Source organism: Monodelphis domestica, chromosome 5 (assembly GCF_027887165.1).
Source record: "Monodelphis domestica isolate mMonDom1 chromosome 5, mMonDom1.pri, whole genome shotgun sequence".
NCBI classification, from domain to species: domain Eukaryota; kingdom Metazoa; phylum Chordata; class Mammalia; order Didelphimorphia; family Didelphidae; genus Monodelphis; species Monodelphis domestica.
Window position 1 is genome coordinate 48,573,164 of NC_077231.1, and position 144,179 is coordinate 48,717,342.

The 144,179-nt window shown below is 36.6% G+C and overlaps 3 protein-coding genes across 4 annotated transcripts; 2 read left to right on the forward strand and 1 right to left on the reverse strand.

Moving 5' to 3' along the window:
• Positions 1 to 585: 585 nt before the first annotated feature.
• On the reverse strand, positions 586 to 62,068 carry ZFC3H1 (zinc finger C3H1-type containing). Of its 2 annotated transcripts, none has more exons than XM_007503053.3 (35): positions 61,054 to 62,068; positions 52,500 to 52,916; positions 48,371 to 48,435; positions 44,501 to 44,699; positions 43,985 to 44,208; positions 42,663 to 42,786; positions 40,664 to 40,761; positions 36,739 to 36,948; positions 36,384 to 36,548; positions 34,342 to 34,479; positions 33,863 to 33,981; positions 33,222 to 33,371; positions 29,667 to 29,841; positions 29,213 to 29,344; positions 28,192 to 28,731; positions 28,000 to 28,109; positions 24,484 to 24,615; positions 24,252 to 24,373; positions 21,836 to 21,937; positions 21,475 to 21,600; positions 19,908 to 20,091; positions 17,754 to 17,940; positions 16,885 to 17,073; positions 16,057 to 16,294; positions 10,687 to 10,792; positions 10,409 to 10,607; positions 9,732 to 9,826; positions 6,335 to 6,445; positions 5,895 to 5,999; positions 5,622 to 5,787; positions 4,540 to 4,640; positions 2,535 to 2,636; positions 1,913 to 1,952; positions 1,584 to 1,646; positions 586 to 1,456 (listed from the first exon to the last, which is right to left on the reverse strand). In XM_007503053.3, exons 1-35 carry the CDS (start codon positions 61,700 to 61,702, stop codon positions 1,319 to 1,321), a joined length of 6,021 nt encoding a protein of 2,006 aa, XP_007503115.1. In that variant the 5' UTR covers positions 61,703 to 62,068; the 3' UTR covers positions 586 to 1,318. The 2 variants fall into 2 exon arrangements, with proteins under 2 accessions (XP_007503115.1, XP_007503114.1); XM_007503052.3 differs by having other exon boundaries at positions 40,649 to 40,761; positions 61,054 to 62,067.
• Positions 62,069 to 62,339: 271 nt separating this feature from the next.
• THAP2 (THAP domain containing 2) lies at positions 62,340 to 75,154 on the forward strand. The gene is given in 8 exon segments (XM_016425667.2): positions 62,340 to 62,624; positions 62,627 to 62,658; positions 64,824 to 64,827; positions 68,395 to 68,586; positions 72,272 to 72,304; positions 72,525 to 72,583; positions 72,585 to 72,621; positions 72,623 to 75,154. Coding segments are annotated over 8 exon segments (663 nt in total). The 5' UTR covers positions 62,340 to 62,567; the 3' UTR covers positions 72,872 to 75,154.
• Positions 75,155 to 104,521: 29,367 nt separating this feature from the next.
• On the forward strand, positions 104,522 to 129,375 carry TMEM19 (transmembrane protein 19). The gene is made up of 7 exons (XM_001370130.5): positions 104,522 to 104,651; positions 105,241 to 105,391; positions 109,541 to 109,654; positions 125,331 to 125,468; positions 125,931 to 126,185; positions 127,663 to 127,872; positions 128,187 to 129,375. Exons 2-7 carry the CDS (start codon positions 105,262 to 105,264, stop codon positions 128,348 to 128,350), a joined length of 1,011 nt encoding a protein of 336 aa, XP_001370167.2. The 5' UTR covers positions 104,522 to 104,651; positions 105,241 to 105,261; the 3' UTR covers positions 128,351 to 129,375.
• Positions 129,376 to 144,179: the final 14,804 nt, after the last annotated feature.

Below are 144,179 nucleotides of genomic sequence, written 5' to 3' on the forward strand. Positions count from 1 at the left end.
GTCCATAATCATGACATTAGGTCACCACTATGCATATTAACTGGAAGGTGCTTCTTCTATAACTGAGAAGCAATGTAATGTAGTGGAAAGAGCCCTGGCAGTGACAAGACTTAGATTCTACTCACCCAATCATTTACTAACTAAAAACTATGCTGGACCTCAATGATAAAATGGGGCTATAATGATGACACTTATAAAGTGAAGGTCAGATTCTATAATGCATTTTGTAAAGTGTTATGGGATAAATGTCAATATATTTCAACTACATTACCAGTGTATGAAAATGACATTCCCAGCTTAACAATGATCAACCCCAAATGGTTTGTTTACAATGCAAGTCTATCTTCTCATATATATATAAAAATCTGAATTTACACTCAATGGGAGTTATGTTCAAAAGTAAAATATGCATGTGATGTATGGTAAATGTTCTGGACGACATCATACCTTTCCTAAATGTGTGAAGTAAATAGATAATAAAGACAGAAAATTTGTTTTAAAGTTAACTTATATTCAAAATATTTTGTATAAACAAGTATAATACTACAGAGTAGTATTTTAATACAAAGCAGTTCAAATATTAACTGTTCTTTAAACTGTTAAACTTTATTATAAATTAAAATTTCTTTACAAAAAAAATTGCACATAATAATTGACCACTCTTGGGTTCTGATGCACTGGCATTTGTGATAGTTTCTTTATCTTCAAGTTAAACAGTCTCGGCAACGAGTCCAGAACGCAGAAGGGCAGTGAACAGCCCTCTTAGAGCCTTCAAGTGCACTAACAGACTTGTGGCCATGGCAGTTACACTTTCCTTAAGATGGACTGCTTTTGTTTTATATCCTGTAATGAAGAATCTCAAAAGGTTTAAAAAGGAAAAAAACAAAACGGACTGTTTGGTTTTTACTGTAAACACAGCCCCAGGAACTAATCCCAAACACGGATCTCTCAGGCATCAGAGAGTGTCAAGTGAAATCAGGAAACAGCACAACGTAAGGGGAGAAAAATAAAATAAAAATAACAAAATAAAATAAAAATAAATGTCAGTCACTTTGATGAACTATACTTACGTACATGATGTTATGAGAATCTGGAAGGGCCTAGAAGCAGGCCAAACAGGAAGTCCATTTATCCAAGTGAAGAGGGTCATGTTCATTGCTTCTGGTTTCAAGGACAGGAGATTGTAGGGGACTTGATATGATCAACAATGCTTGTCTGCATTATACAGACCTTAGCCAGGGATCAGCCTAATCTTGAAGAATCATTCAAATGATTTTGGCAATTATTAATAGGACTTAGGACTGACTGCACGAAGTGTTCAGTGATTCTTGCTTTCTGTTTTGTAAACGTTTAAATTTAAGAGCTCATTTAGGCTGACTCCAATCTCTTGGCACTTGGAAACTAGTTTTCTCAGGTTATCAGTTTTACCTCCTCCTGACGCTTCAAACAACAGTTGCTGCAAGAGACAGGGAAGCAGACAACTAAGATTTAGCTAAAACTTGAGCATCACCACATCAATGGATATGGCACATGCAGAAAATTTTTAGGAAACTTCAAGTTGAAATGAAAGGTGAAAACATTACATCTTTCCACAGAGTTGCACACAGAGGTAACTTCTGAAAGGCTCTCTGATATAAATGGTGGACCTGCAAAAAAAAGACACACAATTCCATCAAATAGTACAAAAAGCCCTATTTTAACATAAAACTATTTAGTGAAAAACATGCTTCCTTCACTTAATAAACCATTAACCCTATGATCAAAGGCCAACTTTAACATGCTATCTTCCAATATAAAAATCATAGGTATGCGTTAAATTTGGACACTAAACATAGAAAATGAGCTCCACGTCCTTGAATTTGAATACTCAACTTAAGCCAATTACACAAATGAGCAATCAATGGCAGCTTACCTCTCTCTGTCCTTTTAAAAAGCTCTCGGCAGCAATGGCTCTGAGAAAAAAGGAATATAGAAAAGGAAGAAAAATTATATATCTCTGAACATAATTAAGATGCCATTACTGGCAGAATAGTGACTGTGGGATCAGAGTACAAAACTTCCTGAAAGTAACAGGCTATACTTCCAATGAGGATAACCTATAGTGAAGAAAAAAAAATCCAACAATTTTTATCAACTTAACGAGAAGACAACATTCCAGTGTTTGATTATGAACAATGTTGATGAAAAAGATCAATTCACTATTTAATAATGAAAATTACTATAACCTGTAGAGGAGCAGGGAAGAAAAGGAGATTGTAAAAACAAAGATACTACAATGAGCACATTTCTAAGGAAGATATTAATCATAAAAGGCACTTGAAAGATGTCATTTTAATAGTGCCTACATCACTTATTGAATGTTTTCTTCAAGGAAAACAATCTCTCACTTTTTAAACCAAGTATAAGTATTAGCACTTCCTCTTGGTATCCAGGAAAAGGAAAAAAGGATGTCGGATTTCAGATTTACCTGTATGATGCAAATCTTATAAACAAAAGTAATAACTATGAAAACATGTATATGACTGTTGCATTACATTTTCCAGATGGCCAGGCATGTTGGGATATTATATGTAAACATCTTGGCTTGTAGTTTCAGAATCTGAACATTGCTTTCTTCCCATTCTTGCTGGAGTAGCCTGTAAAGTACATTCAGGAAAATGAACAGATCATTGCAACCATTGAAAATCCAAACACAGTATATGAAGAGAATCACGTTGAACAAAAGAGCCATATCTAGTCAATTCAGCTCCACCAGGGAAAACAGTAAGAAAGATTTTTATCAAATGCCAACTGAGAAAGTCAACCTCTATAAAGATCTTTGCTACCTGGACAGGCAAGAAGCCAAGTCAAGAACTCTGCCATGTGAGAAATAAGATGCTTGCTTTTCACAAACATAGAGAAAGGTGAGAGCAAATTGAGATGTGCACACTGCTTTATAACACTCTAAAAATACTCTGTGTCATACTAAAATGAAGGCTAATCTTGTCCTATTAAAAACAACACGTAAGTTCTTCCTATAAACTTTTTCGGAAAAGACATTTCTTCTGCCTAGTTACTATTTTCTGGTCATTTTCTTCATGCATCCTACATTGAACTAGAAATGGCACATGCCCGACTTAAGGCTCCTTAAATGAAAATGTAAAGATCTACTAAGCTGGTTTCACATTCCTCCTCAAAATACAAGATCAATGATAAACTCAAGAAAGAAAATGTTTGCCAGCAAAAATCAATAATTCAATCACTTAACACATTCAAAATTCTCAGCTGTAATATGACATACAGAAAGAAAAAAATGGTCCAATTCCCTGCTCATTCACACTCTGTATATAAAAAGTTGTATTTCATAATAAGGGCTATTAACTTCAATAGATGGGTCCCTTTACTTTTGAATCTTTTAGACTAATGACTACTGACTTTCTCATTCTTAAGTCTCACTTTTTGGTTCTATTTTTGCCACTTTCCATATTCATGTTAACTAAAATATGGATGCTTTCAAAGAAAGGTAAGCAAATATACCTGATATACACGCCTAGGCATCTTGAACTCCATCAGCAACACCTGTGACTATGACATCAGAGGATCACAGATTTAAAGCTTTAAGGGACCATGAAGGTCATCTCATCTAAGCTCCTTATTTTACATAAAACTGAAGGCCAAGAGTTAAGTGATTTGCCTGAGGCCCAAGAAAGAGCCAAGACTCAAATCTGGATGATCTGAGACTCTAAAAGAGGGCTTTTTCCAAGGCACTGCTGTACACACTTAGGATGACTACATACAATAGGGAAATTTCATAAGCTTCTTGTGAATTCATAGGAGTAGCACTGCCCTCATTAGAAAGCCAAATGTCAAGGGTAGCTTTTTTGAGGAGTTAGTCTTAGGAGGTAGGAGCAGGAAGAGGGGTTGGAACCACTCCTTTGGTCACAAGAATTTACCAAAAGAGAAGATATCCTATCTTACTATGTTCTTAAGCAAGAGAAAAATCCTAGACAAAAGTACTATTGAACTATATTAAAAAACATCTCTCACAATAACTCTGGCCAAGAACAGATTTTTTAATAGACTGGTTTTAAGTTGATTCATTATTACCATATATCCATAACAAATTTTTATAAACTTATGCTGTCTTTTCCTATGTCACCTAGGATATCTCCCCATCAGGTGGTCAATAATCAAGAAATGCAAACTAATTTCAATATTAACCTAAATGCATATTTTGGAGGTTTGAGAAGACAAAAGTTTTCTAGAGAAAAAACTACAATGAGTTCCAAGTTAAAGAAAAACCACTTCTGTATCATCTAACACTTTTATTTGTACTAGTAAAATTTATTTACACATTTTACCTTTAACCCTTTATCCCTGAAGGACCTACAATTTTGTGATACTCATGTGAATAACCCTAATGTTAATGATTTTCTTACTGAGTCTCAAGTTGCATATACCAATGAAAATAATGTCTGAAGAACAGCTTGTTCTTAAACTTCCAAAATGTTTTTCACTGAATAATGGTCACTAAGAAAATATTTATATACTATCCCTTACCTCAACGCAAGTCCAGGATTGGTTGGCATATTTGAGCAAAATCTTTCCAAGATTTTGGAATGCTGGGACTGCGGAACACAACTCAAATAAAAGAAAATAACCTGCAAAATATAAAGAGGAGAAAATGAATGCAACTAAAAACATACTATGTAGCTCCCTATAAAACAAACAAAATAGTATGCTTCATGTATGCATGAGTTATTGTGAGATTTAGTGCTATGAACTAGTTATTACTACTAATTAGTGATTTCCAAATATGAATTAGAAAACATGGTCTAATACTGAGAAGAGCCATATACTACAAAGTACAATCTTTACTAATGTTATAGGAACCTAGGCAAATCATAGACTTTAATGTCACTTGACATCTTGTTCAAAGAATGCCTGCATTTAAATAGTTTAATGTTTGTAGGTGATTTGACATACTGAGATAAAGACTATCATAGAAGTACAAAGCATAGACCTTGGGTCATTCTGATTCGCATATCTCCTAGCAATACTTACTGAGAGTCTTACTATTTTAAACTGAGAAGTTGCAACAACTTTGCAGCACTCTTTGAAGTGGGCCATTATTTATATGGCTTAAAATCATATGAAGAAAAAAGATAAACTTGAGCTAAACAGGTATCACAAGTAATTTCAATTTCATCTGAAAAAGTAGCAATGCTTTCAGGTTATGTTTTCCATAACTATATTTTATTCGTAACCTCATTCTTTGAGCCATTTAATTTCTTATTTAGTCACTAAGTTCACTAAGTTTCCAATCTCAATGAGTAGAAGTCAACTAAGTGGGAAATAATTCTAGCATAAAATAATTTTGACCTAAATCCTAATCCAGTTTTGAGTGTTTTTTCCTTTTCATGAAAAAAAAAGAGCATTATATGTGGCAAAAACCTAATATTTTTCTGTAGTAGTCTTAAATCACAGTTGTTTTTTTTTAATAAGAGAGAAATCAGCTACCTAAGACAAACAATGTTAGGGGGAAAAAATTTTTGAGGATAAAAAAAAGAACTGACTGAAATTAGGGAGATTCATTTTAGAGAAACAACACATTAAAGCAAGAAAAAGCTAAATATTCTTACCCTATTATGAAACTCATAATTGGTCCAGTAATCAGCAGTACTAAAAGGAATTGGGTATCGAGTAGGGACTGTCACCAAACATCTGTTTACTAAATCAGTAAAAATTTTGAATTCTTGGACTTTATTTTTAGATCCAACAGCTCTAGTGTTCGCAAATACAAGATAACTGCACAGGGGAAAAAAATTCCATTAGCTTTTGAACCATGCATTTAAATAATAATATTCATTTCTTCATTTTGAAAATCCAGTTTCCACACTAAGAACAGAACTTACTCCATCCAGATGTTCTGTACCATCTTAGAATGCATGACTGCCCCTAGAGCTCCTTCATATGCATCCACTGTTTCTTCAATGCTTGTTTGAAGAGACTGACATAGGCTATCATAACAGTAAAGAAAAATATTACATCTCTAAAAATCAATTCTTAATTTGCAGAACTGTGTTAAAGTGAAGAAAAAGCAGATTTTACATTAGACAGACATTATTACAGGAAAGCCTTCCATACGATCTTTATGCTAAACGATCCATTTCATACTGTATATTATAAAAAGTGTAAATAAAACTGCAATATTTTACTTTCAAATTCCTTCGAGCTTGCTTTTTAGATTATATTCTTAACTTCTCTTTAATCTTTCATAATTGTAATTTAATAAATGTTGAATGCATGCCTGGTATGTAATACATCTTTCTCCTCACACTAGATAATCTCTCACCAGTAGATCAGCCACAAATACGGGACTTGATGGGTTAACATCTCATCATCAAAATTTCCTTTACACAAAGGTGATGCAAAATCAAATGGCCCAGGAATATTCAACAGATATCTGAAAACAAGAACGCATACTATTGTTTGAAATAGTTTCTTACTATTAGAAGTAACTTTATTGTGTTTGTTTTAAAATCTTAGTTCCAACTAAGACGAAGTTGAAGAAATCATGTGATCAGTGCTATTTTTTTAATCAGAACAATTAAAGAGACTTCAGAACTAGAACTAATTATATGCAAGAGATTTGACTGATTAAACTCAAAATTATGTAATATTGGGTAAAGTTAAACAAATTATAAATAAGAACTTATAAATACAGAAGCATTGTTGGAAAATATTAATAGCTAGCCATAGGGTAAAAAAATGAGCTAAAATCACTATTTCACACTATATACAATGAATTTCCAATTGGTTCAATGATCTAAGTTTTTTTTTTTAACTTTAAAAATTGAAAAAAAGACTTAGCAACTCAACTGTGGTGAAAAGAACCAGGTTTGTTATTTTGGAAATAACAAATGAAAAATTTCAAAAATAGAACAGATGAGTTTAATTTTATGAAAATTTCTGTTTGCGACAAAAAAAAGAAATGTTAACTTTTATGGGGAAAAGATTTGTAACAATTTTGAGAAGTCTAACATTCAGAATCTATAAAAAAATAATACAAACTTACTGAAAGATATGTTCAAATGATTTGAACTGACAATTCACAAAGTAACCAAAATAGTTAATAGCCCCTTAAAACTGTTCCAACTCTCAACCAAACAATCAGGACCACAAAGTAACAAAAGTTCAAAATAATATATCTTTTAAAACTATCAAATAGACCGAAATAATTAGAAACAACAAAACTTAACTATAAGAGCTACAGGAAAATAGGTACTTTATTACACTGTTAAGATTTTTTTCCTCTTTAAGAGCAATTAGCATACAATACAACAAAACTGACTCCTCCCAGAGCACTTTTGCATTAAAAACACTATTTCTTACAACAAAATACCAACTTCACAAGGTTGCGAATAAAGGAAACACTATATATTAAAAAAATGTACTTATTTATACATTAGGAAAAGTGAAAAAAAAATTCAAGTAGGCACACTATGACTAGTCATATACATGTATATAAAAACAAGAGCAATGACTAAATATCCAACAAATTGTAATTATCATTGCTATGGTTTGTAGTTTTTAAAATCTAAAACATGAATCAATATAAGACTTTATTCCGATTATATTTAATAAGATTATTTATTAATAACAAGAATTATTTTTTACAAAATGAATCACTGTCCTATATCCTGAGGCTGTTGGGAAAGGACTCAGTCTCACACTAATTACTAATTGGGAGTTCCATACAAAAATCACATTACTATGAATTTCATTCACTCACCTTAATTACTTATTACATTTGTTTTTTGTATACACATGTTATTCAATTAACTGCCTTCTAACTTTCCTCCAGTCACTGCCCTCTAATCCACCCTCCACTTTTACTGATTCGTATTCCCAGTGGGGCAAATTCCTTCTTGGTCAGGGACCCAAAGTGGCCTACCTTTGTAACTCCTCCATTGCCTAGTCCTAGCACAAAGTATTTGCTGAATTCAATTTCTACTCCATTACTCTCAGCAGGCCACTCTTCTGCTCCAAGTGTCAGTGGCTCCTACCCCAACTACATGAAACCATCAACCCTTTATTCTGGCATTAAAGGAGATATACAATCTGCCTCCCAATCCACTTTTTCCTCACTACTACTCACCTTTCAAACATTTTTATATTTCAAACAAACTAGAATACTGTCAATTCTTTACTCATATATTCATGCATATAGCATAACATCGTTTCTTTACCTAAAGATCAGATTGAATTCATAAAACCACTCCTTTATGGAGAGTACAATACTCCTGCAATGGCCCATCTTCTGGGTTTTATAGACACCCAGAGGGTCAAGCATTTCTTGTCTGAAAGTCTCTGATATTTGAAGACAGTTATGAGGAAGGTAGGCTTCTTACCTCCTTCCACAAGCTAAACTCCCTCAATTTTTACAGCTGTGATGACATTGAGTCCCCTTTTAAAGTTACCTGCTGCCCAGGCACACATCAGATGGGACCTAACATAGTGGTGAAAAGTGCAAATATCTACTTCCCTTATTGAGGCAGCCAAGTAGACATGGAGTTATGAAGTCTCGAGTTCAAATTCTTCCACACATCTATTTTATTCTAGCTGTGTGATCCTATATAAGTCATTTAATCTCTATCTGCCTCAGTTTCTTCAACTATAAAACAGGGAATATAATAGCATAATATAGTTCCCTCACAGAGCTATTGTAAGGATCAAATGAGTTAACATTCTTAGCACCATGGCAGGCACACAGTAGATGCTAAATAAATGTTGGTTCCCTCTCCCTGCTCCATTTCTCCTCTCCACACCCCCAACCAGTTGATGCAGATCCCATATTTCCAGAATGTAGTCCCCAAATCACAACAGGACTTTTGGCTACTATGCAACTCTTAAAAAGATAAGCTTTCAGATGAATTTCTTTCAGTGGTATATTTGCTATTAATTTTAGCCTAAGTCTAAGGTTTTAATTAAGGTATTGCTAAGATTTAGTTTCAGTATAGCACAAATGCTGCACTGGAAGTCACAAAAGATTCAACCTCTTGGCCCTAGAATATTCTCTTGCTTTGGCTTTCAACTCTGTTATTCTCTCATTCTGTCTGTTTCCATCCTTCACCTCCCAGCCCCAGATCCTGGCATCCTGGAACCTGACTATCAGCATGCCCTGACTACTACCAGCTGCTCCTACTACACAGGCAGCTACCAGCCTGCCAATTCTATTCTATCTCAAAGGACTGTTCTGAGGATCAAACAAGATTAAGAGCTCAGCACAGTGCTGAGTACTCTGTGGGTACTTTAAAAAGATTATCCTCCTTACCCTCCCTTCAAGATTGTCCAATGCATGCTGGTCTATTTCCGGATCCACTTCTACACCCCCAACATTCTCTTTCTCACCACTTTTTATACTTTACGTTACCACTGGTAACTTCGCTTTTGGATAGCATTCCATTATTTGCAAACAAAATCACCGCTAGAATCACAGTGGTAATAAAAACGACCTTTTTCTAATGGCCAAGGCAGAGTGTTCTTCCCTCATCTGGCTCAAGGACATTAGCACAGCCTCTTAACTCCAACATTGCTTAGTAAAGACTGCCACACTCACAGGCAGGAGAAAAAGGAGAGGGGCCAAGTAATTTGGCCAACAAGTCTTATATAAAGAATAAATCAAACCAATAAATCAAATGGTTTCTACTGTTTTAAGTATCTCTCCAATTACCTCTGCAAAAACCTACCGAAAGAGATCTATGGGATTATGTTCCTCACACCCAAGTTCAAAAAATGGTGCAATAAATTCTCGCAGCAAGGGAAGAATACTGTCAGATCGATCCTATTAAAAAAGAGAGAAAGAGATGCATGTTAGATCACTAAAGTTAAACTGAGATTTAGCATTCCAGGACAAATAAATGCAAAAGAAGCCCACTGAAAGGGCTGGAGGCACAGCATAGTAAACTTCTGCCATTCTGTGGCCTCCAAATACACTCCAAGCTCTTCCCAATCTGCCCAGGCTGCCTCTCTCTTCTTATTCTATGCACTCTACAGTCCAGTCACAACGACTTTATTACTAGTTCTCCCCCACAATCCTCCAATTTATAATCTCTGCCACTGATGTCTCCTATATATGGAATGCAACCTCTCTTCCTTTCTGCCTCAAACACAGTCCCCTCAACTACTAGTCTACAGCTCCCAAAGGTCATCTGGTATCTGTTGTCTCCCTCTATGAACTTTAAGCAACTAGAAGGCAAAAGCTGTTTTTCTTTTGCATCCCAATGTGCCAGGAACATGCCAGGCTTTTAATAAAACACATGCCAATTAAATGATAAATCATAACTTTAAAATTATCTGCTATCAGTACTGGGTTAAAATCTGAGCTATAGTCTCTAAAGTTTGCAAAATGGAGGTACTACTTTACCTTTGAGATAAGGAATTTGCACAAATGATAAAAAACTTCTGCATTCTGAGGATGTTTTTCAAATGTACCAAGCCATACTGCACTGGCTTTGTCAGGCTGGTCCAATCTCAAATATAGAGCCACAAGGGTTTCCAACAACTGGCAGTTCACAGGACAGGATGCCAATAAAGACCTACAGAGTTCCACAGCAGACTCGCACCTTTAAAACAAAGGATATCAGAATAAGGTGAAAAGAACAACCTTCAAATGAAAGGTGAGTGGTTTGCCAAGTAAGTTACCTGTCAAGGAGCTGCAGCAGAGCAATCAGGTTTGTATATAGGGGAAGACAGACCTCAATTTTTTCAGCAACAACAAGGCTTTCATCCGTACATGCTTGAATTGCATCTATCAAAAAATGGGCAACAAAATTCATCTTAAATTCAACTAAATTACAAGATTGAAATACCCAACATTTGCGTCCACAGAAAAATTAAAAAAGCCTGACTATCATCTCCATTTTGTCCTGGCTTTTTTTTTTAACCCTTCTTAGTCTCAATCCTAAAACAGAAGAGTAGCAAGGGCTCCGCAATTAATTGAGATTAAGTGACTTGCCCAGGGTCTTGTAGCTCAAGACTTTTGTTTCTCCACACTCCAAAGCTCATGTCTTAAAGCTCCTACTTTAGATCCTGTTTTCTACTGAAGGTCTCATTGTCAACTCTCCAACATTTGTCTCCCTTTGCTTCCTACTTAACTGAAAAGACTGAAATCAAGCTGTGTGAACTCTCACTTTTACACTGATCTTTTCTTCAATGTGTTTTTGTCTCTTCCACTATTCTCTCTTTTTCACTAAGAGTCTCAAAACAAGGTGAATTTCCTTTGTCCTCTGGTGTCCTTAGGGCCTCTGCCCCTGCTTCTCTTCCCTATCCACTTCTCTCTTCAAACATTCTTAATTTCCTTATCTTAATATTCCCCATCTCCTCACTACCTATATTTCATTCCTGAACCCCTTCACAACCTGGTTTTTAAATCTACTTTTCTGCAGTTGGCAGTCTCAAATATTACCAATGACTGATTTCAAATCCACTCCAAAAGGTTTTTTTTTTTGGTCCACATCCCACCCCACCTCTAAAGCACAATCTGACATTGATGAAAATCTTTCCCTTACCCTCAGACTTTCTCTGCTTTTTCCCCCTCTTTTAATTCACTGACTCCTTTTCCTACTCTCCATGCATGGATATATCCCAAAGTTCAAATTTGGGCCTCTATTTTCATTCTGAACACTAACATTTCCTCATAAAATATTATATGGCTTCAACTGTGAGTTTTCAGGTGATGATTCCTAAAACAGCATGCTGCAAGGACCAACTTTTCACTTAAGTTTAAATCTCTTATTTCCAAATGCCTAAAGGTTATTTAAACTTGGGTGTCCCATTACCACCTTAAATAATATATCCAAAGCCAAACTCAACATTTTCCTTCCCATCAAATGAACTGCTCTATTTCTGCTAAAGGCCCCATTAATCATCAGTCTCAAAATCTTGACTTCATCTTGGACTCCTCCCTCTCCATTCATCCACATCTTTTATCATCTGTCAACTCTTTTAATTCTATCATCCAACCATCCTTCCTCTTCTTTTCCATAGATTTCTGCCCTAGCTTACTGTAATTAATTCATAGCTGGGTTTTCTACTTTAACAAACATTAAAGACCTTTTTATTACATGCAGAGTTCTGTGATAGAAGACATAATCTTTGACTTCTTATAGCTTATGATATAGTACAGGAGTAAAACATATACACAAATAATTCAAACAAGCTGAAAAAGGAATAAGATAGGAAATGAAGTACTATTTGATGTCCTAACCCAGAAAGGCTGACTATGGATTTTAGGGATACCTTCAAGGAAAAAATGGCATCTGGGATGTATCTACAAGAATGGGAAGTACTATATGAATCTAACTACAATGTATTCTTTAAATCAATACAAATAGACCTAACTAATTGCTCATGTTGAAAGGCTATGCCAATATATTAAACATAATAATATTAACTAAATTAATTTATCAAGTGCCACAATCAACTATAAAATTCTTCTGGGAGAGCAAAACAAAATCCTCAAGAGAAATAAAGTAACAAAGTAGGAAAAAACCTCAAACTATTCTATTAAGCAATAATAATAACCATCAAAATTATTTGGCACTGGTTAAAAAACATATCTATGAGGGGAATAAATTTAGTTATACAACATAAAGAAGAAAACATAGTAGGTATGGTGTGTTTGATAAACCCAAATAATATAAATGTTGGGGTTAAAAGATATGCTCTTTGACAAAACTACAAAGAAAATGGCTGAGCAGAAATTAGGTTTTGACCAACATCCCACACCAATAGAGCACAATAAGTTCCAAATGGACTCATGATTTAGATGTAAAACGTCCTTCATAAACATATCAGGAAGAATTACCTCTCACAACTACTGATAGGGAAACAGTTAATGACCAGACAAAAAATAGAAAGAAAGAAATTTAAAAAGCATTTTGATTAGATAAAATGATTAAGTTTGTGCACAAATAAAATATAGTAAAAATCAGAAGGGATCTGGGGGAGAAGGGTGGGAATACAAAAGAAATATGGAGCAAATTTAGACATAAAACATGTCAATAAAATTGTTTTTTTAAATTAATAAGTGGGCGGGGGATCTTCAGATCTAAGATATATAATTGATTTAATTCTCTAAGAATAACAGCTATTTCCTTATAAATGGTCCAAGGAAATAAAAAGCCAATTCAATAAAAAAATCTAAGCAATCACTAGTGTACTAATGCATCCTTGCATTCATTTTAGCATTTCTCTCTTCCACACCAGTGAATGAAAAAATGTTCCAAAATCAGATAAGAGAAATTAAAATCAAAACAACACTGTGGTGGTTCTAACCTAGCAGGTTGGCAAAGATGACAAAGTTTAATGTAATTTGGGAAGAGGCTACAGTAGAGCAGACACAGGTTGTGGATAGAGATGTTAACTGGCTCATCCCATTCTGGAAAACAATTTGGAACTATGTCCCAAAAGTCAGTGACATGCATATGTGAGAATCAAAAGACATCACCAAAAGTAATTTTGGTCTTCTTTGAGAACAAAAGATAACAACCAATACACCTAGAAATGGGCTACTAATCATACATTTCAAAGAAAAAATTATAGAAATGCTTATATGCAGAAAAAAAAATTATAGTAGCTCTTTTTTTGGTTAGAAAAGGGGAGTGGGGCTCATCAACTAGGAAATTTTTAAACAAATTTTAGTAATAGCTAGAATTTATGTAGCACTTTAAAATTTACAAAATGTTTCACAAATATCCCATTTTATTTATACAAAACCCTGAAAAGGAGGTGCTATCATTATTTCCATTTTGAGGTACAGATAAAATGACTTGTCCAGGGTCATGAGGCTATTAAAATGTTTGAAGTAAGATTTGAACTCAAGTATTCCTGTTACTATGTCCAGAGCTTAATTCACTGTACCACAAAGCTGCCTCAATTACAGTATGCCTACAATTGGAGAAACTGAGACAGTTGGACCACTTGAGCTCAAGAATTTTGAGCTGCAGTGTGCTAAACATGTTGGGTATCCAGACTAAGTCTAGGATCAATACAGTAAGCCATTGGCAGGAGGGAGTCACCAACCTGCTAGCCTAGGCTGGAAATGAAGCAGATCAAAGCTCTCATACTGATCAGCAGTGAGATCAGCCTGTGACTAGCAACTGCGTTTCTATCAAGGTTAAGGCAGGGGAAATGACATCCATCTGTCCTACTCTCAACCAAAAGAATAAAAATGGAACTGTGTTGTAAGAAATGACAAAAAGGACAATTTCATGAAATTTCATAAAACATGTATGGACTTATGCAGAGTATATAGAGCAGAAACACCAATGCAATAAGCAACCAAGATTTCAGAGAACAAATGATTAAGAATATTACTCACCTCCTGACAGAGGCATTAAGGTACAAAATGAGACATATTTTTAAATAAATATGTGGATTTGATTTGCACCTATGATTATTTATTACAAGAGCTTTCTCTTGGGGGAAATAGGGGGGTGTAGTATGTTGGTAGAGAGGAGCTAGTAAATGTTACTAAAAATAAGTTGGTCATTAAAATATTTAATGCACAAAAGAGAAAAGGAATTCAGAGAGAAATGAGGACAAACAGGATAGTTTAGAAAGTAACACTGAATTTAATATTTTTAAAAAGCAAGCAGCACAATTTCCAAAATAATCTTTTCTGTTCTATGTTGTATACATATAAATATTTAAATAAAGAACATATAAATGTTCTTAAATAGAAATTGGGTATGATTCTGAACAAGTAGTGGTGGAAGGGAAGCTATAGTTTGACATAAGGAATATCTAGAAAATCAGACAATCAATAAACATTTGTGGGGTGCTTACTATATACCAGGCACTGTGTTAGGCACTGAGAGAAGGCAAAGAAATGTTAACAATCCAGTTTGAGAGATAGTGAAATCTCGCATAGCTAAAGCCAAAGGAAGTACTTTGACCTAGAAGATAGTACTGTTAGTACAAAAATGTACAGCTGATACCATTATGAACAGTCTTGAATACAGACTAAAGCATTTGAACTTTATAACGAGCCACCAAAAGGTTTGGAATAAGAGATACATTAGATTCCTATCTGCTTCTTCATAACATCTTCTTCTGTGTTGATTCACTGAAGCCTTACTGGATTTTGGCATGTGTTTTTTTAAGATCCCTTCGACCTCTCTGATGAGCTGGAAAGCACAGAGGTATTTTTCAAGGTCTTTTACCTTCTTTTTCTGGAGAGACATCACTGTGCTTGGAATACAGAAAACAATCACTTGGCCTTAAAAGATACGTAGATACCAAACCCATGAGGGTCACTGCGCCATCATAAGAGTCTCCCTGGTTTCCACACTTGGAAATGAAATTCTTATTGTTCTTACACAATTGTTTCTCATAATTGTGCTATTGTTCTTTGGTGGGCCACTGTGGAAGTTAACTCTTTGCATCTTGTTAGCACTCACGCCTACATCTCTTTACTGTCTTAACTTACACTCTTAACTTACACTCCTTCCCTGACCGTACCAACTCAGCTTCCTTTTCTCCTCTGGTCTGTCTTGCTCCAACATTGCCCTACTAATTTTGATCCACATCTTCCTCAACTATATCTTTAGATCATACAGTGCCTCGTTTAGTGATAGCCTAAAATTCAGTGCCTTTAATATATCCTTACTAGTTGACTGTAAAAAGAGTAACCTGGTTATTAGCACCTCTTATCTACATTATTTATATTACCTGACTAGATTTTAATATGTGGCAACTTCTTCAATCACACCCCAAAAAAAGATTATTCTGGTTTCTTAAAATGGTGATTTCCTTTTCCAAGAATAAGCCACCCTTTATATTTACTCTCTTATTCATCTCTATATTCATCCATCCTTGGTAAGGTTTATTTTCTCATGTAATGCATGATTAACTATAAAAAATATTTACACCTATTTTTACTAGTGTATTCAGATGAAGTGCTGAATCGTTGCAACATTTGAAAGTAAAGGCTCAATTTAAATAATGACAAGACTCGGCATTGGTGGTCATGTTTTGCTCTAAAGAATTTCAAAACTTGTACACACATACCTTCAAAAACAGCTACTAACATGTCATGGTCAGTCTTCACATCTTGAACTGTTTGCCATGGAATTAAAAATGGCTCTTTATTAACAATCCTTGAAGGATTGGCATTAGATGGATCATAAAATTTCAGAGGAAGAACGTTGAATTCAATGAGATGTATGTATGCCAGCCAAGCCAAACATCGATCACTTGCTGAAAGGTGTTCTGCTATAATTCTCTCATTGGCCGATTTCAATGCATTCTATGTAAAATGAAAAATTAATCCAAAATATTTTTTTAAAGTAATGACGCTTACACTGGAACAAGATTCAAAAATTGGAGGGCAAAGAGGAACAAAACTGCCTCACTTCTCTGAGGAGTTATGTTTCTGACAAAAGAAATCAAAGATCAGATATGGAATACAATATCAATAGTCCAAGAAAAACAATTAACTGAAAAAAGGAAGTACCATCATGAAAACTCTCTCAAGAATATGTATTCAATTAAATGGAGTGTTTTTTAAAAGCCAAATCTTCTTAAAAGAGACTTACATTTGCAAAAGGCCACTAATGTTTAATCAATGAAAATTACATGCCATAATGAAAGTATTCTTATATATAATTTAAATTAAGATAATTTTCAGATTAAGCTGAAGCTTAATAAATTGATTTAAGAAAAATGAGTAAATAGCGCCTCAATATTCAAAACTTGCTTCAATACGCAAGATATTTTTCTTAAGGCTCAAATCTGGAACACCTGACATGAAAAAATGTAATGTTATAACACTTTCCAACCTACATAATAAAAGTCTTCACCAAGCTTTTGGTGCCAGTGTTAGAAATTAATGCTCACCTGTAAGATGGCAAGGGCATTTTGGTATCTGCCTGTGAATAGGCTTAGCTGAACTCTAAAGAGAAGAGACTCCAAGAGCTGAAAAGACAGAAGATCTGACTCCTCATGCTTTGCTGCTTCCATAAGGAACTGAAGCATCCTCCCACATACGTAATCCTTGCCATCAAAAGTGGTTTCCAAGTTCAAAAACTGTCAAGAAATGGTTTATACAATTAAATTACATTTTAAGTACACAAATAAACCATCTATTATAGTTGTTTTATTAAAGGAGTGACCTTATAGTAAACTAACCAAACCCATCTAAGCCATCTTCCAAGAAGCCAGTATATAATTTTAATTATGCTGTACAATTTATCTTTCCTTTTATAAAGGATAAAAGAATTACTACTAGTAATTCCTAACAACACTGACTAAATACAATTATTAACAAAATGGATTTCTTTCCTGAAATTTTTTTCTATCAAAGTTATCTTCCTCAAAGAGGAATTTTCTCCTTGCCTAATCTAAACTGCAACACATCTGAAGAGAGTGACTTATCTCTGTGATTACTATAAACAGAAGATATCAGAGGTCACTTAACCTCTCATGAAAACAGTTTCACAGATTAGAAGTGGAACTTTGAGATCCAGTTCAACTCCTTCAAATTTTCCAGTAAGGAAATTGAAGCCAAAAAAGGCAAAGTGAGATCATCTGATGATTGCTAAGGTCCCACCCAGCTCTAACATTTATGGTCCTAGGAATACATGGGAATTTATCTGTAGATTAAATCTGTAGATCAATTTATTTGAAGAACCTAATATTTACTTCCTATATATATATCATTGTAATTAAGGTAAAACTCTGTGCCAATACTTAAAATATTTACTTACAGTCCACCAAATTTGATAATTTGGAGCATATTCGACAGCCGTTTCACACATCTCCTGCACTTCTTCTTTAGTTCCTCTTTTGGAGAAGAGCCTGAGATAATGGCACCAGATTTCAGAATTTTCTTTGTTGTTCTCCAGTGCTCGAGCCAGAACATTTAAAGCTGCATCCAAACACTCTGCAGAAGACCTGCGTATTGTTTGTTGTTAGTTTATATGTATACATACATCATGTGCGCGCGTGCACACATATACATGAGACTTTTAAAATTTTCTTGAAAAATAGCAAGATAGGATAGACAAACTCAGAAATGCCAATCTAATGAGGTTTTTTAATCTATTAATTTCTTATTTCTGAAAAATGGACTTCCTGTACGACATGTGCTAATAAGTTGTAGCTTATACTATATCTACAAGGGATTTCATATGAATTAGATATCAATGTTTCAAATGACAAGCTAGATTTGAACCAAGAAAAATGTATTTTGAATTTAAAACACTTCCTGCTATGGACTGAACCACAAAGAGATTGCTTTTTAAATGAATGTTCAGTGGATATTTATCACAGGTGAAAACAACACAGTATTATAAAGCCACAGGTTTATCACTTTCAAACATGCTTCAAGTCAATGTTCAGTAATGCCTTTTATGGGTTTACACTGGTCCAAGAAAAGTTAAACAACTCTCTCTCAAGGCCAACTACTGCCAACTCCAAATATCAAAGCTTTCAATATAAAAGACCTTTTCAACGGTCAAGAACTTGCTATCTCCTGGAGAAGATAATTCTCTCTCCCATGATCCTATTCATAAAATAAAGTACAGTTTGGCCTTCACTCAGTGAGTCACATAAGAAAACATTGTAACTGATCCCTTCATCACTGGAACCACCCATAAAGGCATTAAATTGGCACATAATTCAAAATGTATGCACTATAAATTCTGTTACATTACACCATAAGGAAAATTCTTACAAAATTTCTCTATCATTTTAGTTAATACATATAACATTCAAAGCACAACAGAGCCAAGTAAGAAAAACCTAGCTAATATGACTACAATCTCTTTGGACATTTGCATCAGAAAAACTATATCATAAGAGAACATACTAAAAAATAAACACTTCTTTCAATTTTATTTCTAGATTCAGAAATTTCCTTCAAATGTTTCATATAATTTATCACATTATGTGACTTGACTACAAAATATCTAGCTTTTAAGATACTGTGGTCACAATAAATCTGCCTTAAAAATCTTTTTATTCTTACCTGTTCCTTCCCCACCCCAACCCTCATGCTACTTATGAAGGAGAGTAAACTCAAATGCAATGAGAAGGAATAGAAGATGCAGAACTTTCATATGGAGGCCATTTCTTCTCTTTTTAATCAGTGTTAACTTGTCATCACCCATTTATATAGTGGAAGCATTCTTTCTGGTCTTGCCAAACACAAAAAAGCTATTGAGAGCTTTCAGAAACCCAGTATATAACTATCCTATACAAAGACCAAATGCCCTAGGTATGTGACAGGACATTTTCAAGTGAATACCATCTTTTGTTCAGTTCACCCATCATCACAAATTACTCAACTGAAGTCTCCAAAAAATGTCACTATACAAATTATATTAAAGGTCTAGCTTTGGCACAAATACCAAATAAAATAATACTGCTCAAAATGCCCTCAAGTCAATTCACCAAAATTTGCATTCATTTATTTAAACCCACAAACTTTGCTGAAATATCATAAAACCTTAATCTGGTTTCTCCTAAAAAGCTTAATAAGAGGGAACCCTAAATTGAAAGCTCTTGTTTTACCAGCATCTTTTCAATTTGATAGACTGTCATTTGACGTTTTAATCAGCAATTCTTCCATATAACATCAATAATTTTCCATTTCAACAACTTCCATGCTGAACAAAGCCATCTGGAGTTAATGCTCCAATATAATTTATTACTCATACTAAGTTCATGTTCAGCTAGATCTAATCTTAAACCTTTTCTAACTGCTTTTAAACAATAAAGTGCTTGTGGCTTTGATGAGAAACAAAGACTCCTTTTAACACTAAAAAGAAACCGGATTACTACAGGTGAAATAAAGCTCAAACACATAAAAAATATAAATGTACAACAGATTTGCTTACACAAAGATAAGCTTGACCTACCCCTCATTCTGATTTAAGTACTTGTATGCAAGTTTGATCCAGAGCTGTACATCAGAAGGGTTTTCAAGCACACTCGCTTCCAGGTTAGAAATGTCATCAGTCTCATTTGTAAAATATCTGACATCATCAGGCGTGACAACAGCATCCAAAACTGGAACACTGGCCTGGTGTTCAGGTGGAGAAGCTACAAGGCATAATATTCTTCAGTGAAAAACTCTTTAATTCTTAGACATATAACCATACTAATGAACAGAAATTGGTTGCCTGAAGAAAGACAGTTTAATCATGATGAAGATGGTAGCAGCTAACATTTACATAATGCTTACCATGTGTGATGGACTGTGCTAACTAAGCACTTTACAATTATTATCATTGCATCCTCAGAACCCAGGGAGGTAAGTATTGTGATTATCCCCATTTTATAGACGGGGAAGCTGAGGCAAACAAAGGTTAAGTGACTTGGCCAGGGTCACACACTAGTTAAACATTGGGCCAAAATTAAACTCAAGTCTTTCTGTCTCCAGGCCTGGTATTCTATTCACTGGACCTCCAGCTGCCCCATCTCATCTGCTGCATTCAATAACCAGTTTATAGAGAGTATCTTGTACTCTCAACATTCAGAATTTATTGAAATACAGCCTACCTGTTACAGTTGAGTGATGTGTTCACTGGATTCATTATAGCTTTGCTTTAAAATAACATTTTAAAATACCATTGACTCCCCATTTGGAGGGAGTTTCAAAGGGTCATGATGCCCAACCCCTGCCTGAGGAATGAATCTATTTTTTTTACCACCAAATGATCAATCAATCCTCATTTAAGTCTGCTGGGTAAGTAAATTCACTGCAAATGAAGCATACTATCTCATTTTCAAATAGCGCTGATTAATAAAAAAAACTCTAGTTATAAGCAATAAAAATCAACCTCTCAAATTAGTTCATTTCTTGAGGTCAAGCATTTAATGTCTGGGTCAATCCTAATGGATTCAAATATGTGAAAGATGTTCATCCAATCTCCCCTCCTCCCAAATCTTTTCTCTAAAGATCTCCAGGCCTATCAATTGATCATCTATGGCATAATTTGAAGTTCCTCACCACCCTGACTTCCTCTAAAAGTGCTCCAGCCTACCAATGTCCTTTCTAAAACTCTAAGCATTGAGCTACCTTGCATCTAGTCTTACCAAGGAAAAACACAATGGAAGGAACTAGCATTTCCCTTATTCTCAATAAAGTACTTCTATTAATGCAATTAAAGTTAACCTTTTTGTTGTTGTTGTTGTTGCACAACATTAAACTTCAAATAAAGCACATTTTAAATTTTTAAATATATCAAAGTTTTGAGAAATGTTAACAGAAATATACATAACATGGTACAACTAATAAAAGTATGTTTTTCTCATTTGGATAATTTCTTAAATTCACACAAAAGAAATGTAAATGAGCCAAAAATTTCTTTAGAATCAAGATTACTTGTAAGTTCACAATAATTATTCCAACAAAGTAAATTATTATGTAGAGTTCTTATAACAACTTTAAACTAATTTTTACATCTTAAACTATTGTCTTACCATATTTAATAGGTCCTGTGGATTGTTCTTCATCACTGCTACTGTTACTACTATTATCTGAAATAGGTTTTCTCCAAAACTTTGGCCTCCATTTTCTTTTTTCCTTATAAGTTGTAAATGGTGGAGCTAAGACAAAAGAACATGGACTAGCTGAGACTCAGTACTGTTAGAGAAACAACCAAAGTAGTAAGCTATATAATGAAAATGTCAGTGGTTATAAATATAAACATATATGTCCAAAAATATTCTATACATCATAATACCTTCTAAAGATTCACTATATAACATTACAAACTGCATTTTCCTTTAAGTTACCATAAAATAGTATATTTTAAGTACTACTTAAGGAAAAAGTACTTACTATGACCTTTACTTTCATTGATATTACTAACAAGAAGAACAGCCATCTGGTCCATTGACATTCGATCTTTGTTTACACCAAAAAGTTTTTCAATGTATTTTTCTGAAATTAGAACAATGCTATCTTCATAAATAGCGTATAGGATACAGGTGCATATTTGTATTATACTGTTTCATGAAGGAAAAGCCCAGGGGCACATTTCTCCACCCCTTCAAGTCTCCACAGACAAGAGAGTTGGGCAAATGTCATAAAAACTGAGATGAACAAAGTATACAGATCAAGGACTATAAGAGAGTTAAAATGAGAAATATGTGAGATGGTAAAAAGTTAGGAAGAAACAATTAAAAAAAAACAAAGATAGTATAAGGACAGGTTAAAAAAAAAACCCAGCAAACAAATAAAGATAATTACTCAAGAACAAAAAGAATTGTAAAATATCAATTAGTAAAACTATCATTCTATCTATAGACAAAAGCTCATGCTATTTAAAAATTTCTTTCACACTATTCCACTCAATGAGAGCTAGAAAAATGTGAACTGAAAGATGCTGCAGATGCAACAGATTAGCTATTCTAAAATCAAAATCAAAGCATCATTAAGTGAAAATTTTAATAGAATTCAAAATAATCTAAAATCACATTATCTTCGTCTGACAATGTGCAATAACATAAAAAGGTCATTCACCAAAATGAGTGTTCAAAATATTCAAAATGTTCTATTTTGAAATATTAATGCAGTTCTTAGATTATGTGAGATTTAAAAGAAAATTTCCAAAATAAAATATTTTCATCACCTGTTCATACAACTTTAGAAATGGATTTTCTTAAAGAATTCCAAATTCTAAAAAGACTCATTGATTTTTTTAAAATCTCATCATCAATTTGGACATATTGGAAGCAACAGAAATTTTATGTTAAGCTACAAATTTAAAATATATTTTAATAAAAAAACAGTAGTTTAAAGTTTATATGTACTTATATCACACTTTTATCTTCAGAGTAACCTTGTGATGCAGTTATTACAGGCATTACCATCATTTCACAGATCAGGAAACTGAGGCTTAGTACTCACTCAGCTAGCAAGTCTATTCAAAAACCTAAGTTTTAAAAAATCTTAGTATTTATGAAATACCAATAATGAACAACATAAAATTTAGGATCATATATATAAAGCTGGAAAGAACCCTGGCAATCATCTAATCCAATTCTCTCATTTTTTAACAGGATGAGGAAACTAAGGTCAAGAGAAATTATATCACACAGGCATAAGTGTTAGAGGCACTACTGAATTCAGAACTTCCTAATGCCAAATTTAGTACTTAGCAAGGTTCTGCAGTCTCTGCTCTCTAACAATGATAAAAGGCATTAGGATATTCTTTTCTTAGAAAAGCTAACTCCTCAGTCTCTTTGTCTAAAAAGAATTGAAACCACATAGATAGTTTTATTTTCACAAACTATCACAATTGTTTTTCCATTTTAATCAAGCATCATCATTCTATGTGTTGAATATCTAAGGATAGTTCTCCATTCTCTTATAGAAGATACTAAATAAAATGAAAATTCATTTAAATTTTTTTTATTAAAGTTAATATTGTTTAAATTCTTTCCAAGATTAAGGGGCAATTCTCCCCTCCCCTCCCCCAAAATGAGACAATTCACAGTCAAGTAGAAAGGAGAAATTTGGAAAAGGGTGGCCTGACTTCAAATCCTGATTCTAGCACTTATTAGTTTAATGATCTCAGACAAGTTAAATCTCCATCTCCATGGGCCTCAAGCTCTTCCACAGTAAAAAATGAGAGATCTGAATTAGAAAATGGCCACTTCCATCTCCTCCCCAACTAGCTCTTTAGTTAAGACCCTAGGCTCAGAGGCTGCACACACCTTTTGTGGGTACTTTTTTGTTTTTTAAAGGCAAAGGGTTTTTAAATCACAGTTTCTGAATAGTTTCTCTGGTTCACATTATGGCAGTCAATTAAACAGCTGATTTGGAAGATTAAAACATGTCTAAGCTTTCACAGTAGCACTAAGTGAGATCAAGTCCCCTGAGTCAGGTAATTTAGCCATTTTAGCTGTGAAATGAATTCTAAATATAGAAAGGTTTAGGGTTTTCACAACACATCACGTATTAGGGGTTTCAGGGGTATCACTAAAAACATCCAACTTAGTCACCACCACCCACTCTCCAGGCAGAATAGCATACTAAAATTTGCATAAGTAATATTAAATTTCTTCCTATAGAGATTCAAATCCTTCCTAAACCAACTATTACTATTTTTAAATAAGCTGACATTTTGAAATCAAGAAAATCTATTGGATTCATTTAAAGAAAATCAGGACAAGATGGAAAGTTAATTTTTAAAATTTGTCAGTTTCAAATTTTCACTTAAGAAAATTGGGGACAGGGATCTGGTAAAAACCTGTTGCAACTGTAATTTCTTCTTCTGTGCTTTTCTCTGAACAACCAATCAAAGATAAATTGTAAGACAAAATGTCCTGGAACAGCTGTTTCCGGGTAAAAGTGCAATCCTGCATGTGTTGCCTATAAAGTAAAATGACAACAGCACAAAAGAAATAATTATGTACAAAGTTAATTGACATCAAGGCTATACCTTCAATTAAGCAAGATGCCAATGATCAATCAGAACTTACCATTGACAATCATCATCATTACAAGTGCCCGTTAAATCAAAACGGCAGAAACACTGTTTCGGTTCAATCATATTACTGTACGATACTGAACTGAGGTAAAGTTTTTCCTTGGTTCGGAAAAAAGGACTAAATCTAACAAAGAGGAAAAAAATTAAGTTAAAAAGGCATCCCCAGTCAAACAATTTTATCTTTACTATTTTTAAAAAACATTTTACACCTTGTTTCCAATAAAGGTGTGTTCAATGGATGTTTAAGTGACTTTGGAAAACATGCAGAATAAGTAGCTATGGTTTGCTACATTTATATTCAAAAGAATTAAAGAAATCAGAAAGAAAAATATGAACATCAAGCAGTCACTTGAAATTTTAATGGCTTTTCTAGAAGTTGTTTTGGCAGAGATTTCAAGACCTAAGAAATAACATTAAGTATAACCCAGCAATCTCCTGCCAACTGAACAAGGAGGCAGATCACCACAACCATTATTTTTGTTACATTACTGCCTATAGTAGACATTGAGTACAATTAATTTAGCATTTGATTTTTTACATTTAATATTTTTGTGTGTGTGACCTAGTAGTTTGTTTTCTAACAACATCATGTGGTCCTAAGAATGATATATATAGCTTTAATGTTCCCATTTACAAGACAACTTAATTCTTTCGATTCTAAAGTCTCTAATAGTTTCTTTAGTGAATGTAAGCTCCTAGAACACAACTTTAGTTCTCTTGAGTCTTTGTATTCCCTAAGAGCTTGGTGAATAGATAGTGCTTAATAAAGGCAAGCTAATTTATTTTCCCCTTTAATCTTTATATTAGATTTGTCTAGCTCTCAGCAGAAAATATTCAATTCTACTATTGTTTTATTATCTTTTTACAACATCTCATGTCATCTGTGGGGTAAGTTTAGTATTTACACTGGCTCTTTGTTTTAGGGCTCCTCTAAGCATAACACAATTTTCCTTTTTTATCACTACTAATCTTATAACTTAACTGAAAGAATACTAACTGCTCATGGATAAGCTATTGCGATGTAAGAATGATGATACTACCTAAATAAATTTACAGATTTCATGCTATACCAAAGCAGCATGAGTATACTTGAGGAACAGCTCAGTGGATAGAACCAGGACTGGAGATGGAAGGTCCTAGATTCAAATTATTTCAGACACTTCCTAGCCGGATGACCCTGAGCAAGTTACTTACTCCCCTCTTGCCTAGCCTTTACTATTCTAATTCCTTGGAACCATACTTATGTATTATATATAAGAAATAAGAAATGTAAACCTTAAAGGAAATAAAAAGTACTAATGAAGAATAGCAATTCAGGCCTAAAATCATACTACCGACTAAAAATTTTTGAAAACTAAAAAGTAATTTGGCAGAAATCAAGTTTAGATCAATTTTTTGTATCAATTACCATTATAAATTTAAAATGGAATAATAAATGTCAGATTTAAACGATATGTTGTTTAGATTTGCTCAACATTTCCCCCCTCTTTTTTTTCATTCTTTGTCACAAGAGATGGCTTTCTTGAACCCAAAGAGAAAGATATACTGGAAAATGTAGGTGATATATAACCTAAGATAAGAGAAAAACTACTTTAAAAGAAAAAAATATACGTTTGAAAGAGATAGAGTACATGGAGAAAAGTATGAGGCAAAACAAAGGAAGTAAAGTGTTGGGGACCTGATTGAATGCCAAATGAAGAGTGTATACATTAGGTAAAGAGACATTGAAGAATTTTAAGCACAGGAGTTATAAAAGAGATCGAAAAATAAGAAAGTTTAATATGGAAAGCAATGTGAAGTATTTTTAAAAAAGGAAAAGGATAGAGGACAATTAGACCTGACAAGCTATTGAAATCCAGCTAAGTGCTAGTGACAGTCAGGAAAAATATTTCTTAAAAACATGTCAATGGCTAAACAAACAATACTGCTAGAAATCTTTCCCAAGACATATGTGTAATTGATCTCTTCTATTTCTTTTATATAAAAGAAATGAAAGGTTTGGGTTCAAATACTGCAAACATCTACTCTATATTATCTGAGTGGTCTTGGGCAAGTTACCGAACCCTCCTCAGGTCTCAAGTTTCATCATCTCTAAAATAAGGGAAAGGACAAAGTAATCTCTAAGAGCTCATCAGGCTCTAATTAATATCTGTAAACCTCAAAATTCCTTAGACTTATAAATGTTGGAAATTTCACCATTGGGATATTTCATACTTGGAAAATTTCTTACTGATAGTCTATTGGAATGGGAACCCCATTGGCATGGGAGGTTCCTTCTCTTCCCTTCTTAAGATTACTTTAGGACAGAAACCTTTTGCTGAACAATGGAAAGGACTTTGACCTATGCTTAAGCATAGAACAGGAATTTCTTTGAGTCATGATTGATTTTAGAATTGATACAATGGAGATACTTGGAATCAATCTCCAACCTATTCAGTCCTAACAGGATTGAGGAAGGGCTGCAGCCTAGATCAAAATTTAATTATTCCAATCTCTACCCTACTCAGGTTAACAGGATTTAGAAAGGGCTGTAGCAAAGGAGCAAAGATTTAATCATTTGAAAATATGACCTTCAACAGACATGTGCAAAGCCTCTGGGCGGTCCTGGGTTAAGCTAGAGCCTCCATTGGCACAGGGAAATTGATGGACAGGGATTGGTAGATGTGAGAACTGAGGGGAGGCAACTTGGATGGTTTCCTTAAAGATCAGGGGGGTCTGAGGACTCGGGGGTGGTTGAGGAGTTGATCGGAGTGGTGGCAGTGTACTCTGGGAAGCTTGCTCTGAAAGAAGCTGAAGGTGGGGGCCTCTGAGACTGTTTCTCCATTTTGGTCACGTGAGTAATAGGGACTGATCTCCTTTCTTTGCCCCAGCTATCTAAGGGCTTGGGCCTTTTGGCCCAGCCTAAACAGAAGGGGTATTTAAGCCCTATTCCTTTCTCTCCCTTTTTCTCTCTCTCTATCTCTAATTCCTTTCTTCCTCCTATTGTAATTAAACTCCATAAAAGATTGACTGCAAACTTGAGTTTTCATTTAGGAATTACATAGCTGAATTCCTTGGCGACCTTAAATTAATATATATCAGTCTTTTAAAGTGATTCCCTTATAACAATCTGAAACCTTACCCTAGGTACAGAAACTACATAGAGTCAAGAACTTTTAAGGATTAATAGCACAACCTCTTTTGGCACTTAGTCCCATAGTTTAAAAAGAGAAAAATAAAATCCACAAAATCTCACAAGCTTTTTAAAAATAACCACCACCAATTCTGATTACACTTCACCAACCCCCCCCACCCCCATCTCTCGCATCCTCTCTTCCTCTTTCCTCACTCCACAGTGTTAAAAGAATTGAAAGCAATTTCACATCCAGGAATTTCAATTTTGTTTCCTACAATCCAGGAGTTAAACTTAATTCTCTGAATGAAAGTCTATTTTTATAAATGTACTTGCTTTCAGCAAATACCAACATTGTCAATGACAACAGAAAAACACCACTGAATTCTCTTGTACCTGTAGGACTTAAAAACAAGAAGAGGGCTATGGTATGGTCCAAATGGAAATGGTTTTCCTTCTGTTTGTTTGTTCTGTGATGCAACAATATCCACATCCACAGAAATTTCCTAAAAAACAAAACAATTATATTACTAAAGCCAAAAACGTTTTAGAAAACAAAATAACTTTCAAAAATAAACTGTAACCTACTTGACCACGTAAAAACTTTTCTGAAATGGCAGTACTTTTTGAAATCAGCTCCTTCAGGCTATCTTCATTAGCATGCAATCTTTTTAATTCATCAATATTTAAACCAAGAAAGAGTTCAGGTTTCTCCACAGTGCTTTTACTGGGTTTGTTTATGCATTCCTTATTAGGTGTATCTGTGTGTTTAAGGTTAGGTTTGGTGAAAGCATTGGATTCCCGGAATGATCTCCTTCGTTCTCTGCTTGAAGTAGACAGAATTTCATCATCAACATCATTTTCTTCACTGTCTAGAGTCAATTTGTCTTGTGTTAGATCATGAAGAGAAGGCTGAGGTAAAGAAAATTCAGGTTCTTCTTCCAAAATAGGGGTCGCATTTGATTGTTCTTTTGTTTTAAGGGCACGGGCTTCTTTTAGTTTTTGAATCTTTAGGGCATACTCATACTCTAGCTGCTGTAATCTTTTTTTTTCCAAAGCAATCATTTCAGCTGAATGCTTTTTCGGACTTGATGCAGGGGAGCTGTCTAGTTTTATCATTTTGTTTGGCTGGAAAAAGAAAGCATTCATGTTCATGTTTTTCTGTATCACAAAGACATTAGAAAATGGTCATTACCTACCTTTAGTCAGTCATTTCACTCAAGTCTAAAAAACAGTTGTTAAATTCTGAATCCTCCAAGAGGTATATACAATCACAAATCCATTCAAATAACTTGTTCTCTCTTGCTAATAATAGTAGCTACATTTATAAAGCACATTTAAGTTTGCAAATCATTTTACATATATTAATTCATTATCCTCATAATCAATGTGATAGGAATTATGATCATCCCTGTTTTCCAAATAAAGAAATTGAGGAAGATACAAGTTAAGTGACTAGTCCTAGGTCACAAAGTCAGTATTTAGAGACTATGACTCCTAACTGCCTCTAGAATTTTTATTCAAAGAATAAGGAAATTATAACCACCCCACCATGAAAAGACAGGATTTTTTTCCCCAAAAGAAAGTAGTACTTCTGTAAGCAACTTACTCCGAAGTAATCTTGCTCCAGTTTACGTTTTCCTATTTCTTTACTAGCCACTGCTTTTGCTCGAGCAAGTTCTTCTCCATATTTGAGTGCCAGTGCTTTCTTAACTGTAACTCGCTGCTGAACTCTGTGAATCTGCAAGTATAAGAAAAGTTCTAACCTATTACAGAGATATGTACCTTTGAAGAAATATCCTCATCAATTCAAGAAACTTAAGTTCATTATAAATGAAATTTTTTTATCTAAAAAAATGTGATATATGGATTGAATCTACTTAGTGGGAATTTTTCTTTTCTTTAAAGTGCAAACAAGTAAATTCTATATGAATTTACAGAGGTCAGGTTGTATACAGGCATGAAAGGTCTCTGGGCCTGGTAAGAAGCAATATGTTTTGCAGAATGAGGGCAAAAGGGAAATGTGAAATTATAGGTGTTTTAAGCCCAAAATGTAGTATTACTTGTTCCTGAAGCTTTTTCAAAAACATCCTGTTAACATTAAGGATTTTTTCTGTTGCTTGAAGCTGTTCTGTAAGTTTCACAATTTTTGTTTCAGCATTCCTAACAGATTCCCTCTTCTTAGCCTCTTGCTGCAAGAGATTCTTTAACACAGACTCATCTTTCATCAGGAGAAGTCTAATTGGAAAAGACAAAACACAAAATAATGAGAAGAAAAAAGCCTGGAGATTGTACAACCCAAAGTAACTTTACATAAACTGGTTAGCCACAGGCGTTTAAAAAAAGAGATTTCACAGATTCATACTTAACATAAAAAAAGGTTAAGCCTACAAAGAATAGCCTTTCTGAGTTAACTTTCAAGGAAAAATTATGCAAACAACCTAGAAGAAAAATGCAAATTAAAACAATTTTATATCACAACCATTCCACTGACAATGACAATGACTGGACCACCATTGGTGGGCTGTGGAGTGGTGCTACCAAATCCAGAAAGTCACTAAACCATTCATACTCTTTGACTCAGCAATACCCATTACAAGTAAGATCTGCTTTCCTCCACCCCTATAATAGGGATCAAAAACAGAGGCAAGACCTCCATATGTACAGAAATACTTAGAGCAGCACTTTTTGTCATAGCAAATAACTAGAAACCAGTTAGATGTTAACTAATTGGGGTTAATATATGTAATAGAATTAGGTCTAATTCTAGGTCTAATGCAGGTCTAAATAAATGTTTCTTGTATTTGGTAATAATTTTCTAATTCATAATTTTAAGTTTAAAACCTACTTCAAAAATAGAGATAGGGAACAGCTGGGTAACTCAGTGGATTGAGAACCAGGCCTGGAGACTGGAGGTCCTAAGTTCTAATCTGGCCTCAGACACTTCCCAGCTGTGTGACCCTGGGCGAGTCACTTAAGCCCAATTGCCTAACCCTTACCACTCTTCTGCCTTGGAACCAATACACAGTGTATTGATTTCAAGACAGAAGGTAAGGGTTAAAAAAAAAAATAAAAGAGATAAAGTATGTTTTGTAACACACCCAAAACAACATATGCTTATGAAAATTTAAAAGGATAGGAATATTTTATCAAATATATTTAGCTAGTTATTATAAATATCTAATTTAATTCATGCAAAAAAGGTAGATATTTGTTACCTACAAATTACTTTGGCGCCTTTAAATCTATATGCATATAATCACTTCTACCTTAGGCTAACTGCTGGTCATAAACATCACAAATTATCCTTGGAAACCAAATACTGGAAGTACTCGATTTTTGAGAAAACATACTGAACATAGACTTAAAATACAGTCACCACTCGCTATGTTGCAGTTCACTTATCACAGCTTCATTGTATCATGGTTTTTTTTTTTTATCTAATTTTGTATCACAGAGTTTTCACTATATTGTGGGATTTTGCAAATGAATACCATACTGTAAAAATGGAAATGCAGTACACATTTGCACATATTTGTCAACGTGAGATTATACACTATTGGCTGATGGAATAAAAGATGACCAACCACAGCGCTGTGTTCTGTATACTGGGTGCTGATTGGCTCAGTGACTGTAGCATCAGTCTGTTTACTCTCCTGCTATTTCGCCAATTTTCACCTATCACAGGGGTCTCTGGAATATAACTCCCTTGATAGGTGAGAGATCACTATATATGCAATGCTAAAATTTTAGTGTTTCAGTTAAAGGGAAAACTTCCATTCTAATTTTAATACTAAATACTACTTGCAATATTAAATACTACAACTGGAAAAAGTTTCATTATAATTATAGAAATCATTCTGAAATTGCCTACACAATTAGAAATGCTGTATCTCCTTAATAATTAACTTTTAAGTGTTTGTATTTTAAAGAATCAAGCAATTTAACTATTGTTATGATCTTTTTACCTTTGATGAATGAAGTTATTAATCTCATCATTTTAAAGTATTACACGCAAGTATATTTTTGACATCCAATTACTGAAACAGGCTAGAAAGTGGCTTGGATTTTCTCACTGGAGTCCCTTGAACCAACATCAGAAATGGTACAAACCCAACCAAGAGCAAGCAAGGAAGGAAAATTATAGCTCGTAACTCTTAATGACAAGTACATAAAGTTCTCACTTTATATATATGAAGTTGACCATTGCATAGATCTCTACGAAGAGAGATTTTTACATAATGGACCTAAGAAAGGGGGCAGTACACCATGTGTAAGGAAAAGGCTATAAGAAAGTTCAAGGACAAGTGGGGACAAGAAACAGAAGCAAAAGCAGAAAAAAACTCAGGAGCTGCAGATAGATACACCGTACCCAAGCAAACAGATGACAGACACGCAAGGGCCAGACTTGTACAAGTGGGTAAAGCAGGAGAAAGAGCTAGCCTCTCAGTCCCCAAGGCCCATCCCCACGCCCAGCAGAGATGTCACCTCCATTATGTTTTCAGATGGAGGGGTTTTCTTAAGGTTATTTGTTTTGTTTTGTTTTGTTTGGAGGGGGAAGGGAGGCAGCACATGCCTCTTTCAAAAGTGCCAAAAATAGGCACAGAAAAAGCATAGTACTTGACAATAAAGTTAATATTTTTTAATATGAATTTCTTTCAGAATTCTTTAAGTAGAATCAAATTTGCACAAAATTACCCCCCAAAAATTACAAATAATTCATTCGTTTATTTCAGTTTGATGTTAAATGAAACAAAATTTAATGAAATGCCCAACATTTCTAAAGAAAAATATACCACATTTCTGAACCTGAATAAGTGTTACCCTTCAAAGTAGTTACCTTCTGTTCAAGTGATATTTTTTAATCTTTTAATTTTTTAATTCTTTGGAAACTGCCATAACTTCCATAGCTACATAAAAAAGTCTTTGCCACAATTACTAAAAATTATTACCCAAAATGGTCCACTTGCTTAAGGGACTTGCTCCTTAAAAAGTTCTAGACATTTCCAAAAACCAAGCAAAGATATGCAAAGTGTAGGGCCAGTGGCAGTTACTACTTACTTACTCTTTGGAGTTGAGTTCCAAAGGGAATCCAAAGTGGGAACATGACATAGTCATGAACAGTAACTACTTTTAAAGAGATCTCTCATTTCCATGTATCATTTCTGATATATTTGTTATTTTTAATTATATTACTTGCCTTATACCTTGTAGTTCTTTCAATTAAATCCAAAATTATGATAAAAGATGTCAATCATTTTAGGTTTCACCATATTATCAATAAGAAAGGTACAGTGTTATAAAGTGGATGAAGAGCTGGTCAGGAAATAGGAAGGCCTGGTTTGAGCCCTACTTCTAACATAAGCTAGCTATTTAACAGTCAGCAAATCATTTAATTTCTCAGTGCCATAGGCAACTCTGAAACTAAATTGTAGAGCAAAGTACTAATCTGTATTAGTAGAATTTTTCTTATGCTAATGAAATCACAGGTTCATGTTAAAAAAATCTGCCCAATAAAAAGTTTCCTCTTCTTGTGAAACAGAATACCAATTCAATCAACCACAAGAGAACTATGCACCAATTATTCCTATTATTGGTTGAGATAATAAAAGACTTACTTGTGTTTCTTAAGTTTCGCTTCTGCATCTGTCACCTGCTTAGTAACCATTGCTATTCTACCAACCCCATCAATTTCACCATCAGAGTTAGCAGGAGATGATGAGCTTGTCTTCAGCTGATCTGATTTTATTAAACGCTGTTTCTCTCGACTAAAAGCAAAGTAAAAAATAGAAAGGTGCATTATTATTCTAATAATCAAAAATAGGTGGGAGGAATATATAATAAATAAAAATTTTAAAACAATGTAAATTTGTAAAAACTGAGTACATGTGCTAAACAATAAACCAAGAACATTATTAATAAAAAAAAATGCTGATTTGAATAACCTGAGGGAACCTTATTTCCTGAGGAACAATCAATCAACCAGCATTTATGTAGCATGCACTGTCAGTTGCTGGAGAATTCAAACTATTACTCTCTCCTACTTTCTTTTTGGTTCTATTTTTTGATGTGGTAAAAACATATTCATTCCTATACATGATCATCTGGCTCCCCCTCCTGGGTAATGGGTATAAATAACATTTAACCTCCTCAGGTGGAAAAGAAAAATCGTCCTCAATAATGTCTATACTTAGTGTTTAAAGTTATTTTCTAAATAGCCAAAACTTTAGAAAATTAACTGCATAACAATGCTACTCACCTGGCAATCTCCTCTTTTAATAATCTATATTCAATCTTCTTGTCTTCTGGTAAAGCTTCAGGTGTTCTCATAGGGTCATTTTCCTTTTCTGATTTGGGTGGGGCTTTTGGTTTTGAAGCCTAAGAGAAACAATTTAAAATCAAGTAGAACATATTCTCAACAATAAATGCAATAGAAACAGATGCAATGAATTTTTAAGTTGGCAAATTTTTGTAACTAAAACTATCTCTTAGCATAGTAACATATTTTCTAAGTGGCACTATATTAGGGAAACAATAAGGCAACTTGCTATTTTTGATAACCTCTGTATTTCCTTTGATAATTTCTGACAGTGCAGATACGTAATATCTCCAAGTCTTAATCCCTTAAAAAATATCTTAAGAATTAAGTCATTTAATTCACAGGGGGAAAATTTCTTGTTCTTTATTTAAAGTGCCAAAAAAGTTATCTTCTCTTCTTCCTCCTATGGTCCTGCTTACCTCTGCAGTCCTTCTTGCTTCTTTAATCATGGATTCTAATCCTCCAAATACACTATTTGTTGAATTGGAGGGTTCCCCATCAGATTCACTATCATCAGAATCATTTAATGTTACCACCACTGATTTGTGTTTAGGAAGCTGTAAATATAAAACATGTTATTGGTAAAAAAAAAGATATCTCTTTTCTAAAGGACAGAATCACTCTCAATAAAAAGCTAAAGGTCACACAGTCCAAATAATAAAAAGCTAGAGGTCACACAGTCCAAATTCATACTTAAAGCATCTCTTTTATAATATTCCTAATAGTCACCCAGCCTCAATGCTATAACTTTCAAGTGATAGGGAACTCAGTATTTCATAAGCCTATACATTCCATTTTGGTGTAGTTCTCTTTGTTAGGAAGCTATTTCCTTATTTCAAGATGAACTCTACCACCCTCTTATTTCTACCTACTCGCTCTTTAGGCTCAAAGTGAGGAATATAATTTTTTTTTTCAAAACCCTTACCTTCTGTCTTAATATCAACTCTAAAACAAAATTTTGAGCAACAAGAACTAGAAGTGTATAAGGCCAGATTTGAACTCAGGTCCTCCAGACTCCAAGCCTAACACTCTATCCACTGTTTCGTAGCTGCCACAGGTATGTTATTTTAATTTAATCCTATTCCAAACTGTCCTGGTTATATTTCCTGAGAAATTTCACATTCAATTATGGAGTTATCCATCTCTTATAATAAATGTATTCTCTATTACCAGAAAATTACTAACACATTTTAAGCATAATAAGAAGCCTTACAAAAATGTTATCAGCTAAAATTTCAAGGACTTAAATGTAACTAATCAAAACCATTATCTTTTGCTATAAAGAATTCCAAGTTCCTTTGCATTTCAAAACACAACCAGTTTCTGACTGAATACATGAATTATTATGGTTGAGATATATGTATACACAAAATCATATATATATATATATATATATATATATATATATATATATATATATATATATATAGTGTGTATGTGTGTGTAACCTCAAAAGATTTTATTACAGAATCAAAAACTGAAACCAAAATTCTATATTATTCCTATTCAAAGCCTCCAAAAAGCTATGTATGTGATACAATTTCTATTAAGTGCCAAATACAATTTAATAATCAAAGAGAATTGACATAAACCACATTTTAAAAAAGTACTACAGGTATCTTGACTTTACAGGTGAGGAAACTTAACACAAGTTCTCTCTTATGACTAAGCCAGGTCTTCTGTGCTTTTATTCAATTTAAACTATTAACTAAACTATTCACAATTTTCTCCCTATCAACCTAGAGGCCAAGATTATTATCTTTAAATCTCCTTTATTTAGTATGCTACATTATATGGATACAATGTTGGGCTTAGGAGTCAAGAAAACCTAACACTGCCTCCTGATACTATTACCTGTGATGTAACCAGTAGTCAAACTACTTTGCCTTCTCTGACTCTCTTCTTCCAAAGTTATCCAATGAGGATAACAGTACCTCAACCTAACTCATTGTTGTGGTGAGTATAAAACAAGGTAACAAACAAGATTAAAGGTTTAAAACACATTATATAAATATTATCAATCATTATTCTACAAAATCTTTCTAACATAACTAGGTCCATGCACAGATGATTTATTATGGGGAAAAAAGTCTGTTTTATGTGGAAGAACCACAATTCATATAAAGTAAAATAACTTCACAAAGAGTCAAACAGTTACCTAGGGAAGGGAAAACAGCAAAGAGGAATAGTTATAAAGCATCACTATTCATTCTATTTCTCCTAATCTGAAAACCCAAGCTGGCCTAATCTAGTGGTCTTTGTAGAGTCAGATAACTGATAAAATTTCTAAGTTTCTAAACTAATCAGAACAATACACAATAATGCCGATCTTAACCTTAGAAAGCTGGCTAATTTCATGAAACAATAGCAAAATTTTGCCATTTTGGTAATCTAGAAGTGATCTCTCTCCATATATATTATTTTGGTAGATTTTTTTTTAAAAGATTAAGCTACTTCTTACCGATATCACTGTACGTGGAAGACGAGGTCCTCTGTGAAACTTTGGGTTCTGTATTCTAGGCTGAGATACAGTGTTAATACTGACTATTGAAAGATTGCTTCTTGGCACAGGCTGAGAATTGTTGGGAACTGGAGGAGAAGGTGGGCCACTATTACTGGATGTTTCCTAAGTGGGGAAAAAAACACAAAGATTGTTAATTTTAAGTGGAAAAAAATCTTTCTAATATTTATGCTATTATAGGTACTAGGCTCATTCCAAATTGTATGAAAAAGATCAACTCCAAATAAAGAGCTAAATGAGAACAATGCTAACTTAGCTCAATATTGCCATCTAGAGGTTCACGACCCCAAATTACCTCAGATTTAAAGGCTCTTTTGTTAGCTAGAGATTTAAGTAACTCTTCCCGAAGCAGCATTTCTTCTTCCTCTTCTTCATCTGCAAAAGGTGGTTTAGGAGGCTGTTCGGGGTCTTCTGGAGGAAGGGGTGGGAGAGGAGGAAGAGGAGGAGGAAGCTCAAGAGAAACACAAATACTCTCAACATAAGGTTGGCTCAAAGGCGGCATGGCCTAAAGATGTTTCAAAAAAAAGAAAAAGAAAAAAAGATGAGTAAATAACAAATGTAATAATAAACAGAAAAAAGTTTTAATGTGGAGAGAACTTTATTGTTATTTTAGGCATGATTACATTAAATGCACAATTAATTTTTTTTAACTCCTCTCATATACCATATAATTTGGATTAAAAGCTCCTCCTTACACATTATCTTTGAACTTCTATGTACCTAGTTTATTCAAAGAGCCAAAGGCCCTACAACTTTTCTCATAGCCAAGGACCTGCCCCCAAACTACTTTCTGAAACCACTAGGAAGATGCAAGGAAGAAAATAAAGCAATGTCTTCATTCCCATCTCTAGCCCCAATTCAAATTTAAAATGTTAACTACCCACCAAAGCAATGTCTAACAAAAGAGGGGTTGAATTAGGGTGAAAAGATCTCTTCCAGCTACAAACATGAGCTTCAAAAAAACCATGGACTCCCTCCACAGGGGTTAGGAGAGAGGCCCATTGGGGAATATGTATAGAAAAGGAAGGAAAATGGATGTTCATTCTAAAGAATTCTCCAAAGGGATCTTATTTCCTTAATTATAGATTGCATTTATTTAAAGGCATTCACTAGTATCCACATAAGCTCTAAAATTATTTAATCCTAACAGTTATGAAAAGAGAATTTTTCTGTAGTTTGTTTTAAAAGAACTTGGCAGCTCCAAGGGATATTCTATGAAGCCTTCCCTGTTCCCTCCCCTTATTTGTGCTTTCTCCCAACTAATTATTACACTGCCTATCTTTCTCTATGTATGTGTCACACACACACATATATATTGTTAGTCCAAAAGAACATAGGCTATTTAAAAGTAAAAGCTGTTCCTTTTTTTTTTTGCTTTTGTTTCCCCCCAGTACTTAGCATATGAGTTTTTAATCAATGTTCACTAAATTAAACCAATTGTTGTCTAACTCAATCTCCTGTAACATATAAAAGGGGAGGAAGAAAGTTCAAAGATCTGGTCCTAACCTAATAGGATTTAGATTTTTAGATCAGATTTTGAAAAGACAATGCTTATGCTTACACACAAGGTTGGGTGGGTGACATTGAGGTATTTGTTCCTCCTCCTTTCTGGATGGCTATACATTATACTGTCCTATACAGCTGCTCTTTTCTCATTGTATTATATAAAGGTGATAGTCTCGAATAATAATTTTACGTACAGTAAGACCTCGTTTTACTTGACCAAAATGTTCCACGACTCTCTGCATAAGCTGAAAATCAAGTATAATAGCAAACCCCATTATTTAATTAGTATTTCTTATACGAACATACCATGACACTTCACAACTTTCTCGAGCTTATCAGAGCTACTAGTTATCACTGCTCTTGAACATTGGAGCCAAGATTAATAACTAAATAGTATTAAAGAAACAAAGAGAAGTGCACTACTCTGATATGGACACAACTTTTTACAAGGGAGAACTCTGGACAAAGACTAATACAGGAAGCAAACATTTAGTGTTCAACAATGTAATGATCCACACTAATGTTCCCCAGAATGAGTGAGATTGGGCACAATCCTTCGAGACAATCCTGCTTGGGAAAATGGTGGGATTTAGTGCATAATTTAAAAGGTTTTTTATTCATTAAAACGAGGTCCTACTGTAGATACCAAGGTAAAATTAACCCAATGGGGCTTTACTTTCCTTGTGTTACACAGTCTAAAACATGATCAATTTGGGAAGACAAGATTTGACTCTTAAAAACAAAATTTTGGAAGACAGAATTTAACATAAATTAAAAGGATGCTCACAATAGTCTGTATCAAGATGCCTGGATAGAAATCAGATAAAAATCAGGAGAAAAATTGAGGCAATATCTGTACTGCCTAGATTAGCAAAATTCAATAAAAATTTGGCACAATTACTCATGCCTTAGTAAAAGAAAAACCACACATATTTTCTAACTTTAAAAATCCTGAAAACATAAGTTTACACTTCATTGTTTCTTTGTGGGAATTACTATTAGAACTGCTTCTAGTGACAAATTTCTGAGGAAAATATACATAATTAATAAATCAAATCTAATCAAATCAATGAAGCTATGTTAAAAAGGTAAACTGGCAACCGGGTAAAAAAACAGGTTCATCATTCATTTTTTAAAACAGTTCTCTGAACATAGGGTACATACATAGGGTAAAAATATAAACATACAAGACCTATATCATTTCCCAATAAACAAGTGATCAAAGGCTAAAAGCCATTCACAAAAATTGCAAACAACTGAGGAAAAGATTCATCCAAATCACTAATAAGTGAATTGCAGATTAAAACCCTGAGAACCTAATGCCCATCTAGCAAACTGGCAAAAATAAAAGATGGAGATAATTGATATTGGAGTAGCTATAGGGCAACATACACACTAACATACAGTGCTAGGACTGGGAAGTAGTCCAACTATTCAGGAAAGCAACTTTTAAGTATGCTAAAAAAGAGACCTTTGACCTTCTTCCCTAATGAATATATACCTCAGGGGTTCAAAGGTAAAAAGAAAAACCACCCACATGCCAAAATACTCATATTTGCTACATTGTGGAAGTAAAGAACTGGAAACAAAGTAGATGCCTAATAAGTGGGGAAGAAAGGATAAAAACTAACTATGGTAACATGAATACAATAGAATAGTATTATGCCAGCAGAAAACGATGATTATAAATTTGGAAACGTGGGGAGACTTCCATGAACTGATACAGAATGAAGCAAGCAGAACTACAATAATTACACAATGTAATAATGTTGTATAATTAGAAAGACAAAACTTAGCCTCAGACATGAAAAAGCAATGGAAGACTAGAAGAGTGAAATATATCATCAACGTATATGCTACTGAATACAAATTATTAATTGATTTCAATGAACTATTTGGTTTAGAAAAAAATCTTTATTACATTAATTTACTGGGTAAGGGAGGGATATATTTCAACATGAATTGGGGATGTAAAAGCAAAAAAATACAAGTAAAAAAGTTTCCTCCAACAAAGAAGATATAATTAAATGTAGTCTATTGTTCAAATCTTGATACTTTTGAAAGCATCTTTTAACACTCTTATCATCAGTTTTCTGTGAAATATGTACAAGTAGAAGATAAGATAATCCAAAATTGTGACTCAGTTTTGGAATGAGGATTTTATTACAACTATTTGCTCAGGCTAATCTCAAAATCAATTTGTATTTTCATAACCCAAACCAGTTTAAACTACAGAGATGTCCCAAAGTATGCCAAGACAATAAGGAAACCAGAATAGGCTTAAAAAGTGACTGAGAGGGGGCAGCTGGGTAGCTCAGTGGATTGAGAACTAGGCCTAGAGACTGGAGGTCCTGGGTTCAAATCTGGCCTCGGACACTTCCCAGCTGTGTGACCCTGGGCAAGTCACTTGACCCCCATTGCCTAGCCCTTACCACTCTTCTGCCTTGGAGCCAATACACAGTATTGACTCCAAGATGGAAGGTAAGGGTTTAAAAAAAAAAAAAGTGACTGAGTATAAGATAAATTTGTCTGCAGTCACACTCCAAAATATCTAGTCTATACACTAAATAAGCATTACCTGCTTTCAGTAATTCTATTTTAAATACTCATTCGTTATTAAAAATGGCATTTTTGATAGTTTATTTATACTATTCCACACAAATGAAAAACTTCTGAAAGAGGAATGAATTAAAACGTACCAAAAGCTGACTTACTGAAACCTGAGGTGGTGGAGGCAAAGAAATAGGTGGTAACGGAGGAAAATATCCCAATGAACACTCAGGGAAGAAGAGAGGCTGTACTGGAGAAGCAGCTATAAATGAAACATATTCATTTATTGTTAACATTTTTTAATACAGAAACATTCTAACAGAATAATTTTGAGATGTTTGAATAAAAGCAAATCTCACAGAGGCCATTATGCTAAAGCATAAATTTTATTTAAAAAAAAAATGCCCTTATAAACCCAAGAACTCCATCTCTCACATTCTTATAACCTTCCACAACTGGGATAGTTGCAGTCTATCTTAGACCCTAGAATAGTCTCCCTTTTCTCCTCTCTTCTCTGCCAAACACTTAAGCTCCTCCCTCCTCCAGTAGGACCAACTAAGAACCTGCCTCTCACAGAAACCTTAAAATTTCTCACAGCAGTTTACCACAGCATTTCCCTCAACTATCCTTGTACACATATGCAAACACTGTTTGAGCTAGAAGGAATCTTAAAGAGAGCATATCATCCAATTTGCTTATTTCCTCCTGCTTCCTGTTTTGGCAATTTACTTATAATCTAATTTTTTTCACATCAAATATTCCCCCTTTCATTGACAATGAGTACAGTCAATGAAAAATGAAAGATAAAACTGTGAACTACAAGGTGGGTTTGTTGGTTTGTTTTTTTTTTAATGTTTCATGTTAAATGTTTTCTACTTTTATTTATCTTATTCCCCATATTTTTCTCCTCTATTTATTTTGCTAATAAAAAACCTGAAATCTCTGATATCCTCCCTCCCCCACTTCTCAAGAGTGCTAGGCACAAATCCTGTGATACAGTAAATATTTGAAGAATATATTTTAAAGAAGAGGAAAATAAGGCTAAAGGCCCAAAGAGGGAAAGTAGTTTGGGTAAGATCATGATATATGTGCGTACCCATGGCTAGTATCTGAGCCCAGGTTGACTGCAAATCATTCTTTCTGCTAATTATTTCTACCCCTCAATCCCCTATTTGCTAAGATTCTTGAGAGCAAGGTTTGTGTTCTTTACAGCCAGCTTCCTAGCATTGCAGGTTCTTAAAAAATGTATGCTGAATGTACACCAGATTTCTACATAACTCCATGTTATAGGGGTAGTAAACAATGTACTAGTTAGTACTAAAGTAGTCTTATTTATTGCCTTTTTTTTTTAATAAAAGACAAAAAAAAACCACCTTAAACATACCAGAAAGACATTACAGAAGAGCAATGGCATGATAGCTAACACACTCCTTTGCTATAGTGAAAGATGTGAAGGAATTAAAAAGGTGACAAAGTTAGTTTATAGATGTCTAATGAGAAGGACCAAAGAACAGGATTTTAAAGACTTAAACTTTTTGATCCCAACCCTCATCTCCCAGGCACCTTTCTAGTTCTGTAACTTTGGGTAATCACATAGTTGAATAAGTTTCTGAGTGGCAGTTTCCACACCTATCCCCAGGATCCAAAAATATGAGTTGGAAATACTTTGAAACTACCACATATCTACTCTACTGACTTTGTACTTAGAAAGAAAAGAACACTGCCTTCTCCTAATGAGCTAACATAGAAAGTACCCTAAATATACAGTAATTTGCAACATAAGATTTTGCAAAACAGACCTAAATTAAAATAAGAATTAAAAGCTAAAATGAATTTTTCATATAGATCTCTCCTAGGATACCTCTCTAAAAAGCCATTTTTGGACAACTGTCTGGCACAATGTTTTGGTTTCTTTGTGAGAGATCTCTAACTTTGGCACAAACACAACAGACCCAAGTAAAAGAAGCTACATATAAAAACATTTGTTGCTTTCAAATAAAAGATGTTTTTAGAGAAAGTCCAACTAGCTATATTACCCACTGACCACTGATACGACACAATACTGCATTCTGTTTTTAAAATTCTCGGCTAAATAAACTTTCTGGTTTATACACATTTACTTCAAAAGTGCAAAAAAAAAGTTAATTTTTAAAATGTCTTTACCTGGAGAGTTAGTTTCACTATCGGTATCCATAGCAACTTCCTCATAATTGTCATACTGATAGATGCCTCCAGCACTATCAATAGATTGCTTATCTAAAGATCGTCTCAGGTCTGTATCTGAAGACTAAACACACAAGAAAAAGCTTTGCTCAATTTACAACACATTTAAAATGTTTTTGTCTTCTTAGGTAAAATATATCTTAGAAAGTACGTCCACTAACAATAATTAAATAGCTGACAAATAGGCAATATAAGTATAAATAGAAATTGATATTGGATATGTATTTCTTTCCCATTTTAAAGAGAATTCATTTTAATAACAAGGATATTGTAGGTTACATTTTCAAGAGCATGAATAGTAGAAATACATTAAATCAGCTCACAGTTTAAAGTTTAAAAGGACCTACACCAAGACAATTGAGTCTCATTTTACAAGTGAGAAAACTGAAACTTGCCCAGGGTCATAAACATAGTGTTAGAGATAGGATCAGAAGCAGGGGCTCTAAGCAAAATTCTCCAAATTTTTCAAAAACCAATGACAAATTTGCACATTTCTATAAAATGAGATAACCAATATATAACTCTCAATCAGATAATAAAATTGTTTAAACTACAATAGTTAATTTCTTCCCTAAATACTAGATTTTTAAAATTAAGTTAAAGCTAATAAAATTTCAACAATTCTAATTTGCCAGGAATAAAATAAACTAATGAAATCTGAATTGTATATGTGTATATACACAAATATAAACACACACATAGTTCTACTTTTTAAAACATGCTTTTATTAGTTTTAAATCTGAATGATTAGTAATGAATGGTACTTTGTCATTATTTTATAGGAAATTTATTTTCCTCAGGATCCCAGCTAAAATTTAGTGAGTTTTTCATCAGTTTTCATCAAATTAAGGTAGGTGCTCAGTATATATCCATGTGTATATACAAACATTAAGACAGAAATCTAAAAGATTACAACAACTCAAGGTCAAAACTCTCTGCAATAGAGATAGCCCATATGTCTTGCAAGTCTGATCTCTGAACTAAAAAATGTATAGTCTCTTATGTAAATTCTAATCCAGCATTAATAACACTTCTTCCTTGTTTTCTCTTAACCCATCCTAATCTTTAACCCTTATCGAAAAGGTTTCCTTTCCATTTCTTCATTTCCCTGCAGTCAAGCAAATACAATGTATTGTTAATCTTGTTAGCCTATACCTGCGAATGCAGGACACTAGGAGTAGGCACGTTAAAGGGTTAGTAGAGGTCTTCTGTTCTTGAGAAGGCCTGAAACCCCTCTTTTGCCAAGATTGATCATGCCTTACTTTGCTTCTTGACCTCCTCTTTCCCCCTACTAGCTTCATGAACCGATTGTACTGCTCTTCTTGATTTGAAAGATCTCGAATTTTCCGGATTTCCTCTTCTCTTTTTCTTCTCTCCTCTTCTTCAGCCTGTTTCCTCTGATCCTCCTCTTTCTGTCTTTCTTGTTCCTTTTGCTGTTGTAACTTCTTCCATGCCTTTGTTTGCTGTTTTCTCAAGGCTTGCTTAGCTTTAATGGAGAAATTTAATTGAAAAACATTTTTAATTGAAAACTATTGAAGTATCCCTAGAAGTAAATTTTTTGGAGGAGCTTTGAAGAAGTTTCAAAAAATAAATAATCAATAGTGGACTACCACCCTTACTTTACACTTCAGTATCTTTTTAAATCACCAACTTTTTAGAATACAGAACAATTCTGTAATCTTGTGACCCAGTCAGTGTCACATTCTGTAAATTATCATCTGGCAAACTTAATTCCATAAGAATTCAGTGAAAGGAAGTTCAAAGAAAAAAATAATCACCTGTAGTGCTAACTTTTTTGGCTGAATGGGTTTTTGTGCTGGTTTTAATTTTTTGCTGAATAGTTTTCGTCTTTGTCAATTTCTCTTTGCTTTCCTTCATCACCTGCTGTTCTTTCTGTTGCCACTTTTTACTGGCTGATTGAAGAGCCAGCAGGCGAAGCTGCAACTCAGAAAGTTCCTCTTCATCTTCACCAAGTTTCTTTAAAAACAAGAAAGATGCTATTATAAAATTTCTTTTAACATTTCAAAATGCCTCTGTGACTATCCTCCTTTCACCTCCCCAAAGCTTAATTCTTTCAAAGTCTAATGAAATTTTTCTAAATTTTCCAATTTATTGATGTTTCAGAAAACTTTGCATTGTTGTTGTAAGCAACTAACATACATAATAGCAAAATGGGAAAATTAAGTCACATACAATTGAATATTTCATCTTGATTCAGGCTTTTCAAGTGAACCCACGCAAAAAGTAGGAAAGTAAAAAAGAAAACAGTTTAAAACCACCAATCCAAGTGTGAATAAGTAAAAGCAAAGACTGGAAAAAAAAAGTTACAACAAAATTTTTTTACTGTGCCTTCCCAGAGAAGCCAAAACATAGGTGTTATGGCACCAGATGGATGAAAATGGTTAAGAAAACAAAAACTTATTACATACCTACTCATATTCCATGCATAAATGCTGGGAGTACACAGTCTAATCTGGGAGACATCAACTACATATCCACAAGATATATCGGAGATTAATTCCTTTGAGGGAGGTAATTAGCATTAACAGAGTTCAACAAAGAACTCTTGCAAAAAGTACAATTTCAGCTGGCATAAGAAGGAAATCAAGGGAGATAAAGATAAGGTAAAGAGAGAGAATTCCAGACAGAGACTGACAGTGAAAATGTTCTGTTCATGATCAGAGTACATGTTCAAGGAACAAGGAGGCTAGTGTTAAAATGAGAATGTAAGACATAAGACCAGAAAAGTATCTAGAGGATACCAATAAAGAAGGAAGGAAAGATAAAGATAGAAGAGCCTCTTAAAAGACCCCTTGGGGAAAAAAAAAAGACCCCTTGGTTCCAAGTCTATGACTATTACCCTACACCACAATTATGTCACTGTCCAAGTGAGGGCAGCTCTCAAAGTTCTGCTACAGAAAGTCAAATTTCTCCATTCCTGTCATGGCTGTCACTGCCCTCTAAAAGAATGAGATGAATGTGTGCCTCAGCTGCCAACTTTGAAGAGCAAAGAAAGGTAAAAAATGGAAGAATTCACTGCTAACTCCACCAAAATATTGATCTTAGCAAAATATTGAGGTTCCACAAGCCTTAATTGAAATAGAGGAGCAGTATGGCATAATAAGGGCTGATCTCTGACAAAACTAGGTTCAGTTCAATCTTAACACAAAGGGCCTATGTGAACTTGGGCAAGTCACTTTAGCATTTCTTGGTGCCCCAGGTAGCCAAGACAAAAATTAGAGAGGAAATTCAATCTACATTGATAGCTATTTCCTCAAAGGAAATTTTCTACAAAATCATATATAGAGTTTTTTAAATCATACTAACTTTAAGAATATTTTTCCTATGATATTTTAAATATAAAGATAAGTTTCAGAAAAAGAAAAAATGTATATACCCACATATCCCCAAAAAATGCACATAAGAAAAATTGATCAAAGTATTTTTAATTTCATTTCTTAATCATTAATTTCATAATTTTATAAACAATCTGAAAGTCAACACATTTTTCAATAGAACAGTAGACAAAAATACCTAATGTCAGTAATTTATCTATTTTGAAATTTGCATAAATTATAATTTTCACCCTACTTACAAATATTTAACTTGATATTGTATAGCAAGGGAAGGTACAGAGTGGATAGCAAGGAATGATATCATTAAAAAATTCACTGACTCTTTTGGGGTCCTAAAACTTTATTTTTAAAAAACCTAGATATAGTAAGGAAAGCAATACACTTGGCATCACAGAAGTTATTTCAAATTCTGCCCTGATAGTAACTACCTGTGAAAAGAAGTCCCTTAATTTCTGTAGGAGTTGGTATCTTTATCTGTAAAAAGAAAAACTCTGCTAGATGTCTAAGGTCCCTTTCGAGATCTATGGCCTATGAACTAAAGGAAATGTGTTTTGTTACTAAAGCCAGATGCCACTAATTAGCAAATGGCACTCATGGCAAACCCATTGTAAATAATTCCTTTCCCAAGTATCATACAACATATTCTTGTCTGATAGGACCAAGAGCAATTGGAAAATAAACAATTTCTTTTTTGGGGGAGCCCAATGTTCTTATAGAAAATTTTGAAACTGTGGGAAATGGATTTGCTTTATAAAATATAATTTTAAAAAACATTTCAGGATCTACCTTCAATTTATATATGCTGGCCCAGAACTCTGATCCAATACTATATTTATGTTTCCAAATACAAATACAATTCTGGTTTATACCCCTGGTTTTAGTGAATCCAGCCTATATTCAAGCCATTATAGTATACTGTCTCCCCAAATCTTGCAAGTTAATTAGCAACAATTTCAAAGAATAAAAAAGAGTTAATACTTCTTTCTATCAAATATAAAGAAAATGACAAATCTTGGGGTTTTTTTCCAACTTTTATAAACTACCATATATTCTGATTTAGTTAAGCACATGACAACTGAATCTCCACTAGATAGGTTGTTTTTTTTTTTTAATTTCTGCATACTGTGGAAGCCTTAGACTCCCCTCTAAAAGGGAAGGGTATGTAATTTTATTTTGTCTGAAGATCCAATAACTTTCTGTAAATACCCTTCACTGAATTCGTAAAATAAATATTTTCTTTCATGTTGAGATCCCAAGTATCACATGTAAATGCAAATGTTTTGACTTGTTCTGTCAAGATCCTAGAAAATTAAGCAGGACCCTAAAATAAGCATTCCACTTAGCTTTATCTCTGCACCAAGTTGAGACATTATTAAAATTCTAAATTAAGAGAGCTTAATGAAGAAGTATATTTCTTAAAGGCTTCTACATCTTCAAGTATTTCTTATTGGACCTAGCATACAACTAATGTTAGAATAAGTATCAGTAGGAAAATTTCTGTGATAGTTACTATTATACTCAAAACTCTTTCCTCCCACTAAAGCCATCCTGGAACTAGAGAATTTTTAAACTAGAAAGACTTTCAGTATCATCTACTCCAAACTTTTTAGTTTACAGATAAAAGAAATACCTGTCCAATAGTTCCAAGGTTCCATAAAACACATTTACACAAGTTACTAATGCAATGACCTCAATGAAAGCCACAGAAGCTCTAGTTTTTAGAGCGTTCTAAGAGATTTTCAGATATAATCTGTATCACATTCATTACATTAGTAAGAAATTACAGTTAAGCACCAACAAAAAGTTTAAGCAATAAGTAAGGTCCTTTCTAGAGCTCATCTGTTTCCCCTAGAACTACTTATCCTCTGTAACCAGAAAAATCTCAGGTAGATATGTCTTCAATTTAAAAGATAAATAAAAACAAAAACAAGGCATCTCCAAAAAAAGTGCATTTCCAAGTAAGCAAGATAAATATTAAGAAAAATGGAGCACAAATAAGCAGAATAGAAAGGAAAATAATTATGCCTCTCCCAAAGCATTCATGTCACACATTTGTGTGGTATATTTTGTGAAGTACTGATCTGTAAGTGACCTCTACTTTTGACCAATTAACATCAAATCATTGAAGCCCACAAGTTGTTATCAGGGATTCCTGTTTAGTTACTTGGGCTCTCTGGACTCATCCTTCTAATTCCCAAATAATCCAATTCCTCTTTAAGAAAACTCAAAAGAAAAGTAGTCTAATACAAAATGTTTATACCTTATTCCAACCATACAAAGCAAATTCCTTACCTTTTCAGAAAGGAGATCTGAAGTGCTAATCTTTCTTGTTAAACTTTGCTCTTTGTCTTCTAATCCTTTAAAATAAGATAGCAACTTCTGAATGGTGATTACACATGATAAAATTATAGAAAAAACAAAATGCTAATATTAAATCTATGGGGCTATTAAAGTTAACACCAAAAATCAAAACAAAGGGCCACATAGGTTTTCTTCACTCATCAGTGCTAGTATGAAAGATTTTTTTAAAAAAACTTCCTACAATTCAGGTCAATTTTTTAATGTTAATACTTTGATCCATTTTGTTTCAAGTTAAAAAAAAAAGGGGGGGTTCTAAAACTATTTCAAGACTTAAAATAAGTACTCTCAAACACCTTAGATTGTCTTGGGGGGAGATAGGGAATGGCTTCATTTCTAAGGATTTTACAAACTTAGAAAATAAAATAAGATAAACTGTCACCTGGAAAATGTGAGCATTTAATTCACTCACAGACTATACTAAGTTGACATCTTGAAAAGTCCTCCTTTAATCCACAGAGCAGATACAGCATAAGTAGAGATACTGCAAAGTTTTACAATTTAAATTCATTCACACTCATGTCCAGATTTTCCAGGATTAGGCCCAGATTTCTGGAAAACTGGTAGAACAGAGAAGCAGATGGTAAAACATTTGCGTTCCAAACATGATTCCACTGCTAATGTGGGCACTGCTCATTAGCAACAAATCCATCAAATTTATTTCAAGTAGAACATGGATTAGTAACCAAGCAGCATTAGATTCAAGGAAAAAGCTAAGGCATTCCATAGAAAAACTTCAGAATATCATTAACTACTTTTTTAAGTTTTAAAAACCAAGGTGAATTTGAATGTACAATTTAATAAGACTTCAAGAACTAACTATAAAAAGTTTTGGCCATTACTTCCACATATTTAAGTCTCTTTTCTACACAATCCCAACTAGCAGACTGATCTAAATAAAATGGAAGCATAGGAAAACCAACAAAACCTGGATTCCAGTTTTAGCTCTAGCTCTAGTTAAAATATTGCAGTAAAGTAATTTTAAACTGGAAAGAAAGCAGGTACACAATGATTAAAGAGTCTGGTTAAACAAAATTATAGAATAGGCATATATCATGGCAGTATAAGAAACAACAGAAATAAGAGAAATCAAAGACTTTAACAGTAAAATTAAAAAAATTAGGAGATTAATACAATGATTGCAATGACATAAAGAAAAATGTTCCTGAAAGATGACAGAACTCAGTGCAACCATCAATCTTGATTCTCAAGGAATGCTGAAATATGTCTCCCATCTCTCAGCATTGAGCTGGTAAACTATATGTGCAAAAAATGAGGAAAACCTACAGTCATGGCCAATGTAATGCTTTTTCTATAAAGCTGGAGAGGAGACAAGGTTGGGAATGGCAGAAATGATTTTTAAAGAGTTTCTTCATCTGTAAAGTGGGAATAACAACATACTACCTTCCTTACAGCGTTGCATTATGGATATTTCAATGAATTTTTTATTTCATGCATTGTATATATTTGTACATATTGTCCAAGAGTGAAGATTATACTCCATCTATGCCTCTCCTCCACATAACCCTATTCATTCTCGACAGGGGCCCTGGCAACGTACCTTTCCCTATATGTCCTCTTACTGTAGACATTAATAGACTATGTGGGCTATCTATCGATTCTCCCTCACTCTTTCTAGTCAGATATCACTTTGGTTAGATTCTTTAAACTACTTCTGTTCAATTCTTAGTTAACATATTGACTATTCATGCCTACCATGACCCAAAGTCCACAGAGTATCCTTCAACTTTAATTCTTCAGAGGGTTCCATGACTCAAGTCATAGGAGCTTCAAGAAAAAATTGTTAATTCTTAAAAAACAGAATGTTTCAAAAAAGAAGTTAGTTCCTAAAAGCACTCCAGCCCATTCAGCTCCTCATGATCAATTCTGAGCTTATTTCATTGTCCATTAGCAACATCTGTCCAATATATTTGTAATAATACAGGTCACTAAAGGTTGTCCATCCTACTATCATAATTTGGGCAATAAACTATTAGATTATTTCCATGTATAATTAGACCAAACAAGGAATTATGAATCCCATTCAGGATATTCTGCAGTATTAAAATATTTGATGCAATCAACATAATTTAATCCATAAACAGGAACACCTGAAGAAATTCATCATCTATAAGAATTCTTCAGTTTGTCCTCTAAGCTAGACATCCTCCATGACAGTATCAAACACCTTTGGTAAGCATTCCTTTATCTATTTTATGCTTCACCTGATAATGAGTATCAAAAAAGAGCTCTATGTTATTATATTTTCAAGGAATCTTATGTAATAGTGATTTTTGCATGAGAGAAAGTTTGATAGAAGAGCCTTTAAGGCAATTTTTTGCTCTACACCAAATCAAAATGTTCATTCTTATAATCAAGAAATAATAAGCAGAAATAGATCTTGTATCCATATTCTCTACACCCTTCACTAAAATGCAGAAGTTAAGATGTGGCTTGCTGCAGTATAGTTTGCAAAAGCCTGTATATTCCCTCTTCAAACCTCCATTAAGGATGACATCTATGCATATAAATTTTATTTTCATAAAATTTGTAAAAATGAGACCATATGGTGGCTATTGGTATTTTCTTGGTTGCCTTTTTTTTCTGCTAATATCTTTTGTTTCCTTTTTTGACAAGAATTTCAACTGTCTTTAAAACTAATCATTCAATGCTTCCAAAATTGTGTTGTATAGAATTCCTATCTGTATACTGAACCTGAGTTCAGCTACTCTTCTCATATTTTCTTTATTGCCATTTCAATTTCTTCATACAGCACATTGAGGATTGTAATATTAATGGAGTCCAAATGCTTGTATATCTTTACATTTTTCATCTTTTCATTTTGTTATATAGATTGTGGCATCATGTGAAAGGTGAGAATTTTGTAAAAAATGCTATGTTTAAAAAGTGCTTAAATTTAAAGTAGTACTGCTAATTTTAAAATTCACAAATATTAAATCAACTGATAATGGTCATAGAAAACCCTTCCAAATTGGTCTTACTACGAGTACAATTCAAATATCAAACCTACAAAAAAAGAAGGGGGAAGTGTGGGGAGGGAAAAAAAAGAGAAGGCAAAGGAGGAGAAAGAGTTGTAGGTTAAGGGAAAAGGAAGGGACAAACAGAGGGAGAAAGGGAGAAGAACAGAAATAGTCCTTAGAACATTTTTACACACACTGTGACTGAGTGTACCTCATTAGAAAAGATTTAAGAATAGAAAATGAGAAGTGAGATAACAATAGAACAAGGGTGATTAAACGCTATTCTCCCCTTCCTCATTCTTTTGAGGGTTTTAATACAAATACCTCTGAGGAGGTTCAGACCTTGTCTCTTAGTAACAAAATAATCAGTTAACTACATGACCAGCAAAGGGAACAAGAGGGAAATGTCTTTCCTTTATAACCTGTCTAGAGTAGCCTTCAAGACTACTAAAAATCATCTTAAAAGTGATATATATTTATTTCCATTGCCTGGTATAAAGCCTAATTATCACCAGTTGAAAACAAAAAAAGGAAACTGTCAAATAATGCCAACTCAATTATATGCAAAAGACTCAGTCATGGACTATGTTAATTGAACTGGGGATCACCAGTAACACTGTTAAATCTTTAAGTTCTTATATAAAAACTATTTATATAAACTCTTTATATTTATATAAAAACAATTTTTTTAAGTTTGGGAGAATAAAAATGAAACAAGTTTCCATTTCCCAATTTCCCACAAATCACACTTTTAAAGACATGCAAAAATATGTAAATAAAACTAATTAGGACCCTAAATGACCTTAATGGTAGTTTAAGCGTGATTTATTCCTACCAACATAGACTACAACACTACTATTTAATGGACTATCTTTAAGCTGAAAAACTGTCACCCTGAAACCAACATGTTGATGAACCCCTAGGAATTTAACTAGATTGGTCCTCTAACAACAAACATGTAATCCATCACTTACATCACATTATGTGAGGTGAATCAAACCTCCTTTGGTTCTTCTAAAGTAAAATAACAAAAGAATTACATCAGAGCAGGACCATACAAATGAAATATTCAATTCAGTTACCTTGACTGGATTCTGTAGGTTCTGATTTTAGGCAAAGCTGTTTTGTTCCATCTTTAACTTTTTTCAATCTGTTTTTGTCTCCAGGTAAAGTCAATTTCTGCCTGAGAGGTTTTAGTTCAAATGCCTGAAAAGTTTTAACCAGTTTTTTTTCCTCAGGAGGTACTTCTTTTACTGGGTCCTTTACAATACTGACATTCTCTGCAATTATTTGGTCCTCAGAATTTAATATTTTTGCATCATCTTGCATATTTTCCTCTTTGTTACTCAAAGCCAGTTTTTCATCCTTATTAATACATTCAAGTTCCAACTGAATTTGCTTGTATTTTAAAAGCAAGTCTTCAAAACTTTCTTCCCCACAGTTTTCATTTTTGGACGAGTAACTCTGTTTTCTTGATGGAGACCTTCCAAAACTTTTAGCTGAACAGTCCGTTAAGAAAAATTGGTTCAACAGATTTTTTTTCCACAATTCTACTTAAGATACTAAACTTTCAAGTGAATTCTTCCTTTTTGCCGAAGGTCTTCAACAATATTTTACATGAAAAAAGAATTCTAAAATTCTTAGTTTTGTGATTCCTAAAAATATTAATTCAACATACACGAATTAAGCTGCTGCAAATTCCAGGCAATTGCTAGGTACTGGGGATACAAAGACAAAAAAGACAGTCCCCACCTTAAAACTATTAGTTGTAAGGCCACCACAGAACACAAACAATAATGATGAGGCAGAATGGGAAAGAAGCAAGGCAGAGATCCAGGAACAACGCTATAGGGAAACTGAGGAAAAGAGATCACTTTCAGCTGGGAACAACAGGGAAGACTTCATGGTAGAATTGACAGCTGAGTAGGCCCTTAAAAAAAAGGAGGGAGTGCTTTCAAGGCATCGGAAAGTACAGGATAATATCAATGAACAGGTAAAGAAAGTAATCATCAACTGCTATTCCATCATTTAATAAATGCTTGATGATAAATCTCTGTAAAACTATTTGAGTGAAAGCTTAACTATCACATTGATAACTGCTATCTGAAAATCATCCATCTTGTTATTTTAGGGTGCTAGCCCTAGCTTCAATGGCAAGCCAGTCAAGCCAAGCCCGTCAAGACCCAGCCCCAGGTGGTCTATATCAGAAACATACGTTACCATGAAAACAAAAAAAATGGACCCCTCTACAAACTATCCTCAACACAACTAATTATGTTGCAAATAATCAAGCTTGCACATAATCAAGAAATAATCTACTGTTCCTATCTTTAATTGGCTTCAGAAATTGAGAATTTTAGAAATTAATTTAAAATCATAAACTGAATACTATTTAAAAGGGGGAAGGTAGTAGAACTAGAATTATCAGATCTCCAATTACACTGCAAAAACAATAATTATAAAAATCAATCAGTACTCCATTAAAAACCAGAAAGGTTGGTCAATAAAATACGTTCCATACACAAGACCCCAAAAGAAACTAAATATGGTAATACAGTGTTTAATAAAACCAAAAATTCCAACTACAAAGACAAGGATTCACTACTCAGAAAAATCTGCTGAGAAAACTGAAAAAAGTCAGGTAGAAACTAGGTTTAGGACAACTCAAGCCAGGAAACCACAATAAACTCCAAGTGGAAAAATGACCTAGCTATAAAAGATCATCATAAACAACTCAAAAGAACAAAGAAAAGGATTTCTTTAGTAACTGTGGATAGGGAAAGAGTTCTTGATTAAACAAAGAGATAATTTTTACTGCACAGAATTAAGTTTTTGACAAAATCAAGTTAACTAGGGGAAAAAAAGCTTCAAAGCAAACTTATCTGACAAAATCTGATATTAATATAATAGGTATTTATAAAAAATTATATAACAAGCTATTCCTCAGTTGATAAATGATCAAAAGACATAATTAAACAATTCTAAAAGACAAAGTATCAAGGATGATATTAAAAATGATCCAGATCACTAGTAAGATAAATGCAAACGATAAATCATTGGAGGGGCTGTGGAAGGTCAGGCACACTGAAGAACTGTTAGAGTAGAACCAATATGGAAAAAATGGAATATGGAAAGCATTTTGGAACTAACTCCAAAAAATCACCAAACTGTGCATGCCCTTGGACACAGCAATACCACTACTAGTCATATATCCTACAGAGATTAAAAGATTGAGAAAAAGGGCCAAGATACATATCTATAGCAACATTTTGTTTTGATAGTGGTAACAAAAAACTGAAAACAAGTAAATCTATGAAATGGAACATTATCCACTTAGCTACATATTATATATGTGTATGTATATATATGTATATATATATAATATATATGAAATAACCAAATGACTTCAGAGAAATTTGAGATGACTTGTATGAAATGATGCAAAGTGAAATGAGAAGAACAAGAATAAGCTATTCAATGTCTTCACTGTAGGGAAAAGAACTACTATAACAAGACTTAATTATGATGAAAGCAATGACCAACCTTAACTCCAGAGGACTGGTGATGCATCATGCTTCCCATCTCTTGGCAGATAGGTAGACTAAAAGCACAAACTGAGACATATCTTTACAAACATGGCCAATGTGTTGATTTGTTTTGCTTGAACCTACTTGTTACAATATAGGGTTTTTATTTTAATAGGAGAAAGGGGATGGAAGTTATGTGTAGGATTGGGAAATAAGTGTGATACAAACTAAAAAAAGAGCACCAATGAAACATTTAACATGTACACAAAAAAGTATAAGAAAGTTCAGAAGGGGACATGAAGAAAAAGCAGTAATAGAACTACCATATACACACTTGGGGTATAGAGAATCTCTATGTAATAGATTGAATAGATTGATGTTTCCATGCAAAATGATGTTTCCATACAAAATCTTTTTTTGCATAAGGAAAAGTTCATGTTTGTCAATTTAATAATAACAGTATAAAATTTTTTAAACAATTCAAAATTTTAAAACTTGTTCATCTTAAACATTGCTTATGTTTAAATTTAGAATCAATACAATCAACAGATTTAGAACCAATACAACAAAATGATCACAGTGTTTTTAAAGATCATTTTCAAAAATGATAGGACCATAAAGACAGTACTCATTTAGCATTTAAAAAATTTTCTTCCCATAAAGAAATTGTCAAAGTAACTTCCAATACCTTACAACTGTTAATCTGCCCATTTAAAATGAAAAATTAAGCTGATGGTTAAATATCAAACATTTCTTGTAAAGTTTTGCTGAAATGTTAAGTTTACAAGTAATATATTAGTTCAGTTGTGACTTTATGAATTTAAAAACCTGTTTCCATATATGTAAAAGAACTAAGAGCAATGCTGTATAAAACATTACATAGATTCCTTCTCATTCTGTGTGTGTCTCCCCACCCCATATTTAACAAATCTTATTCAGAAACTAGCTGAAGTAAATAAACCCAAAAGGTCACCAATAAATCAAAAAAAGACTAAAGGGGGGCAGCTGGGTAGCTCAGTGGATTGAGAGCCAGGCCTAGAGATGGAAGGTCCTGGGTTCAAATCTGGCCTCAGACACTTCCCAGCTGGGTGACCCTGAGCAAGTCACTTGACCCCCATTGCCTAGCCCTTACCACTCTTCTGCCTTGGAGCCAATACACAGTATTGACTCCAAGATGGAAGGTAAGGGTTAAAAAAAAAAGACTAAAGGAAAGCAAAGAAAGGGCAAGATTTACCCCAAATAAGAAAAGGTTGAAAAAAGTAATAAGGAAGTTTGTCTTCCTCTAGAGCCATGATGGCGGACCTATGGCACGTGTGCCCCAAAAAAGGGCATGTGAGCAGTCACCCATCAGAGTTCATACTAGAATGTCAGAGGGAATGGGGGAGCTGCTCCCTTCCCCTTCTCCACCTTGCTGAGGACATTTTTTCACTTCATCCACCCCTCTGCCCAGCTGCCCAATGGAACATTTCCTCCCATCTGATGGGGGGGGGGGGGGGGAATCGGCCTAGCACATGGCCTTTAAAAGGTTCACCTAGAGGACCCACCAAAATTTCCCACAAATGAAATATTCATGACATTTGGTAAATAAATGAATAAACTTTCTAAAGCCACCCATGTCACTGACACTCCAAATCTTAAACCTAAGGATCTTGAAATTTGCAGTTCAAACAAGAAATAAATGAACCGTTATTCCAACAACTCAAAAGAGTTACGAGTTCCAATTTGCACTGGAATTGGTTCTCACTGATACAGTGCCTTAATCAAGTCAATCCAAGCCTGATTTCATAATCTTAGGCAGTTATGCCTGCCTACCACCCATCATTTTTTTAAAAATACAAATACAAGGAAATACAGAAAGATCTCTATGTATAAAAAGCAAACCAAAAGAGCTAGAGAGCTGGAGAGCAGGAAGAAACCTTAGAGTTCAACCCCCTCTTACAGATGAGGAAACAGACACAGAGCAGTTAAGTGTCTTGCCCATTTTCAAATAAGTGGTATTAACCATACACACAGAGGAAAATTTCAAAGGTACCAAAATTTGGAAGGGGACATTGAACAATTTTTTAAAATAACTTGGCTTATGCTTTTTCAAAAGCTAACAATTTTGTCGATTGCTTTCTTTTGTATTTTTGCCTGTTAATAGTTTATAATTTTTTTGAAAGAAGCATCTATCCACTTAGAAAATATTTAACTGAGTCTTGAAAACAAGTCTTGCTAAAACTTAAAGCTGGGAGCATAAAGTATTGCAAAAAAGCTCAGGCTCTGTTCCCTAGGAGAGAGAACATGTAAACCACTATGTATAAATAAGCTCTATTGAGGTATCCCAGAAAGAGGGCAGTATAATGAAGGAAGACTGAGGCCTATTTTGGAAAATGAGACTTGAACAAAACCAGAGAAACCTTGGGCCAGAGATGAAGAGGAGAAACATTTTAGGCATAGGGGCTAGTCAGAGAAAATGCTCAAAGAAAAGAGATAGAAGGTCAGGTGCAAGAAGCAGCAGAGAGTCAGTATTACTGGATAGCAGGGGGAAGGGAATTATTTCATCCAATTCATATCAAAGACTCAAGTCTTGATCCCTGTGTGACACTGAAAAAGTCAATTAACTCCAGCAGGCCTCATTTTAGAGGACTACACTCAATCAGAGGTTCCTTTCAGCTCTAAAATCAGAAGATCAAAAGACAAGTAAAATTAAACAAAAAGCACACCACACAAACAGTGGAAACATCCACTTTGTATCTATGAAAGTGAACCATAAACACTATTGCATTCTTTTTTTCTTTTAATCTTTGCAGAATTAAAATAGCTTTAATGTATTTCTTCAATTAAAACACTGATAGCCTCTAAATACTAAGGAAGTTCAAGAATACAAGAATTTGTTGGTCTGGGTAATCCCTTCAGAAACAAAGACTGTAATGCTTCTAAAACTACTTTGGGATTGCCATGTGCAAAAACTCCATCCCTCTGCAGCCAATCTGGTGAGGCTCCTCTCCAGAATTGACTAGGCTGGTCCCTGAGTGACAAACTCATAGTGCATGGCAATCTGAAACCTATGCTACTTGGTAGGACCTCCAATGCTTCTCTTTCATTTACAGACTTAAGAACCTTGAGTCATCTCCATGCGACAAGGTGGACTTTGGCAGAGGAGGAATATGATGAGCCAAAGTAAATAGTTTACTATTCCAAATTTTGTTTGCTTATTTCACAAAGGTGACTAGGAACTATGTTCCTTTCCAAACTCACATACAAAATTCATTTCTAAGATAGGTTAGTGATACTTCACCAGTAAAGGAATACAGCAGAACAATGTAAAGTATAGAAAAATCATCCTTTAGGTACAGCAATAGCAGTGGCAGTTATAGAAACTTTTCCAGTTTTAAATATATAATTACCAGTTGGTTAGCTCAGTTCACACACTTGGTTGTCTTAAAAAATAGGGAACAATCTCATCCATTCCTCATTTTTTCTACTTTTAAACAAGGTTGGCAAGCCTTTTAGAGATTGCATGCCCAAACAAACTACACCTTCAAGTTGCCTGTGAGTCACTGGCATTACCCCTAGAAAGCAGAGGAAGTATTCACTGGAGGGGGGGGAGGGGTGCCATGAAAATTCTCCTCAGGAGCAGGTAGAGAGGGGGAACGGAGCAGCCCCTCCCGAACATGTGCCTTGTCTTCACCAACAAGGCCTTAGAACATAGAGCATTTTTTTCCTCTTTATCTCAACGCTGTTTAAATAAGATAATGGAAAAATATTTCTAGCGCCAAATGCAAGTTATTAAGTAGAGCCAGATCTGGAATTTCTTCATTTTGATTCTTCTGCTACTTAATATCTATATAATCTTAACTCTCTAGGCCTTGATTTCCTCGTATGTAAAATGAAGCTGAACTTCTGAAGCCTTTTCAGGTACTAAATCTATGATCCCAAGTCATCATAAAAATCATCAAGAAAGAAGTTAACTAAAATTAGGAATATCAGATATATCTGTTATGAGGACAGTCTACAGAATAGAGCATTTTTTGATTGCTTGTTAGCTAATTCATAGAGCAGTGCTACTTTCTGTTAATACACATTTTAGGACCATACTTTTCAATCTATCCTTTTTATACTATTACTTATAAAAACTCATATACTTCCATAGCATGAGCACAAAAAACAGACATATCTGGGACAAAAGATTAGTTTTGCTTTCCCTCCTCCTTTTCTGAATACACTGAAATACCAATGGTTTTACACAGTAAAATTAGGTAAAACTGAAATTAAGATTAATTTTCCCCTAAAGCACATTCCCTCCCCAACAGTCAAAAACTAAAGCTTCTGAATGTCAAAGTTTTTCGAATTAATATCTTCCTATGACAAGGCTCCTGAAGGTCTCTGCTAACCATATCATTCTATGAAAACCTACTTGAAGGAAAGTAACATAGCAGAAACCTTCAGTTTCACTTGAAAAAAATATATAAACTGTTAACACACCCACAAATGAATCACTTCATTATGGGATTCTTGCCAAGCAAAATGGTTAAAACGAAAGTGCTTAGTAAGCCTATGTAGTTACCACAAAATTAGCTAGTTCATAAAGTCTTGATATAGTTTGAAGGGGGTTTTGTTTTATTTTAAAGTGCTGCGCTTTGATGTAGACCTATTCTCAAATTATTAGTCTGCTACTTTCTGGGTAGCCTTAAAGCAGGGGTTCTTAACCTGAGGCTGATGGGTTTTGTTTTGTTTTTTTACATTTTGATAACTATTTCAATATAATTGAGTTTCCTTTATGTATTTTATTTAATGCATTTACATTTTTATTACAAGACTCCAGGGACTTCATCAGACTGCTAAGAGTTGATGACACAATAAAAGTTAAGCAATTGCCTTAAACAGAAATGAAAACAAGGAGAAAATCTCCTAACAATGAAAAATGAAATGGACCATCTATAGACACAATGGCTTTCAAGCAAAAGCCTGATGAGAACTAGTCCAGGATTCTTTAGAAAGCACTCTTGTTGGTTTTTACCATGCCATATATACAGATTTTTTCTACACATTTATGTTTATCTCCTCCCCCCATGGTAGACTATAAATTCCTTGAGGGCTAAGAATTTTGTATTCCCATCAATTTGACAAAGAACTTGGCACATAGGAAGTCCTAAATGTAGACTGACTGACAATGTACAAGAGAACACCTTAGGCCCTTTGCAACCCTGATAGTAAATGACAACAGGAGCTTTAATTTCTCTTCTGTGTCATGAATATAATCCTTTCCCAAACTCCAAAACCTCTTCTAGTTCTAAATCATACCATTCTGTTTCAAAAGAATGAACACTAATTCCTAAGAATACCAGATTACTCACCCTATATTCACATACAGGGTGGTAATTTGAAGACAGTCATTTTTTTAAAATTAAAAATTTTAGCCTTCCCTCTCAATTTCTCCCAAGACCTTAACTAGGAGTCAAACTTCCATTGTCTCTCTTTCATACTTACTGAGATTTGAAGATCTCCCTCTAACAGCAGACATCAAAAAGAAAAAAAATGGAAGAGGCTATAAATTCAATGGAATACAATTCTGAATAAATGGGAGTTTTGCTGTAGCTCTGAATCGAAATTTTTTTCCTTCTTTTTTTTAAAAACATCGAGAATGCATAGCATTAAACAAAAATACAATTTGGGTCCTGCAAATTGCTTAGGAGAAATTTTACAATTAAAATCAGTTAACCGCTCCAAATTTTCTATTTCCTCACTGTATGTACTGTATGTATTGTATTCCTCCAAATATAAGTTCCTCTAGGGCACTGATGGACTTAGGTGGTAGGGAGTTTTGAGGGGGGTTTTTTGGTGATGTTTTTGTTGTTTTCTGTCTTTTTATCCCCAGTGCCCAGCACAGCCCATGGGCACTTCATGTTTGTGGAACGAACTGTAAAAGTAGACAAGTCAATGAATATCCCACATCAATAAAACAAGGCATATATTATTACCAGGCTGCTCCTGGGCATTACTTTTCCCAAGCCTTTGCCTTCGGGGAAAGGGAAAGGGGAAGGTCTGTGAAAAGAGGATCTGGGGATCCCAGAGCAGCAAGGAGGGGCCAGGTCCCCAACCCCGACCACCCTCACGGAAAGGATACAGCTCTTGCGAGGAGACGGCTCCCTCCAGCTCTGGCCGCCGCTGCTGAAGCCCGATCCCCCTCCTCCCGCCGGGGGCCTGCCACCCGCCGGCTTGCCGCCCCGGTCGCTGCTGCTGCCTCGCCCGCGGCCCCAGCGGCCTCCGCCGCGGTAGGGCCGGCCTCGAAAGCGGAAGCGGTCCAGGGCGATGTGGCTGCGCTCCCAGAAGGACTGCCGGGGGCTGCCCTCCGACAGCGAGGAAGACGACGCCATCCGCATGGGGGGCGGGTGCGAGCGGAACGGCTCCTTGGGCCGGTAGCCACCGCTGGGCCCGCGTAGAGGGCCACGCTCCGAGAGGTGCCGCGAGCGAGACGAGAAACTCCTCGGAGGCTGCTGCGACGAGGCCGACGACGACGACGAAGAGCCGCCGCCTCCGCCGCCCCCGCCTCCGCCTCCGCCGCCGCCCGAGCCGGAGCCACCGCCCCGGGGCGGGTGCGGAGGCCTCCGCCGCGAGTACGGCAACCCGCCGCCGCCGCCGCCGCTGCTGCTGCTACTACTCCTACTGCGGGCCTGGCTGTTGTCATCGTCGCTGATCTCCCCGTCTTCCAGCTCCCCCTCCTCCTTGGGCGACAGGCCGCTGGAGGCCGGGGCCGCGGCGTCCGGGGCCGCCATCCACGGAGCAGCCTGGACTCACGCCGCACCCCCACCGTCGGGGCAGTCGCCACCCAAAAAGAAACAACTCACCTGCTTCTCTTTATCCTTCCTTCCTTCTCTTTTTCTTTCTTTCTTTCCTTCCTTCCTTCCTTCCTTCCTCACTCACCAGGACCGCCGGGCCTCACCCCTACCCCGAGGCGGACGCTTTCTAAACGGAGGGAGCGCCGTCCTCCAACTTCCCCTGCCACCACCGGCCACCCAGCTCCCTCTCTACCCCTTCCGAGATAAATTCCCGGATCTTCCGGCTAGGCCTCGCGAGAAAGAGCAGGCGAGGAAAGAGGATGGAAGGAGGCAAACCGGAAGTCCCCTCCCGAGGCGGAGGCGGCACGCGGTTAAGGTTGACTCACGCGGTGATCTTTCGGAACGCGCGGTGCGTGATGGGAGCTGTAGTTTTCTCTCTCCCTTCCCTTTCCCGTTTTTTGCGGTCTTCCCGACACCCTCCCAAACCCTCTGCAGGTCCTGGATTAGTTCCATTATGTTGGTCCTTGGAAGGAGACTCTCTCCCTGTGTATGCTACCCTTGGGCGATTTGGGGGCGTTTCTCTTTCTCCCTGAGGGAGGTTCGGGAAGGAGGTAGAGGAAAGGACTAGGAAGGAAGGAAGCGGGGAAGGGGGTAGCAGTGGATGTGGAGGAATGGGGCCGCCATGTTTGTGAAGGAAAACGAGGGCCGCAGGAACCCGGGGACCGTCAGCTCTGCAAGCTCGAGACCGCCATCTTATTAAAGGGAAAGAAAGTCCAAGTGGAGTCGGGTCCTCCCCCTACCCGACTGGGGTCTGAGAAGTCTCCGGCTCCATAGCAAACCTGACTCGGTCTGCGTCAGTCGGATGAAGAGTGCCAGCGAGATGCCGACCAACTGCGCTGCGACGGGCTGTGCCACAACCCGTATGGCAAGCACGTCAATATCAACTTCCACAGGTAACAGGTACCCGGGTGTTGGAGGGAGGGACCGAGAGGCTGCCCTCCACCCTGCTGTGTCCGTTCCAGCCCAGCCTCCTCCAGCCCCGGAGGCGGAACTTCTGCTCTGTGGATTGATTTCAGGGGGTACTGTGAACTTGAATGGGAAGAAAATGTCATCCTTCTTCTCGCTAACTGGAATTTTGCAGTTCTTTCCAATAATAAAGTTAAAATATTTATTATTATTGTGTGAGGGGGTCTTTAGGCTTTACCAGCCTGCCAAAGAAGTCTGTGATACACAAAAGATCAAGAACCTCTTTCCCTTGCCCCAGCTCCTCCTCTGACCAATACTAGAGCATCATCTTCTCTCCCCTATATAGGGTACCAGAATCCTTATTAGCACCCTCAGCTCTGAGGTGGGGAGGGGAAAAGGAGGGAGAAAAAAGACCGGAGAGACAGTGAAAGTCACTTTCGGTAGACCAGCTGTTAAGACAGAAATCCCCTCTTTCTCCATCTGGAAAAACAGCTGCTTTCCTATTAAAATTGGGAAATGTGTATTCCAAAACTGATCTCAGGGTTTATTCTTCTGAAGGGTATCTAGCAATGAAAAGTGTGACTGTACTAATAAGGTTACTTGTTTGCCACAAATCCAAAATACTCTAGGATTAGAGGACCAAAATCATTTCTCTGCCACAGTTGCTGTCACATCTCTTTTATACTTATATTAAATAGTAAACTTTTTATAGAGCTTAAGGTTTGCAAGCAGCTTAACATATGTTCTCACATTTGGTCTTTACAACAATTCTGTGAGGTAAGATCTTTTACTCTTCCCACTTCCTAGGTTAAGTGACTGCTTCATCTCACACTGATACTATGTGTTAGAGACAGAATTTGAACCCAGGTACATTTGACCCTAAGTCTAGCATCCACCAGATCACATTGTATTGGAAAGAATGTTGAATTTGGAATCACAGTAGATTTCTGTTCAGATCCCAGCTATACTTCTTATTAGCCATGTGGCCTTAAATAAGACATTTTCTCTCAGTGCCTCAGTTTTGCTCTTTATAAAATATAGGATTTCACAATCTCTAAGATTTCATCCAGCTCCAAAGATGATCCTTTAAATGAACATGGTATGGAAAGGACAAAGTGATTGGCATAAAGCTGAGCTCATTGGCTTTCATAACATTGACTTTATGGTTTTCCTCAGTGGTATTTTCCAGAACCCATTTTGTAGAAAGATAGAGGAGAGAGATAGAAGATAGGGTCACCATTTGGAAACCTATTGTTATCGCTCTGACTTCTTGAACTAAAAAATCCTTCCCTGGACATTAGTCCCCATGTGTATTTTCTAATGGTTATGAGAAGTAGCAAGGAGGCCAGTATAGTACATGGAAAGAAGCAATATGGAAAAAGACTGGAAGGAGTAAGCTTGTCAGAAGCATTAAATGACAAAAAAAAAAGACCTTATATTTGATCCTTAGAGGTCAGTGGGAGACACTGGAGTAATTGTTACCCCAATGGAGTGGGATAATATGGTCAGACTTACATTTTAGGAAAATTACAAAAGCTTCTTGAAGGCACAGACTGTTTCGATTTTTTATTTGTAGCCCCAACCCATAGCCCAATGCTGCTCCATTTATTCATATTATTTGATGTAATAGTTCAAGCTAAACATGATCAAGACCTGTAGAACAGAGGTGACCATAAGAGGGTAAAATCAAGCAACAGGCCTAAAAAGAAGAGACGGGGATTGAAGAAACAAAAGTAGGAGAGTAGAAAAATCATTGGACTAGCAGTCAGGAAACTCTATCTTTACCTCTACCAATAACTAGCTGGCCAGCTTGGAGCAAGTTATTTCTGCCTCATTTTCTTTTTGTTTTTTTTTTTGTTTGCTTGTTTTTAATCTTTCAGTATTTTATTTTTCCCAATTACATGTAAAAACAATTTTTAGCAATAGTTTCCTAAAATTAAGTTCCATATTCTCTCTGTTCCTCCCTCTCCTTCCCCCCTCCTAGTTATATGTATGCTATCATGCAAAACATTTCCAAATTTGTCATGTTGTGGAACCAGACAAATACCCCCCCAAAAAAAAGAAAGAAAAGGAAAGTGAAAAATAGTATGCTTCCAGCTGCATTCAGACTCCATCAGCTAAGATGGATAGCATTTTTCATCAAGTCTTTCAGATTTGTCTTGCATCATTGTATTGCTGAGAATAGCAAAATTTTTCACAGTTGTTCATCAAACAATATTGCTGTTACTATGTACAACATTCTGGTTCTCATTCACTTTGCATCAGTTCATGTAAGTCTTTCCAGGTTTTTCTGAAGTCATCTTGTTTGTTGTTTTTTATAATACAATAGAATTCCATTACAATCTTATATTACAATTTGTTCAGTCACTCCCCAACTGATGGACATCCCTTCAATTTACAATTCTTTAAAAAAAAAACTGCTTTAAATATTTTTGTACAAAAGGTCCTTTTCCCTTTTTTTTAAAAGCTCTTTGTGATACATACCCAGCTACACACCTCCTAGTGGTATTGCTTGGATCAAAGGATATGCGGTTTTATAGAAGAGGTGGCTTACTATCTATTAGTTAGGCATATCTGGGCAACACTCTAAAAACAAAAGGTGAAGGTAAATTTCTAATCTGTATTATGGGAGTTTGCACTTTAGGAGTTTCCCTCTGCTGATAAAATCATAGGTCTGCAACAAAAATGTTCTCCATGAGCACAGATAATCACGACAATTGGAGAATTGGCATTGGACCAGACATGTAATTTGCCCAATACAATAATTCTCTTGTAGTTTTTATAGTCTTAGAGAATTCCCTTGAACCCCATGAAATTAAAGGACTTGCCCATGATAACAAGCAGTAAACATCCGAGAAATAGGACTTGCACCAAGTTTTCCTTATTCCAAAGATAGTCTTCCATTCTACTACACCTCAGTGCCTCTCGATCTGAAGATTATCTAAGAATATCACTGCCATGAAACCTAATACTATATTTAAGGAACACAATTTCGACCCCCAAGACTGAGCTTTATAATTTTAGGAACAGCTACAAAGACAAAGGTTTGGAAAATAATACACCTGCAAGGAAATGATGTCTAACTATGGAATTCATATTCAAGATTTATTTGATTGACTACATACAGTCATGAAGAGCTCTTAGAAAAAATGATACTCAACATTCTTCTCCAGGGAAGAGAAGAAATCATTTAGACTTTATTGATGTGATCATGAACTATTGTCATCTTTGAAATCAGTCTACACTTTTATTCTAGATTTGATTTTTTTTTAAATCCTTAATCAATGTATACTAAGTATAGTGAAAGGCTAGGCAATTGGGATTAAGCAACGTGCCCAGAGTCCCACAGCTAGGAAATAGCTGAGGCCACATCTGAACCCAAGACCTCCTGATTCCAGGCCCATTGCTCTATCCACTGAGAAGACAATAATGAAAGTGGAAAATACCTCTAAAATTTTGATAAGGTAACTCTCTATCTTCCAGAAACCTTGATATTTTACAAGAAAGTGTCACTGCAGGAGATGAAAGAGATAATTATATTCACATTTTTAAAAACCCTTGCTTTCTATCTTAGAATGAATACTAAGTATCAGTAAGAGGTAGGCAATTGGGGTTAAGTGACTTGCCCAGGGTCACACAGCTAGGAATCGTCTCAAGGCCACATTTGAACCCAGCACCTCCTATCTCCAGGCCTGACCCTCTACTCACTGAGCCACCTAGCTGCCCCTACATTTACTTTTATGAAGTTCTTGTTGGAGAATCGAGGAAAAAGCAAAAGTGAGGATCTCTTTACTTCATGATCTTACTGTTCCTGTCAGCTCCATAATTTTTGCTTCTCAAATATATAGGTTTTACTTCTCGTTCTGTTCCAGTAAGTTCATAATGATCAGCATTTCCATTAGAGGGCACTCAGAGTAAACTTGAGATCAAATTGATCACATCTAGGTCTTGTTTTCCCTTGTTTCCAAATCAGTAATCACTCCAATAAATTACTGTTGTTGACTTTTTCTAGATCTAGATCCATCCCTTATGTGTATATATCAGTTATTTTTTACTGAGCACTCTAAGAATAAATAATATATCATAAGAAGAAGATATTTCCTGAATGGAATTTAAAATCTAATTGGGCCTATCAGTGATATTTTTACTATGTTTCCTAAGAATTGTATCTTGTACTGGAATGATCAGGTCACAAAAATTCAACAATTAAAAATATATGCAAATTAATTAGAAACAAAAATACAGATCTTAGATGAGGCATTTTACCTATTTCCTTGACAAATGAGTATTGTGTCTGATTTGCCTTCACCATTTACACTAACAACAGTAGATGGCATAGATAAATTATCCTAATATAATAAATAGTTCCATGCTTTTGAAAAATTAATGTGATTAAAGTAATTTTAAGCTGGGGAGGGTTCACTTTTTTTACATTCTAGAGAATATGTTGAGAAGGATCAATTCCACCAAATCATAGAAACCATTTCATTCACTCCTATATTGAAGTGGCAGTTTACTTATGAAAATGAACATGAATCTGTTCTCATTAATGTATAATCACCTCAGTGTTGATATTTTAGACAAATATTTAGTATAATTAACATTAGATCATTGTTTATTTTTATATTACCTTTAACCTTTAAGGTTACCAGAAATATTGTGATTTCTCCAAATTAGTTGGCATTTGAGTTGTATATTGTTCCTTAGGGTTTCCCTTAGACCCTGTGACAAGGAAATCACTTTAAAAGACTGATATATATTAATTTAAGGTCGCCAAGGAATTCAGCTATGTAATTCCTAAATGAAACTCAAGTCAGCCGTCAGCCTTTTATAGAGTTTAATTACAAACAGGAGGAAGAAAGGAATTAGAGAGAGAGAGAGAGAGAGAGAAAGAGGGGAGAGAAGGGAATAGGGCTTAAATACCCCTTCTGTTTAGGCTGGGCCAAAAGGCCCAAGCCCTTCGATAGCTGGGGCAAAGAAAGGAGATCAGTCCCTATTACTCACGTGACCAAAATGGAGAAACAGTCTCAGAGGCCTCCACCTCCAGCTTCCTTCAGAGCAAGCTTCTCAGAGCACCTCTCCAACCACTCAGAGCCAAAACTCTCCAACCCACCCCTCAGTCCTCAGACCCCTCTATCTTTAAGGAAACCATCCAAGTTCTCTCCCTTCAGTTCTCACATCTACCAATCACTGTCCATCATTTTCCCTGTGCCAATGGTGGCTCTAGCTTAACCCAGGACCACCCAGAGGTCTGTGGCTTTGCACATGTCTGTTGGAGGTCATATTCTCAAATAATTAAATCTTGATCTTTTGCTACAGCCCTTCCTAAATCCTGTTACCCTGAGTAGGGTAGAGATTGGAATAATTAAATTTTGATCTATGCTGCAGCCCTTCCTAAATCCTGTTAGGACAGAGTAGGGTGGAGATGGCAATTTCCAAGACTTGGTTCTGTCATTCCAAGTATCTCCATTGTATCAATTCTAAAATCAATCATGACTCAAAGAAATTCCTGTTCTATGCTTAAGCATAGGTCAAAGTCCTTTCCATTGGTCAGCAAAAGGTTTCTGTCCTAAAGTACTCTTAAGAAGGGAGGAGGAGGAACCTCCCATGCCAATGGGGTTCACATTCCAATAGCCAAGACCCACTATCAATAGGAAATTTTTCAAGTATGAAATTTCCCAATGGTGAAATTTCCAACATTTATAAGTCTAAGAAATTTTAAGGTTTACAACCCCCAAAGAAGAAAGGAATGTGTTTGTCTGGTTAGGCGCAAAAATTTTGTGCCAGGGAAACACACTTTTCTTTGCTCAAAACACTTTGAAGCCTCCTGTTTTGACCTAATGGGACAAACAAGATGACTTAAAATGGATGCTGTACCAACAATTTTTGATTTCTGTCCTCATCTAAAACCAATGGTAGGTAATATTCCTTTTTTTTTTAACCCTTTTCTCCCTTCACTGACTCTGTTTTTGTCATCTCTCTGACACAAGAAAGTTAGATTATCTTGAATTCCATATATATTCAAAATAGTTCTCCTTGTTCTTCTTCCATGTCAAATCTCATTTTTAGAGATAGAAGAGACCTTGGAAACAGATTATCTAGATCAGAGATAATTACACACTGAGAGAAAATAAGGTTACAATATTCTCCAGCCAAGGGAACCAGATTAAAATATATTTGAGAAATATTTAACAAAATAAAAAGTGCACCATAAGTACTGTTAACATATGAATTTCTAAGTCAGGTACTATTTAATGGCATTCATTTCTATTTGAGTTTGACCCCACTGAATCCAGATCAGCTTCATCTTGAGACCCAGGAAAGTTAAGTGCCTATCAGGGCCTTCAACTAGTTAAACTCAAGTTGCAGACCTAACCAAGGTTCTTGAGTCCTGGAACTTTTTTGTATTTCAGTATAATTGATTTCCTTTGCATCCTGAAGTATTTGAGGGTTTTTTTCCTTTTTTTTAATATTTAAAAGCAAATCTAAGAAGGGTCCATAGATTTCACTGCCAGATTCCAGACTGCCAGAAAGATCTAAAACACAGAAAAAGGTCAAGAACTCTTGTCTAAAAGAACAACCTTACTCCCTAACACATATTCTTTGATCTAGGAACACTGGCCTAAGAGTCTTCCCTCTTAATGATTTCCAATTTATTCTGTACATAGATTGCTTTGTATATATTTGTTTACATGCAGTTTCCTCCATTAGATTGAAAGCTCCCTGAGGATAGGAGCTGTCTTTTGCCTCTTTTTTATTTTTTATCCCTAGCACTTACAATACCTAGTACATAATAAGTGCTTTTTAATGTTTATTGAACAGGTAAAGATATCAAATTTTAGAGCTGATATATGGTCTTTTGACTTAAAGTCATTTTCCACTTTCTAGATTTCTTCATTGTACTTCATATCATTTGAAATAAGCCAATAGCTTTGAAATTATATGGTATATATTGCTGCATTGTACTTTTATCTTGTTATTACCTGAGAACCTATTTCAGTAGTAAGATGGTAAGGGCCTGAAGTAGCAGGTGAAAAGTAGAAATAGAAGGGACTAGACTAAGAAGAGACAATAGCAAAGAAGTATTAATAGATGTGTTAGAGCAGAGGTATCAGATAAACTACTTACTCCTGAGTGCAACCAGAAACAAATGAAATGTAATTGAGAAACACCTAACAAAAGAAATTTTAAAAATAGATAAATGCTAACGTGGTTTTCCAACTCTTTCTGGGACCTACTTTCCAGTTTAGTAGCTTGTTTCTATTGAGTTTAACAGCAGTAATTTATCCAATTTTTAAAGATAACAAAATATAGCATTTCTATATTGTTACCCAGACTTTACTTTCCTAAATAGTTAACAGTGTGCCACAGGAAGATTTTTGCATAAAATTATCCTCGGTATCTGCTGATTACTAGTTGTGTACAGACAGTGCAGAATAATGAAGACGCAGTTTTAATCCTGGGACATAGTCATTTTGACAAGAAAAGAAAGAAATATTCTTTGTTACTGTTACTTGGATTGATCTTTTCTAGACTCCCCAGTTGTCAGAACTGTCTGTTGAGATTAGGGGGTACATGATACATTTTTAATGGTACGTTTTGTCCTCTTGAGTCATCTCAAAGGCCTATGGGTAGAATGAGTTGACAAAAACATCCATTTTACATTCTGTGATGAGAAACAATAAGCTAATTGCCCTCCTTCCTCAAAAGGCTCAGAACCTGGGGAAGTAAGATGTAGGTATAAACTGACCTACTATGATTGGAAGTACTCTTACCACAACATGAAATAAATTAATGTAGAGAAACCTTTCTCCATCCCAGAAAACATTCAGTTTTCAGAACTCCAGGAGAATGTTAAAAATAAAGTATCAGAGACACAGGAACTATTCATGTCTGAAACTAAAAATGAGATTGCTTACAAGGGTGATATTCACTGAGTCTGGGGGTCTTAGGCATACCTTCTCAGAAAGTCAGTGTTTTCTGTATTTGTTTAAACATTCTGAAGGATACTGAGCAGCACTTGCTACCTGAGATGATAGAAAGTTTTCCCCCAGGCCTCTGACCACCTCTGTACAGAATGTTTCAGGTTAACTCTCAAACTAAGTTGAAGAAAATTTGTAGAGATACATTGATGAGGGGAACTTCCTTGAAAAAAGTTTCCTGTACCAAAAAATAAATGGACACTAAGTTCAGAAAATGGAACTTCTTTTGTTCTGAGTTTCTTCTACTCTCCTGCTTTTTAAACTAAAGATTCTACTCTTTCTTTGTTTTTGCTAAATTTCACAATGTAGATGCTTATACCATTTGTCATAACAATTTCAAACATTTAGAAGTTTGTTTCTAATTGTGTATACTTTAAAAAAATATTTTATTATGAGGAGCAGCTGGGTGGCTCAGTAGATTGAGAGCCAGGCCTAGAGATGGGAGGTCCTGTTCTTATGCCTTGGAACCAATATAGGGTATTGATTCTAAGACAGAAGGTAAGGGTTTTCAAATATATTATTTTATTATTTAAATGTATTATTTTTTCTGCAATTATGTATAAAAATAACTTTAACATTTTTGAGTTCCAAGTTCTTTCCCTCTTGGTCCCCCTCTCTGAGACCATAAGCAATTCAATATAGATTTTACATGTATAATCATCTAAAATATGCCAAATAAGACAATTTTGTGAATAAATCAACAGAATACATTTTATGCTCCTGAACAATATGTCCTTAGATTTTTAAGGCACTAAATTATTTCACATATTGTATATTTATTTCTACAAAATTCCATTTCCCTGAAAAGGAAAACTGAACTTTTCCTCCTGTGACTTAAGAACATAAATCATTTGGTATGTTCACATTGAGAAGGTGAAAGGAAAAAAATGGAGCCAGAGAAGAAGCCAACGGATACAAGAAACAAAAAGTGCAGTGTCTTGGAAGCCAAGCAACAAGTGAGGACAGGGTGATTAATAATGAAATTTTGCAATCAAATTTTGAAATCAAGGGCCACAAAGACCAAGAGGGCCACGGGTAGGCTCCTGAGGACTTTCCAGAGAAACTTTTAAGGAGAGTGAGAGGAACAAGAAACTCAAGGGACCAACAAAAGAATAGAGCAGGAGTAAGTGCAGACAATGTATAGAGTTCATTATTTTGTGAAATTGGAGGCTGAAAAGTTTGAAAGAGAAATGGGGCAGTAATAAAATAAAGTTTTATCAAGAACATTCGATTCTTCCAAATATACTAACTTAACAATAAAGACATGATTACATAGAAACAGAGACTGAACCTATGCTTCCATTTTTATAGAAAACTCCTATGTAAGGAAATTCCCTCTAACTATGTAGATCAGCCCCTTCTCTGTAGTTAATAAACATAGGATAAATTAATGAATGAACAATAAAGAGAAAGAGAACCCACCTAAAGTTTGATTATCAATTCTTCAATCCATTAGACATTTCTATTCATTGTATAAATTACATCATTTCTGTTTTAATTTACCTTTTCACAAGGTAAATAGTTTAAAATAATTTTATCCTAAAACTGGGCAAATATACTTATGATTTATGAAACTCTGTGATTCGTGTTTAACACTCCTTCATTTTATTCTGTACAGAAACTCAAGTCAAGAAATCTTCATAAGAAAAACCCTTGTGGACATGACAGAGGATAGACTCTAAATGAACACTCTAATGCAAATACTATCAACAAAGCAATGGGTTCAGATCAAGAAAACATCTAATGCCCAGTGGACTTATGCGTCGGCTATGGGGGGTGGGGGGGAGGAAAAGAAAATGATCTATGTCTTTAACGAATAATGCTTGGAAATGATCAAATAAAATATATTTTAAAAAAAAAAGAAAAAGAAAAACCCTTGTATCTCAACAGGACAATCCAATATGAAGTCCAGTGTTAGCTGTCATCAAGTTCTATGCCTTTAAAAGCCCCACAGAGGCAAAAAAAAAAAGGGATAATTCACCTGAAAAAAGAGATAGCAAGCTTAAGAAGAAAGATGAAGAATTGCTTGCAGAAAGAACGGAGAGCAACACAGAAATTGTTCCAAACCTCATGCTTGGTTAAAAGTTTAGAAGCAAATAACATATTGCCCAAGGGCATATCAGAACACATCTTACCAAGTGCCTTAAATGATCTTCCATTAGAAAACTTTAAAATCGTTTTACAAGCTCAGCGAGATCAAATATTACAAATTCTCTAAGTATAGACAGCTAAACTTAAGGAGCCTACTTCAATATTAGCTGGCACTGAATTCTGTGCTCAGCATTCACTAGATTCAAAAGTAAAAGTTTTTTATTGGAATTATGCTAAAAATTGTGTTTCTAGAACAGTTTTACTTGAAATAGCATAATTTTCTAGGCATTACTTATAAAGATTATTAGATTCTTGGAAAAAGTAAATTTTCATATGAAAATGTCATTTTAATTTAAACATAAGTGCCTTATAACAAGAAATACCTGCTATAGCTGAAAAATTTCCTACATGAAGAAATCTTATGTTTACAAGTTTATTTTTTTTAAAGAGCATATTTTTGAAGGAATGGTCTATACAAGATAATATGCTTAGGTCATTTCATGGCTTATTTTCTGTCAGAAAAGAAAGTTTCCTTATTGAGCCATGTTGGAAGCACGCTTTTGTATTCTAAATGCAATGCAGGACTGCATTTACCAAAATTTTAAATAATCTTAGAAAAGTTACAGTTCTTAATTTGTGGTTGGTACTATGACTTGGCAATATATGATGAATTACCAATCACATTGCCTGTACTGTTTCTTATCTGTAAAAAGAGATTAATAGCAACCTCTCTCATGAAAATACTAAATTTTCCTTGATTGTACATTAATTTCAGTGGTAAGTACTATTTGGATATGAAGTGCCATTGAGTCTATTGGACTAAAAGAGGCTAAACATACCTTAAATCTGCTTTCACTGGTACCTTGCCATCTTGAGTCCCAACAGTGGCTCACATGCCCTGCTATGAAGCAGCAGCATTGAATCCATTTATTTTTTGCCAAAATTATTAAGTAGATGTTCATTACTTCTCTCTTAATTCATATATATTTTAGTTTTATGATCTTATCAGGCGATGTGTGTGTTAGTACATCAAAGTGTTTATCAAGTATTTATTTTACTACTTACATAGGTACTTAACTCAGAATGGGGGGAGCATTCCCATAAAACACAATAGTCTTTCCTTTCCTTGCTGAGATATACTTAACTATAGAATCTCTTGGTGATTTATAATTTATTTTAAACTAGAATCAATTTGTAGCCTGTTAAATCAACATATACACCAAAGATTCACTACCTCTGTCACTTCTATTTTTCTTCAGAATAGCATCACCCTTGGGTCTTTACACATTAGAAAAACAGGATTTAATGATTCTTCTCTAAAAAGAATATGCATATGGTACTGTTTTAAGAACTGTTGTCTAATTGAATCAAAGGGTTTGCCTTATTTCATAAATGATATTTAATCAACATCTTTTATTTCAAATATCTATGAACAAAACCATGGATAAGTTCATTAACTATTAAATCAAATGCCTTAATCCTCATTCAAATGTATGATACTACATTGTGAATAGAGTATAGTGCTTCACCATAGATGATTCTACATTGTTTCATATCAAGGGTTGATTTTATGTAAAAAAAGAGCAAGTCAGACTAATATTTGGGGCTTTCTTTTTTTAATAATACTTGCCTTACATTCTAGTCACAAAGAGTTCTAATTTACTTTTTCACAAAAGATGGTACTCCATAATGGAAGATAACTACTCATTTTGACAAAATATATATTACTGGAGAAAACAATGAATTCTTCCTCTAAGAACTTGTATGTCCAAATATGACACTTTTTATATAGCAACGCCTCAAATTTCATCAGAATGTAAGCTCCTTGAGGGCAAGGACTGTAGTTTTCCTTTCTGCATGCTCAGGATCCTGCACATAGTGGATAATAAAAATAATACTTAATAAAAATCTATGGAATTGTGTTCATAAGGCCTAACATGTTTCTAACATGTTATGTTAGTTTCTAACATCTTCCAAGAAGGTAGATTTGACCGATGCTAAAGTAAGAAAATAGTTTGTCTTAATTCTTATTGGGCACATGTCAGAAATACGTGTGGAAAAACTTGTGTTGAAAAATTTTAATCTTTTACATAAATATTGTCCAGAGTTTTAAAAAAGTAACCATTGTGTTTTGGTTATGGATCATGTTGACAGTTTTTCAGCAATGTATTGCCAGCAAGGGTGAGTGTTTACTAGTTTTATACTTCTAGCTACTTAGACGCGATGTATATCTTTTCAGATGTTATCTCACAGTTCCAGAAGGCCCAAAGTATTATTCATTTGGTTCCTATAGATTAGTTCCTATTCTACTACAGACAACTGGAAGAGCTATAATGTTGTTAGCAGTGTCTCTAGAGAAACTTAACACTACAACAACAAACATTAAATTTTTTTAAAAAGATAAACCTAATACTGGGCATTATTGTGTGGTTTTTTAACTCCACTAATTGGCCTCAATACAGTGGAGCTGTTGCTCACTTTTCTCACAAATATCTCATGCTCCTGTGCAATTGCTTTACTATCTTAAAATTGTATATTGGCTCCATCACCACCTCAAATCATTCTCATTAACAAGTCTCCAGGAGCACCTAGTAGCACAGGGGATAGAGCACCAGGCCTGTAGTTGGGAGGATCTAAGTTCAAATCTGTCCTCAAACACTTCCTTGGTGACTCTGAGCAAGTCACTTAACCCTCTTTGACTAGCCCTTGCCTTTCTGTCATACTAAGACAGAAAGTAAGGGTTTACTTAAAAAAAATTTTAAGCCTCAAATGATGAATCAAGTTCTGAACTTTAAAAATCTGTGATTTCATTAGTGGAAACACTCAGTGTTTCCACATGTTATTAAGTGACTTTCATGAGTTGCTTTGGTCCAAAAATTTACCTAGTGGTCAACTTCCTGATGATGGTTCAAACACTGGATTTAGAGTAGGGAAAACCTGGGTTCAAATCTCATCTTCATCTCTTCATAATTGTGTGACCTGGGAAAGTAATTTTGCTGCTCTTGAGTCTGAGTCTCTATTGTTAAGGGTAAATTTATGGTTGGACTGAATATATACTTTTAGTTTGTTACCATGGATTTACATTCTAAATCCCAATGAAATACTCAAGTCCGAATGGAAATTTATGGTGGTTTATTTGCAATAGAAGGAAGAAATAAGAATTAGAGAGAGAGGGGAAAAGGGGAAGGATAGCTACCCCAGCCTGGTCTGAACCTGGCAGGAGTTCAGAGGCCTCAGCCAGGGGGCCTTTCCAGAGGCTGCTGCCTCCAGAAAAGCCAAGGAAGGGGAGGTAAGCCTTGTACTCACCATAAAGTCTGAGGTCTCACGCTTGAGCTCCAAAGTCAAGTTCCACTGCCCAGTCCCACTCATAGGAAGTTATGCAAAATGTAAAGGCAAACAAAAAAAAATATAAAGGCGGTTCTTTACATCACTTCCTGTGTTTTAAATGTACCAATGGTGGCTTAAACTTGGCTTTGGATAGCCCAAAGGGTCAGTCAGTTGTTTCAGATTTGTCACTTGCTAGCACACTCAGGTCATAGATCTTCCTCCCCCACACTTAATCCTTAAGTGAGGGTGTATACATTCCTGGTTGCTAAAATTCTAAAGACTAAGCAGGGTGGAATGAATCTAAAATTCACATTATCAAATGTTAAATTAGAATATTTGACTTCCAAAGTTCTGACTTAAAAACTTCAGTCTTAATTCTAGTCTGACCATTTGACGCCCCTCCTCAATCAACTCCAGTGGTGTCCTACTCTAAATTGCTTCTAAAATAAAATATAAACTCCTCTTTTTACATTTTATTGTCTTTCACAATCTACCTTTTCAAACATACTAAATTTTACACCCCCTCTGACTTTCTACTCTCCAACCATATAGACTTCTCCATTCCTCCCCAAAAACATTCCATCTGACATTCCTATGGTTTTGTATTGACCAACCTCAGGACAGAATGCAAAGCTCCCCCTCAACCTCTTATCTCTATTTCAAAGAATCTCTTTTCCTTTAAGATTCAGCTAAAGTACTATCTTCTGCATGAAACATTTCCTAATTCCCACAACCACTAATGTCCTACCTCCCAAATGCTTTATATTTACTTTGTATACATTTCTTTTAACTTTATACTGTACATATTTTTCTAAGTACTTATCTCCCCCATTCTAATGTAACATCTTTGTGAGTAGGGATTGTTTCATTCTTTGTACTTGTATCCTTTGTTGTTCAGTCATGTCCCATGGACCCCATGGACCCCTTCTGTCCTCCATTATCTCCAATGGCACCGTCTTTCTCATACTCTGTCATCACCTCCTTTTGCCTTCAATCTTTCCCAACATCAGTCTTTTTCTATGATTCCTATTATTATGTGGCCAAAGTATCCAAGCATTAGCTTCCATATTTAACCTTCAGTGAAAAGTCTGACTGTCCAAGGGATTCTCAAAAGTCCTCCAGCACCACCATCTGAAAGTGTTGATTCCGTAACACTCAGCTTTCCTTCGAGTCCAACTCTCTCAATCATACAATACTACTGGGAAAACCATAACTTTGATTATAACAGACCTTTGATAGCAAGGAAATGTCTCTGCTTTTTAGGATGCTGCTCAGATTTGTCCATATCCCCAATTTCGTACATTTGTTTTTCAGGTATTTCATGTCCAATTCTTTGTCATCCCACCTGAAGTTTTCATGGCAAAGATACTGGAGAAGTTTGCCATTTCCTTCTCCAGCTCACTTAACAGATTTGGAACTGAGGCAAACAGGATTAAGTGGTTGTTGTTTGGCTTGCATTTGATTAAACTAATGTGATGCTCAGAATTACACCCCAACAATTGTAGTCTAGCCATCACTTTGTAACGTGAGTTAATTTTATAAAATGAAAGTATAAACTGATTGAAATCAATAGACTCTGAAACTTGCAACCCTGATGGTTAATGACCCTTGTGAAAATTGAGATTTTGAATTTATATGTATATAAAATTGCTATATTTGTAATTATACAGCTATATTTGGTTCAGAGCCAACACCAAATCAGAAGTTGATCTTATACAGGGCAGCCCTCAGTAGTGAGAGTGAACACCAGTTTTCAAGATCTCTGGGAAGCCATAGCTTAGCAATAGCTAGACACAGCCTAGGCATCACAAGGCCCCCAAACCCTTCCTTTCTAACTCCTCCCTGCTGTACTTTGTAAAAACTGTATGTTCTGGGGGCAGCTGGGTAGCTCAGTGTGTTGAGAGCTAGGCCTAGAGACGGGAGGTCCTAGGTTCAAATCTGACCTCAGACACTTCCCAGTTGTGTGACCCTGGGCAAGTCACTTGACCCCCATTGCCTAGCCCTTACCACTCTTCTGCCTTAGAGCCAATACATAGTATTGGAAGGTAAGGGTTTATTTAAAAAAAAAAAAACAACTTTATGTTCTTCCAAGAAATTACTGATGCAGGAAATCTGTGAGAAGTTTGGTTATATGGTTACACACTTACCTATGATTTAATAGCCTATAGAAAACTCTAAGCTTCGGTGAGGTAAACTAAGTCATTGTATGAAGATTGTAAATCATTACTAATCATCATCCCCGCGATCCTTTAGCCTATGTCACTTTCTCTATAAGTATGTACCTGAAATCATTAAGCTTTGCCACTGATCAGCAAGAGGCCTTGAGTATGTCTAGAAGTCTGTCTGTGATCCTCCTGATCCCAACCTCATTCCTCTTATCCATTCTGTGACCCACAAATAATTTGTCAAGCTGGACTCGTCAATACAGTAGACTATAAATTGAGGAAAAGAAACAGTTAAAATGTAAAGAAATCCATTGAATATTTTATTTAGAGTGAATAATAGTCGATAGTAATTAAAAGAAAAACTATTATAGTCACAGTTGTAGCAGAGATCCTTTAAAGTACCAATATCTGTGACATTCCTGTGCTATAATTTATCTCTGGCTAATCCCTCTGGTCATTGCCAAATAAACTCTTAAAAATACATGGATGAATGTTTTTCTAACACAAAAGAAGTCAAGATATCAACTTTGAGAAGGAAATAGATGACTTCTTCAAAATCATCCTGCTTACTGAAATATGAAACATTCTTCAGTGAGGTACTACATTACAATTGCTATATTTGGGGTTGACTATTACTTATAAAAACTCTTAATTGCCCAAAAGGCCTGCAAGAAATCAGAATGAACTATGCATTTTTAAGCCTTTAAAAACTCCAAAATGTGACAGTATTGCAATTACTTGGTTTTGTGCAATAAAAATGTGTACCAAATTTAAAAGGTAATTCTCTAGAATAAATAGTAAATATGTAGACAGTCTTGGATATAATTGGGAAGTAAACATATAAACATAATTATAAAATACTTTTTATACACCCTGGGTGGCTGAACAGATCATCAAGTCCTCACACCCGAGATGTTAGTCCTCCCAAACATCCTTTACATCCCCTATGTATCAGTCAGTAAATGTTTATTAAGCACCCACTACATGCCAAGTACTGTGTCAAATACTGGGGATACAAATACAAATACACACACACACAAAAAAAATCATTCCGGCTCTTAAGGCCCAGTCTAATAGGAGAGACCAAATGAAACCAACTGGGTATTGTACTAGTGGAGAGATCAAAAAGGAACCAAAGTATTGACAGATACTTGGGAAAGAGGGAATATATAAAAGGTAGCACCACTTCTTCCTCCCCTTCTCTAGGCAGAGCTGTTTGACTATGGAGTCAAATCTGACTAGACCCAAAGGGTAAGTGAAAATCCCCTTCAGTCTCTTTCTTCTTAGTTGATGTAGTTTGTAATTCCCCCTCTAGCACATTGAAGATGATTAAGTCTTCAGTAGAACCAAAAATATCTATTGAGTAAAAAGGTTGCAGTATAAGCGAGGTTAGAGGAAACAGGAAGTCCCTGACTATTTCCCTTATATAGATAGTTTTAGGAGTTTGAATCAAGAGTCTGGGACTAAGTCCCAAAGTATTTAATGTATTGGTGAGCTCAAGATGTTGATATTTCTTGTCTCAGAGATATGGTTGGTATATTATCTTCTTGCCTTCCCCTAAGCAAAAATCTCTATCCTAATAATATCACCGATGAATGGTCTGGATTTTCTATTTCTCAGCAAAGGATTAGGAGATATAGATTGTCTTCTCAATAAGGAATTAGTTCCCTCTCTCTTCAAACCAAGGAGAGAAGAACCCCAGCTTTCCAACTGCTTCTCCATTTAACTTGGCTGGAATGCTCCATCCCATCCCCCAATGGCAGCAGGATTCCATCCCATCTTTTTCTTAGATAGCTTGTGTCAAGGAAGCTCATCCCCTCCCCCTTTCTGAGTAACTTTACCTGTCCATCAAACATTCCTGACATACCACAGTTGCACCAGGTTTGCCTTGGCTTGCATCAGCTTGCATCTGCCTACATTCTGTACGTCAATAAAAGTTAAGGTTTGGGACAGGACGAAAAGACCAAGGAGAGAAAGGGAGAGATGGATGAGAAGGCCATGAGGGAAGCCTCAGGAGAAGGGACAGTGCAGGAGGTGAGGGGGAAATGAGAAAGGAACTGACAGGCTAGGCTCCATGCAGTCAGGTTACTTAGGAATGATTGTCTACCCTTCATTGTCTTTTCCATTCATTTTTGACATTTCCCTCTTTCACTGTATGAACAAGGTATCTACAAGATCAACTGGAAATAATTCACAGATCCTTTAACTTTTTCCATGATTCTCTTTTTTGCATTTTTTCAAAGAAGGTATTTAGTCTTTCCTGATAATCTGGAGACTAGAGTAGCATTTATCTGAGTAAAGCCTTACCTGTTTCTAGGAGGAAGACCAGGCTACCTTTAGAACATAAATAGCAGTTATACCCTATGGCAGAAAGAAAAACACTATATACTATGTAGACCTCTACAGAATGTTCCTTGCTCACTACACTTCCTGGAAGCTGATTTGCAATCTTCAGTCCAGTTATTCCTGTTGGTAGCACTTTATAGACAACTCTCCAAAGGAACTACAGTGGCAAATTCTAGAGGCCACACCTGTTCTTTCTGGGAACTAATTTACAAGATCCTGAGAGAGGCTTCATTTATTTATAATGTTCCTCTTGCCTTTTCCTGTAAGGTGAAGCCAACTGGTTGGATAGCCTTTGATAGACAATTAGCAACTTCCTGTCTAAGGCCAAGACAAAAAAATAAATATAGGTATATGTACATATTTATTTAAAAAAGAATAACTTGAATATTCACCTCCAAAGAAAGAACTGAGATATAAATATATTTTTTAACTATTTTTTTTATCGAGTGATGTCTTCTATAGAGCAGGGAGGGAAGAAGGAAGGAAACTACCTGGGAGCTTTAATGTAACAAACTAAGTTGTTTTTTTTTTTAAACTTACCTTCTGTTTCAGAATCAATACTATGTATTGGTTCCAGGACAGAAGAGTAATAAGGGCTAGGCAATAAGGATTAAGTGATTTACCCAGGGTCGCACAGCTAGGAAGTGTCTGAGGCCAGTCTGAAGTCAGAATCTCCTATCTCTGGGGCTGGTTTTCAATAGACTGAGCCTCCTACTTGCCCATAATTAAGTATTATTTAAAAGTCCCAATATAGAAAAACATTTCAGAATATGAGTGGAATTGCTAGGCTGTGTTCTTGATTTGTTCTTAAAAGAATTGCATGCCAGAATGACTTTACAATTGTCCTTAGTAAGTACTTAGATGGAGGTTTCATTTCCACACAAGAAAGAGGGTAGTTCTATTCCAGAAAAGTTCTATTCCATTTACACCTGAAATGGTATAAATGAGAAAGATTGTATTTAATCATAGGAACATGTTCACATAATTCCACAAAGGTAAGAGTTACTGATACAGCAGAAAGTCCCCAGTGTAGTAGTACACTATGTACTAGTCAATTCTGCCTTATTAGGGAAATTGATTTTTTTTAATGGTAGAAAAATTTAAAAACCACCTATATTACTGTTTTAGTGCTATTTACAGCAGCTAGGTGGCTCAGTGGCATGAGAGAGAGGCCTAGAGATAGTACTGGAACTGGGTTCAAATATGACCTGTGAATCTTAAAATTTCTTATTGGCTAACTGAAGATCCACATTGGAACCCCAATGTTGAACTAGATCACACAAAACTAAACCAGGTCAGAGAAGCATTATTGACAGCCATGAGAGCTTGATCTGATAGACCCGAAAAATGGTCAAAATTTGAAAGAACCCAACAAGATATTGATGAAACCCTCTCCCAGTTTATAGACAGACTTATTAACTTAGGGAATACATATATGGACCTTGATTTATCCAGAGAAAGAGACATTAGGCAAATATGTAGGAAATTCATTGTGAATTGTTGTTCAGTGGTAAAAGACTACTTTAAAACTAGCTGTCCTAATTGGGACTCTATGGACCTTGAAGAATTGAGGAGAGTAGCAACCTGTTTATAAAGGTCGTATAAAAAGACCTGAGGAACACAATATATTAGTGGAAGACTTAAAGAAAGAAATTGAAATGTTAAAAAGACATTGAAAAATAAGGGAGAGACTATAGCTCATTTGCAGGAGTCCACAGATAAATCAGTAACCTGCCACTTCTGTGAGAAGAAGGGCCACAGAATGATAGAATGTAGAACTTTTCTCAAGATTATTGGAAGGAACACACAGTTTAATAACAACTTTAGAAATGATAACTATATATATATATGATAATAATCATAGAAACCAGAATTTTAGAAATTTTGGAAATAACTATGACTATAGAAATAAGAACTTTAGAAACCAAAATTATAGAAATAGGAATTGGGAAAATGACAATGCTCCAAATGAAGAAAATGATAATACCCAACAACAATATATAAGAAACGGTGCTCGTCCAAAAAATACTCGAGGTGCTAATGTCCCTCAGGAGGGTGCCCTTCAGAGGGGTGCCCAAGGAATGTCCCAAATATAATGAAGGTGGTTCTTCTTAAACTCTATTGATTTTGTTGATATTAATTAACCTTTTTCAGTTTTGTCTTCCCTCCAAATAGTAGAAAAGGATGAACAAAGAACTTAAAACTATGATTGGAAAATTATGCACTGAGACACATTTAAAATGTCCTGAAATTCTCCCTCTGGCCCTATTTTATCTCAGAAGCAGGCCTAGAGGAGACCTACGCATCTCACCATTTGAGATGCTTTTTGGACATCCACCTATACAGGCTAAACCTTTTTCCCTGGCTTATACATCACTATTAGGGGGAGATACTACTATTGCTTCCTATATACAGGAATTTCAGCACAAACTGCATGAACTTCATGAATCCAGAGCTGCAGTACAAGCTGGACCACTAGACTTTTCTCTTCATGACCTGAACCCAGGATATAGAGTGTATATTAAGAATTTCAAGCATACTGAAGCAACTCAGCCTTCCTGGGAAGGACCATTCCAAATATTGTTAACTACTCCAACATCTTTAAAGGTTGGAGAGAAGGACTCTTCGATTAATTGCTCAAATGTGAAGAAAGCATCTTCTATTGAGATACTGTATCCTATCACATGCATTGGAGATAACAATCCATTGACAAGTGGATGCTGTTTTTCGAGAACACACTGAATTACTGATTCTTTTCCTTGTTTTTATTATTGCCTTTTCTTTTATTTTGATTAGAATAATTGATTTTTTCTTTTTTTTCTCATTTCTTGTACTAAAGGTACATATAATTAATATATTTTTCTGCAGTAATATAAGTTTAATACATATATACTTGCTGTAATATCAGTGCATACCCAAAAGCTTTAAACTATGGGAACCTGCCATTTATTGATAACATATTATGGGACTGTGATTAATGTTTGTGCCTGATTCTAGGAAATGGGATAAGAACAAGGAGCACAGACTTAACCTGAATAGTGCCAAAAAGAGCACATAGGAAATACTAATGTGGACTCGAGGTTGCGACGCTTGACATATGTTAAGTCGTAGGACTTCCTTGTATCTACACTTTTTGTGAAATACTCATACAAGTACAAAATTTGACTATCATGCTGGCTCCCTATATCCCTGAGAATGTCAAAAATCAGACGAGGGAATGGCACTTTCCTATCAAAAATAGAATTCTAGTTCCTTTTCTTCTTATAGTGTGGCAACTTCCTGTATTCTTGGCTGCAAATGGGAAAGTGAAATATTACTGTGTTCTGTCCTACAGACTTGTGGGATAGAAATTACTTTAAATTGGACCTATACAAGGGCTTATTTTTGAATTTATTTCCTTATGTTTTTGGTTGTGTTTTTCTCTTCTTTTGATAATTGACTCATATACCCCCATAACTCAACATTGAATCCTGAGCTGAACTGGATGTTTTTTTTTTAACACCTACTTCAGGGGGGGATTGCATTTTAATTTAAAATCCAAGATTTTTGATTTTTTGTTTGAGATTGTATTTTTATAAAAATCCAAGATTTTGATTTTGTTCGAGAAAAGATCTTCAAGGAAGAAGTTTGCTAACTCCTAAATCCAGAGAATGAACTGTTGCAGAAAGATGCTGGAAAGTCCATACTACATCAAGAAGATTAAGAATGAACTTTGGGTGTGGCCGATTGAACTGAAGTTTGATTGAACATTTATTGTAAATGTACACATTTATGCCAAAAGAGACTGCCCCTAATTTGGCTTTCTGTCAACTCGCCTAGCAAAACATTGGTTTTGCTTTTCTTTCTTTTCTATTTCTCCTTCACTTCTGTAATTTCCTCTTAGAAAATTGAATATTGTATGAATCTGTAGTAGAAGTGCGTTTAGGACTACAAGATGATTATGTTAAATGATTAATGGGGAGACTAGTCTCCTAATGATCATCAGGGGGGGTTGTGAATCTTAAAATTTCTCAGACTCTACCTTGGAACATTTGATTAAGGCTATTCCCCATTTTAAACAATGAAGGTACTTGGTCAGGAATGTATTGAGAACTTTACATTACTCCATCCATACTTAGGCATACTTTTGGGGAAGATAAAGTTGTAAACTCCTGATGGAACAATGGGAAAAAGTCCCCAACCCATACTTAGAGTGAGGCAAAAGCCCTTAAGCTAGGTCTATTTTTAGATCTAATACAAAAGGGTGCTAAGTACTTATGAAGGGCAAATTAATCACTAAAAGGTCAAGCAACTTACAAAGGGCAAGCTTAGCAAAGAGGTGTGAAGTACTTAGAAGATATAATCTACCCAGAGAAGGTGAGAACTAAAGAGTGGTGAAAACTAAGAATGGGCAGTCCTAGGAAAAGCGTCTACTGTGATTGGTAGACATGAAAATTTAGGGGAAGTGACACAAGAGAAAATTTTCTTTAAAAGGAAGAAGCTTGAGTTGAGACCTCTGTGGTTAGTTCATCTTTGGAAGCTGAATTGGAGGTCAGGAATCAGAGCTGGTTCTCTCAACTGAGGAGTTAGTTGGATATCAGACTAGTTGGAATAACTGGGCCTCTGAACTTAGTTGGAGTTTTGCTTGGGACAAACTCTTGTGGTGAGTGATTAAAGACTGACTTAGTTTCTCTCTTAAAGAGAAAGACCTAGGTCATCTGGCCTAGGGCCTAGCCTTTTCCTACTATTTCCTCTTACTCTGCCTCTTTCCCTTCCCTTAATTCCTTCATTTATATTAATTAAAAATCTCCATAAGACCCAGCTGACTTGAGTATTTTAATATTTGGGAATTTTTCCCATGGCGACCACTTATTTTATATTTAAATCAAGACGCTAAAATTATCTTTGCAGTTTTGGCAATTCAAAGTCTTGAAACCCATATTTTTTGTGGTCACAGACCTCAGATTCCTAGCTGTGTGAACCTGGGCAAATAACTTAACCTCCATACCACTCTTCTGTCTGAAAAATAGGGGGTTAAAAAAAAAGAATAACAAAACTGAAATTTTTAAGTTTGTAAAGCAATTTGCATTCAATGGGTCATTTGATCTTCACAAAACTTCTGAGACTTTGTTTCTGCAAGCGCAATTAGTGCCTCTTCCCCTTTCACCCCTGGTATATCTGTCATCAGACTATTTTATTACAATGTGTGATATTGAGATCACTTTAAAAGACTGATATATATTAATTTAAGGTGGCCAAGGAATTCACTTATGTAATTCCTAAATGAAACACTCAAGTCATCTGCCAAATTTTTATGGTGTTTTAATTACAACAGGAGGAAGAAAGTATTAGAGGGAGGGAGGGAGAGAGGGAGAGAGAGAGAGAGAGAGAGAGAGAGAGAGAGAGAGAGAGAGAGAGAGAGAGAGAGAGAGAGAGAGAGAGAGAGAGAGAGAGAGAGAGAGGAGAGAGAGGAGAGAGAGAGAGAAGGAAAAAGGGAGAGAAGGAAAGAAGTTTAATTCAGAACCACTCTGGCTCAGGCTGAGCCAAAGGGGGCATTAAGACCTTGGATAGCTAAGGCAGGGAAAGGGATCAGTACTTATCACTCATGTGACCAATCTGAAGGAAAGCAGTCCTCGGGGCTCCTCCAATCTCCAGCACCAGCCTCGAACTGAACTCTCACCCTCCTCACAGGAAGTCCTGAGAACTCCAGAGCTGTTCTCTACCTCACCTCCTGCATCTCACATATGCCAATGGTGGCTCTAGCTTGACCTAGGACCACCCAGAGGTCTGTCCTTTTTTTTGCACATGTCTGTTGACAGCCATATTCTCAAATAATTAAATCTTGAGTTTACTGCAGCCCTTCCTAATCTTGTTACACTGAGTAGGGTAGAGAATGTAGTTTCCAAGACCTGATTCTGTTATTCCAAGTATCTCTATTGTTATTGATCAGGAAATAGCTAAATCCGATCTTCTAAAGAATGCTCTGAATAGGGTGGATTAGTTTTGAAATTCACAAATGGGGCAGCAAGAGGTTACATTACTTGCTGTTAGTCAACCAGATAGGTAGTATTTTAACCCAGGTCTTCCTAACTCCAAGGCCAGTATTATTCACTGGACTACATGACTTCATCATTCTTTGGAAGATTCATATTTCTTTTTGATTAAATCATTAGAAAAAAACTTGAGTCTAATGTTCTTATCATTAAACAAAGATTAGTTCCTGATAACAGCTCAGCTGCATCATTTTTCTGGACCAAATTCCCATCTGTTTTCTCTCAACCTTTTTGCTGTATCTCCAGGCAACCCTAGAGGGTATCATAACATCTGCCCGTCATTTGAGAGTAATTTGTATTTTGGGTAGGGTTTTTTTTCTTTGGGGTAGTGAGACAGTAGAAGGCATAGCAGACTTAAAGAAAAGGAATAGCTATAGCTTATTCCTTGTAATGATTTTGCCTAGTGAATGTACCATGGGAATTTCCCCAATTTGTGTTGTAGTAATAGCTTTTTTCCAGTATATTACTTTTTGAGAGGGGGGTTAGGAGGGTGAGATTAAGGCATGTAAAAGATGTAGGAATAAATACTAATAACAATCAAAAATACCATATAATGAAAAACTGTGAATGATTTATCTATTTTTAGCAATACAATGATCCAAGACAATTTCAAAGGACTTTTCATGGAAAATGTTATCCGTTTCTCTGGAGAAAGCACTGATACGATCTGGATGTAGATGGAAGCAGACTTTTTTTTTAACTTTATTTTTCTTGGGGCTTTTTGATTTGTGTTTTCTTTCACAACATGACTAATATGGAAATAGGTTTTGCATGACTGCACATGTATAACCTATATCAAATTGCTTGCCTTCTCAGAAGAAACAAGGAAAAGAAGGAAGGAAGGAGGAAGAGAATTTGGCACTCAGAATTTTAAATGATTGTTAAAAAGTGTTTTTACATGTAATTAGGAAAGATATTTTTAATAGTATAATGCATAGAGAATATATGGCAACAAAGAGAACAAATGGAGTCAGTAATGGAAGTTCTATACCATTCAATTCAATTAAAAATATTTTTAAGCATGGATTATATGGAAAGCATTGTGGTTAAACTATGGGTACAAGAAAATCAAAAACTGCAACCTACTCTACATTCTAGGAGAATTTATTCTACAGAAAATTACAATATCATGTGTGGCTCATTTAATGAGCACTATTGGAAGTTGTAATGAGTTATCTGAGTCATGTACTTTGACAGATTAAATTAAACATTTTATTTTTCTCTTCTATTTCATGGGTTGCATGGCCAAAAGAAACTTCTAAGTGTAAACCTTAAAATTTCTTAGACTTATAAATGTTGGAAATTTCACCATTGGGAAATTTCATACTTGAAAAATTTCCTATTGATAGTGGGTCTTGGCTATTGGAATGTGAACCCCATTGGCATGGGAGGTTCCTCCTCCTCCCTTCTTAAGATTACTTTAGGACAGAAACCTTTTGCTGACCAATGGAAAGGACTTTGACCTATGCTTAAGCATAGAACAGGAATTTCTTTGAGTCATGATTGATTTTAGAATTGATACAATGGAGATACTTGGAATGACAGAACCAAGTCTTGGAAATTGCCATCTCCACCCTACTCAGTCCTAACAGGATTTAGGAAGGGCTGCAGCATAGATCAAAATTTAATGATTCCAATCTCTACCCTACTTAGGGTAACAGGATTTAGGAAGGGCTGTAGCAAAAGATCAAGATTTAATTATTTGAGAATATGACCTCCAACAGACATGTGCAAAGCCACAGACCTCTGGGTGGTCCTGGGTTAAGCTAGAGCCACCATTGGCACAGGGAAAATGATGGACAGTGATTGGTAGATGTGAGAACTGAAGGGAGAGAACTTGGATGGTTTCCTTAAAGATAGAGGGGTCTGAGGACTGAGGGGTGGGTTGGAGAGTTTTGGCTCTGAGTGGTTGGAGAGGTGCTCTGAGAAGCTTGCTCTGAAGGAAGCTGGAGGTGGAGGCCTCTGAGACTGTTTCTCCATTTTGGTCACGTGAGTAATAGGGACTGATCTCCTTTCTTTGCCTCAGCTATCTAAGGGCTTGGGCCTTTTGGCCCAGCCTAAACAGAAGGGGTATTTAAGCCCTATTCCCTTCTCTCCCCTTTCTCTCTCCCTCTCTCTCTATATCTCTAATTCCTTTCTTCCTCCTGTTTGTAATTAAACTCTATAAAAGGTTGGCGGCTGACTTGAGTTTTCATTTAGGAATTACATAGCTGAATTCCTTGGCGACCTTAAATTAATATATATCAGTCTTTTAAAGTGATTTCCTTGTCACATAAGTCAGATGGCCAGACTGCTGGGGATGTGCATCTCTGTAATTTGCTGGTTGGAAATGTGAAGATTAAATTTAACTATCTCCTGATTGTGAAAATGAAAATAATTAACTCTCCCTTGATGGTGAAGATTGAATTGTAACCTCTGCCAATTTTTAGATTTTAATCATCAAAAGTGTAAATACCCTACTTAAAAGCTGACTATAGAGATCTGTCCATTTTTAGATCTAATCACCAAAAGTGTAAACATCCCACATAATCATTAAGTGGGAGGTCTGTGACCCATATGTGTGATAGTGAGTGATGAATCAGAATTGACTGCCTCCTGGGCAGTCCTAAAGCAGTACTTCAACTGTGATTTGTAGATGTGGACTTAGGAGAAGGTACAGGAAGTGACACAAGAAAAAGTGTCTTTAAAAGGAAGTTACAACTTCCTGAATGGAGTTTGACTGAGAGTTCTTCATTCTTTGGAAGTGGAGACTGGAGATAATTCTTCATTCTTTGTAGTGGAGGCTGGACCTGAGACCCTGCTCCTGGTAAGGTTGTTCTAAAATCTCTTCCCTTGAACTGGCACATGGTGAGTGAAATACTGACTCTTAACTGCTAGATTTTCTGGAAAAAAAATAACCTCAGGAGAGACTTACCTTATCCTCTCTCTGATTTTCTTATTTCACTCTTTCCACATTTTGTAAATAAATTGTAAAAAAAATCTCTGGAATAAATTTAATTCCTGGCAACTACACTCTTAGATAATCCAGTCCAACCCTTGTAAAACTAATCCCTTTTCCCCCTTATAGAAACTTGAAAAAAGATAAGACCTGGGGGCACCTAAGTGGCTCAGTGGATTGAGAACCAGACCAAGAGACAGGAGGTCGTGAGTTTAAATCTAGCATCAAATAATTCCTAGCTGTGTGACCCCAAGCAAGCCACTTAACTTTGTGTAGCCTTTACCTCTCTTCTGTCTTGAAATCAATACGCAGATGCCTAAGTATTTTATATTGTCAAGGGTGATTCTAAATGGAATTTCTCTTTCTAATTCTTGCTGCTGAGATGCGTTGGAAATATATAGAAATGCTAATGACTTATTTGGGTTTATTTTGTATCCTGAAAATTTGCTAAAGTTGTTGATTATTTCTACTAGCTTTTTAGTTGATTCTCTAGGATTCTTAAAGTAGACCATATGAATTTTTTATTTACTCCACCCTGCTTAGTCTTTAGAATTTTAGCAACCAGGAATGTATACACCCCCACTTAAGGATTAAAGTGTGGGGGAGGATGTTCTGTGACCTGCATGTGCTAGCAAGTGACAAATCAGAAACAACTGACTGACCCCCTGGGCTGTCCAAAGCCAAGTTTAAGCCACCATTGGTGCATGTGAGACACAGGAAATTATGAAAGAACTGCCTTTATATTTTGCATCACTTCCTGTGAGAGGGACTTTTTGCAATCTTTGGCAGTGGTACTGGACTTGGAGGAGCTCTGCAGCATGGGCCCTGAAACTGCTTCCCTTAGGCGACCACGTGGTGAGTGATGAGACTGATTCCCCTTTCCCTTGACCTTTCTGAAGGCACCAGCCTCCTAGAAAGCCCCTCATCTTGGAGGAGGCCCCATGGTTGGAAGCCAAGCTAAATTTAATCTTCTGCGAAGACCTCTTGACTGAGAGATCTCTGAACTCCCCCTGGCTCAGGCCAGGCCAGAGTAGATCTTTTCCCTTTCTCTCTCTCATTCTTAATTTCATCCTTCTATTGTAAATAAACTACCATAAAATTCCATTCTGACTTGAGTATTTCATTGGGATTTAGAATTTAAATCCCTGGCAACCACTAAATTTATATTCAGTCTCAACCCTAAAATTTACCCTTAACAACCATCATATCATCTGCAAATAGTGATAGCTTGATCTCCTCATTGCCTATTTTAATACCTTCAATTTCTTTTTCTTCTCTAATTGCTACTGCTAGTGTTTCTAGTACAATGTTAAATAATAGAGGTGATAATGGGCATCCTTGTTTCACTCCTGATCTTATTGAGAAGGCTGCTAGTTTATCCCCATTACAGATGATGTTTGCTGATGGTTTTAGATATGTAGTGTTTATTATTTTTAGGAAAGGCCCTTCTATTCCTATGCTTTCTAGTGTTTTCAATAGGAATGAGTGTTGTATTTTGTCAAAGGACTTTTTTGCTTCTATTGAAGTAATCATGTGATTTTTATTGGTTTGCTTGTTAATATGGTCAATTATGTGGATAGTTTTCCTAATACTGAACCATCCTTGCATTCCTGGTATAACTCCTACCTGATCATAGTGGATAACCCTTGTGATGACTTGCTGGAGTCTTTTTGCTAGTATTCTATTTAAGATTTTTGCATCTATGTTCATTAAGGAGATTGGTCTACAGTTTTCTTTCTCTGTTTTTGACCTGCCTGGCTTTGGGATCAGTACCATATTTGTGTCATAAAAGGATTTTGATAGAACTCCTTCTTTGCTTATTCTGTCAAATAGTTTGTATAATATTTGTATTAGTTGTTCTATTAATGTTTGATAGAATTCATTTGTGAATCCATCAGGCCCTGGGGATTTTTTCTTAGGGAGTTCAATTTCTTTTTCTGATATGATTATTTAAGAATTCTATTTCTTCCTCTGTTAATCTAGGCAATTTATATTTTTGTAAATAGTTATCCATATCACCTAGGTTGCCATATTTATTGCCATATAATTGGGCGTAATAGTTTTTAATGATTGCCTTAATTTCCTCTTCATTAGAGTTGAGGTTTCCCTTTTCATCTTGGATACTATCAATTTGGTTTTTCTTCTTTCCTTTTTTAAATTAGATTGATCAGTACTTTGTCTATTTTATTTGGTTTTTTTTTCAAAGTACCAGCTTCTAGTCTTATTTATTAGATCAATAGTTCTTTGACTTCCAGTTATATTAATTTCTCCTTTGATTTTTAGGATCTCTAATTTAGTTTTTGTCTGAGGATTTTTAATTTGTTCACTTTATAATTTTTTAATTTGCAGACCCAATTAATTGACCTCTACCCTCCCTAATTAAGTAATTGTTTCTAAGATTTGTTCTTTAACTAACTGGTTTTGGAGAATCATATTATTTAATTTCCAATTAATTTATCTGCCAAGGCAAACATGGGAACTATATGAATACAACTACAAAGCACTCTCCACACAATTATAACTAGATCAAAACAATTGAAAAAAACATCAATTGCTCATTGTTAAGATGAGGTAACATAATAAAAATGACAATCCTGCCCAAATTGATTTACTTACTTAGTGCTATACCCTTGAACTACTGTGAATTTTAAAATTACTCCACCCTATTCAGGCCATACTTTAGAAGATCTGATTTAGCTATCTCCTGATTAGTAACAATGGAGATACTTGGTTTAACAGAATCAAATCTTGGGAACTCTAAATTTCTCTACCCTACTTAGTTTAACAAGATCAGGAATGTCTGAACCATACTCTAGGATTAAGTATTTGAGAAAATGGCCTTCAACAGACATGTGCAGAAACAGCAGACAGACCCCTGGGCTGTCCTAAGTCAAGCTAAGCTAACATTGGAACAGATAAGACACAGGAAAGTGATGTAAAACCTTCTATATAGGGCAAATTACTTCCTCTCTTCAGCCTCTTTTCCCAGAGAGGCATCTCTGGATGGCAGTGTGCTAAGCGTTCCAACATCTTGGCGTGGTGGCAACTATTTGTCTGGGTTTTGGTGGTGAGTTTGCCCTTGAGCTAATTCAGATTCAGGCATCTTGGCTGAGCAATCTTGGAGTTCAGGCTGATTCCTTCCTCTTTTTCTCTCCAAAACCTTACCTTCTAGAGCCTCTAATCTTCCTGCCCAGCACAAGGCAGGTGGGAGAAATCCTATACCCTTTTCCTTCTCCCTTCTTCTTAAATTTCTTTCCTCTATATTAATTAAATCACCATAAATTTCCAGACTGACTTGGGTAAATTTTTTGTTTGTTATTTGGGATATCCATGGCGGCCAATAATTAATATAGTTTAGGTCACAACGCTAAAATTATCCTTTACACTACCAAAAGCTTTTTTAATGAATTAAAAAAACCATAACAAAGTTCATTTGGAGGAACAAAAGATCAAGGATATCCAGGGAAATAATGAAAAAAAAAACACAAAGGAAAGTGGCTTTGCAGTTCCAGATCTCAAACTATACTATAAAGCAGTGGACATCAAAACAATTTGGTACTGGCTAAGAGACAGAAAGGAGGATCAGTGGAATAGACTAGGGGTAAATGATGTCAGCAAGACAGTCTATGATAAGCCCAAAGATCCCAGTTTTGGGGACCAAAACCCATTATTTGATTAAAACTGCTGGGATAATTGGAAGACAGTATGGGAGAAATTAGGTTTGGATCAACATCCAACACCTTACACCAAGATAAACTCAGAATGGGTGATTGACCTGAATATAAAGAAGGAAACTATAAGCAAACTAGGTGAACACAGAATAATATACTTGTCAGATCTTTGGGAAAGGAAAGACTTTAAAACCAAGCAAGAGCTAGAAAAAAATCACAAAATGTGAAATCAATCATTTTGATTACATTAAATTTAAAAGTTTTTGTACAAACAAAACTAATGCATCCAAAATTAGAAGGGAAGCAACAAATTGGGAAACAGTCTTCATTACAAAAACCTCTGACAAAGGTCTAATTACTCAAATTTATAAAGAACTAAACCAATTGTACAAAAAACCATGCCATTCTCCAATTGATAAATGGGCAAGGGACATGAATAGGCAATTCTCAGTTAAAGAAAAATTATTAATAAGCACATGAAAAAGTGCTCTAAATCTCTAATAATCAGAGAAATGCAAATCAAAACAACTCTGAGGTATCACCTCACACCTAGCAGATTGGCTAACATGACAGCAAAGGAAAGTAATGAATTCTGGAGGGGGTGTGGCAAAGTAGGGACATTAATGCATTGCTGGTGGAATTGTGAATTGATCCAACCATTCTGGAGGGCAATTTGGAACTATGCCCAAAGGGTGCTAAAAGACTGCCTGCCCTTTGATCCAGCCATAGCACTGCTGGGTTTGTACCCCAAAGAGATAATAAGAAAAAAATGTACAAAAATATTCATAGCTGTGCTCTTTGTGGTGGCAAAAAATTAGAAAATGAGGGGATGACCTTCAATTGGGGAATGGCTGAACAAATTGTGGTATATGTTGGTGATGGAATACTATTGTGCTAAAAAGAATAACAAAGTGGAGGAATTCCATGGGGACTGGAACAACCTCCAGGAATTGATGCAGAGTGAGAGGAGCAGAACCAGGAGAACATTGTACACAGAGACTAATACACTGTGGTACAATCAAATGTAATGGACTTCTCCATTAGTGGCAATGCAGTGATCCTGAACAACTTGGAGGAATCTACAAGAAAAACCACTATCCACATTCAGAGGAAACAATGTGGGAGTAAAAACACCAAAGAAAAACAACTACTTGAATACATGGGATGAATGGATATGGTTGGAGATGTAGACTCTAAATGAACATCTTAGTGCAAACATCAACAACATGGAAATAGATTCTGATCAAGGACACAAGTAATACCCAATGAAATTGTGCATCGGCTGCAGGAAGGGGGGTGGAGGGGAGGGAGAAATAAAGTGAGTATTGTAACCAAAAAAATTAAATTAAAAATTAATAATTAAATAAAATAAAATGTTGATTTGAATGGACTCTGTATTGTTTACCCCTATCTGCCACTGATATCTTCCAGGTGTTTATTATGTAATGGATTATCCTAATAAAACCTCTGCCTAATGCATCAGGGTAGGGGATTTGAAAAACAACAACAACAACAAGAACAACAACAACAAAAAACCAAACTATCTTTTGACTCTGTCTCTCTCTTTCTCTCTCCACTTTCTTTTCGTAATTTATATTGAGCTGCTTCTCCCATTTTCCTGAACCTGCCTTGATCCCTACTTCAAGGGTGTAGTAATAGAGTATTTTCTTTTGGAAGTTTCTGGATCTTCCATTTGGGTGATCTTTCTTTCATAATAAGTTTTATTTTATTGCATTGCTCTTATTTTTTCCTAGTTTTTCTTCCACCTTCCTCATTTTTTTGAGGTCTTTTTAAAGCTCTTCCAAAATTCCTTTTTGAGTTTATGACCATTCATTGAGTTTCTTTGATGTTTTTGAAATAGGTATTTTTATTTCATTGTCCTCTGAGTTTGAACTGAAGTCTTCTCTGTTTCCATAGTAGTTGTCAATAGTTTGGTTCTTTCTCCTTTGGTTGCTTCTTTCTTTCTTTCTTTCTTTCTTTCTTTCTTTCTTTCTTTCTTTCTTTCTTTCTTTTAATTTTAGCGAACAGGCCAATAAACTTAATTATTTACTTTTTTTTCCCTGGAGTCCCAGGATTCCTGTGCTTCGGGGGCATAAATATTTCGGTTTTCAGGGTTTTTTGTGTGTCTGTTTTTTTCCTGGGCCCTATTTAGTTATTCCAATTTTTATAGCCAAGGTCTGGTATAAACCAGATCCTCCACTCAGACCCTAGTCAGCAAGTGACCTTAGGTGCACCAACCAGTGCCTTTGGCCAGTTCTGCCATAGTCTGATTCCCCTTGTGGCAGCAACCAGGAACTCCACTCCCCTAGGAGTGGCCATAGCTGATGGGGCCCCAGTCCTTCAACAACCACAGTCACAGGTGTACATTCCTTCCTAATTCCTCTCTTACTGCTGCAGCCTGACATAGAGCAAGTGTCTAGTCTGAGTTTCTCAGGGCTCCAAAGTCCTTCATTAGCAGAGAGGTTTAAGTCCCCATCTTCAGAGCCTGGCACTTGTAGACTCTATAATGTCCACTCCTTCAACAATCCCCAGCTGTGATCTAGCAGGAGTTTCTGGAGTCGAGGCCATAGCCCAGAACCCTCTGCCTGCCAAATCCATTAGTATCTTCTAGGATGCAGGCTCAGGGGTCCATAAACAAGATGAGGTTGCTGGTCCTGCCCCCCTCCCCTTTGTGATTCCACATTATTTGCTGTGTTCCTGCCCCTCAAAGCCTGTGGTAGTGAGACTGGGGCTAGGGAAGTAAAATATCTACCTCCCTATTTGTTCCTGACTGTTCTGTTTCAGTCCTGACTCTTGTCCATTTTTGCCACTTTTAGCACTGATTCTGTGAAATTATTTTTTATTATTTGTGGGGAGTATTAGGAGGGCAAGAGAGCTTCACACGCTAATCCACCATCTTCCCACAATGTCCTCTCTTTATGATTATAATGTAATACTATTGTGCTGTTTAAAAATGACAAACAAGATGATCGCAAAAAACCTGAATTTATATAAAGTGATGCAAAATGAAGTAGGCAGAACAAAGAGAACACTGTACATGGTAACAGCAATAATGTATGATCAACTATGAATGACAGCTGTTATCAGAAATTCAAGGATCCAAGACAATTCCAAGAAAGTCATGATAAAAAAGTTATCCACTGCCATAGAAGGAACTGATGGAGTCTCAACACAGATTGAAGCATACCATACTTCACTTTATTTCCTTCATAAATTTTCCTCTAGCATAAACAATTTATTTTCCTTCACAATATGACAAACATGAAAATATGTATTGCATGATAACACATGTACAACCTATATCATATTACCTGATATATAGGGGAGGGAAGAGAAATGGAAGGAAGGGAGAGAACATGGATTGAAAAATGTCAGAAAACAATTATTAAAATTGAATCTACATGTAAAAAAAATCAAAAGATATGCAAATTACATAGGTTCTTCAGGCCTCTATGTCAGAAGATCCAAATCTAGAATTATGAATTTTTAAAAATTGTGATAACTATATTTCAATATAATTTATTTCCTTTGTATTCCTATGTATTTTATTTACTTTAAAAAGTTATTCTGCAAAGTGGTTCATAGGTTTCACCAGACTGAATGAAGGGTCCATGAAAAAAAATGGTTAAGATCTCTGCTCTGTATTATGAATACTTTCTTTTTAAAAAAGAAAGAAAACACCATATGCCAAAATAAGGTCAAAATGGATATATGATTTAGACATAAGGGATGACATTATAAATAAAATAGGGAAATATAGAGTAGTTTACTTGTCATATCTCTGGGTAAGGTAAGAATTTATGACCAAACAAAAAATAGAGAAAATTACAAGATGTAAAATGTTGACTATATTAAATTTAAAAGATTTTGTACAAACAAAACCAATGAAACCAATATTAAAAGAGAAACATCAAACTGGGGGAAATTTTTTTAAACAAATTTCTGATAAAAGTGTCATTTCTCAAATATACAAAGAATTAAATTAAATTCATAATTGTATGTCTTTCCCCAACTGACAAATGGTCAAAGGATATGAATAGACAGTTTTCAAATGAAGAAATCAGAGCTATCAATAATCATGAAAAAAGTTCTAATCCCTCTTGATTAGAAGAATACAAATTAAAACAACACTGAGGCAGCACCTTATACCTATTAAATTAGCTAATATGACAGAAAAGGAAAATGATAAATGTTGGTGGGGATGTGGCAAAATTGGGACACTAGTACATTGCTGCTGGAACTGTGAATGGATCTAACCATTCTGGAGGGCAACTTGAAGTTATGCCCAAAGGGCTACAAAACAATTTACACCCTTTGATCCAGTAATACCACTACTAGGTCTGTATCCCCAAGAGATTAAAAAAAGAGAGAGGAAATGGCCTACTTATACAAAAATATTTATAATTGCTCTTTTTGTAGTGGCAATGAATTGGAAATTAAGGGTATGTCCGTCAATTGAGGAATGACTGAACAAATTGTGGTATATGATGGTCATAGAATACTGTTGTACTATAAGGAATAATGAACAGAATGATTTCAGGAAAAGCTTGAAAGACCTACATGAACTGATGCAAAGTGAAATAAGCAGAACCAGGAAAACATTGTACACAGTAACAACAATCTTGTTGAATGATTCACTGTGATAGAGTTAGCTATTATTGGCAATACAATGATCCAGGACAATTCTGAAGTACTTAGGACAAAGAATGCTATCCACCTCCAGAGAAAGAATTGTTAGAGTCAGAATGCAGATGAAAGAATATAATTTTTCAATTGTTTATTTGGGTTTCTGTTTGAGGATTTTGGTTTGGTATGATTACTCACATACAAAAATGAACAATATGGAAATATGTTTTACATGATAATACATGTATAGCCCAGATTCAATTCCTTGCCAGCACTAGGAGGGGGAAAGGAAGCAAAAGAAGGGAGGGAGATAAATTTGATCATAAAACTTGGGAAAACTTGTGTGGAAATGTTTTCTAATATGTAATTGATAATAAATAAATATTTTTTAAAAGAAAGAATTGGTAGGTGTCTAACATGCTGTCAGGTAATCACTAAGTATTTACTAAGCTCCTACTATGTGCCAGAGACTGTGCTAGAGATATGAAATAATACCATAACAAATGAAGTAAGTGTTTGGGATTGTTGTTGTTTTTTAATAGAGAAAGACTTAATGTTGATGTAATAGGTATTCCAGAGTCAGATGTCTGTGTATTGACTCATCAGAACTAAGATGAGAATTTTTAAAAATAATAATAAGAAGAAAAACAAATGGAGCACATTTAAAAGACCACTGATCCATTTGATTTAAATTAAACGTCAGTTTCCTAGGAATATTTAAAGCTCTAATCAATAGTTATGGCACAGGTTCAGCAAAGAGCCTTCAAAAATCTTCTCATTTGATCCTCCCTGCTAACTATCATTTCATATCTCCCCAAACTTTTATAGCCAAACTCCTTGAAAAGGCCATCTATATTAGGGCCTCCATTTTCTCTCCTCTCATTTACTTCTTATCCTCTTAAATTTGGCTTCCAATCTTATCCATCAAAACTGTTCTCTCCAAAGTTACCAGTTATCTCTTAAACAATCCAAAAGTCTTTTCTTAGTCTTCATTCTTTTTGACCTCTCTACCCCCTTGGACAATGTGAATCATTTTCTTCCCCTTGATATACTCTTCTCTCAAGTTTTTTGGGATACCACTCTCCCCTGATTTTCTTCCTATCTATCAGACCATTCCTTTTCAGTCTCCTTTTCTGGATCTTCATCCAAGTCACCCCTGTTAAGTCTCCACTCTGACCTGGGCTCTCTTCTCTTCTACCTTTATATTACTTCCCTTGGTGATCTCATCAACTCCCATAGATTTAATTACTATTTTTATGCTGCTGATTCTCAGTTCTACCTATCCTGCCCTTACCTTTCTGCTGACCTCCAGTCTTATCTCTCCAACTGCTTTTCAGTCATCTTCACATCCAGTAGACATCTTACACTCAGTATGTCCAAAACTTGACTCATTATCTTTCCCTCTAAATCTTTCCTCTTCATCCACTCCGGCAACACCATCTTCCTGGTCCTTCAGGCTTGTAATGTGGGAGTCATCTTGACTCACAGTCTCTCACTGCCCTCCCCCATATCCAAGCTGTAGCTAGGGGAGTTATTTCACCTTGGCAATACCCCTTGAATATGCCCCCTTCTCTCTTCTGACCCTGCCACCTCTCTTTTGCAGGCCCTCATTTCCTCCCAGTTAGACTATTATAACATTATTATAGCTTGGGGTGGGGGGGTGAAGGGGTCTGCCTACCTCAAGTTTTCTCTCCACTCCAGTCCATCCTCCATTCAGCCACCAAACGCTTTTTCTAAAGCGGAGGTCTGATCATCTTAAGACCCTCATCACTTCTAGGATAAAATACAAAATCCTCTGTCTAATATTCAAAGCACTTTATAATCTAATGCCTTCCCCTGCCCCTACCCATTCACTTTTCCAGTCTTCTAACATTTTATACCCTCCCTAATATTCCTCAATCCAATGACACTGGCCTCTTGGTTATTTCTTAAACTAGACACTTCACCTCTGAGCTTCAGGTATTTTCTTTTACTGGCTGACTTGCATGCTTGGAATGCTTTCCCTCCTCATTTCTGCCTACTGGTCTCTCTAGTTTCCTTCAACTCCTGACTAAAATCTCATCTTCTACAGGAAGCCTTTCCCAACCCCTCTTAATTCTAGTGCCTTAATTATTTCCCACCTTTTCTTGTATATAGCTTGTTTGTACCTATTTGTTTGCGTGTCTTTCCCCTTAGATTGTGAGCTCCTTGAGAGCATGGATTGTCTTTTAACTCCTTTTGTTTGAGGTATTTTAAAAAAATTTCCCTCAATTACATGAAAAAAATTTTTTTCATCCTTTGTTTTTTTTCCATATTTGAACCAAATCCTCTCCTTTCCCCCTCTCACCTCTCTGAGACAGCAAACAATCTGATATAGATAGATTTTACTTGTGTAATAGTGCTTAACCTCTTTTTGTATCCCCAGGGCTTTGCATGGTGCTTAGCTCATTAATTGACAAAAATATAAAATAAACAACTGTATACAGATTGACTCAACTACTGCCTAGCATATTATTCCATCAATCCTCTCATAAATATACCATGGCTTGGCACAAAGTCTTATTCTCAATAATAATAATTGCTGATGTTTCTGTAAAGTTTTGGGTTTGTATAGTGTGTGTATATATATATATATATATATATATATATATATATATATATGTCTATATCATTTGAGCCTCATTATCAACTTTGTGAGGCAGGTGCTACAGGTAGATAACTTCTCTAACATAAATTTGTAAAGGTTAGCTTCTAATTCCCACAATATTTTTGATGTCCCTTTTCTTTCTTTCACAGAATTCCTATTTATGATGTATATGTAGGCAAAAGGAGAACTGGAAAAATCTTTGAAGGAAGAACTTCAGCTGAAACTTGAAAGACTCATAATTGAAAAGACTTGAATACAAAATTAAAAGTTTTGAAAAATATTCTCAGCTCACTTAAATGTCACTTTGGCAGAGAAATAATTAAATATTTATAGTAATAATTGTAATAGTACTTGCTAACATTCATATAGTACTTACTATGTTCCAGGCACTTTACAGTTATTATCTCATTTGATTCTCATAACAAACCTGTGAGGCAAATACTACTATCTCCATTTAACAGATGAGGAAGTTGAAGCAAGCAGAAGTTAAGTGACTTCCCCAGGATCTTCTAGTTAATAATTGTCTGGTGTCCAGATTTGAATTCAGGTGTTGACTCCAGACCCCACACTTTATTCAGATAACGTCTTATAATTGAATATGCAAGAATATCTGTCAATTGGGGAATGGTGGACAAAGTTATGGTGTGTGATTGTAATGGAATACTATTGTGCCATAAAAAATGACAAATAAGATGATCACAAAAAAACCCCAAAATACCCTGGAAAGGCTTAAATGAACTGATTCAAGTAAATAATAGCAATATTGTCTGATGATCAACTGGGAATGACAAGACAACTGGAAGGGACTCATGAAGAAAAGTGTCTATTCTCCCATTATAAAAGGAACTAATGCAGTCTGGATGCAGATTAAAACATTCCTTTCTTCATTTTATTTCCTTTGTGAATTTTTCTGTAGTATAAGACACATAAGCAGTATGTGTCTTCTTTCACAACATAAAAAACGTGGGAATTTGTATTGGATGATAGCACATGAGCAATCTATATGATATTACCTGATGTGTTCTGGAGGAAGGAGTGGAAGAACCCATATAGTAAATGTCAGACAATGTCTGACACGGACATATATATATATATATATATAAAAGGTAGGATTAGAACACAAGTGGTTTCCTGACTGAAGCCAGCTTTTTATCACTTGCACTATGATGTCTCTCCTAATAAACAAACCAGATAAACCTAATGCCTTGGAGAAAAGTCAGTTTTGTTTACTGTACTTGGAATCAGAAAGTATTGGATTCACAATTACTTGACCCTTACTTAATCCTTACTTGCCACTCCCTTGCTACTGGTGCCCTCACCTCCTCCTGCCTTTGCCTTGTGTTTATTTTGTGTTAGCCTAGGGTAAGGAAGAAAGTGGTCTGGGAGTCCAGAACTGAGCAACCCAGATTCCAGCCTTTTGAATTGGGATCCTGGAGAAGGCTTTTGAGAGTCCCTTGAACATCAAGGACATCCAGTCTGTGATCCCTCATCTATGGCAAGAGTTCCGAACATTCCAGAGACCCCCTAGATAGGTGAAAATCTGTGAAGTAGCAGTGTTATATTTATTTTATTACTAATATATATTTTAAGGCTTTATAAACCCTTCCCACCCTCCTATAAACCTGTTCCACACTCTTATTAACCTTTCCCACACTGTTATAAACACTAAGCCAATCAGCGCCCAGGATACAGAACACAGCACTGTGGTTGGTCATCTTTCATTCCATCAGCCAATACAGAAACACCAGCTTTGCACTAGGCTGTATACAATCACACCTTGGCAAAGTTGCACAAGCGGTAGTGGTGTACTGCATTTCCATTGTTACAGTATAGCATTCATTCGCAAAATCCCATGATATAGCAAAAGCTCAGGGGTACAGATTTAGATTAAAAAACAAACAAACCCTCAATACAGTGAAGCCAGGATAAGTGAACCAATATAGTGAGGGAAGATTGTACTTAAAGAAATGAATTCAGACTATTCTCTGGAAGGTCTGAAGCCGATGCTTAAATATTTTAGCACATAATGAGAAGAAGACTGAAGACTCATCTGAAAAGATCTTGAAGCTGAGAAAGATTAAAGGCAAAAAGAGAAGAGGGCAGCCGACTCAGGAGAATAGTGTCATGGAAACTGCAAACATGGATGGACTGGGAGAGAAGTGGAAGATAGACGACTTGGTGTGCTATGCAGTCATAGGCAACTTGAACTACTCAACAGCAGTGCCTGGAAGTCAGGAAGACCAGGCTCAAGCCCCTACCTCTGATATACACTGACTCTAGGACCTTGGGCAAATGACTTAACCACTCAGTGTGTCAGGCAGCTCTCTGAGGCCAAGTTGAAGAATGGGTGCACAGATTCACTGGTACAAGGAGTTTCTTTGATGGGAGTTCCCTATTCCATTGACATCGCTGGTCTAATCTACAAAAATGTTGTGACTCTAAGTGTATATATATATATATATATATATATATATATATATATATATGTTGGTTGTCTCTCGAACCGAGGATGACGATTGTCTTTGTGCGTTTTTGTGCACAAAGACACCTGTGCATGAAGATTTAAGTGGAAAAGTCGATGCACAGAGACAGTCCCACTCTCTTGGCGTTGGAAGTCTGGGTCCATTGGCACGAAAAGTCGTTACACCTGGAGACTTCCTCAGCTGCATTAGATGGCCGTGTTGTCTTTTGTGCTCCATCATGCCCTAAGCACTCCACAGTGCCTTGCTGCATCGCCATCTCAGCCGTTGAGCCTTCTTGTTGGTTTCTTCCGCCTGTTCCTCCGAAGCATATATATATATATATACATATATATACATACTTTTAATAGACTTTGATGCTTGAATTTTGCCTCTTTCTTAGAAAGCAAGTTTCTGCAGGGCAGAGACTATCTTTTGCTCATTTTTATATCCCTAGAACCTAGCACAATGCTAGGCACATGGTAGCCACTGAATAATTTGAGGCTTAATCAGGATTCAATCATCAAGCAAGTCACTTTGCTTACAGTTTCATCTATGAGTCATGTTATATTTTATCTAGAGTATACTCTTGGTAAGATCAAGAGAACCAGCCCAGGAATGAAGATGTCAATGGGTCCAAGTTCTGCCTCTATGTGACTCTGAAAAAGGCATATAACCTCTCAGGGTTCTTTTTTTTTTTTAAATGGATCCCTTTGGTAGTTTAGTGAAGCTTATTGATCCTTTCTCAGGTTAGGTGCATAAAATTCACAGTCAATCAATAAACATTTATCATTTGACTGTGGGTCTAGCACTGTGCTAATTGTTGAAGATACAAAAAGAGGCCAAAGACAATCCCTGTCCTCTAGGAGTTTACAATATAATGAAGGATTGCAAAAGATTCCAAAGGAAACCAAATACTGAAATAAAGTTGCAATTCTTTTCTGACTCCATTCCAAAACTCCCAGAAATCTAGTCACAGGCCCCTTTAAGGCTGGTATTGGCAAAGGGGAATGACGGAGGCTCTTCTGTTTCAACAGTTGGTGTTCTCTAATCCAAAAAAAGCAAATCTTGACCAAAAAATAAATAATTAAACATGAATCTGGGTAAATTAACATTTTTTTGCTCCGTAGCAGATTACATTGATGAGTATATTTGCATTTCTACCAAAGCTGGAGTCGTAAATTTCTGCCTTAGGCATTTAATGAGGTAAAGTCTTACCTGAAACGGTTAAGTAGTTAAGCCTTGATTTAGACAGCTAACTAGGTAACCAGGGTGTGATGTGTGGGATCCAATCATAGCAAGTTAAGTTTTTAGTGTGAAGCCTTTACATCTCGGAAGTGTCTGAAGCCCCATTTGAACCTAAGACCTTCCGCCTCTAGGCCTAGCTCTCAACCCACTGAGCCACCCAGCTGACCCCCAAAGTATTGATTCTAAGAAGGGAGGTAAGAGTTTTTGTGGAAAGGAAAGAAATGGGAAAAGAAAGGAAAGTAGTGGAAGACCCAATGCTTCTTCCCTACCCTGCAAGCTAGTCCGTGACTTTGACCTTGGCAGGCTTCCCGGCCCCGCCCACATGAGCTAAGCGCCTTCCTCCGTCCCTGATTGGCTTAGCTGGGCGCATGCGCGAGCGAGGCCAAGCCGAGGGGCGGACGGACCTGGTTCTCGGGCTTGCTGCGGCAGCCTACGCTCCTTCTTTCCCCATGCAGCGAGGGGCCTTCCAGTAAGCCTGAGCATCGCTCGCAGTAGGGAGGGTGGGAATGGGGGGCAGCTGGAGACCCCGCGACTTCCTTTCCAGGTGTCCGGAGGCGCGCTGCTTCCCGGGGCTCGGCGCACCGCGCACGCCCTTGGAAACCTGCAGCTGAAGGGCTCCCTCCATGTGGGGGCGTGGGAAGGAGCCCGGGCACTGCGTCTGGCTCTTCTGCAGGTTGCTGCAATCGAGGGCCCCGGGCGCACCCCTTCTTCCTCCCCTACTTGATCTTGTTGGCTGGAACAGACACCTCTGCCCCCTGCCTTCAGGGATGGGGGTGGGGGCCCTTCACCTTTTTTCCTGGAGACGCAGGGGACGAGCTGCTTAGAGCTCTGCCTTCGCCTCCATGGCCGCGTATCCCCTCGGAGAATCGATTTTTAACAGCAGCTGCGGATTGGAAGCAGCCTTCATTTTTTCCCCCTTCCATAGGGGACACTGTTAATCGTGGAGATTTTTATTCAGGGGTGTAGCTTTTGTGGTATATTTGTTTTGTTCAGTTTTTGCTCTTAAAGGAATGTTTTTGATTTTTCCCTCAGAGGCGATGTATTTCCTTTCTCCCCAGGTGATCGCTGCCCTCTATCCCATGAAAGATCTTGAGGCCAGTCTATGCAAAGGATATATAAAAATGATGACTAATATAGTTATCCTGAGCTTGATTCTTTTTATTTCTTTATCTTTCTGGATTATGTCCATGACTGCAAGCACCTATTATGGTAAGTATGGCTTCTCGGTTACATTAAAATGGCACATTTGCCATTTTAACCCTCCATCTTTCCAAATGAATGAATGCCTTTGGACGCGTTGACTGTTCTTAATTCCCAATTCCATTATCAGTATGTTTGGTTAAGTCAGCTAACTTGAAACATAAAGGCATATTCCACTGCATTTCTTACATTGTAGCCATGGGTAGAGAAAGAGAGATTCCTTTGGCAGGTCTGGAAGACCTTTGGATTCCTCAGAATAATATCTTGTTGTCTGTAATAATTTGAGGAAATGCTAAATTTCAGCTAGAAGCTAATGAAAATAAAGATGAAAAAAATTTCCCCAGATTTAGTGACCCATCCCTCTGAAATCCAAATTAAGGGGGGAAAAACCCCACCCTTAAATGATTCTTCCAGCTCTGGGAAGACGATTTGGGCTCCCTGAAATGCCTACCTACCAATAGGCAGGTTTACCTGATCACTAAGTTAGAATACTTTGATCATTTTTTTTGTTGTTGGACCAGATCCATGATTTCATTAGTATGGTAAATTTTTTCTAAGGAAACTCCTTCTGCCAAGGGCAGATCTTCTGAATCTTCAAGGACACTAATGTGTTAAGTGATTTGTTATATAGCTAGTAATTTGATCAGAGGCAGGACCTGAATCCAACCTTAAGGCAAACTCTACTGCACCTTACTACTTCTCTTGATAATCATAAGTACTTAAAAATAGAAATATTTCAAATTAAGTAGCATGAACAGTACTTTTCAAACCTTCTTACAAACACTAAATGTCAGGTATGAAATGCATGAAATATAATGCATGAAAATAATGATAATTTATCTAGTGCTTTAAGCACTTTACAAATATCTCATTTGAACCTCATAATCACACTGAGAAATAGGTGCTATTATTTTTCCCTGTTTTTATGATGAGAAACAGACAGGTTAAAGTGACTTGGCCAGGGTAATTCAGCTATAGTGTTTGGACTCAGGTCTTCCTTACTCTAGGCATAATTCTCTAACAGGGACATAGCAGCTTGTTTGCATGTTGTCTACCTCTTTAGACTGGGTGCTCTTTGAGGACTATCTTTTGCCTTTTCTTTGTATATACAATTCTTAGCACAGTTCCTGGCACATAGTAGGTGCTTAATAAATGTTTTTTAACTTAATGGCTATTCACTGCTGCCTGCTGATAATTAAAAGACTTTAAAAATTACATGATTTAATTTATGTTTAAATTAATTTAAAAAAATAAAAATTTATGTTTAAATTAATTAAAAAAATAAAAATTGTGCTAAGCATTGAAGATAAAAATACCCATCCCCAATGGAAAGGAAAGAAAAGAAAAGAAAAGAGAGTTTTCATTCTAATAGGGAAAGACTACATATTGGGAAATGGGAGCTAAGAAAGAGAACTTGAGTCTAGAGAGAAGAATGATAAATTGATGGAGCAGTCAACTGAAGTGGACTTTGTACTGAATTGACACACATATATGTATATGCACATATATGTGTATGTGCATGTAATTTATTTTTAACATTCCTTTTTATTTGAATTTTTATAGAATTTTAATATAATCAATATTTTTATTATTCCAAATGTTTACAAATCCAAACAAAACAAACATTCCCATATATAAAGAAAAAGAATTCAAGATTTTGAATTCTCTCCCTCCTTCCCAACTCATCCTCAAGAAATGTGATGTCAGTTATACATGTGAAATCATGAAAAACATTTCCATATTAGCTGTGTTACCAAAAAAAGTTTAAATTAAAATGAATACTTAAATTTACATTCAGACTCCATCAGCTCTTTCTCTGAGATGGATAGCATTTTTTTCTTGTTCTTTATTATTATTCTAACTGTTTACAAATCCAAACAAAACAAACATTTCCATATGTAAAGAAGATATACAAATGTAATCACAAATATCCTAGTTTGACTTTTCTATGGATAGCATTTTTAATAACTCCTTCAGAATTGACTTAGATCATTTTATTTATTTTGATCAGAATAAGTCATTTACAGTTGATCATCATAGTGTTGCTGTTACTCTATGCAATGTTCTTCTGATTTTGCTCATTTCACTTTGCATCAGTTCATGTTAAGTCTTCTCAGTTTTTTCTGAAAGCATCCTGCTCATCTTTTCTTATAGCACAATGGTGTTCCCTCACTGTTATGTACTACTGTTTGCCCAGCCATTCCCTTATTGTGGGGTATCCTGGCAATTTCTAATCCTTTACCGCCTCAAAAAGAGCTGCATTAAATATTTTTGTATAAATAGGTCCTTTCCCTTTTTCCTTTTATCACTTGATATTGCTTGGTCAAAGGGTAAGCACAGCATTATAGCTTTTGGGACGGAGTTCCAAATTGTTAGCAGTATTGATTTTCAATCAACATATTAACATTCATCAGGCACCTACTATGTACCAGGAACTGTGCCAAGTGCTGGGAATATAGAGACTTCCTGCCCTCAAGGAACTTACCATCTAATGGGGGAGATGACATGCAAACAAATTTATACAAAGCAAGCTATATATAGGATAAATAAAAATAATTAACAGAGGGAAGACATTTGAATTAAGGGTGTTGGGAAAGGTTTCCAATAGGAGGTGGGATTTCAGTTGGGTCTTAAAGGAAGTCAGGGAAGTTGGTTCAAGGTGAGAAGGGAGAGCATTCCAGGAATGGGGGACAGCCAGAGAAAATGTCCAAAACTATCGTGTCCAGTTATTGAGGAGTAAGGTGGAAGCCTGGAATGTTAGGAGGAAGAAAAGTTGTGGAAGGGCTAGAATTTCAAACAGCATTTTGTTTTTGCTCCTGGTGAAAATAGGAAGCCCCAGTGAGCTAGTTTATTGTCTCTTGGTTACTGAGCTAGACTTTTGCCGCTCAGGGCAAGAGTTCCAAAAATGTATGGATTAACTTCACCCCTCCTGGGTGCCTGATATTGTTTCATTTAATATAAATTCTTAGTGTATAATCTGTTGAGATTTAACTTCATTTGGGCTGGATACATTAAATTGTTTTACTCTGTTGAGATTTAAGGATCAATGAATTACAGAATGATGTTGTGACTGACTAAGGGCTTTATTTTTGAATAATTTATGTTACTTTAATTCTTCTGATTTTTCACTTTTACTATAGAAGAATTTTAGACAGTATAGTTGGGTCTTTTTTATTATTTGTTTGTTTTTTGGTCACTTCAAGAGGGCAGTCTTACTTGCCTTTTTCATTTTTGCCTGAAAGTAATTTTCCATAGTGAGTAACTTAGGTTTTTTTTGTTTGTTTTTTGTTTTTGAGTAACTTAGTTTTTGACCTTCTAAGAGCATGTCTTTAATTTTTTGAAGTTAGTGTCTCCGAAGGTATAGGAATAGGAACTGGATCTTTAGTTTCAAGAGTACAAAGAACTTTTCAGCTGAGGAAATTTCCACTTCCCATGCTGGTCAACATCTTTGCAACTTTTATAGTCTTAGGGAGTTGCCTAGGCCACTGAGAGGTTTAAGTGATTTGTTCCAGATCACACAATCAGTAATTTCCAACTCGTGGGTTGAGGCCCCTGTGGGGTTGGGGTGGGGTGTGCAGAATTATTGGAAGAGGTTCTCAAATCCACAACGAAGCAAATTTACCTCCTGCAGACCTAGTAAATAATGTTGTGTACGTATAACTACAATGATTTTCAAGGTATGGTTTATATATAATATATGTGCATATACTCACAAGGGTGTGTATTTTTTAAAAAACCCTTACCTTCTGTCATAGAATTGCTACTAACTATTGGTTCCAAGGCAGAAGAGTAGTAGGGATGAGGCAGTGGGGTTTAAGGGACTTGCCCAGAGTCACCCAGCTGGGAAGTGTCTGAGAGCAGATCTGAGCTCAGGGCCTCCCATGCTTAAGTCTGGCTCTCAAGCCATTGAGCCATCTAGCTGACCTCAGGCCCCTCATTCAGTTCAAGTGAAACACCTAAATGTTTATGCTATTTAATGCAGACTTGAACAAGGTCCATTTATAAGCTCATCTATCTGCAAATGTATGTGCCATCTTGGCTTCAGTTTCGCAAACTAAACATTCCTGTCTTTTAGTGGATGTGATGGAGGTAATGCAGAGCCCTGTCACTTTAACTATGTTAAACAATATCTTTGTAATTGATTTGAATTTTTTACAGGTTCCTTGCACCCTATTTCTCCATGGCGATGGCTGTTTTCTGTGATCGTTCCTGTTTTGATTGCATTTAATGGCTTAAAAAAGAAGAGCTTGGATCACACTGGTGCTTTGGGAGGTATTTATTTTCTTGGAGCATTTAAACAAGCTATGTATTGAGTGTCTGGCCTTTTCATGTCTGCTTGTAATACAATTTTAAATCTATCCTTTCTAAACTAAATTATTATCTCTAGCAGGCATCCTTTTTTTTTTTTAATCCTTGCTTTCAAATTGGATGTTTCAGGCACCTCAATAAGACTCAGGATGTCCAAAATAGAACATATTGTGTTTTCCCTCAAACCCACCCTTCTTCCAAACTTCCCTATTATTTTTGAGGGGACTGTCAACCTTTTAGCCCATCAGAATCACCACCTTAGTGTCACCCCCAACCCTTGTGACCACTCACCCCAAATGTTGAATCAGCTGTCACCATCTTGTCATTTATATCTTCATAACATCTCTCACATATTTCCCCTTCTCTTGTTCACAAAGGCTGGTCCTGATCATCTCTTTCTTGTCTAGATTATTTCAGTACACCAGTCTATTCTCCATCCACCTGCAAAGATCACTAACCACATCACATCTCCTACTCTGTATGGTCTGAGATGAAGTATGAACTGGTCTGTGGGCTCTTTAGAGCTTTTTTCCCAACTGTTCCTTTCCCAGCTTTCCCTAGTTCTTATCCATGACTCTCCTCCACAAGTTCCACATTCCAGCCATAGTGACCCATTGGCTGTTCTACATCTGTATGGGGCCATCTCTGTACCTTTGTGCTAGGTGTCCTCTGAGCCCTTGACTCCCTCCTGCACTCTTCTTTTAATTTCCAGCTCAAATCCTCTCTTCTCCAGGATGTTTCTCCTTACACCTCTTAAAATCAAGTGCCTTCTCTGTTCATTTTTTTATCCTGAATATAGCTTGCTTTATATATATATATAAAAACCTATATGTATATAGGTTTACATATTGTCTCTTTCATTGATTGTAAGCTCCTTAAGGGCAGAGACTGTCTTTTGTCTCTTTTGTATTCCTAGAACTTAGCACAGTGCCTGACAGATGCTTAGGTGCTTAATAAATGTTTATTGATCATTGATTGGTTATTATTATTGGCATATTACTTTCTACAAGAAGCTTTTTCTGATCTCCCCATCTACTAGTATCTTCCCTCCCTCTCCAAATCACCTTTTATTATTACATTATACAAGTTATATATAAAATATGTTTATTCTGTATTTATTAAGTCTATATAATGTCTTCCCCAATAGAATTTAAGCTCCTTAAGAATAAGGACCATTTCCCTCCTGCTTTTGGTTCTGAGTCTGTTCTATGTGTTTAGCAAAGTACCTGACACATAGTAGGTGTTTTTTATACATGCTTGTTGGCTGATGGATTACAACACTTTAAAAGCCTTTTTTGCACCCCTCAACTCTGTTCTTTAATGCTGATGTTCCTGTTTTACAGATAAGGAATTTGAACCTCATAAGTTCAATGACTTGGTTGTGTACTTATGTAGCTAGTAAGTTGCAGAACATAGATTCTCACCCAGGCCTCCCTTGACCTGTGACACATTAGTTCTCAACAATGAAATTACTTTATTTGACTTCAAGCCAATGGTTAGTGTCCAAACCTGGTTATTTGAGATTGTTAACTTTTGAGTTCAGAGCACTGAAGTATTTTTTCCCACTGGGAGATGAGTGAATAATGGTGGCCATAAATTTTTACCTATCTATATGTTCCATCAGATAAAGAGAAGTTTTTTAAAAAGGTTATTTTATCTAATAAAAAAGAAATTTTAAAATTGTTTTATATAATGCTTTAATAAATAGTTTCTTTAAAAAAATTTTTTTACTAACGTGATTTCATTGGTGATAGGGAGCTCCTGGTCTGGGAATTCCCTTTACCACTACAAATCTTCAACTTAGAATATTGGAGCATTGCTTTGAAGTACTCTCAGGTTAAGTGACTTACTCAGGTTCACAGAGCCAATCAGAAGCATGACTTGACCCTAGATCTCACACAGTGGGCCTTTCCATCTACTAGACCACCTTGCCTCTCAGGGAGAAACTTACTAAGTTTATTAAGCCTTAATAAAGGAATGAGCAAATAAATAATGCTTTGGCAAATAACAATAACAAAAAAAAATAAACTTTAATCAATTACAACTGCATGAAGACTTTTGGGACACCCTGTATTGAATTGGGGAGGTGTGTTATAAAATAAGTTTCTAAATTATTTATTAAAATTTATAAGCATAATTGAGTCATAGAAATAAAGGTAGCATATGATAAGATCCCACAATATTTATTAAAATTTATAATAAGCATATTTGAGTTAATCATAGCAAGAGAAGTTGCATAAAATAGGAGTTATGAAATAAGTTTCCATGAGGCTTCTCGATTTGAATTGGCACTTCTTTAAGTAGTTCCAGTAGGGAAAAAAAAAAGTTGGTACTTGATATATATTACAGCTTTTTCTTTTTAGCATTCTGGTTTCCTTCTTTCTCCCCATTTCCCTATTCCCAAAACAAAACAGTCTTGTCTTACACTCTGGACCATCTTAAAATCCCACATCTCAAAGGCTTCAATAATTACTTGGGTTTTTAAATGAAACTCATCTCTGTAGTGAAACAGAACTAGAACCAGTTCTTCTGCCATTGACTTTGGAAATAATGAGTTATCTTCCAGAAGTGTTTTCATCTAGATTTAACCCTGATCATGTTGTACACAAGGGGAAATAACTCCTACTAATTTTGATTTCTAGAGAACTTTTCAGAATTATTATTAAAAAAAGGTTTACATTTTGACTCTAGCCTATCTTTTCAGCCTTTTGGTTCATAATTACTACCATCCACATACTGTATATTCTAATTCATGTGGCCTTCCCAGCTGGCTGCCCCTCACCTGGTACATGCCTCTTACCTTCCATTCGTCCATCCTTCCTGTTTTTGTCTGCTGGTTTCTTCTTTTGGCTAAAAGCTGGTATTCCCTCTCTGCCTTTGGCCCTTTTGGCAAAACAAATTTTCACATCCCAACGTGCTGAGGTCTTCTTCATTCCCTTAGCCCTGTGCCAGGGGTCTCGGTCCTGGAGAGAAGGGATGTCTGAACATTGCTCTTCCATCATCCCATGGACACCAGGGAGGCGTGTGTGGGGCACACATCACCCTTCTCTCCTTGTTCTTGTCTCTTGGTCTTTGGGCTTCTAGGTTTCCATGGCAGGTCATTGATTGACATCACTGACCAATGACAAATGTGAGGAACCAACAGGTGGCCTTGTTTTCAATTCAAGGTTTGGTTGGGTGGGACAGGCCAGAGAGCATCTAAAGACTTGAGAGTCACCAGCATTGCAGGTGTCTACAAATCTGGGGGTAGATCCCAGCCCCTTCCGTTCCACCCGCCCTCACCTTGCAAAGAGCAGGCAGGTGGGAGCCGCAGAGACTGAAATGCACCTACTCTGTGGCAGTGTGGGGTGTTAGAAGAAACCCGGAATGGGAGTCAAGGGGGCTCACCTTTGAATCCTGCCTCTGATACAAGTTAGCTACAACTTAACTTCCGTATCTCTTCAACTTTAAAAAAAGACTGATACTGCCTAGGATTAAGACCAGTAAGAATAGCAGCTAATATCTCATTTGATCCTCATAACAACCCTTCAAGGAAGGAGCTTTTATTATCTTCATTTTACAGATGAAGAAACTGAGGCAGACAGAGGAAGTAACTTCCCTTTTTGAAAACCTGAAGTTCCATAACATGGGATTTTAGTGACGGTAAATGGCGTAACAGATGTAAAACACTTCAAAAGCTACAGAATGGCTTACTATTATCACTTAGGCCTGTGACAGCCCTGCCAAGGAACAAAGGGCAGGACTTTGGATGCCATTATAGTGTCATTCCATGAACAACACGTCTTACTTTCTACTCAGACCCTTTTAATAATGTTGAAGTTTTGTAAAAGCTGGTTTGCTATACAGAGCTAAGAATCTGGAAGGGGTGGGCTAAGGTTTTACTCCAAAATGCAGAGGATAAAAACCTTGAAAATCACTCATTAAAAAGTAGCTCTGCTCACCACCTAGCTAGCTAAAATAAGGAGTAGCAGGAGCAGCCAGGTATTGCATGGAGAGCACCAGTCCTGACTTTGTGACTCTAGGCAAGTCACTTAACCCTGATCGCCCAGCCCTCATCACCCACTCTAGTTTTAGAATTTCAACCGAGATAAAAGGGCTAAGGGTTTGAAACAAAAGATTAGGGGTAGGGACTAAACCTGTGATTTAATTGGTAGAGGGCACTCTTACATAAGGAAAATCCCTCTCCCAATGCAAGTTAGCATTTTCTCTGCAACTTATAGACCTAGAGAGTTCTGTAGAGCACCGAGGGGAGAAGAGACTCACCCACAGTCACACAGCAGATAAATGTCAGAAGTAGGATGATCCAGGCCGCTCATTCTCTTTCTGTAGCTTCTGTTTTCCTCTAATCTCTAATTAGCAAGAATAATTAGTTCCAAGTAGCAGACCCATCGCCCACCAAAGAGTCACCCCTTTACCCAATTGGATTTGTGATTCACAAGGTAAAAATAATAGAAGAAGCAATTAACACAAAGTTTGGAGACTTTCATGGTGCTTGCCTAGGAGGCAAAATTGTCCTCTTTGGTTCTCTCCCATTAGGTTGTAATGATCTCATTCTTTTTAAGGCATTAAACGAGTGTATTTTGCTTCTGATAGAAAAAAAAAATCTGACTCCACACCTCCTGCTTGCTTCACCATGGGAGGGCATGAGTATTCGTAGGACTGTGGTGAGAGGGTGCTGGAAGGACAGAGACAGAAGTGGTTTGATGATTGACCTTGGGGAGCACCAGTCAAACTCCTCCAGGTCTCCAGACCTTTGGATGCACTTCCTAGCTAGCAGCCGACTTCATTTGCAGATCAGAATGCAAGTTCTGTGCTAAGAAGAGGAGCCCTTCCTCCATGAAAGCTTTTGTCCCCAGTTTCCAAGATAGAATCTGAGCGCTTCTCATCCCACTCAGGCAGCAGCCATCTGCAGTCTTTTGCTCTTAGAACTAATCCGGAAGGTAAAGGTTAAAAAAAAAATAAAGGTGAATGAGCAGCCTTGAAAAGGATTTGGCAAGCCAGGGGTGCTAAGTAAACGATGATAATAATACATGGAATGAAGGATGTCAAGAAAGCTGGTGGAGTTGGTCTCATTCCCTACACAGGGAGTAGTTTACATTAGGTATCTTTTGGTTTAACTGTAACTGCTCTAGCCAAAGCTGATGTTTCTGGGTCTGCAGATCCCTGGTGGGGATAGATTTCAGGGACTATGAAACTGGAATTGAAAAAATATACATATCTTTATTTTCACTAGCCTCTAACTAAAATTAAGCATTTCCTTCAATTAAGAGATTTTGAAGAAATTCTTCTGAGATAGCATCCATAGTTTGAGCAGCCTACCAAAGTAGTTTATGATACATACAAAATAGGTTTAGAACCTGGGCTAGTTGTTTTATTTTAGTTATTAATAATGGGACAGCTGTTCCCCTAAAAGAGACATTTAAGAACTTCAGAATGAAATTAGAAGCAGGCCAGAAGTCAAAGAAACAGTAGAGAAGTTTGTCTAATTAAACAAAGTGACACAGCAGGGCTCAGGCATATCTAGAAATGACTGAAATGGAAAAAAATTAATTTGCCTATCTTTTTAAGTCAGCCATGGGACAACAAAGAGCCTTCCTCAGAGCCAGGAAGAAAGTCAAACCAAGAAGTTGACCATCCATCTTTGCCTTGCATCAGATCACTTTGGGAGCATTAAAATCTTGCAGGTCCTCAGCCTCAGCTGTCCCTCACACCCTGGATTAAAACAACTCTCAATATCCCAGGAAAGTAGCAAAAGAGCCAACTGAGATCCCCCTCCCACAAAAGTGCACAGAGCCCGACCCTAAATTCAAGTCTTGAAGTCAAGAAGTAGACTGGAAGAATGAGCAAAACAAAACAAAATCATGAGGGGGAAAGGAAATCTTAAGACACAAGAATAGAAGAAAATGATTTATATAAGCAAAACCTCAAAGGAAAACTGTTGGACATGGATACAACTAGAATTCCTGGAAGAGATGAAGTTACCAAAAGGGTTAAAAATATTCTTATTTTAATGCATATTCTAGAGGAAAAAATTAGAAAAGAAATGAGAGCGATGGAAGAAAGAATTGATGAAAAAGAGTTGATGTTTTGGACATGACTAGGGCAGAAATTTGTTTGGTTTGAGTAAATGTGTTAAGAGTGCCAGGCCTGAAGTCTCTTTTTTTAATATTCCAAATTCTATAAAACCAGCATTTCCATATACAAGGAAAAAGATTATACATAAGTGAAATACTTCTATGTTTAACTTACTTTTCTTCATATCTACATGACAAATCCCATCCATAAGAGTCTCCTCACTATAAGGATGATAGTAGAAAATAAGTATTATTTTATTAGTTTAGAGACAAGAAGTAGAGAAGCTGGCTTGAAAAAGACTTATTTTTATACCATCCTCCCCGCATTACAGAAGGTATCCAGGAGACCAACAGATTCTTATAAATTAAGTCTTTCATATTTTCACCTTTCAGTTCACTGTCCAGAGGTAATATTCACAATTTATTCTTCCCATAGCTCTGTATAATGTTCATTATCCTATGTAGTTTTTTTAAGTTTTAAAAAAATTAGTCTGCTCATTGCTTCTTATGGCACAATAATATCCCATCACAATTATATATCATGATTTGTTTAGTCATTTCCCAACTGATGGGCAAAAAGACCTAAATCTGGCCTCGAATTCTTTTTATTATATGGTCATGGTCAAGTCACTTCACCCTGTCTGCCTCAGTTTCCTCATCTGTAAAATGAGCTGGAGAAGGAAATGGCAAATCACTCCAATATTTCACAATTGAAAGATAACAAATATATTTTAACAGAGCTTTTGTTTCTCTTTCATTCTCAATTTGGAGGTTGGGGAGTGGATTAGGGTGGGTGGGAGAGATGGCAGGTTTTTGGTGATTAGGAAATATATATCATATGATGTTATTTTTAAGTTGACGGGACCATAAAACCATAAAGGATCCATAGAGATCATTGTACCCAACCTCTTCATTCTATAAATTATAACTGTGAAAATGTGGTTTCTAAGACTATGAACTGCCAAAACTGTAAAGGTTTTGGCCAAATTGTAAAGATAATTTTTAGTGTCTTGATTTAAAATCTAAAAATAAGTGGTCACCATGGGAAAATTCCCAACTATGAAAATACTCAAGTCAGCTGGGTTTTATGGAGATTTTAATTAATACAAACGAAGGAATTAAGGGAGAGAGGGAGGGAGAGGGAGAGAGGGGGGGGAGGGAGAGAGAGAGAGAGAGAGAGAGAGAGAGAGAGAGAGAGAGAGAGAGAGAGAGAGGGAGGGAGGGAGAGAGGGAGGGAGGGAGGGAGGGAGAGGGAGAGGAGGGAGACGGAGACGGAGAGGGAGAGAAAGAGAAGTAGAAAGGACCTAGGCCTGAGCCTAAGGGAGAACAAGTCAGTCTTTATGACTCACTACAAGAATCTCAAGCAAGCTCCAGTCCTCCACTGAACTCCTGAACTGAGTTCAGAGCTCCAATTCAGCTTCCAAACTGAACTAAACACAAACTGAACTGAATTCTCCTGTTAAAGAAATTTTCTCTTGTGTCATCTACCAATCACAGTAGACACTTTTCCCCAGGACTACCCATTCTTAGTTCTTATCACTCTTTAGTTCTCACCTTCTCTGGGTAGACTAAAACTTCACACCTCTTTTGTTAAGCTTGCCTTTTGCAAGTTGCTTGACCTTTTAGGTACTAATTTAACCTTTATAGGTACTTAGCACCCTTTTGTATTAGATCTAAAAATAGACCACCTAGCTTAGGGTTTTTGCTTCACTATAAGTATGAGTTGGGGACTTTTCATTGTTCAATCAGGAATTTGCAACTTTATCTTCCCCTAAGGCACTGTCTAAGTATGGGTGGAGTAATTTTAAAAATTCTCAATACATTCCTGACCAAGTACCTCCATTGTTAAAAATGGGGAATAGCTTAATCAAATCTTCTGAAGTAGAGCCTGAGCAGTTTTAAGATTCACAAAATGAGTATAGAATATTAGGCCCAGAGTCAGGAAAACCCTGTTTAGAGACATCCTCAGATACTTATTAGCTCTGTCACCCAGAAAAAGTCATTTAACTTCTTTTGCCTCAGTTTCCTTATCTGTAAAATAGACATAAGGGTAGCACCTGGCTCTTAAGTAAGTTGTACAGCAGTTAGCACAATGCCTGACACATTGTAAAAATTATATAAATGTTAGCTATTGTTATTAAGTGAATTGTACAGATTAATACAGCAAGTGTCTAAGGGAAAATTTGAATTTAAGTCTTCCCAACTCCAAGTCCAATTCTACCACTATGCTACTTAGCCACGTTTATATGGATTAAACTGTTCACCTTCACCCTGTGAAATTACTACATTTAATTGGGATGGAGGATAAGCCTGGTGATCTTTTTTTTTCTCATTCAATAAGTATTTATTTAAGCATCTGCTAGCACTTTGTATATAATCTCTCACTTTATTTGTTACAAAGTTGGTTGAGGAATAACTTTATAACCCTGTCCTAGCATTTGGGAGGGAGGAGTACCTTTTCTATGCTAAAGAAATCTTTCTCATTTACACCAAATTTAACTCAGCCAGAAGGTGAACTCTCTCTGAGAGTTGGTTTATTCTGTTTACCTCCTACCCCTTTTTGTATCATTAGAATCACTTTTGTTTATCTTTCTTCTTCTCAGTCTCTTTGTGTCATTAGCCCCCTTTGGACCACTTCTCAAAAGAGTGTTTTAAAATAATTGAGGGAAATGGCTAAAATTAGGGATTAGTAAACATAAAGATAGGATTTTTTCCCCACCCGAGTTCATGGACCCTGAATTAGAAATCCATGTTCTATCAGAACATGTAAATAGAGATGTAGCATTGTTCCAGTTCCATGTTTTACTGAACATAGGAAAGAGAATTTCAAAGGCAAGTTAGTCAAAACATATCAGTCTTATATTTGGTATTCTTTTTGTCCTGAGAAAACTTGGGAACTCTGGAAAATGCTTATTTCCATGATTTTTTTTTAATATAGGAAAAATCTTTTTCTTACTCTAAATATTTTCATTAAAATGTCTCCAGTGAGGGTTTCAAATTTGGTTTTTTACATGTTCTGCATTTCCCCCCGTTTTCTAATGATCACTTCTCTTTACTATTTCCCCTCTCATCTTTCTCTTTAAAGAATAGTCAAGATGTAAAACCCAGTGGAATCGAGTGTTGGCTATGGGAGGGGGGTGGGAGAAGGAGAAGGAAAGAACATGAATCACGTAACCATGAAAAAATTTTCATAATCAATTAAATAAAAATTTAAAAAATGAAGAATAGGTAAGATGGCAAAAAGTAAAAGCAAACCCAATGTTGTCAGGATTGTGAAACAGGTACTATAATCCATTGTCAAAGGGATTGTGGGCTGGCAGAAAATTTTTAGAAAACAATAATCAGTAAATATTTATAAGCACCTACTGTGTGCCAGGCACTGTACTCATCAACATTGTAAAATGTTTTTGAGTCATAAAATGAGTTACACCTTGGTCAAGTCACTTAACTTCTGAGAGACTCAGTTTCTTCATAGGTAAAATGAGGAATTGGTGTAAGCCACTTTTAAAATTTATTTTGGGACTAAATCTATAATCTTATACCTTTAATTCAGTCTTTCCATTGCTTGAGTTAAGCTAAGTCAAGCTAAGAAAAGACTTAGTCAAAAATATCCATAGTAGCTCTATTTTTTAATAGCAAAATGTTGGCTACAGTCTAAGTATTTGACATTTGGAGAATAGCAAATTATGACATCAACTAAATATTATGAGGTTATTAAAAATAAGTGTGAAATGTACAGAAATATAGAATTGTAGGAGGTGAAACAAAATAAAATCCTCAAAGCCAGACGTGTATACATTTTGGGGATGTGAGAGATAGAGGGAGAGAAGCAAGGAAAACAGAAGCAGTATTGTGGAAATTTGGGGGTAGCCTTAGGTGAAAATTGGAGGAGCCACAGAACAAAAGCATTATTTTTAGATTTATCAGCATCTACTAGATTAAAGCCATAAGGGTATGTTTTCCCCTTGTTTTGCTTGTTCATTGGATTATTTTGTTGAACTTTAATAAATTTGGGGAGGTGTTATTTTGAGGGGAGGGATGTCTAGATGTATTAGTGCATTGCTGTTGTAAAGGTTAAAATTATGGTTGAGACTGAATGTAATAATTATATTTGGTTGCCAAGGATTTTATTTATAAAAATCCTTAATGAAATACCCAAGTCAGCTGGAAATTTTATAGTGATTTAATTAATAGTGGAGGAGATTAAGGAGGAGGAAGGAAAGGAGTAGGTTTTTTTTTCCCCTGCCTGGCTAGTACCAATCAGGGAGATTAGGAGATGAGGTTTTGGAGTATGAAGGAAGAAGGAGTCAGCTTGAACTCCAAAAGGAAAGGGCTAAGCCAAGATGCCCGAACCTGAAATCAGCTCCAGGGCAAAACTCACCACCAAACCCAGGAAAAATAACTGCCACCACTCCAAGATTGTCGGACTGCTTAGCACGCTGCCAGCCAGTCACCTCTCCAGGGAAAAAGGAAGAAAGAGGAAATGACGTGCCTTATATGGTATGGATGGTTTTACGTCACTTTCCTGTGTCTCATCTGTACCAATGATCTCTTAGCTTGATTTAGGACAGCCCAAAGGCCTGTCCATTTTTCTGCACATGTCTGTTGAAGGCCATTTCCTCAGATAATTAAATCTTGAGTTTGATGCAGACCTTCCTAATCTTGTTAAACAAAGAAGGGTGGAGAAATGTAGAGTTTCCAAGACCTGATTCTGTTATTTCAAGTATCTCCATTGTTACTGATCAGGAAATAGCTAAATCAGATCTTCTAAAGTACAGTCTGATTAGGGTGGAATAGTTTTAAAATTCACATTGTCTAGAAACTACCTCCATCAAAGAAGTTCGTAGCCCATCCATAAATGGCTTAGAGTTGTCTGTGGCTTGAGAGTTGAACAGACTTGCCTGTGCACATTAAAGACAGTTCAGGCACAAACAGCTATTACTGATCCCACAGTCAGGCCTCTGACCACACCTGGCCTCTGTTAATATACATATTTTTATGCATACGCAAGAGAAATTTAGCACCTAGATGTTGCCACTGGTAAGGATCAGCATGGGGATTCACCTGCCCTTTGCCAAGATTACATATTAAAAATCTCTGAATTGGAAGATTTCCCAATCTAAGCCTCCTCCTTTTTTTTTTCTTCTTTATATGCCCAACACTTAGTACAATACCTGGTACATAGTAGGAGATTAATACATGTTTATTGGCTGTTTATTAACTGAGTGGGACAAAATATTACAATTGCCATAGAGTAAAACAGCAAAGACCAGGATAAGCAGAGGCTGGGATGAATGGGTTCTGGGTAGGGGCTGGCACAGATCATGGAGACAGAAGACTGCTCAATGGTTTTTGGCCTCTCATTGTTAGGTTTGTTTTTGTTCATGGCAGAAACTAGGCATAGAGCAACATCTTACACCATTATAGCAGGATAAAGTCAAAATGGATACTTGCTCTAGAAATAAAGGGCAATACCAAAAACAAAAAAATAAAATAAAACAAAATATTTATCTGTCAGACTTATGGAGAAAGGAAGAATTTATGGCCAAATAGGGCATAAAGAACATCACAAAAATGAAATGGTTAATTTTTACTATGTTAAATTAAAAGATTTGGTTCAAACAAAACCAATGCATCAAGATTAGAAGGGAAACATTTTGAGGGAAATTTTATAACTATCTCTGACAAAAGCTTCATTTCTCAAATCTATAGAAGACTGAGTCAATTTATAAGAATTCAAAGCATTTCCCAACTGAAAAATGAATATGAACAGGCAATTCTTAGAGGAAGAAGTTAAAACTGTCATGAAAAAATGCTCCAAATCACTATTGATTAAAGAAATACACATTAAAAAAACTCTCAGCTACCACCTTACACCTGTAAGATGACCAAAAAGGAAAATGTTATATATTGGAGGGGATGTGGGAAAATTGGGATGCTGATATGCAGTTGGTGGAACTGTGAAGTGATCCAACCATTCTTTTTTTTTTTTTAATTTTAATATTATTTTATTTGGTCGTTTTCATACATTATTCACTGGAAACAAAGATCGTTTTCTTTTCCTCCCCTCCTCCCCCCCCCCCCCCCGCCTTTCCCTCTCCCATAGCCGACGCATGATTCCACTGGTTATCACATGTGTTCTTGACTCGAACCCATTTCCCTGCTGTTGGAGTTTGCATTATAGTGTTCATTTAGAGTCTCTCCTCAGTCTTATCTCCTCCAACCCTGTAGTCAAGCAGTTGCTTTTCAGCGATGTTTTTATTCCCACAGTTTATCCTCTGCTTGTGGGTAGTATTTTTTTTTTAGATCCCTGCAGATTGTTCAGGGATTGCATTGATACTAATGGAGAAGTCCATCACCTTCGATTGTACCACAATGTATCAGTCTCTGTGTACAATGTTTTCCTGGTTCTGCTCCTCTCGCTCTGCATTACTTCCTGGAGGTTGTTCCAGTCTCCATGGAACTTCTCCACTTTATTATTCCTTTTAGCACAATAGTATTCCATCACCAACATATACCACAATTTGTTCAGCCATTCCCCAATTGAGGGGCATCCCCTCATTTTCCAATTTTTGGCCACCACAAAGAGCGCAGCTATGAATATTTTTGTACAAGTCTTTTTGTCCATTATCTCTTTGGGGTACAAGCCCAGCAGTGCTATGGCTGGATCAAAGGGCAGACAGTCTTTTATCGCCCTTTGGACATAGTTCCAAATTGCCCTCCAGAATGGTGATCCAACCATTCTGGAGAGCAACATGGAACCATGCCCAAAGAGCCATAAAACTATGCACCCCCTTTGACTCAGCAATACCCCTACTGGGTCTGTATCCCAAAGAGATCAGAGCTATGGGAAAAGGATCGATCTGCACCAAAATATTCTTAGCAGCTCTTTTTATAGTGGCAGAGAATTAAAAACAGAGGTCGTCCATCACCTGACGAATGGTTGTAATGGAATATTTGTGCCATAAAAAAGAACAGCAAACAAGATGAGTTAAGAAAAACCTGGAAGGATTTACATGAACTGATGCAAAGTGAAGTGAGCAGAGCCAGGAGAACCTATACAGTAACAGAAATATTATACATTGATCAACTGTGAAGGACTACACCATCGTCAGCAAAGCAAGTCTCCAAGATAAGCACGAGGGACTCCTGATGTTAAAATGCTCTCCACAGCCAGAAAAGGAACTGTTGGAGTCTGAGTGCAGATCAAAGTGGGCCACCTTCCATGTTATTTCCTTTGTGAGATTTTTATTGTACATGTGATACATATCTTTTATCAGGACAAGAGCAACATGGAAATTTATCTTGCATGAAAGTACTAATATAAACCTATATTAGACTATTTTCTCTTGGGAGAGAGAAAAACTAAATCCTAAAATGTCAAAAAACAATTGCCAAAAATAGTTTCTACCTGTAACTAAAAAAAATAAATTTAAAAAAATGTTGCTGGCATTTTATCTCTAGGAGATAGGACGGATGGAAAGAATGGGGGCTCACTCAAGAGGATTTCCCGAGCACCAGTAGAAACAAAAAAAACCCTAATCAGCAGAGAAATAGAGTATTTTAGACAAAATCAAGATTTCTCGACAATGCCATTATCTGTGGAAAAGAATGCCCTTTCACCTGAGATAGCCTATTTGCTTTTTAACTACTGAAATTGCAGGAAGTTTTCCTTATACAGAAATCTGACACCATAGCTTCTGCCTCTTATGAATCTAGCCTAAAGTGTTAGAGAATGTATAAATCTAGCAAAGATTAGGCAGCTGGTTATAGGATTGAGCACTAGACTAGGATTATTATTATTATTATTTATTCTCATTAGCAGAGGGAGCTAGGTGTCACCGTGGCCTATAGTCAGGAAGACCCAAGTTCATATGTGACCCTGAGCCAATCCTTTCACCCCAATTTTCTCATCTGGAAAGTGGGGGTAAATAAGAGCACCTAGACACAGGGTGGTTGTAAGACCCAAATGAAGATATTCATCAAGTGCTTAGCACAGTGCCTCATACAGAGTAGGTTCTATATAAATGTTAGCATTTATAAGCATTTACACTTTAAAGTTTTACAGCATTTTTTAGATAGATAAAATCTCATTTCCGCTTCCCATCAACTCTAGATAGACCGATTTCCTAGATGAGGCAGTGTGTGTCTAAGGCAGGATTCAGGCTTAGGCCTTCCTGATGCCAAGTCCAGCTTGCTCATTTTGCCAGCTAACCATTTCCAACTATGACTCGGGAGATGGACTCCAGTCCTGTCTCAGCTGATAAAATGTAGCCATCTTGGGGCAAATGATCTAACTTACTTAAGCCTCCTTTTCTTCACTTGCAAAACAGGGATAATGAGAGCCCTGCTGCTTTATAGGAGTACTGTGAAGATGAGAGTAATGGATGTGAAAGTTCTTGATTTTATTTTCAACCAGAGGCTAATGATATTACATTTATGCAGCACTATTTGTGAAGCAAGGCCTTCAAATATACCTCACTTGGCAGATAGACTCTTCTCTGAGTTCTAAAGTAATAAAAATATTACATATATTATTACAAAAGCAATAAAAATATATTACTAAAGTATTACAAATATTACAAAGGGAATAAAATATTATGAAAGTAATAAAAATATTACATATATTATTACAAAGGGAATAAAACATTTATTACCAAAGTAATAAAAATATTAAATATGTTTATTACTAAAGTAATAAAAATAGTGTGTGATATTTACACATGCATTACTAAAATTGTGACATCTTATTAAGCAATGAGCTCTTGCCTAGTAGCTTTGCAAATGAATTATAACATTTAAAGAAAACTTAATTCCAATATAACATAAACTGTCTTCAAAAATAGAGAAAGAAGAGATCTTGCTAGACACCTAGAAAAAAAAACCCAAACCAAGGAAAGATAAAGCAGAAAAAGAAATGATAGACTGATATGTGTAGAGACTATTGATAATAAAAATATGTAAAGAGGCTATTTTCATGGTTGTTTCAGGTATATTCTGCTCTATGTGACTGACTCCATTTGAGATTTTCCTGGCAAAGATGGGGTTGATTTACCATTTCTTTTGATAGCTCATTTGATAGTTGCGGAAACTAAGGCAAATGGGATTAAGTGGCTTGTCCAGGGTCATATATAAGTGTCTGAGGCTGGATTTTAACTCAGGTCTTCCTGATCCCAGGCCCTGTATTCTATGCACTGCACCACTTTTTGTGACTAGGCTGAATTTACATCAGGAATGTAGGATTGCTTCAATGTTATATTCAATATTATAATAATACATAACAAAGTAATAAAACATTTATAAATGCAAAACAATATATTTCCTCTAAAAGGTATAACAGCATCCATAGTCTCTGGGAAAGAGACTATTGAAGCTGGTAGAGAAGAAACAAATAGACCTGAGATAGCTTCTCTGTTAGATATAGGAATATCTAAATTGGATAAGTATAGATTTTGGAAAAGTATTCCAAATGGTAGAAAAAAGATAAAAGTTTTATTTTTCATTCTCTAAATTAATGAAAATGTAGACTTAACTTTTTGTATGTTTCTTCATTGTGTCTCTTTCAGGAGTAGTAGTTGGATTTATCTTGACCATTGCAAATTTGAGCTTTTTTACTTCTTTGATGACATTTTTCATTTCTTCCTCAAAACTCACCAAGTGGAAAGAAGAAGAAAAGAAGCGTGTAGATCCAGAATACAAAGAAGGTAGCCTTTATCTCATCTGCTGTTACATAATGAATAACTGGTTTTTCACTGTAAGTTCTCTGACCTAAAGTTGGTTCTTTTCGTCTCTCACCCAAAATGTAAACATTTTTGACTCTTCTGATATGGTTAAATTAATTTGAAAGTCATTTGTGATAGCCAAAAACATAGTTCTTTTTCATAGAATTTTGGAGCATTAAGTCTTTTTTTGGTTCTCTTTCTTTTAATCAATGAATTGTGAGAGCATCTATCAGCACAGTTTACACCATAATACATTTTTATCATGAATCTTTTTTTTACTCAAGACACATAATAAGCATTTGACGATCCTATCTCCCCTAGCTTTTCACAGTTAAAAACACACACACACAACCCTTCTGCAATTGACTTCTACAACTCTTTTCATATTTCCTTTTGAGCCTAAAAGCTCTGGGTTTTTTTTAACTTTTTTTTCTCCTTTTCCAGGGGGGCAGAGAAATTGGATTCAGGTTTTCTGTAACGGAGCTGTACCTACTGAGCTGGCATTACTCTACATGATCGAAAACGGGCCGGGTGAAATCTGCATCGATTTCTCCAGACAGTACACGGCCTCCTGGATGTGTTTGTCTCTCTTGGCCTCCCTGGCCTCCTCTGCAGGAGACACGTGGGCTTCAGAAATCGGCTCTGTTGCCAGCACCACCCAGCCAAGGCTCATAACAACCTGGCAGAGAGTTCCGATCGGTAAGGCCCGACCTTGTTTTCCTAATCTCTTGGTCTTTAAAAATGGGGATTTCATGAGTCAAAATCAGTAGAGTTTCTTATATGTTTTTAAAATCAGTCTGAGGAGCGAAAGAAGAGAAACCCGAGGGCCCTGATGCTGGGCTGAGGGGCTCAGACTTAGCCTGGAGGGGCCGAGGACTTGCCGTCTTCAGCAGAGGCAGGAGGGCCCCCTCGTCCTGCAGGAAGCAGATGGGTGCCTGGAGGCCAGGCGGGCTCCCTTGGATTCCGAGAGGAGAGGAGAAGAGAACTCCAGGAATCATTACAGGAAGCTTTATTGGGAGCCCATGAAGGGACCATAAGTAGTGGGTGTGAGCACTGCCCAGAGGCCTGCGGCGGTAGGGGGGAAATGTCTCAGAGAAAATAGAAAAGGGGAGCTCCCCAGGGAAGCGGGGCAGCTGGCACTCCATGGGGCCCTTACTGTGTGTTCCCCAGCCTTGGGGATGGAGAGGGCCTTACAGGGCCTTCCCCCAAGCGTCCGAACAGGAAGAGAGCTTATTCGGAGATGGGGGGACGGGAAGAGCAACCAGGGTTCCAGCATCGAACTGGCCTGTCCATTGTGGACTCGGGCTGGGAACAAGGTGAGGCCTGGTGGCCCATCACCGTGCGCTGTCCAGGGAGCCCATAGCCCAGGGATTCAGCGGGCAACGTTGGGAGCCGGGCCCCAGGAGACAGAATCAAGTTTAAAAAATGGGAAGATCGTTTTCCATAACCACCACCAGCCTGGAATGAGCTGAAGACCTTCTGCCATACTTTACTGGGGAAAATAGAGAAGAGCTTCCTTTCCCTGCTCTGTCTGTCTCTGTCCATCTGTCTCTCTCCGCCTTTCTCTGCCTGTCTGTCCATCTATCAGTCTCTCTCCATCTCTGCCTGCCTGCTTGCCTGCCTGTCTGTGTGTGTGTCTCTCTTTGTATTTCTGTCTCTCTGTCTCTTTTTAATCCTTACCTTCTGTCTTAGAATTGGTTCCAAGGCAGAAGAGCAAGCAGTCAGGGCTGGGTCATGGGGGTTAAGGGACTTGTCCAGGGTCACCGCGCTACACGTGTCTCAGGCCAGATTTGAAGGCAGGACCTCCTGTTTCCAAGCCTGGCGCTCTATCCCCTGAGCCACCCAGCTGCCCGCTCGGGCTCTCCGTTTAACTCAAGTCTGTGGCCAAGGCCCTTGCGAGCCCCGCCCAGCAGGGCGTCTGACAGTCCCCAGGCATCCTGTCAGCCGGGCTCATTCCTCCTCGAGCAGCCCTGGTGGGCATCCCTCCCCTTCCTGTTTCCTTGGGCACAGCAGGACTGTCCTCGCAGCGCCTCCCACCGCCATCTCCTGGCTGCGCTCCCCAGGCCTAGCATCCTTCCTGGGTGCCCGTCTGCTCTGGGTCCTCGGCTGGGCTTCTCCCCGGGTGCCCGCGCTCGTGCCGGGGTCTGTGGCTGCTCAGTGCGCCGTCTCTCCGCAGGCACCAATGGCGGCGTCACGGCGGTGGGCTTCCTCTCGAGCTTCCTGGGCGGCTCTCTGGTGGGCATGGCCTACTTCTTCTCACAGCTGATCTTCGTGAACGACCTGGACTCATCGGCGCCCCAGTGGCCCGTGGTGGCCTTTGCGGGCATGGCCGGCTTGCTGGGCTCCGTCATCGACTCGTACCTCGGGGCCACCATGCAGTACTCGGGTGAGTGGGCCGCAGCCCGTTCCCAGGCCCCTTTCCCACCTGCGCCCTCACTGCCCTTCTGCCCGGGGACTCAAGCGGAGGAGCAATCCCACGACGGAAGTGGGACAGCCGGATGCACGGTCGGGGGGAGGTCCAGGGTGCCGGTGGGGCCTCCGCGGGGGGACCCTGGGGAAGGTGCTCCCCCCCCCCCCCCCCCAGCCCTTATCTCTCTTAGAATTGATATTAAGACAGACGATAAGGGGTTTTTTAAAGTTTGTTTTCCTGTTGTCACTGGTGAGCAGAATCTGCCATCTTGTTTCCTCCTTCCCCTTCAGGTTGGGATGAAGCCACCCGCAGCGTCGTCAGCCAGCCCACCGGGGAGACAAAATACATTTCGGGGAAACCGATCCTTGACAACAACGCCGTGAACCTGTTTTCCTCCATCCTCATCGCCCTCCTGCTTCCTAGTGCCGCCTGGGCTCTGTGGCCCATAGACTGACCTTTCCATCAGTTAGAGACTAAAACAGAGTCCGGTCAAACGTTGTGATTCTACGAGTTAGCCTCCAAACGATCATTTGAATCCCCCCCGATCACAGGGATGTCATTCATTTTGTATTTTATCTTCCCATCCTCGTAAGTCTCGTTATCACTGGAAACATTCCAGCAAAGAAAATTCAACTTAAAAAAACCAAAAGAACAGAACCAGACACAAACGTCCCTTCCAGGACCTGATGGAGCTGTTTGGACAGAAAGAAAAATCTTTTCTGATTGGCTTCTGCGGATGACAAAGAAGACAGACGGCTGCCGGGACACCCGCGGGGGTTTGTCCACCTCTGACGGGGAACTAGAAATTGCAGGAAGAAATCTAACCCGACTCCTCTGCCAGGCCCGCGGCTGGCTCACCGGCATCCATTCGCAGCGATTTAAACCAACCAAGCGTTCCACAGAGCGCCTCCATCGTGGTCCTGAGTAGGTCGTTGTTTTCAGCTCGAGTCAGCCGTGTCTGTGTAAGAGCATCCTCATTCCTACCTGTTTAGTTAGTGGGAAAAGTGTAATGAAATAGGTAGTCGTGCTTGTTCTTATGTCTATCAGAATGTGGGGGAAAAAGTGACCCATAAGAGGAAAAAAACAACCCAGCCACAGATGTCTTGCATGTCTTTCAGTGTTGATCCTATGTATCCTACTGGCTTTTTTCCAAAAAGATGCTCTGTAGAAATTAATTTATTCTTTTTCAGTAGATTGTTTGAGAAAAAAGTCTTTCGGAAGATGCCTTTTTTAAAAATATCTTTTTTTTTTTAAGTAGTATAAGCTCGCAACTTAGAATTTGCATTTGAGGCATTGATCGCTTGTGGCACTACTGAGAACGTGATGCATTTAAGTATTACCCGAGGACCTGTGGGGGACTCATCGGAAGGCACAAGGGGTTTTTTTTGCATAGAGACCTACTTCATCATCCCCTCCTCAAAGGTGTCTCCCTGATTGTCAATTTCATTCACAATAAAAACAGGTCTGTTTGCTCCTTTATTTTCTCACTTTTCCTGTCATTTTTGTAGATTCCTTTTATCTTTGCCCCACCTGATTTCCCCCCTTTCCCCACCTGGTGAATTGTCCCTTTAGACCATTTTTTAAATAAAAGGGGAAAAAAGGCAGTTCATCAACATATCCACAGAGTCTGCCCTAACCCACACCCATATGTCCCACACCCATAGCAAAGAGGGAGGAAAGAAAAGAGCATTTTCTTACCAGTGGGAAGTGACATCAGAGGACTGTGAGGAAAGAGGGGAAGCAGAGAGGGCCCCCACAGAGAGCCCCAGTATTTCTGGTGAAGGCCGAGGAGAGGGGGTGCAAGGAGTAAGAGGTAATCATGAGGAATTGGAGGAAAAAAAGCTTTCGGACAGCACTACAGGGAGTAGAAGAGGAATGGCCTTGGGGCAGTGAAGGTCCAAATGGGATCCGACAGGATAAGTTTGTAGTGGGCCTGGGATCATGGTCAGCTAGACAGTGCAGTGGACACGAGAGCCAGGCCTGGAGCATGGACAGTTCCTCTTCCCAAGTTCAAATCTGGCCACAGATACTTCCTAGCTGTATGATCCTGGGTTCATCACTGAACCCTGCTTGCCTCAGTTTCCTCATCTGTAAAAAGAGCTGGAGAAAGAAATGGCAAACAACTCCAGTGATGGAATTAGTTTAGTTGGGGCTAAGCATAGGAAGAGAAGGAATAATTGAATCAAAAGTCAATTAATTAGGAAAAATAACAAAAAAGACTTTTTAGTGAAGCTCAGGCTACAATAGGAAACTTGGAGATGGGTAAAACTGCTTAAAAATTCTTGAAAATACCCGATAGTAGTTAATACTGTCTAAAAGTACAGAACAAAGCACAGAGTAGGGTAGGAGGCATCATGGGATTGAGCCCCAAATGATTGGTTACAGAGCTGAGGCACAGAGAACAATAACTGGTTGGAAATTGGGTCATTGAGGCCCCCCTTCTATTCCCAATGAGTTCAGACCATGGGACAGTAAGCCAGCATCCTTAAAAGAGGGCTCAGTGGCTAAGGCCAGGAGGCCCAATTCCCTTTCTCCCTTACTCTCCAAGGCCAACGAAGATCTCTTGAGTCAAGAAAAGATCAATGATTATCACTGGGCTGGATTGCTCAACCCAACCCATTAAAGACCAGCTGGATTCTGAACCAAGTTGAGAGACAAAGAACCATGACTTAAGGAGTTATAAGAAAAACAACCGGGGGAGGGGGGAAATGGGACAAAATCAATGACTTATAAATAGGATCAATGAGAAAATAATGTGGGATCCATTTTAATCTAAGGAATGAAGAGGAGAAAAATGAATCTATTAAGAGGAAAATTTCAAGTCATAATGTTTGATCTTCAAAGGATTCCAATTAGGGCCATAATAGATTAGCTATGAAAATCTGAATTGTGACAAGGAAATCACTTTAAAAGACTGATATATATTAATTTAAGGTCGCCAAGGAATTCAGCTATGTAATTCCTAAATGAAAACTCAAGTCAGCCGTCAACCTTTTATAGAGTTTAATTATAAACAGGAGGAAGAAAGGAATTAGAGATATAGAGAGATAGAGGTAGAGAGAAAGGGGAGAGAAGGGAATAGGGCTTAAATACCCCTTCTGTTTAGGCTGGGCCAAAAGGCCCAAGCCCTTAGATAGCTGGGGCAAAGAAAAGAGATCAGTCCCTATTACTCACGTGACCAAAATGGAGAAACAGTCTCAGAGGCCTCCACCTCCAGCTTCCTTCAGAGCAAGCTTCTCAGAGCACCTCTCCAACCACTCAGAGCCAAAACTCTCCAACCACCCTTCAGTCCTCAGACCCCTCTATCTTTAAGGAAACCATCCAAGTTCCCTCCCCTCAGTTCTCACATCTCCCAATCACTGTCCATCATTTTTCCTGTGCCAATGGTGGCTCTAGCTTAACCCAGGACCGCCCAGAGGTCTGTGGCTTTGCACATGTCTGTTGGAGGTCATATTCTCAAATAATTAAATCTTGATCTTTTGCTACAGCCCTTCCTAAATCCTGTTACCCTAAGTAGGGTAGAGATTGGAATAATTAAATTTTGATCTATGCTGCAGCCCTTCCTAAATCCTGTTAGGACTGAGTAGGGTGGAGATGGCAATTTCCAAGACTTGGTTCTGTCATTCCAAGTATCTCCATTGTATCAATTCTAAAATCAATCATGACTCAAAGAAATTCCTGTTCTATGCTTAAGCATAGGTCAAAGTCCTTTCCATTGTTCAGCAAAAGGTTTCTGTCCTAAAGTAATCTTAAGAAGGGAGGAGGAGGAACCTCCCATGCCAATGGGGTTCACATTCCAATAGCCAAGACCCACTATCAATAGGAAATTTTTCAAGTATGAAATTTCCCAATGGTGAAATTTCCAACATTTATAAGTCTAAGAAATTTTAAGGTTTACAGAATATAATTTAATTTCATCCAATAAATATGAAACATCTACCAGGGCAAGACTTTTTTGCTAGATCCTGGGAATATAAAAACTTCCTGCTCTCAAGAAACTTACTTTCTGCTAGGGGGATTAGATATGGGAATAAAAAACATTAAGTCCCTACTGTGTGCTTAATATAATAAGGCAGATATGAATAGAGAAGCAAGGCAAATCTTACCTTTGAGGATCACAGGAGAGCCCACACCAAGAGCTGGTGGCTGCACCCCCTGGGAGTTTTGGTGTGGGAAATAACAAAATGATGAGTAGAAGGATGGGGCGATTCATTTTGAGCTTTCTAGAGGCAGGGATAATGTTGATTCTCTGAGCCAGAAGAGGAAAGGGGGTATGGCCAACTTGGCTAGAAGATAAACCATAGAGGTGATGGATGAAGAGACAGAAGAGGCATAGTCTGGTGGAGTTCTGATCCAAGAGGCTTATTAGACTCCTCCTTGGCAAGACCTCTTACTGGTACAGTTCGTTCAGTTGAAGAAGACACGTGAATCCAGGAAATGAAGAACCAAGTAGTTTAGCTCTTTGTAGGTTTAAAACATACATGTAAAATATAGAACCCAAAAGAACAATTTTCATTATAGAACCAAACCATTTTATTTGGTTGCTCTATAAGTTCTAATCTAGTGTTTTAGAATTGGTTATGTGAATGTGTTGTGCTTGAATTTAATTTTGCATAATTGTAAAATACTTCATTAGGAAACAAGTTGTAGTCAGACATTTCTTAATTTTTGATTTATTTAATTTTTAAATATTTTTCCACGGTTACATGATTCATGATCTCTGTCTCTCTCTGTCTCTCTCTCTCTCGCTCTCCCCTCTTCCCTCCCTCCTAGAGCTGACAAGCAATTCCACTGGGTTATACATATATTAACATTCAAATCCTATTTCCATATTATTCATTTTTGAAATAGAGTCATCTTTTAAAACCAAAACCCCCAATCATATACCCATATAAACAAGTGATAAATCAGATGTTTTTCTTCTGCACAAACATCATTTCTTGATTCTTATCAAACTAAGTTACTTAACATTGAAATTATTTTCCATTCATTTTATAAATTAAAATATATATTTAAAAGTATTTGATTTAAAATATAAAATATTTTTATTTTATAAAAATACAATTATTCTCTTTCATTCATGGACTTTTACACTAACTGGCAGTTTGATTTTTAACTTCTGAAAAAGTGGGGCTAAGTAGGTTCGGGATTTTGCCATAAAAATATATTCATTGGGGGACAACTAGGTGGATCAATGGATTGAGAATCAGGCTTATAGACAGGAAGAACTGAGTTCAAATTGGACCTCAGATGCTTCCTAGTTATGTGACCCTAGGCAAGTCACTTCAATTGGCTAGCTTCTACCCCTCAGAAGAAAGTAGAAGTCTTGGAACCAGTGCAATATATTAATTCTTAGGCAGAAGGTAAGGGTTTAAAATAATTATGTATGCATTAGTATATATTTTTAAATTATTTTATATAAGTAAGTATATAAAATATAAATATATGTAAAGTATATAATTTTTATATGTATATATAAAAATTGTATTTCGGTGTTTACATCAGAAAATAATTTCCCTAACTTTTCTCCACCCAAATTAGAATCTTCTGGAATTTCCACATTGTTGATTTTTGCACTAGGGTGATCATATAATGCCATTTTTAAAAGTCAAACTAATTTCCAAAGCCTTTATGATACTCCTTTTCTCTCTTTTATGAACTTCCTATAAATACTGAATAAAGTAGACAATTCCAACTATTGTTGGGATTTTAGTATGGGGTGCTCAGGGAGGGGTAATATCTCTGGTATGGAGGGCTTGTCGTGCCCTCCTAGGGCAGCTCTCCAGCCACTGACCTTCACCTGACACCCAGCTCTCACTTGTGGCTCCCAGTAGCTGCTAGCATGCGGCAGCAGCCACACCCCAGGCAACGGCTTCGACAGGCAGGCTAAACCTTGTGAGGGTAGCCATCGGGTCGTCGACCCCTGGTGAACCAGGGCTTTGCTCACCCAGCATGTGAAGACTGCTTCGGCTGAACAGATGGAAGAAACCAACAAGAAGGTTCAACGGCTGAGATGGCGACGCAGCAAAGCACTGTGGAGTGCTTAGGGCGTGTTGGAGCACAAAAGACAACAGGGCCATCCAATGCAGCTGAGGAAATCTCAAGGTGTAACAACTTTTCGTGCCACTGGACACAGGCTTCCAACGCCGAGAGAGTGGGACTGTCTCTGTGCATTGACTTTTCCACTTAAATCTTCATGCACAAGTGTCTGTGTGCACAAAAACGCACAAAGACAATCATCATCCTCGGTTCGAGAGACAACCAACAGACAGTATAAAAATTTTATTTTTACTTTGATTGGATAATCCAAAAATTCAGATATGTAAATGGGACAATCTTTTTCACAAATTAATACAGTTGAACAGAACAGCTTTATAAAAATTTTGGAAAACACATTTAAATTTCACTTTTGCCATAAAGGAATCAGATCTATCTCAAAGGCAAATAATCTCTCACAGCAGAATATTTGTCTAGACCTGCAAAATAGTTTTTAGTGGAAAGAGTTCCATATAACCTAAAGAACTCAACCAGAATCTCTTAATTGAATAGAATAAAGGAAGCCTCTTGAGGGTCATCAACCTTCTTACTATTTTTAAAATAAAGAGATAGAGATGGGGAAGATGGATCAGAGAACCTGGGATCAATTGAGACCCCTCATCTAATGAAATTATTGTTTTCAGAAAGTTATTAGGCTTTTAAAGTTTCGTTTGCATGCAAAGTGTCATGGTTGTGCCTTGGCTGAGACATTGTCCTTAAGTCTGAGTTTAAACCCAGGGAACATTTATATGATTACTCACAAAAAAATGAACAATATGGAGATATATTTTACATAAAAATACATGTATAATCCAGATCAAATCGCCTGCCAGCAACAGGAGGGAAGGAACGAGAGGGAGGGAGATAAGTTTAATCATATAACTTGGGGAAATTGTGTGGAAATTTGTTGTAACGTGTAATTGGTCATAAATTAATCAATTAAAAAATAAATAAATTCAGGGAACCAATCCTTTTGAGTAAAGGTAGAGTCAGCTATAGAGAAATAACTCATCTTCTGAGAATTTACTTGTAGTTGCACTTGTCAAAAAGCATAGCTAGGGATTCCTCTCTTCCCCTGACCATTGAGAAAGGTATCTTGCATCAGAAACACGTGGCTGTAGGAGGTATAATAGCATGCACCCTTAAAGAGGAATTCAAGGGTGTCAATTCCTAAATCCTATTATGGAGGATATGGTGATTCTCAAAGCCAAGACTCCAAAGGAATGGAACTGGCCTTCTTGTTTCACAGTATTTTGAAGGGTATTTCAACTGACTGAATTTGTCATTTTTCTCTGAGATAACAAACATGAAACATTCATTTTGTAATAAAAATGTCTTTCCAAAATGTGCATATTTGGTGGACTTTTTAAAAAATGTAGCACTCTGAATCAATGAAAGATCCTCAAATCCACACTCATGTCTAAAAAGATAAGATGACCCCATTTTTAAAGGAATTCAAGTTTCAGATTTAAAAAATGTTTCCAATACGTTACTCAGTTTTAAGAATACTAGCCCTGAAAATGAAGTGGAACAAAAACCTACTTATTAACCACTTGATGAGTCTACAAAAGAAATTCTCATTTTATTAAAAATACCTAGTTATTTCTAAATATGTGTGAATAAGGAACTTATTTGCCCTACATAGATAATGAAGGAGGGAGGGAGGGAAGGAAGGAAGGAAGGAAGGAAGGAAGGAAGGAAGGAAGGAAGGAAGGAAGGAAGGAAGGAAGGAAGGAAGGAAGGAAGGAAGGAGGGAGGGAAGGAGGGAAGGAGGGAATGAGGGAAGGAAGGAGGAAGGAAAGGAAGGAAGGGAGAAGGGAAGGTGAGAAGGAGGGAGGGAAGGTGGGAAAGAAAAGGAAGGAGAGAGGAAGGGAAGGAAAGAAGGAAGGAAGTTGGGAAGGAAGGAGGGAAGAAAGAAAGGAAGGTGGGAAGGTGGGAAATAAAAGGAAGGAGAGGGAAGGAAAGAAGAAAGGAAGGAGGGAGGGAAGGAAAGAAGGAAGGAAGGAAGATGGGAAGGAGGGAGGGAGGGAAGAGGGAAGGAAGGAATGAAGGAGGTAAGGTGGGAAGGAAGGTGGGAAGGAGAGAAGTAAGGAAGGAAGGAGGGAATGAGGGAAGGAAGAAGGAAGGAAGAAAGGAAGGTGGAAAGGAGGGAGGAAGGGAAGGAAGGAAAGAAAGAAGGGAAGGTTGGAAGGAGGGAGGGAAGGTGGGAAAGAAAAGGAAGGAGGGAGGAAGGGAAGGAAAGAAGGAAGGAATTTGGGAAGGAGGGAGGAAAGGAAGGAGGGAAGAAAGAAAGGAAGGTGGGAATAAAAGGAAGGAGGAAGGAAGGAAGGAGAGGGAAGGAAAGAAGGAAGGAGAGAAGGAAGGAAGATGGGAAGGAGGGAGGGAAGGAAGGAGGGAAGGAGGGAGGGAAGAGGGAAGGAAGGAATGAAGGAGGGAAGGTGGGAAGGAAGGAGGGAAGGTGGGAAGGAGGGAGGGAAGGAAGGAGGGAAGGAAGGAAGGAAGGAGAGAAGGAAGGAGAGAAGGAAGAAGGAAGGAAGAAAGGAAGGTGGAAAGGAGGGAGGAAGGGAAGGAAGGAAAGAAAGAAGGGAAGGTTGGAAGGAGGCAAGGTGGAAAAGAAAAGGAAGGAGGGAGGAAGGGAAGGAAGGAAGAAGGGAAGGAAGGAAGGAAGGAAGTTGGGAAGGAGGGAGGGAAGGAATGAGGGAAGGAGGGAGGGAAGGGAAGAAGGAAGGAAGGAGGGAAGAAAGGAAGGAAGGTGGGAAGAAAGGAAGGAAGGTGGGAAGGAGGGAGGGAAGGTGGGAAATAAAAGGAAGGAGGAAGGAAGGAAGGAAGGAAGGAAGGAAGGAAGGAAGGAAGGAAGGAAGGAAGGAAGGAAGGAAGGAAGGAAGGAAGGAAGGAAGGAAGGAAAGAAGGAAGGAAGGAAGGAAGGAAGGAAGGAAGGAAGGAAGGAAGGAAGGAAGGAAGGAAGGAAGGAAGGAAGGAAGGAAGGAAGGAAGGAAGGAAGGAAGGAAGGAAGGAAGGAGAAAGTGCAAGGAATACTGTCTGTGATAATTAGTCTCTACTGTCTTTCTCTCACTTCAGTTCAACTTCAGTTCATGAAGTTAGACACCCAGAAGGTAACTGTGTTAACAGAATGAAGAAAGGACAATTCAGAAGACAGGTTTTATTATACTTATGTAGTGTGTCCTTCCAGTGGCGGATGGGGGAATGCCTCACTCACAATGCAGCAAGAAATATTTATACATTATGTAAAAACAACTTGCCATATATTTTGTAATTATAATTATATACATTTATGATTTATATATTATATAATTAAATTTCTTTATAATTATAAATATTTTATAAATTTATAATTACAAAACAAAGCTGGCCATACAAAGAAAAAAAGGTTCCTTTTTTAAAAAACCCAATAATAGAATGTGCAATATAATGTGTGTCATTTGCTACAGGAAAGAGAAAAGGAAGTTTTCTTGATTCTATAACTAGTTCTCATTAAGTCAAAGGGAACCACCTGTCTGACTAGATAAGAGAAGGGGACTTTCCAGAGACTCAGATCCTTTTTCCCCCATCAATTATGTCTTTTTTGTTCCAATTAGAGAAGGAAAGAAGACACTGAAGGAAACCAGCTGTGACAGCTGGTCTTGCAGTTCATGCAGGGAACCCGTAGCAACATAGTAACAGAACAAGATGGGATTAATTATGTTCTGGAAATGCACTTTCAACAAAAGGAAGAAACAAATTTGACTACTATTTATCACATCTGATTTGAGTAAATTGGGGTGGCAAAATAGCTGTCTCAATTAGTAGTTGAAAAATAATTATGACAGCAGTGTCCTCAACAACAATACTTTTCAATAGATTGTGGCATCATCCATGTGTCATATTAATTCAATTTTACACATTATAAATATGAAAATTGTCATTTATTTTATGAATAAGTACAGGGTGTCCCAAAAGTCTTAATGGTCTGTATGTATATTATACCTAATTTGATTGTATTTTAAAGTTTTCTGTCTGTTAAAATAATAGGAGCCTAAATTTTATTTGAATAAACTATAATCCCCAAATTACCTGTTTTATAAAAAGTGGAGAGGAGCATGGGGGTGGGGGGTGGGGGGTGGGGGGTAGGACAAGGCATTGCTACTTAAGGTTTGGAAGACACCACCTCAATCAGTCTCTCTTTTTTAAACACCTAGTGGTCTTTAAGACTTTAAATTCAATTCAACAAATGTGTCTTGAGCACCTAGCACTCTTCTAAGCTCCTCAAAGACAAATGTTTTGGCAAGAGTACTGGAATAATTCAACCTATATACAAGTAGTCAGGCACACAGTCCATTAGAACAATTTGCATATTGTCTCCCTTTTAGACTGAGTGCAGGAACTATCCTTTGTCCTTTGTTATATCCCCAACTAGATAGAGACCAGCGTCTCACACTGTATATGAGATAAGGTTAAAATGATTAAGTCACAAAGAATAATATCACAAGCAAATTAGAGAAATAGGCAATACTTTATCTGTCAGATCTATAAATAGGGGAAGAGTTTATGACCAAATAAGAGACAGAAAGCATTACAGGATGGAAAATGGATAATCTTTATTAGATCAAATGTAAAGAGTTGCACAAACAAAACTGATATAGCTAAGATGCCAAGATTAGGAGGAAAGCCAGAAATAGGGTGGGGAACAGAATTTTAGAGCAAGTTTCTCTGATAAAGACCTTATTTCCCTAATATAGAAAGCATAGAGTCAAATTTATAAGAATCTGACATTCCCCAATTGATAAATGGTCAAAGGGTATAAACAGGTACTTTTCAGAAGAAGAAATCAAACTATAGTTATATGAAAAAATGCTCTGATTTACTTTTGATTAGAGAAATGCCAATTTGGTACCATCTCACACCTATCAGATTGGCTAATGTGAAAGAAAAGGAAAATGACAAATGTTAGAAGAGACATGGGAAAATAGGGACACTAATTCACTGTGCGTAGACTTGTGAAATGATCCAACCATTCTGGAGTGCAATTTGGAATATCCCCAAGAGGTTATTCAACCCTTGGACAGAGCAATAACACTACTAGGTCTCTACCCCCAAGAAATCAAAGGGAAAAGGTTGCAACTGTTTTTGTGATGTCAAAGAATTAGAAACGTGGGGAGGTCCATTCATTGGGGAGTGGCTGAACAAGTTGTGGCATACAGTTGTGATAGAATACTATTGTGCTATAAGAAATGATGGCCAGGATATTTTCAGAAAAAACGGAAGTGAGTGAAATAGCAGAACATTGTATTTAGTAACAGCAATATTGAGTGATGATCAACTATGCAAGATTTTGTTATTCTGAAGGACTTATGAAAAATCCTATCCAACTCCAGAGAAAGAATTGGTAGAGTCTGAGTACAGAGAGAAGCATACATTTTTTTATTTTATTATTCTCGAGAAGCTTTTTGGTCGGTGTTTTCTTTTACAACATGGCTAATATGGAAATGTTTTACATGACGGAACATGTATCATCTATAGCAAATTTCTTGCCTTCTCAAGGAGGAGGAGAATTTAGAATTCAAATCTTTGCAAAACAGAAAAAATGAAATGAAAAAATAGAGTTGAAAAAGAAAGAGGAATAGGATCCTTATATTCAAAAATATTCATCATAATTCTTTTTTAAGTGTCCTGGAACTGAAAAATGAGGGATATCCTCAATTGGGGAATGTCTAAATAAGTAATAGCATATGAATATAATGGAATACTATTGTATTATAAGAAATAATGAAAGAAGTGATTTCAGAAAAAAATTTGAGAGTATGAACTAATTGCAAAGTGAAGTGAGCAGAACCAGGAGAACAATTTATATAATAACAATATTTTAAGGAAAGACAGGACATTTTATCATCAAAAAGGACTCATTATGAAATATCCTCCCCAACTACAAGGAGAGAGGTGATAGACTTAAGAGTATAGGTTGAGGCATATTTTCTTGACATGGCCAATACAGAAATTTGTTTTGCTTGGCTATATGTGTTTGTAATGGGTCTTGTTTGTCTTGCTCTCTCATTGGAGGAAAGGAAGAAAAGAATGTGTTCTTGAAAATAAAATAAAATTTCTATTTAAAAAAATGAGACTTTGTTTCTGGGAGAAGTTTGGAGTCAGTAAAGATATCTTAAATTTTCCTAAAGGCAATCAAGCCTACTCTTCTCCTACTTAATTCTGGGTCCAACTCATTCTCCATTTTTATTGTCTATGAAATATATATTAATGGACAAGATTTATAGGTTATCCATTTACCTAGATGTCATAATTGACAATATTGATATTATATATTTTACATCTGCTTGACTTTTTCTTTATAAAAAGTTAATTATAATTAGGCTGGTCTTTTGAGTGGCTACAGATTGCTTCCATGAGACTTTACAATGTTCTCAAGCTTAATTGCACCCGGTATGGTTCCATCTACAAATAGGATCACACAGAGGACCTAATCATCTGTAAAGAATCCCCCTTGAATTTGAACCCTGTACTGGTTACCCTCCATCACAGTGGAAAATACCTTTAGCAAACCTATCTTTCTCTGTTTCATGTAACTTTGTTATTTATGGTCGTCAAACAAGTTTAGCTCTGTCATATTTGGCAAAAGAATCTTGAATCATTTTGATATATTCATGAGATGAATTCTTGTTGGAAGAGAGCCCTGATTTTCCTCTAAGAATAAGAAATGTAAAAATGATAATAATAACTATTATCTCTATAGCACTTATGTGCCAAGTCTGTGCTAAGTGCTTTACAAATAGTATCTCATTTTATCTTCACAAACTCCCTGGGAGATAAATACTACTAGTATCCCCATTTACTGTTGAGAAAACTAAGGCAAACAAAGGCGAAGTGACTTGCCCAAGATTTGAATTCCAATCTCCTGACTCTAAACCGCTGTACCATTTACCAACTTCTATCAAATTAAATGTGTGTGTGTGTGTGTGTGTGTGTTTAATCAGCAAGAAGTAATAAATAGGGACAGCTAGATGGCTCAGTGGATTGAGAGCCAGACCCAGAGCTGGGAGGTCCTGGGTTCAAATTTGACCTCAGACACTTCCTAGCTGTGTGACCCTGGGCAAATCACTTAACCTCTACTGCCTAGCCCTTAACCCTCTTCTGCATTGGAACCAATACACAGTATTGATTCTATGATAGAAGGTAAGGGTTAAAAAAAGAAGAAGAAATAATAAATACAGAGATATTCTCTGGTATTCTGGTATTCTCTGAACCTTTCAGTCAATTACATGTTGATAAAATGGGTGCCATTGTGTAATATTGCTTGTCAATGTCTGCTCAGTCTCTACCAATATCTTCACTGAAGATACTCTCAATCTTCATGGAGATTATTCTGATAAAAAAATTTTATGTAGATCAAAACCTATGCCTATAGGTCAATAGTTAATGTGTATTGGCATCTCCTTCAGTGGGACATGAATACATCAAAATTTGCTTGAATTTCCACCTGCCATTTATTTCAGAATTCGAATCTAAGATCTTCCAGTAATCAGAGGTCCTGCTGGCACCACTAATCCCCATTTTCACATCCTTCTCATTGTAAATAATTACAGGACTATGCAACTTTCTCATTTCTCTTATCTCTTCTCACCCAGGAATGGCCATGCAGTGAGTATTTAATAAAGATGGCTAATTGAATTCTCTCCACCCAAATTCTATACAATATCCCAGGTGAGATAGCAAATTCTTGAATTTTCCTTTTGTATCCTAAAATGATGCTTGGGACTAAGATAGTAACTCAAGTGGCTCTGGTGTTTTAAGGTTTATATGCCTTGGCTACAATCTGTGTAATCTATCATGTAAGTATTATTATTATTATCAGTCCAATTTAATAGATTACAAACGGAGTCTCAGAAAGTGGTGGGGTCATCATAACACAGCTACTAAGTGTTAGAACTAGGATTTGAACCCAGATTGCTACAGGCTTCACTTTCAGCATTCATTCCCCTACATCACAATATCTTTGATAGAGAAATGTAGAAGATAATAATAATAATAATCTTAAAATTCAGTTCACCTAATGAAAATTTCTGCTACAAATTTTGCCCTACACAAACATTTAATTCAATTTAACAAATATTATTTGAGCATTTATTTTTAGTAATTTTCATTTAATTTAATAATTTAATGAAAGAGATAGGATGGAATAGTTCATGGAGAGTTAACCTGGGACTTGGGAAGACCTGCATTCAAACCCTACAATGTGTTACAATAGGATGTGTCTTTATCACATGGTCGTTTACAGCTCTCAGATCCTGGATGAATCTGTAGACTATTTTGCCATTCTGATCGAGTTTTGGCTTTTTTATTGGAAGTATAGGTGCATTATATTGTTGGATTAGGGACTCAATAATAGGTCTGATACCCTCTATTGCTTCTTTACTTAAGGAATATCGAGGTACACAGGGAACTGGTCATTCCTTAGTCCTCACCCTTATAGGAGTAGCTGATTTCATAGACCTACATTTGTGGAAGACTTTGACCATAAATCTTCAGGAATATACTCAGGAATAGGATAGATGGAATCCAACTCATCCTCTGTACTGATTGAATCTAAGAACAGCAATGAAAAAGCTTTCAGAGATTCTTCTGGTAGATGTAATGCTATATCCCCAGTATCAGTACATTGGATTGTCCCTACCAAGAAGATTCATGAGGCAGTCTGGCATACAAAGAAATGCATGCTCCACAGGTAAAGGACCTAAAGTAATCATTTTAGGTTTTAATTTTGCTACTCTTTCTGGTTTACCAGTTGCTCCTATTACTTCCATTGTACCAAAAGTTCTACAATCTTTAGGAAGACTTTGCAAAACTGATTTACTGGCTTCAGTATCAACCAGAAGGTCATATATCTGATCACCTATTGTATCAATTGACACATACTAGTTGTGTGTCCTTGGACAAGTCATTTAACCTCTTTGATCTTAGCATCTTTCCTGGACAATAAATTCATAGAACAGTTGCAGATCTTCATTGTTTAAGGTGGTTTCCTTACCCAGATTCCAGATTTCTTTGAAATCATAGATATGGCTCCCAAATAAAAACAAATTTAAAAACTGAGAATAGAAAGAATAGAATAAATGGAAATTGTCCTTGTCATCAAGGATGATGTTATTGAATCTTGAGGGATAGCCACACTTGATATTCAGGAGAAGGATGAGGATCTGGCAAAGGAGAATTAAGAAAGAGTCATTTTGTGGAAGTTATGGATGGGGAAAATGACCAAGAAAAGAGAGGTAGGCATTAGAATCAAAATGCAGAGAAGTCAAGAATAAAGCCTGAAAATAGTCCATGGGATTTAGCAGATGAGATAGTTGGTAATTATGGAAAGAAGGGAGGACAGATTAGCTGACAACTTTCAAATAGGATGAGGCAAAGTTTATAGAAAGTAGCATATGTTATATAGTAGAGAAACCACTTATTCAGCAACACAAGGACATTTTCCAAGAGAAAAGCAAGTTCAACTGGTATTTTTGGTAGCTGGCATAAGAGCAGAGCCAAGACGCTGCCTAGCAACTGCAGTGGTAATTTGAGTAATAGGTAAAAGTTCTAGGTAAAAATTCACATGTAAAAGGCCCCCTAGCAGATTAATTATTGTGAACCTTGGGAAATATCAATTTTGCCAGAAGTTCTCTAGCCTACAGGAATTCAGGGTGATTCTTACCTTTTTTTTTTCAGATAAAGCCTACATGCCAATAAAATTGAATATGAAAATATGAAAACTTTTATAGATAGTTTCTTGGGTAGAGGTCTCATATTTAAAAAAAATAGAGAAAAGGGCAATTAGGTGGCTTAGTGCATAGAAAGCCAAGCCTGGAGCTGGGAAGTCCTGGGTTCAAATTTGGCCTTAGTGTGTGAACCTAGTTGTGTAACCCTAGACAAGTCACTTGACTCCATTTGCCTAGACCCTATCACCCTTCTGCCTTGGAACCAATACACTGTATTGATTCTAAGATGAAAGGTAAGGGTTGAGAGAGACTGAGAGAGGGAGAGGAAGAGAGAGAAACATTGTCAAATTTATAAGAATATGATCCAGCCTCTAACTTATGAATGGTTGAAGAATCTGAACAATTTTTGAAGAAGAAATCAAAACTAAATATAGCTCTATGAAAAAATGATCAAAATCATTACTGACTAGAGAAATGCAATTCAAAACAGCTCTGAGATATCATTTCATAGATATATTGATTAACATGATAAAAGGGAAA

Coding starts and splice junctions, on each gene's coding strand:
- ZFC3H1 (XM_007503052.3), bottom strand. CDS start 61,702: ATGGCGGCCCCGGACGCCGCGGCCCCGGCCTCCAGCGGCCTGTCGCCC. Junction 29,842..33,221: donor GCGAAACTTAAGAAACACAA/GTAAGTCTTTTA, acceptor TTTTCCAATTAG/ACTTCTCCTGATGAAAGATG. Junction 10,608..10,686: donor CTGCTGCAGCTCCTTGACAG/GTAACTTACTTG, acceptor TTTGTTTTAAAG/GTGCGAGTCTGCTGTGGAAC.
- TMEM19 (XM_001370130.5), top strand. CDS start 105,262: ATGAAAGATCTTGAGGCCAGTCTATGCAAAGGATATATAAAAATGATG. Junction 105,392..109,540: donor GACTGCAAGCACCTATTATG/GTAAGTATGGCT, acceptor AATTTTTTACAG/GTTCCTTGCACCCTATTTCT. Junction 126,186..127,662: donor CTGGCAGAGAGTTCCGATCG/GTAAGGCCCGAC, acceptor GTCTCTCCGCAG/GCACCAATGGCGGCGTCACG.